Below are 129,082 nucleotides of genomic sequence, written 5' to 3' on the forward strand. Positions count from 1 at the left end.
AAGAGACTGCTATAGTGCAGTTGGAAGAAAAATCCAAAGAAAGTGAATCTTCTGAAGCTGAATCGGTGCACGAAGAACAAGAACCAGATGAGGTCAATGATGGTGTTCGTCGATCAACGCGTCAGACGCAGAAACCAGTTTGGCAATCAGACTATGTTATGACGAGCCACGATGCATATTGTCTTCTAACTGAAGAAGGTGAACCTTCAACTTTTCAAGAGGCGTTGAAGGGTTCAGATGCTTCTCAATGGATGACAGCAATGCATGAAGAAATGGAGGCCTTACATAGGAACAAGACATGGGAACTTGTTGAACTTCCAAAGGATCGGAAAGCCATTGGAAACAAATGGGTATACAAGATCAAACGTGATGGCAATGATCAAGTGGAACGGTATCGTGCAAGACTGGTGGTAAAAGGATATGCTCAGAAAGAAGGTATTGACTTCAATGAGATATTTTCTCCGGTTGTTAGACTTGCTACTATCAGAGTAGTGTTGGCAATGTGTGCTGCATTGGATTTACATCTTGAACAGCTAGATGTAAAGACTGCTTTTCTTCATGGAGAACTTGAAGAAGAAATTTATATGCTCCAACCGGAAGGATTTAAGGAACAAGGAAAAGAAAACTTGGTTTGCAGGTTGACCAAATCTCTGTACGGTCTAAAGCAGGCGCCCAGATGTTGGTACAAGAGATTTGATTCTTTCATAATTAGCCTCAATTACAATAGGCTGAGTTCAGACCATTGTACATACTACAAAAGGTTTGATGATAATGATTATATCATTTTGCTGTTGTATGTGGATGACATGTTGGTGGTAGGCCCCAACAAAGATCGAGTCCAAGAATTGAAGGCACAGTTGGCTAGGGAGTTCGATATGAAAGACTTGGGACCAGCAAACAAGATTTTAGGGATGCAAATTCACCGAGACAGAAAAGACAGGAAGATTTGGCTTTCTCAAAAGAATTATCTAAGGAAAGTCTTGCGCCGCTTCAACATGCAAGACTGTAAGCCAATCTCTACCCCGCTTCCTGTGAATTTTAAATTATCCTCAGGTATGAGCCCTAGCAATGAAGCGGAGAGGATGGAAATGTCTCGAGTACCGTATGCATCGGCGGTGGGAAGCCTTATGTATGCCATGATATGTACAAGACCAGACATTGCACAAGCAGTGGGAGTGGTTAGTCGGTTTATGGCGGATCCGGGTAAAGAGCATTGGAATGCTGTTAAGAGAATCATGAGGTACATTAAAGGAACCTCAGGTGTTGCAATATGTTTCGGAGGATCAGAGTTAACTGTCAGGGGTTATGTTGATTCAGATTTTGCAGGTGATCTTGATAAAAGAAAATCTACTACTGGTTATGTGTTCACGCTTGCTGGAGGAGCAGTAAGTTGGTTATCCAAGTTACAAACTGTTGTAGCTCTGTCAACGACAGAAGCTGAGTACATGGCAGCTACCCAAGCGTGTAAGGAAGCTATTTGGATGCAAAGGTTAATGGAGGAACTCGGGCACAAGCAGGAACAAATTACTGTGTATTGTGACAGTCAGAGTGCCTTGCACATTGCAAGGAATCCAGCTTTTCATTCAAGGACGAAGCACATTGGCGTTCAATATCATTTTGTTCGAGAAGTAGTGGAGGAGGGGAGTGTGGATATGCAAAAGATTCACACCAATGATAACCCAGCAGATGTAATGACAAAGCCGATCCACGCTGACAAGTTTGTATGGTGTCGATCCTCATATGGCCTATTGGAAACGTAGCAACTGAAGTCGGCAAGGTAGAGAGATTTTGAGAGCTTACAAAAGTGACTTTAAGTGGGAGATTGTGAACATGGTAAAGCCAACATTGTTGACTATTGAATGTCATGGCAATTTGTCAAGTGGTAAAGCTAAAGCCACTTTTGTTGCCTTTAGGCATGCAAGCAAAGTGCAAATTTGGTTTGTCTTTGAAAATTCAAAAATGGTGCCTATCATGCAAAAAATCTTGAAACAAATTGTCAAGAAAGACAATTGCAAATTGGCTTTGCAAACTTTCAAGTGCTCCAATTTTCTACACAAGTTGGTAGTTGTTGAAAATTCACATGGTGCAAGTTGTTGAAGCAATGAATTTTGCTTCTATAAATAGCCATGCCATTAAACCATTCTATGTATCCCAAAATTATAACAACACAATAACAATACTTGTTTAGAGTAGTGAGAGAAAAAATATAGAGAGAAAAAAAAAATAGTTTCTTCTGTGAGGTTTCTCCTAGGTTGTGTTAGTTTGTATTCTCCTATTTATAAGAGAGAATGGTAATTGTACTCTCCTTGTATTTAGAGAGAGGTCTTGTAATTTCTTCCACTTAGTGAAAGTTCTCTACTCTTGCCCCGTGGTTTTTTTTCCCCTTATTTGTTGAGGGGTTTCCACGTAAAATATTGTGTGTTCAGTTCCTCTTTTCTCGTCTCTTATTTTAGTTGCGTGATTATATTTTTCTTACTCTGGTACCTAACAATTTATACAAAATTTCATGGTTGTGATGACTACTTATGCGTTTGATTTTGCGGTGACAAAATTTAAATTCGAATGAATTATTTGTATAAAATTAATTTTGATTAAAAATGAGTTGAATATAAAATAATTTATGGTTTGATGTATTCATGTAAAATGATTTGAAGAATAAGTTCAAGCTTCAATACTAATGGTAGAGGCAAAAAATTACACATTTAAACATTATACTAGAACTAGAATAATTTATAGCGACATTCAAGAATATTTAAATATCTTAAAAATCAATTTTATCTCCTTCAAAAGAACATTCAAACATACACTACCTCTAACATTTCTATACGCATCTCGATTTTTCTTAACTTTTGGCACAAATCCTACATGAAAGGAAATTAACTGCGTATGCATGGATTTGTATTTTTAAATTCTATCGACCCCTGCATGGTCACTGGTTAAAACTTTCGTTAAAATTTTGTGAGCAGCTTTCAACTTGCAATTTTTTTAATAAAATAAAAAGAAAAACAAAATAATCAATGAAAATCGAGAAACTATACAAATTCTATACTGGACTACTAAATGTGATGGGTGATCTGTGCTTGACCAACTTATAAAAACAATTAAAATTTCAATGACCCCATGCGTTGAAAGTAGATGCTTACGGTTTTTAAATAGACGAAATAACAATAGTTATTAAAAACTAAGACACGTAAGATTTGTTTACCAATTGAACTAAAATTTATGGATTCAATTTTTCTTATTTTGATGAATAAAACCAATTGAATTAAGATTTGTAGATACATTTTATTTTCTTATTTTGATGAGTGAAATGATAGCATGATTGATACTCATTCAAAATTATCAAAATGAATAGGAGTGTATGTCTCAAGACTCAACACACATTCAACTCTCTTTCGTTTTTATCAAACTGGTAACGGTAATTGTTAAGTGACTTACTTGTGAAGATAAGAATGACCGTAAAATTCTATTTCTATTCAGTGACATTGATCAAGTGGTTTTTAAGTGTTAAATTCTAATTTCTTCTTGAACTTTCACAACTTTCAAAAAAAAATATATAAGGAACCCAAAAAAAAAAAAAAAACAAAGTCAGGCGCTCCATTAATAGTGGTTTTTTTTTACAACTATATGGGAAACGTAAGGTGAGTTCTCCCCCTCTCAACTGGACTTTTCATACGCATGAATCAAAAATTAAATTGGTAACCACATGTTTAAGGAATTCAAATCTCTTAACTTGGATTAATCTATTGTTGATGGTTCAATTTAAGTGATAATCAATTTCAATGAGTTCGGATTATGGTTAAAAAATAATATTTAATCAAATTTATTTTTGTCCTGCGGAACTCCGAATTAAACATGACTCATTTCTTCAAAAAGTTGAGAGTTAGGATTAAAAACATCAAATAAAGTTCATTAAAAAAAAATTGAATGAGGGATTTGTGGACTTCAAACAAAATCAACTGAAAAAAAAAAAAGTATTTCGAAAGAATATATACATGTGATCATTGCACGATAATCTCCAACGTTTATAATTTCTTTTGTCGTTTCATTCTCACTATGCATCTAGATTAATATTATACTATTAACGGCTTTATAGCATATTAATCATTTTTGTTTTTAGCGGCTTTGAATTTTTATTGATGTACTCTAAATTTTAATGAATGAATGCATTTTATTTTTGTCAAAACAAAAAAGTGTTACTAATTCGTTTTTTTGGGTGCGGTGATGTTGATGAGGAGCTTGTGGTGTATTTGTTTTTTAGCGGTGTATTTGTTTTTTCCCAATGTCTGCTCGTGGTGACCTCCAATCTCGGTCTATCTCAGTTGCTGTTAGCTCTTGCCAATTTTGGGTTGTTTTTCCATGGGCTCGTGAATTGATTTTGAGTCACTTCAATTTTGGTGGTTTGATTTCAAGTTATTTTTCGACCCGGGCCCTTTTCAACATGATTTTGTTTTGCGCTACCACTCCACATGTTTACTATCTTAGAGATTTATCGTATGAATTCTAGTGGATCGATCGCTTTTGCTTCGAGATCGGGAGTTAGTGTCTAGCTTCAAGCTTTTAGGTTGGTTATGGTGTCCTCTTCGGTGGACCGGGGGTTGAGAGTTGCTTTAATGATTTGTTTATGGAGTATGATGGACCGATCACTTTTGTTTTGAGATCGGGAGTCAGTTTCTAGAAGAAAGTTATTTGGGCTTGTTATGGTGTCTTCTCTAGTGAATCGGGGGTAGGTTGGTGGTGGAATCTGAATGTGTTGGAACAAGTATTTTTCGGACGTTTATTTGTGCTCAGTTGTGGAAAAGAATGTCAGGTGTTGTTATATGGTTTTGCTTGGTTTTTTTTAGGTCTATGGTACGAGTAGTAGACAATAGGTGTTTGAAACTTGTTTTTATAGTCATTCATGAAGGAGTTTGAGGTTTTTGCTCAACTTTGGTTTCTCTGGCTATGTGGGGTTTGACGTTGATTTTTAGAGTTGACTTTGGGTATTGGTGGTTGGTTATTATTGGTTTGAGATATGATATTTGTACAACCATTTTGTGACAATTTTTTGACAATTTTCTCTCTCATACTCACATAATGTTCTTATCATCACTCTTCCTTTTTCTCTCTCCATTGTTTTTGACCAATAAGAAGAGAGAAAAAGAAGGTTGTCACCAAAGTTGTCATTAAATAGATGTACAAATATCATTGCTCTATTGGTTTTGGTTATAGCCATCGGTTTGATGGTGTATTATTGGTGTTTTGATGTATGAGGTGTAAGGGTTTTCTATTGTGCGTTTCGATTATATATGACGTCTTTTGATATGTTCCTTCTGATTTACCAGTCTATGTTCTTCTTGGGCAGAGAGATTGTTCAAACAAATATATTTTTAATCGAATTTGTTTCTTTTTGGTTTAATTGTATACTTGGTCCTCTAGATTTTATAGTTGTGCAATTTTAACCTCGAAAGTTTAAAATGAACAATTTTAACCCCTTAATTTTATCCCATTTTCCATTTATTAATTCTATTTGCATATTTTAATTAATTTTGACTGATTTTAATAACGTAACATTTACATGTGTTCATCAAAGTGAAAATTAACAATAAAAAAAATGAGAGAGGAAATCATTTGACCACTCATTAAATCCTCTTTTTTTTTCTCCCTTCTTTCGCCTCTACACATAAAACTCTTTTTCTCCCTGTCACACACCCTTTTTTTTGTTGCGTGATTATTTTATTCAAATGCTTTCGCAAACCAATACATATGTGAGAAATGTATTTGTTTGGGCACTAGTGTTTGGTCACTTAATTTAAACACACATACATAATTGAGAAAAGATAGAGAGAAAATAATTAAATAATATTTAATTTTTAAAGAATCAAATAAATATATTCTTACGTGTGAGTGCCTAAATGGTGTGTCCAAAAACTTGTGTCCAAGTAAGACTTTTTCTACTTATGTTATGTTACACATGTGGTTCAACTTCTCAGCTAACCTCCTATCAGCGGCGAAGCTAGCAAAATTTTTATGCAGAGGCCAAATATAAAGTAACGATAAAATATTTTTAAAACAAATATATTAAATTTAAGGATAAGAATGTTTTTGGTCCCGTAGTTTATAATTTTTTAGGTTTAGTCTTTATAAAACAGTTATTCAATTTTTGTCTCGATTTTTTAAAATTTTACAAAAAAAAATGTTTTTAGTTGGATAAATGCATTTCAAGAAGTCAATTTTATGCATAATTGACCGTTTACTAAATTGATTAATAATGTCTTTTTCAATGTAAACAAATAGGTTATTTGCAAGAAACTCAATGTCCATTTAATTTAATTTTTACAATTGAAAAGGTTTTTTTTTCTATAATTGTTATTAAGTACTAAGTATCAAACCAATATAAATAAATCTATCAATCATGTAATAATGTATTGACTTTCTTATTTATGTTAATTTTCAGCAACTGAATTTGTTTGGGGTAACTCAATGTTTATTATTTGGGATAGCCGGATATAAATTTATACCAACTAATTGAAGATTAATATATTTTTTGGGGTAGCCAAGGCTACCCCTTGTCAATGAAGGGCTACGCCCCTGCCTCCTATGCTCATGACTTAGACGCTCCAACTCTTCAACCAAAATCTGAGCAACCTGAATTATATGTGCTAAGTTCATAAGTTAATTTTTCAATATGTTATGTTGTTATTTATTCAAGGAAAAGAGTTTTTTTTTTTTTTTTAGATTGTGTGTTTTGTTTTAGTAGTGTATACTAGCCGCAGAAATGTTTATATCCACACACGTTTGGTTCCATGTAGAAGAAATTGACACAGGACAAATTAAAATGGTTGAGGCAAAAATTAAATTATTGATCAGTGCTTTGGATTACTTTTGAGACCAAAATCATCCGAACATGAAGTATATATATGTAGCAAGTAGATGTATAAATTAAGAGAGAAATGAGAAAGGGAGTAGGGAAATGTCTGCTAGGAAATGAGGAGGAAAAAATGGAGGTTTGATGTGGAGGTTGAAAGAGGAAGAAGAATGATAAATGGGTGAGTGGTCAAATCATTTTTTTTAAACATATTAATTTTCGCTTTAGTGAACACATGCACGTCATTAAAAATTAGTCATATACTCTAACTATTTTTTAGTCAAAATTGATTAGATGTACATGAGAGATTAGTAAATATAAAAGTTGATAGGTTAAATTTCTCATTTTAAACTTGAGGGTCCAAATCACACAATTATAAAACTTTGAGAGCTAAAATTGCAATTAAACATTTTTTTTATATAAAAACCTATTTTTGAACAACCATTGAAAAAATGAATGATTAATGACGTGCAAATACTTAACTAATTCAATTAATTACATGATAAATAGTAAATTAAAACATTTTATTATATTCGTTAATCATCAATTGAATATAATAAATGACCTCATATTTAAATTATGATAATCATATAATGAAAAAATGATCAGTGTGGTGTTAAAAAAGTATCACTACATATTTAAACTAAGTTAACCATATAATAAAAGATGATGGTATTTATAATATTTTGTAGGTTAAATTACATTTTTTTATTATAAATAATATGCATGATAATATAATTTCCCATTATATTTTCTTTTTTTGGACAAAATTATCTTCTCGTTTTTATAAGTCTTGTACTATTATTTTCTATTTTGTATGACATCAATCGCAATCCGTACAAGTTAAGTATTCCTACAGTACCTACCTTATTTCTGTTTTGACAAAATAATAGAAGCTGTTCCCCTTTTGAAAAGATATGTCAGCTAATTTCGAGAGTGTAACTTGGTCTAATTTAATTTGCACATGGGTGGCCAAAATATAAGGCTGATAGTAGTAGTTATGAAATTGAATGAGGGGTCAAGTTTATTTTGAGTTGTTTGGTCAAATCTCACAGTTCGTGCGCATTGAATAATGGCCAACCCTTCCTTTCGAGACGACGACGAGACCATAACATAATCCCCGTCTCTATATAGAAAGGTTTTTGGGTCAAAAGGTCTAAGGTTGAATTTGTTAGTACTGCACATGGGGTATATAGAGTCAAACACTGTTAATTTTCTTGAAAAATAATGAAGTTTGACAAAAAAAAAATAAAGACCAGCATTAATTGATTTTTTCTTGGATTTCCTTGGCTACATATAATAATCTTATGGATTATGCAAACATGTACGTTAAAGGTTTTATTGTAAATAAAAATATTTATTGAAAAAAATAATATTTTTAATTTTTTGAAAAAATTAACACAATTTTCAACACAAAATTCGCACAATAAATTCTTTGACATGTACCTTTACGACCTATGTTAGCATTTTTCTAGTCTTATTATATATTTTCTTTGGTCTTATCTATAAAAAACTAAAAATATCAGTTTTTTATATTAAAAACAACAATTATTTATTAAAACATTATATATTCAATATAAGATGCACAAGTTCAAATACAAACTTACCATCTTTTTTAACATGTGCAAGTTTGCACGTTATAGAAAAATCCTTATAAAATATATTTGAGTAAACAATAATTGGTGTATTTCAACTTTTGTTGACTCGAAGGTGCTAAATCTAGGCGTTCCCTCATGCATTTGTTTTGGTTCGCTTGCGTCTGGGTGATTTGGAAAGAAAGAAACAACATGATTTTTAGCGGTAAAGAAAACTATCCATAACAGCTTCTTAAAAAAGTCAAATTATTATCTCTTTGGTGGTTTAAATCTCATGCTGTAGTTTTTCATTATAGCTTTCACAATTGGAGCCAAAATCCATTCATATGTGCGGGTTGTGGCTAATAATTGATTTTTGTTGTTGAGATACTCTTGTAAATCTTGGCTTTCTTCTCTGGTACACCTTGTGTCGAAAGAATAGTCGTTTGGTTTTATATATCATTTTGATTTCTTCAAAACAAAAAAAAACTTTTGTTGACTCGAACATCTATTGTAAATAAGACTTAAGTGAGTAGTTCACCCGTCCTAAAATATGTATCACTTTAACAAAAGAAATTTAATACAAAATTACTGTCTTTTTACTTATGTAGGCAATATTATTATTATTATTATTATTATTATTATTGTTATTTACTTCAAAAGAATGAACTATAATAAAATTACTGTCCTCTATTAATGTTGTGCTATTAAAATCCAAAACTGTAGTGGTGAAGGGTATCTATATGTATTGGTGGCACGACGATGTTGGACACCGAACATGGCAACGACAACATATCTTCAATCTAAAGTGTCGTTGTTACATACATTTTTATGGATACAATTAACTATCCTTTTATGTGTATGTGTGTGTTTTAATGAGCCTGGAGAGTTAGAGGTGAATGTATTTTTCTTAGGTCGGTTAATTGTGTCCTTCTGTTGATGGAATGTAATTGATTTAGAGATTTTTACATCAAACTGCAAGATATTTTTAATTTAGAGCCAATCTCAATAGTTTTTTTTAGAGGCTAATCTCAATAGTTATTAATGATATTTTTGTTTTTATATTGTTTTTCTTTCATTTTGTATTTATGATAACGGTGGATGCAACAATATTTGAGAACTAATTTAATAAATCTCATGTTCTCTCGTTTAATTTTTTTATATATATGTAATATGATCAATTGATAATTTCATACAAGACTAAAATCATTAATATAAGGGTTTTTCAAAGTGTTTAACAAAATTCTCTTGATTTGGAACCACGCAACCAACGTGTTTTTTTTAAGAGGGGCACACAATCAATGTGCATGTTGAGCATCAAAAAGATTTTATGTTATGTCGAACTAACTTTGTTGTAAAGCTGGAATGATTTCACGAGTAAGAAGTATTTGTACAAGAGAGCATTACTACCACACAAGAAACAAGCTCATAGTCTGTTATTTGGACCATTTGGGCGTCCTGGAATGATCGAATTTTTGCTGGTGGTTTACTCCGCGAGGAACCAGTGGTGGATAGAGTTAAACTCTTAGCTTGGAAGTGGTTCCAGGCTAAGTGCCCTGCCAGTCCCTGCTCTCTCTATGAGTGGGAGGTGCATCCCGTCCTGTGTTTGTGTCGGTAGGCCGGTTTTGTGGTGGTTGGTTGCTTGGGGCTGCCTGTTGGGTTGGGTGGGGTTGTATCTCCCCTTCCTTTCTGGTGTGGCCTTTGGGGTTTTCTTGTTGTTCTTTGTGCTTGCAGGTGTTTGCTGGGCCTGCTCCTTTGGGTGACTATCGGTTTTTGGTGCTTTTTTCTTTCTTTTGGTGCCTTTGTTCTTTTTGGGGGCTTCCGCTCTTTGGGTTCGCCATGGCCCCGCCTGTGGGGTTCTGTGTTGTTCCTTTTGTGGAGGTTTGGTGGAGAGTCGTTTGTTGGCTCCTATCGTGTATATTGTTATAACTCTTGGGGTTTTTCTATCTTTATATATATATATATATATATATATATATATATATATATATATATATATATATATATAGGGGGCTGTTAACTTGCACCCACCTAAAAACACTAAGGTGCAAGTTAACAAGCTGCACCTACTTGTACTTTACTAAAACACCCTTTTGTCTCTATTAAACTTTATTTTAATTAAAAGGACATTTTTGTAAATAGCATAAATAATATTTGCTTATAATAGAAAAACATGGGTGTTTTGGTAAATAACTAGTAGGTGCAGCTTGTTAACTTGCACCTTAGTGTTGTTAGGTTGGTGCAAGTTAACAGCCCCTATATATATATATATATATATATATATATATATATATATATATATATATATATATATATATATTTATTTTTCCATTCAAAAAAAAAAAAACTCTGTTGGATATTTGTATGTTGGCTTCACTTTTGCCTAAAACAAATATTCACTTCAGATGTGGAACACAATGTTCCAACATTCAGACATGGTCTGTACGTTCTGTTCCTATGCCTTGATTTTCGCACGCGCCTGCTTGATTGAAGGAATCCACACCAGCATGTGTTGGTATGAACCGTGTGCAATTATGAAGAGATCATAACTTATGTGATTTCTTAAGGAATTGTTGAAATAACTTAGGAAAGTATTTTAATGTGACTTTTAATAAGCCTATTTTATAGGAGTTTCTCTATCCGTCCATATTGCTTAATGAAGAAGTCACTGATCCGATCTGAATCATGATTGAAGGAATGGCATGCCTTGCTTCCGTATATAAAGAAGGCTGCAAGACCTGAAGATATTCAATTCAAGACATTGGTTTACAAATAGAGTTTTTGTTTAGGTTTTGAGTCTTATATCTTGTGAGCCTTTCGTGTATCATCTTGATACATGTTTAGGACAGTGCTTTGAGTTGTAATACTGTGCACTACTCTGAAGCTTTTAAGCAAGGAGCTAGGTAGATTGTGAACTGCACCTAAGCTTTTAAGCAAGGTTGCAAGTTGTTATTTTCGAGGGTAACCTCATTTGATTTGAGTCTGTAATTTGGGAATCACAGGGGATTGTGATCTGTTGTAAGGGAGTGAGATGGGATCTCAGATCTAGGAGTTCCTAGGTTGAAGTCAATACGGGTAGGTCCTAGGTCTTTAGTGTAAACGAGGAGTTTGCTGAGAGCTAGAGAATAAGGACTACACTAGTGGATTTCCTCCTGGCTTGGTAGCCCCCAGAGTAGGTGATGTTGCACCGAACTGGGTTAACAATTTCTCTGTGCCTTTTCTTTCCTGTCTGTTATTTTGCTTTATTATGTTTATGTCTGTTAGCTTAATGTTCTAAACATCATATACAACATCTGTTTTTCTGTGTCATGTGTTGGAACATCGTAAGTCTAACGTGCCAGAATAACAATTGGCATCAGAGCAGGCACCCTACCTGTTATTGGGTGAGATCCAGAGGAGATCTATTCTGGCAATATGGAGAAAGAATGAGGCTTTGTTAACAGACCACCATTGTTGGATGACACTAATTATGATTGTTGGAAACCACGTATGAGTGTCTTTCTCAAATCCATTGATAGCAAAACTTGGAGGTCTGTTCTGAAAGGCTGGGAGCATCCTGTGGCTTTTGATAAAGATGGCAACAAGACAGCTGTTCTGAAATCAGAAGAAGAATGGACTACAGCTGAAGATGAATCATCGCTTGCAAACTCTAGAGCCTTGAATGCCATTTTCAATGGAGTGGACAAGAACATGTTCAAAATGATCAAGCAATGCACTGTTGCTAAGAATGCTTGGGAGATTCTCAAAACAGCACATGAAGGCACGACTAAGGTAAAAAGTGCAAAACTTCAACTTCTTACTACTAAATTTGAGAATTTGAAAATGTTGGAGGATGAATGCATACAAGACTATCACCTGAATATTCTTGATATTGTCAATGATTTTGACTCACTTGGAGAGAAAATCTCTGATGAAAAGCTTGTGAGAAAAATCCTCAGATTTGTACCTAAGAGGTTTGACATGAAGGTGACTGCAATTGAAGAAGCACAAGACATCTCCAGTATGAAGGTTGATGAGCTAGTGGGATCACTTCAATCCTTTGAATTAGCTAATGGATATAAGAAGAAAAGCATAGCTTTTGCTTCCAACACTGATGAGGAAGATGTTCAATGTGATATGGAGACTGATGAAAGTATTTTAGATGCATTTGTGCGTCTTGGTAGAGAACTCAACAAAGTGTTGGAGATGATTGACAAAAAGTCGAGGCCAAATGTTCAGAACATCTCGTTCGACATCAGCAGAAACAGTGAATCTACTAAGCAGGTGACTGCCATGACTGGTAGAGTTTTTTCTGACACTGAATCATGTGATGAAGAATTGGTTTACGATGACTTAGCCACTTCTTATGAGGATTTACATGCTAGAAGTGTAGAAATATGCAAAATGTTAGGGGAACAAAAGAAGATCAATAGTGAACTGCTTACAGAAAGGAGCAGTCATCTAACAAGGATTTCAGAACTAAAGGATGAGGTAACTGCTCTAAACTCACAACTTGAACAGGTCAAGAAGCAAGTTGAATTGATGACAAGTGGTTCCATAATTCTGGAAGAAGTGACTGAAAGTCAAGATAAAAGGAAGGCAAATGGTGTATGTTTTGACTATAAACCCCTAAATCAAAAGCAGCGCAACAGAAAGTCTCGTTATGCATTAGAAGATCATGGGATGATCAGAAAGGAAGAACAGGTCAAAGGTGTCAAGGTTATTGATCCTTCAAGAACAGATGTTGCTGGCAAGACAATGTTGAAACATTCTCAAGGACATCAAAATGACAAAAAGACAACTCGTCCTTGGATCTGTCACCACTGCAAAAGAAAAGGACACATAAGGCCGTACTATTATAAATTGTATGGATATCCTCAGCCTCATGTTCAAACAAAGGTCAGTGGTATGATTACTCAAGATAGGAAAGAATGGAGACCCAAAACTCCAAATGTAAGTTCTTCTATGACTTCCTCTGTGTCGATTAATGTTCCACCTATTTTTACGAAGTCTAGAAACCTTGTTGAGTCAGTGTCTGTCGTCTATAAGCCCCATTCCATGTCAAAGTTGCATGTTGAACCCCTCAAAAACCATAATGTCAAACCAAATGTCAAAATATCTGGTATGGTTTCTGTTGTTGCTGATAATATTAATGAGGAAAGTGTTTTTGTGACCCCATCTAAAATTGTTGTTGTTGGCCCTCTTGAGGAAACCCTGACCCAACCTGATGTTGCATCGGATGTTACAACATCCTTAGCTCAACCTGATCACATAAAGTTTGAGTCTGAGTCTGAGTCAACCTTTGATAATGGAAAATCCCAATGTAAGATGGTGTCTGTTGGTGATGAGAAGGATGGATCAGAAAGTGATGACCAAAGTGTGTGGAGTTTTCTCCTGTTTTAATCTTGGTTTTATGGATGTGTACTTATGTGTCGTGATCTTATGTACTGCTGTTGTTCTTTCTATTTCTGCGTCTTATGCATGGTAGTTTGTCAGAATTTATGGATAAAAAGGGGGAGTAAGTGTATACTTGTGTTCTTCTGATGTACTTCTGATCTTTTCTATTTTCTGGAATGATGTCTGTGAAGTTGTTCCTGGAAGTAGGTATTTGTATGTGTTGGTATGATATCAGAATTTTTTGATGCATGCCTGATGATGGGATGTGTCAGATAATGTTGAAACATCTAGATGACATTTTCCTGCATGAAGAAGTGTAACGATATGTTTTGTGAGACGGGTTATCTGTTTTCTCTTATGCGCACGTCTTTGAACTGTGAGGTATACATGGCAATGATCTACTCTTGAAGTCTGCTACCTTCTGTTTGGCATATTTTGTGGCTAAAAAGGGGGAAAAAAAATGTATTTCTGCTGTACATGTTCTCTGCTGCTGCTATAAGGAAATTGGAACATGTCTATGTGTGACCTTGATAGGTCTGCTGGTTGGGGGAGTGATGGAAGTATTCCCTGTGTATGTTGTGAAGAACTCCTGAGTTGTGTGGTCATATGATAGTAGGAAGATTAGTGCTCAGATAATGTGCATGTTGATGTTGAGACATCTATGGATGTGTTGAAGTCTTCTCTGTTAAGATGGTTATGTTTATGTATGCATGTTCTCGTGTTGCACTAGGAGTTTGAACGTATTTCAGTTTGAGGATTTCTGCCTAGCATGCATATATTCAGGGGGAGTGTTAAAAATGTTATGTGTGCTCCTTAAGGGGGAGTAAACTTCTGTGTCCCTGAATGTTCCTAGAGATGTTGGAACATCCGGTTTGAGCTACTGAGTATTGTTATTCCTATATTTCTCTAAGTAGCGTGTTGTGACAGTTGACTGTCTGTTTAGGATGTACAAGAATTTATTTATGTATGCATGTTCTCGTGTTGCACTAGGAGTTTGAACATATTTCAGTTTGAGGATTTATGCCTAGCATGCATATATTCAGGGGGAGTGTTAAAAATGTTATGTGTGCTCCTTGAGGAGGAGTAAACTTCTGTGTCCCTGAATGTTCCTAGAGATGTTGGAACATCCGGTTTGAGCTACTGAGTATTGTTATTCCTATATTTCTCTAAGTAGCGTGTTGTGACAGTTGACTGTCTGTTTAGGATGTACATGAATTTATTTTTCCTTATACGTCCTCTGCTGCAAGACTCTGATTCTCTTGTTGATACCTACTAGTTCTCCTATCTGCTTTTTCCATGTGTTAATTGTTGTGTGAAAATAATGGAAGCAGAATCTGAGACCTGTAATATACTTCTTCTATGTCCTGAAGATTATGTGTGATGACTGAAGAATTGTATTTTGGTATCTTTTGGAAATCTGAGTATGTGAACCTTTCTTCAAGGAAGTATTTGTTTTTGAAGATTGAAGGAAAGGTTGCGTGTGTTATCTCTCTGTTTTAACAGGTGTGGGCCTAATTTGTTTTAGCCAAAAATTTGCCAAAGGGGGAGATTGTTGGATATTTGTATGTTGGCTTCACTTTTGCCTAAAACAAATATTCACTTCAGATGTGGAACACAATGTTCCAACATTCAGACCTGGTCTGTACGTTCTGTTCCTATGCCTTGATTTTCGCACGCGCCTGCTTGATTAAAGGAATCCACACCAGCATGTGTTGGTATGAACCGTGTGCAATTATGAAGAGATCAGAACTTATGTGATTTCTTAAGGAATTGTTGAAATGACTTAGGAAAGTATTTTAATGTGACTTTTAATAAGCCTATTTTATAGGAGTTTCTCTATCCGTCCATATTGCTTAATGAAGAAGTCACTGATCCGATCTGAAGCATGATTAAAGGAATGACACGCCTTGCTTCAGTATATAAAGAAGGCTGCAAGACCTGAAGATATTCAATTTAAGACATTGGTTTACAAATAGAGTTTTTGTTTAGGTTTTGAGTCTTATATCTTGTGAGCCTTTCGTGTATCATCTTGATACATGTTTAGGACTGTGCTTTGAGTTGTAATATTGTGCACTACTCCGAAGCTTTTAAGCAAGGAGCTAGGTAGATTGTGAACTGCACCTAAGCTTTTAAGCAAGGTTGCAAGTTGTTATTTTCGAGGGTAACCTCATTTGATTTGAGTCTGTAATTTGGGAATCACAGGGGATTGTGATCTGTTGCAAGGGAGTGAGATGTGATCTCAGATCTAGGAGTTCCTTGGTTGAAGTCAATACGGGTAGGTCCTAGGTCTTTAGTGTAAACGAGGAGTTTGCTGAGAGCTAGAGAATATGGACTACACTAGTGGATTTCCTCCTGGCTTGGTAGCCCCCAGAGTAGGTGACGTTGCACCGAACTGGGTTAACAATTTCTCTGTGCCTTTTCTTTCCTGTCTGTTATTTTGCTTTATTATGTTTATGTCTGTTAGCTTAATGTTCTAAACATCATATACAACATCTGTTTTTCTGTGTCCTGTGTTGGAACATCGTTTGGAACATCGTAAGTCTAACGTGGCAGAATAACAAACTCCCACATCGTTAGCCCTTAGGATAACTCAAGGGTGTCCTCGTGAGCTTAACTCAGTTGGTATGGACGGAAATGAAAATAGAGATAATAGATAGATATATCAAAAATCTTTAATTTTATAGTCGTTTTTAGTTCTGACCCAAAACATTTCTTCTTGTACATAGTCAGAATGAAGATTTTTTTTTTACCAAGTCGAAACAACGACAAATATAGATGATAATGGATGTATCAAATAAAAAATTGTTATTGAAAAAAATTAATGTTTGACTTTAAAAAAATAAAGTGACACGATCTCCGATACAAAGTAATTTTTCTCAATAGTTAAGCATATATCCTCTTTTGCACACCTTTTGTCTTAAGTGTTTGAATTGGCGAAGTCAACGATGTCATGTCAAGGAATTACATTTCACGCACCTGCTACATGATATTCAACTTAAAAATGCACTTTCGGTAGTTATCTAGCGGAGTAACAAAATCGAAATTTTAAAAAAGCATTTTCGTAGTTATCTACCGGAAGAACAAAATTGTAATTTTTAAAGCTAACATCCTATAGTTATCTACCAAATGTACAAAATTTAAATTTTAAAAATGAACTCCCGGTAGTTAACTACTACCGGATGTGTTAGTAAGGACAATTTTATAATTTTGGGGGCCTAAAAAGATATGACGGGGGCCTAAAAAGAAACCCTTGTGGAGGTTAAGGTTTGACAAGTACCGGATAGCCCATTAAAATTTTAACACCGATCCGACCCAACTCAACCGCAACCAAGTCGCATCACTTTCAAAACATTTCCATTTCCATGGAGGAAAACCCTAACAGTAACATTAGAGACTAATAGAGCATCTGCACACGAAAAAGAAGAAGAAGAAAATCAGCGTCAATTCTGTCGGCGGAACCATGGCGGCGCCTGAAACCCCTCTCAATTACGTCGGTGTCGCCAGGAAATCCGCCGCTTTCCGTCTCATGAAGCAAATGGTTCCGCTCTCTCCCTCTCTCTCTATCGTTACTTTTTCTTATTCTCTATTGTTATTTGTATATTGAATTCGATTCATTTGTTTTGTTTTAAGGGATGGGAAGAAGGAGAAGGTCTCGGCAAAGAAAAACAAGGGATCAAAGGACACGTTCGTGTCGCCAACAAACAAGACACTACTGGTTACATTTCTTCTTTTTTCATTAATCACTTTCATCAATTTACTGCTTATTCAGAGCTATTCATTATTAGATCAATCATGTGTTACAATGATTAAGCATTTTTTTGTATTCTATAATGCTATGTTATGCTTAGGGCGTGTTTCGTTTAGCTTAATTAAACTTATCTACTCACATATAATGCTATGTCAGTATTTGTGAGACTGTTTGGGAGAACTTATGAAAACTGTTTATGACATGTTGTTCATAAGCTGTTTTCAGCTTATCTATATAAGTTCTCCAACATAGCTTATGAAAATAGCTTATAGCTTATGCAAAAACTGTTTAACTTATATTTGTTTTAGAAAAAGCTTATACATAAGCAGTGTTTATGCTATAAGCTGCAAATTAAGCTGTTTATCCAAAGAGTCTGAGTTTGTTTGTTCAATTTTAAATAGGTATTGGATTAGAGAAGCCAAACCAATGGGCATTTGACACCACACAATTTGATAACATACTCAAGAGATTGAAAGTTGTATGTTTCTTCCTCTCTTTTCATTTCTTACCTTGTTATCTTAATTAATTCTCATTCATTTATAGTTTTTTTTTCTCCACTGAAATATTTCTTTTTGTATTTTTCTGTATTTGATAGCAAGCGCCAGTATCCAATGACACAGGTATAACATCTGTCCTCTGAGATCTCCAGTAAATTTTGTACTGTTCTGCTATGTTGATGAATATATTATGACGGTTTGTGTTTTTATCTACTGTGTTTTAAATAGAGAGTAACACGGCTAAGGTGGAAACTGAGGTGGTGGATGTTCCTGTTGATCCTGAGGTTGCTGCTGTATCCAGAGCTACTAGACCACAAGGAAGGTCTGTACGTTTTCATTCATTGTGTTGTTTATTGTTTATATAACTACATATATCCTCTCTAAAAAAAAAAAAAACTACATATGTATGATGATTTTTGACTTTACTTTTTAATTTTCAGATACAAGAAAAGAGAAAGAGGGAAGCTCGTCTCTCATTATTCCTCAAAGGATCTTGAAGGAATTCTTGTAAGTTCCAACTTCAGACACACCATTCACTGGACATCTTAAAGAATCTGAATAATATCTTTACTTCTTTTGTTTGATTTAAAAAAAAAAAAAAAAAACCGGTGCTGCGTGGCTGCTATGTTGCCATGTAAAGATGTTATGTATGAAATGAATTTTTATTTATCTTTGTAATCTGTTTCATGGCCCTGGACGATTTGCCAAATCCAAATAAGCCTCTAACCGAAATTGTGGAAGATGCATTGTGCTCTGATATTGGCTTTCCGATTCTGTAGTTCTATTCATTCATCAAATCCTGTTAATATGTGCATTCTAACTGTGGTTATTTTAGTCATATTCTATAAATTTGCTTCCACGTTTGATTACCGAATCTGGAATAACGCCCAGAACATATACATGGTCATTATTTCATTTCAGAAGCCATATTTACACTTGATGGGTTTTTGTTATCATCTGCAATGACTGCACACATGTGTGTTGCAATTCATAAGGATGAGCTGTGTATTCAAATACTAAAAATTTACACTTTTTGACCTTCGTTTCGTTAAACTTAACTGAAATGGAAAATAACCAGAGATCGCAATCTCAAAGTATTAAAGAATGCTTTAAAATCAGCTGCTCCATGGCGTTATCCTCGAAAAGGGAAACCTGGTGTCATAAAGTTCCCTCCATGACGTGTCCCTTGAAAAGGTTGGACCTATCGTGGGTCTATTGTAGTCAACCTTACCATACATTTACTAGATCCCGATTTAATGACTCAAACTTCTCAAACCCGTACTATATTCTATTGACACTTTACCAAGTCTAGTTGTTGCGCCAAGACTTCTTTCTTTGTGATTCTTTTATTTCAAAAGAAGTTGCTGTTACTTAAATGTTAGACTGTGAATATCATAATAAGAGTTTCAAGCTGATGTGTTGTCAGAATCAGCTTCTTGCTGCATTTTCAATAACCAAGCTTCTTAACTGCATGTTACAATTTCAATTATATTTGATACAACATTGTCGCTGATTGTTTACTTCTATAATGTTGGTCATAGGTAAAAAAGAGTGACATATCTGAGGAGGGTACTGACAATGCTGATGATGAATTGGATTTATCAAAGACACCTGACTTTCAAGATTTTGAAGATGAAGGTATGATCTAGAATTATAGTGAAGTTTTTATGTTATTTGTATTGGGCGTGTAACATTAAACACAACAACAACAACTACCAAGCCTTATCCCATTAAGTGGGTCTGGCTACATGGATCAAATTATTATGTTATAATGTTATATCATAAACCATATTTTGATTGAACCCATTAATCTCTAAACCTTTCTTAATAGTTTCTCTTATAGTTTTTTTTTTTAGGTCTTCCTCTGCCTCTAGTGACCTGACCACATCCACTCTCTTAACTACAAAATCCACAGATTTTACATGTCCCAACCACCTAAACCTAGTTTCCACCATCTTTTCTACTATAGGTGCTACCCCAACTAATCTTCAAGTGTTACAACACTTCCAACGCAACATCCTCATCTCCGCTATGTTTCTTTTATTCTCGTGTTGGTTTTTACAGCCCAACACTCCGTCCCATACAACATTGTCGGTCTTAAAGTTGTCCGATAAAGTGTTCCCTTCAACTAGTGTGGTACTTACGTATCACATAGAACACACGAGGTCCTCCTCCATTTCAACAACCTTGCTTGTATTCAATGATTTTCACTTGCTTTTATTTCTTCATCATTTTGTATTATGAACCCAAGATATTTAAACCAAGTAACTTGTGGTATGATATGATCTCAACCTTTCACCTCTAAGTTAGAAATGCTTCGCCTTTTGCTAAACTTACATTCCATATACTTTGTCTTGCCTCTAGTCATGCGGAAGCAATATGCTTATAAGGTCCGTCTCCAAGTCTTATACTCCCATTTAATTCTCTCTCAACTCTCTGAGTAGGACTATATCATCTACAAAAAACACACATCTCGGTGCTAGCTTTTGGATGTGTTTCGTAATTACATACAAAATAAAAGTAAAAAAAAGGGCTTAGGGTTAACCCTCGGTACAATCATATTGTTATGGGAAAATCATCATGGCCCACTCTGCGTGTTCAAACTAGATGATGCCCCCTCATACATATCCTTGACTACTCAAATATAGGCAATCCTAAATCCTTTCCACAACATCTAGGCACTCTATCACGTGCCTTCTCCAATTCAATAAAAACTTAAGTGCGAGTCTTTTTTATCCATCCAATGTTGCTTCCTAGGCATAAAACCAAATTGGTTAGCCGTAACTCTAGTGTCTTTTCTTAGTCTCCATTTAATCACTCTTTCGCAAAAGGCATGTAACATTAAATATCTACATATGATTGTTTGACTTCATCAACATGTTCATAGGGATTGTCAAGACCCAGGCCTACTACCCCTCACCCCCAAATTTTTTCTTATTTTGTAGACTTTAAAGACAGCATGTTCATAGGGACTGTCAAGGCATGCAACAGTTTCATTCCTATTGGTTAGAGTGGATAATTAAAAAAATATTATAAAAAAAGCATTTACAAAATAACAAAACATTTGACCAAGCCGGCGAATACGCATGCATAAGAATTCAGGAATTTGTAATCCTTAATTGGCTTAACCTCAATGTGTGCGCCATTATATTCCTTCAACTTGAACATCACTTTGCATTGCTCCAAGATTCATCTTGTCGGTCACAACATGAAACACGTGCTTCCATGAATCCTTTTTCATTCTTTGTCGTCGAGTTAACACAACAGATGCAACTACTTGTCTGACAACAACGCATTGATAGACAATGCAAGCTCTTCCATCAGTATATTTATCCGGATGAGCAATCCGCTCTTCCATCAGCAATCAGCTCAGAAGGAGAAGAATTCCCCTCATCTATATATTTATCCGGATGAGCAATCCGCTTTTCCATCAGTCTCATTGATAGACAATGCAAGCTCTTTGGAATGGACTTGGTGGCAATCAAACTCGAGAAAGCACCATACTTCTTTGCCTTCGTTAACAGTTCATCCAAAACTAAAATTGTATCCTTCAACTTCTGAATCTTGAGCTGCTTATTAAAGGACTCCTTTCCAATGTTGAACATGTTTCAATTTTTGCTTTTTTTGTAAAAAAACAAGTCAAGTGAGGGTATTAAAACGTCTTTTTCATAATATTTTTTAATTATTAATACTTTAAATTTTCAAAAATATTATGAGAAAGAAGTATTAATAATTAAATACCCCCACAAGACTTTTTTTTTTCTTTTTCCAAAACAACAAAAAAACCAAAAAATGAAACATGTTCAAAACATTAGAAAGAAGTTCTTTAATAACCATCTCAAGATTCAAAAAGTTGAAGGATACAATTTTTTAGCCGTGAAGAACTGTTAATGCAGGCAAAGAAGCAGGGTGCTTTCTCCAGTTCAATTGCCACCAAATCCATTCCAAAGAGATTTGCAATGTATATCAATGAGTCTGATAGAATAACAGATTGCTCATTCGGAGAAGTATATAGATGAGGGGAAGCCTACTCCTTCTGAAGTTGAAGATACTAATCTTTACCACTATGCGTTGTTGTCCGACTAGTAGCTGCATCTGTTGTGTTAACTCGGCAACAAAGAATGCAAAGGAACTGTGGGCACATGTTTCATGTTGTGACCGGCAAGATGAACCTTGGAGCAATGCAAAGTGATGTTCAAGTTGAAGGATTATAATGGTGCACACGTTGGGGTTAAAACAGTTAAGGACTACAAGTTCCTGAATTCTTTTGACGTATTCGCCTTCACATGGTAAAATGTTGTTTTGTAAATACTTCTTTATTTATATATCCACTGTAACCAATAGGAACGAACCACGTTGCATTAAATCTAAATGGGGGGCTAAAAAATCAAAAAGTGGGTAAATGTGGGGGGACAAAATTGCTCAACTGAAACTAGAGGGGCCAAAATCACTCAATTGAGAAACTATGAGGGCAAGAATCGCTCAATTGAAACTATGGGGCCAACAATGGAGAATTTAGGGGGGCGGGGGGTGAAAAGTGCAATTAAACCATCTTTTTGTACTTCTTGAATTTCCCTTGTTGTGGGCGGCTCTATCGTAAATTTTACATTGAAAAAGAAAAGGGTCATTTGAGGAATATTGTTCTTTATAACCAATAACATGGAAAAACTGATCATAATTAACTCTAAAATGCCACCATTTGTGGCGACATTCTTCCTGCAGGGTGTTGTAAGAAAAAAATTCCTCTACTTCCATGTTCTGCCATTGGCATTTCTGTGATTATTTTAATATATACATTACTATTTTCCTCAATCAGTCTATATTGCATTGTTACAGGAAGCAAATGTCCCGATATCCATCCAGAGTGGTGGGGCAATAAGTTTGGGTTTGTCTCTGGTGGATTGCTCGGTGCAGCATCAAAGAAGAAAAAGTCCTCTACATCTGAAATTGCTAAAAGTGGGATGGCCAGAACTCCTTTTTTTGAACAAGATCAAGAAAACCTCTACAATTTAGTCCAAGTATGTGCCTTTCAAACTTGGTATATGCTGTATATTATTTTATCAAACAATAACTGTACTATGTTCACATATGACCTTACAATTATATAAAGGATGGTTGCCGATGTTCTACCAGTATCTTGAAATTTAGTTCTATATTGTCATTTTAGTTTCATTTTCTAACCTGAATGGTGTAATAATTAATTGTACCGTTGATTGCTATTCCAGGATAAATCCACAACAGGAAAGCAAGGTCTAGGTATCAAGGACAGGACCAAGAAAGTAGCTGGATGCTATTTTCAGGGTAAAAAGACATCATTTGGTAATAGTGACGAAGAAGATTCTGCTGACATAGATTCTCTAGAAAACGAAACAGATGATGAGGTGGAAATGGTGGTGGAAAAGGTGGAAAAGATTGTTGAACCCAAAGTGAAGCTGAAGAAATTGTGCAAGCAGATTTTAAACCAAGTGAGGCCTATTTCTCGTGTTGCATATTTTTCTCCTTGATAGTGAAATCATGATTGATTAGTCACTTTATGTACAGGCGCCTGGAGAATCATTGAAACTGAAACAGCTCAAAGTTCTTATTGAACAACATTCATCTTCAATTTTGTCTGACTTGTCTTCGAAAAAAGAGGCTGTTGCTTACTTGAAGCAAAAGGTATGGTTGCTTTAAATACAATATCACAATTCATATTGAAATTTGAATAGCATGGAACCAAATTTCTTCCTGTTCTATTTTAAATTTGAATGCAAGTCAATCTTTTATGTTCATATTTCCTTTTTGAAGTAATGTAAAAGGAATCTCCTTTTTAACTTGCATTGCATGATAAATATATTGTGGACGGTCATTATGAAATTATTTGAAGCTTGTTGTGTTGTTACTTTACTCTTCACAATTATACTGAGTTGTTATATATTTCACGCTCCATCTTCTACACTGACATGTTTTGGTCCTTGACTTCAGCTGACAGGTAGTCGGAAGTTTTGTATCGAAGGGAAAACAGTGCGATTGGCATTTAAGAGAAGTTGAAATTTTGATACATTTTTGGCGGCTTTTCTTATTCATTTCATTCTGGAGGAAGAAAAAAGGGTTGAGGTGTTTGGGATTTGAGATGCCTGTTCGAAGTGTAGATTGCATTGATTGGAGTTAGTTATAGGGTATATTTCATTTCATTGCTTAGCTTTCTTGAAAAATGTTGTAATATGTTTAATGGCTACAAATTTGCAATAGCATTTTATTAAATATAGTTTATATTTTTTATTTAAGTTAAAAAAACTTCCAAGTGTATGTCCACTGGTTTTAAGATATTGAAATTATCTTTGTACTCTTATACAAATAATGGTTGTGCAATTGTGTATGATGCATTTGTGTTTAAAGCGTGTATTGTCAGTAGGTTCTTTATTTTAGTATTTAAAATGTGTTTGTATCTTACTATGAAGCTTTATTAAAGAGAAATGATATTTTGACAACCACTTTTTGACAACTTTCTCTCTCATACTCACATGATGTTGTTATCCTCTCTCTTCCTTTTTCTCTCCATTGTTTTTGACCAATAAGAAGTGCGAAAAACAAGGTTGTCAAGAAAGTTGTCATCAAATGGATGTCAAAATATCATTACTCTTATTAAAATGCTTCATCCTTCCTTTTGGGTATTCCGTAAGAGAAATGATATTTGTACAACCATTTTTTACAACTTTTTGACAACTTTCTCTCTCATACTCACATTATACTCTTATTCTCTCTCCATTGTTTTTGACCAATGAAAATAGAGAAAAAAAAAAGTTGTCACATAAGTTGTCTAAAATGAATTGTTCAAATATCACTACTCATTACGTAATGTCTCTGTTCAAACAGTGTTCTGAATTTACGTGTTCATTTACTAGACAACTATCCGATAACTGTGTTATGAATTATTATTTTTTACTCTAGAGTTAAATTTATACTTAAACTTTACTCAGAAAAAGATAATTAGACATGTATTTTTGAAAAATCCTAAACTATTTTTCCTTATGCTAATTAAACAATAAAAAAAAGTAAATGATTTTGTGAAAGAGATGTGTTATTTAAACAAACATTTGATTGTTAACGTTTTGGACAACCATAATTTTACAAAGAAAAAAAGGTATTGACACAAAAACAATAGAGAGAGTAAAAACATGATGTGAGTATAAGAGAGAAAATTGTCACAGAAGTGGTTATACAAATATCATTTCCTTTTGTGAAATGGAAATACTCTTTTGAATGAAAAATTGAAATGGATAATGACTCTATGATTCCTAGATTCCTAGGTAGGACTTGTCGTATGTCGGTGGGATACCGTACTATAGTGACTACAAGTTGCAACAAAGTTTGTGTGTAGACTTTCAACCAGGATCGAAGAATTCTGAGCTAGTTACAGATAATCCTTTGAAATCCTATGCAAGAAAAACGTATACGTAGGTGCAATGTAAAACCATAAGACTATATGCGTGGCCGCAAGGGATTTAATTTATTACATAGCCATTCAAAAAAAGAAGTTAATTTATTACTTATAGATTTTGACCAAGTCTTATAAATAAACTCATTCAAAACTTAATTGGGAAAATATCCAAATAAGTATTCTCTCTGACCTTATTTATAAGAGAAAATTAGGTAAACAAAAGTTGATGTATTTTATTCAAAATTTGGACCAGATATATTAACTTCAAATTTGGACCAGATATATTAACTTCTATTGACCAAACATTTTCTTATAAATAGAACCAAAGAGGGTACTTCTTATTCATGATTATTAATTTTTTTAATAACTTTCTGTAAAGGATAAAACAAGATTAAATAGGATATAATGCACTTGGTTGAGTCTAGTGATAAAGACAACTACCATCTCATAACTTAATAAACCAAAACTAATATTTAAATTTCAGTCCAGAGATATGTTCACATTTAATGTATAATATTATTTCATATGTGATAACTTTTGTTTTATTTTTTGGGTACGTATATAAAGTGATAAATACCACATAAATCTCTTACATATAATTACAAGATCTCGGATCCAAACCCAGATAAAACTGTAACATAATAATATCATCATTGACCACTGAACTAAGTTTTAATGACGATAACCTCTAATGGAGTGAATTTATGGGAACCAAAAAAAATATAGGATAACATCCGATTTATGAAATCTAATCTATTCAATTTCATTCTGTCATGTACCCATAAAATCGAAGTAGTCTTTTACGGTGGCATTTAGAATACACAAGTTAATCTTTTTGTGTATCATACACAAATGTATTTTTAACCATTGATATAATATTAAACAATTCAATGGCCAAGATTGAAGAATGGATACTTGCTTAGTGGGTTTGGTGTTCAATTGTTGCTATTTGCAAATATGGTGTGGAACAATAATAGAACTGCATCGATGCATTTATGAAAAAAAATTATTACATAAAAATAATATAATATAAATATAATATAATATAAATTATTTATTCAAAAAAAATATAAATTATTAGATTAGTGATTATAAATTTAATTATTTAATTAAATGAATACATTATTTATTCATTAAACTCTAAATTTTAAAAACAACTTTATTCATTAAACTCTAAATTAAAAAACAACAAAAAGTTAATATCTGAGAGAGAGAGAGAGAGTTAGGAGCAATCTCAACAAAAAAAAAAGGTAGGAGTTAAATCTGTTTTTAATTTGATGCATATCCAAAGTACATAATTTTCAGTTTTTACTGTTCTGCCTGTTTGTTAATAATAATTTAATAACCTTTGATTGCTTGTTTGGTGATAAAATAAACTTGCTAAGAACCATATCTGAGTTTTACTATGAACCAGATCTGGGTATCTTTTTCATATTCCATTTCTAAATTATTCCACGTCAGCAAGAAGAAGAAGAAGAAAAAAAAACAAAAATCATTAACTAAACAACCTAGCTTCTTTCCATCATTCACATCCCTAATTGTTCTTTCTGGGTGTGTCTTGAAATGTCTTCATTTTAACCAACAAAATTAAAAAAAATAAAAATAGATTCGTTGGGAAAAAGTTAATAGAAAAAAATTGAAAGATGATGAATCTAGAAATGGGATTTCGATGTAAAGAGAGAATAGCAGAAAGATCATGGACTCATGGTGAAGGGGGCAGAAATGAAAGGGAAAAACATTGAGTGGTAAAACTAAAGAGGTTGTGGGGTCACATGTTAATTGAATATGAAAATTGCTGTTCACACATTAGAGAAGGCTGGGACACACATGTAAAATACGTTTTTGCCCCCTCGGCAGTTAACTGCCGAGGAATTAAAAATCCGGCTGCAGTTAACTGCCGAAGATTTCCTCGGTAGTTAACTGCCGAAGTTTTCTGCTACAAGTCTGGCAGAAGCTTTCTCATCTCCATTATTCATCACATCTTCAAAAAAATTTTCTCAAATCTCTCTCACAAATCTCTCTAAAAAACCCAACCAAATCCAACCAAATTTATTCAACAAAATCACAAGTAAGTAATTATTTATAATGCTATTAACTTAAATTTTAGTTGTTATAAATGTTTTTATTTTTTAGTTTTTGAGTATATTTATTTTATTTTAGTTTTTGAGTAGATTTACATAGTATAATTCATTTTTAGAGTAAAATGTTTGTATGATGTTTATGTTATAGTTTAAAGTTTATTGGTTATATTTTAATTTGGTGTTTTAAATTAATTTTTTATTTTAGTTTTTAATTAGATTTACATGTTATAAATCATTTTTAGATTAGATGTTAGTTGATTAATTTTGTTAAAATGTTTGCATGATGATTATGTTATAATTTAAAAAATTTAGGATTATTTTTTAATTTGGTGTTTTATATTTTTAATTTTATTTTAGTAAGACTATATGATTTATTTTAAGAGTAAATATAATTTGAATAATTTTGCTATATTTTACGTTAATTTTTTTTTTAGACAATTACATTTTAGAGTTATTTTATGATTTTTAGAGTCTATGTATAATTTGCAATGTTTGAATGAGTTTTTCATTGATTCTTTTAAATTTCTATGTGTGTAGATTTGAAACAATGGCCGGATGGATCGACGTTCATGCAACATTCAACGGCGGAGAAACTCATAGGTTGAAGGTTCGGTGCCTTGATGTAGCGTTAAGAGGTCTCAAGGATCAACTGAATGAATTCTACCAAGGAGTCAACCCCAGAGACACAAGGAGGGTGCAAAATATTCTGTATAAACGTCCAAAGCTCGACGAGGGGAGCGTATCATTCACTTGGGTGGAGTTAAAGAACGACGAAAACGTGACGAGCATGTTTTGGGAGCACACCAAGTTCCAGTGGATCGATATGCGGGTGACGTTGCTGAGATCAACTGAAGATATCATCAACAACTTGATTCCGCCAGAAGATCGTCATTAGTTAGGGTAAGGTGCATTCCAACTACAACAATTGTCTTACCTCTGAAATGGGGTGATTCAAACTTGCCAAACGGCGAGGACTCAAGCATTTCGCTGGGCATTAATGTTTTTCCTTTGAAAAGATTAAATTTTTGTTAGGCTTGCTTAGATGATGGTATTAAGTGTCAAGGAATGGACCTCATTTCGTTGGCACTTGAATACCATCATCTAAATCAAGCCTGACAAAAATTTATTCTTTTCAAAGGAAATCATGAATGCCCAGCAAAATGCTTGAGTCCTGTTGTTTGGCAAGTTTGAATTTACCCCATTTCAGAGGTAAGACAATTGTTGTAGTTGGAATGCCCCATTTATGTAATGTAACGAAACCTGTATCGCAATATTTATTCGAACGAATTCATGCTATTGTAATATTTATTCGAATTCACGCTATCGCAATATTTATTCGAATTCACTCTATCGCAATATTTTAAATAACATAAAATAATTTTTAAAGAATTCCTAATAATTTTCTAACACAATTCTATTCTAAACAAAATAAAACAAAAAAAAAATTAAAAAACTCGGCAGTTAAGTGCCGAGGAATACCTCGGTAGTTTAGAACCGAGGAAAACCTCGGCAGTTTACTACCGCCGGTTTCATCATTTCCTCGGCAGTTAACTGCCGAGTCGTCCTGAAGCCAGAATTTGCAGAACCTGTTGAAGGCAGAACCTGTTACATGTGTTTTTACACATTGTAAACACATTGTTTCGATGCCAAACCAAAAGCTAGTCAAATAAAATTACAAACATAATTGAAATTGAAAATATAATACGGAAACGAGCAATTGTCATAAAAAAATGTCATCCAAACAAAGTAACAACAAAATGTACTGGAAGTACTAACAAAACGGCCAAATGTCATGAAAATACACCAAGTCCTAAAAATAAATCCTAAAAATACTAGCAGTCCTAATCCTACTGCTGGTCCTGGTCATGCTGGTGCTGCTGGTGCCTCCTCCTCGGTCTCTGGGCTCTCCTCCTGGTAATGATCGGCGCGATCTGCTGCCTAACATCCTGCAAGGCCGCATACAACTGCTGAGGGGTCATGCTCATCACCTCCTGACCCAAAAACTCATCAGCATGGGCAACAGCGCCGCTAACCATGTCATAGGTGTCAGGGGAGCTTCTCGCCTCGTACCGCTCCCACTGCTCTGCAACGATCTGCTCCTCGTTTGGAGGCCTCGGAACATCTCCCGGAAGAAGTGGCAAAATCTGAGGGTGAGACATAAGCGTGTACCATCGTACATAGCCCTCTGCCATACGCCATGGCTGCTCTCCTGCCTGCTCACCCCAATCAGCCTCCTTAAGTGTGTGAGTGCGGAAGTCCGAGAAGGCCTGCACAATCTCAGTCGGTGTCAGCGCTGGAACATCCGTCGGAGGTCTAGGTACCGACTGGACGTATCCGTACTGCCTCAATACCCTCTCCGGCAGGTGACGGTACACCCTACGGTCGCCGCACATGATCCAGCCAGAATACCAAAATACCTCCTCGAAAGGCTGGAACTCCCTATGCCCTTCGTACGGCCTCCAGCATACGTCATCAAACGTAATGCGATCAAGCAATGACCGATACGTGGCCCCCTCTCCATGACCCTTCTGAAGAGTCCACCTCGCCGCAACCGGTAAATTTTCAATGTAGTCCGGGTTTGGATCAACAGTGTAAAACTTAGGGAAGTGCGACAAAAACCATGCCTGCATAAACCATACAAATCACATATAAATAAATTAAAGTTAACTAAAAAAATAAAATTTACAATTAACAAAAAAAATATAACAAAATATAACAAAATAATAATAGTTAACAAAAAAAATTAAAGTTAACGAAAAAATATAACAAAATATAACAAAATAATAATAGTTAACAAAAAAAATTAAATTTAAATTTAATTTTTACTTACAGTGAGCAGTGTCACGCTTCCCCCAAGCTGTCTGTCTCCGGGCAAACAAGCCTGAGCTAACTCATCGTACAGGTATGCAAGTGCCATCCCTCCCCATGAATAAGCACGCATCCCCGCGTAGCCGTCCGCCATAGTCGTCAAATAAATCAACTGGATGCGCTTGTTGCTTCTATCCCCAAACAACAGGCATCCAACCAAGTATAGAAGGTAGGACTTCACACAATAAGTCCTAACCCTCTCCAACTCCTCCAGCTCCTCTGGATCCTGTGTATCCGCCAAAAGGTTGGCTCTACCAAGGTGCGTCGTATAAAACTCCCTCAGCTTAGGATAACTAATGTATCCACCATACTCAGTATTGCAGATTTTCTCTGCCTGCGACCTCGACGCACCCAAGTGAGTCATCAGTAGTGCCTCTCCCTCATGTCTCAGCATCTTCTTCCGGTGGCCCAACATCCGCCCTTCAATCGGGACATGCATAAGACATGCGACATCATCCAAAGTCACAGTCATCTCCCCCATAGGCATGTGAAAAGTGATGGTCTCGGAATGCCACCTCTCGCATAAAGTCATCAGCAAAGCGTGAGGCACAGTGGCGTAGCCCAAGTATACCAAATCATGTAAGCCACTCTGCATAAGCGGATCCCAAAACCATCTCTGATTGGGGTTTGGACGTCCGAGACTCAAAATCTTGGGGCCATGATTAATTGGTTTTACAAAACGCTTCTTGCGGCACTGCAAAAATAGAAAAATAAACATAGTTTAAACAATGTAAACATTTAACTAATAAATATTAAACTTAACAAATGCTAAAATAAAAATAAAGAAAACATATAAAGAAAATCACATATAAAGAAAACATATAAATAAAACATATAAAGAAAACATATAAATAAAACAATTTAAAGAAAATCACATATAAATAAAACATATAAATAAAACATATTTAAAGAAAGTCACATATAAATAAAACATATAAAGAAAACATATAAATAAAACATATTTAAAGAAAGTCACATATAAATAAAACATATAAAGAAAACATATAAATAAAACAATTTAAAGAAAATCACACATAAATAAAACATATAAATAAAACATATCAATAAAACATATAAATAAAACATATAATCTAAACATATAAATAAAACAATTTAAATCAAGAAAGGAAAAATAAAGAAAATAATTAAACATAAAGAAAGGAATTAAAAAAAACATATATAAAAGTTAACATTTAAAAAAGAACATTTAAAAAAAAAAATACTTACGTCATCCTTATTATACCAAAGCGGCAATGCCACATGACTGGCATAAGAGTGAAGCAAAGATATGTCCTGCGGTCCTCCAGGAAAGGGAGCGTCCGTAGGCAACACCTCCGGGGCAGCCGCTGCTGCAATGTCATCCTCGTCTGGCTCCTCTGGCATATGCGGCTGCTCTGGCATATACTGCTCGTCGTACCCACCGTCGGTCACATCATGGTGATCCTGATAATTCAGGTACTCCACCGCCTGGGTCGGGTCAACCACCTGCGACTCTTCAGGCGGTGCCTGAGAAGCCTCAGAAGGCTGAGAACTCCCTGAACCATCCCCCCCCCTCCGACCTCTTCCCCTCTTTGGGATATGTGCGTTTCTCCTCTCCTTCTCCTTCCGGTAGCTTTGTGTCTGAGCACGCCTACCACCTATCATCTTAGATGGATCAATGGGCTCCTGATCGGCCATATCTACACAAATTTTTAATAAATTAACATCAAGTTCCATAACATAATCAAACACATTAAACACTTACAATAAAATAAAATCATTCATACAATCATCATTATGTCCATCATTTCCATCATAACTTAATCATTTCTATACACTTAATCATTCACATCATAACCTAAATACACTAAAAAATCAATATACACTTAATCAAACTATAATTAACATCACTTCTATCATTTCCATAACCTAAACTAACTAAATAATCAAAATAATTTTCATTGAGGCATTTGATCAAACACTTTGTGTGCAAAGTATAAAACATATTCAAATTGTGTTCATTTGCCACCATTCAAAGCCACATTACCATTTAAACAGTATAGGCAACATCTACATTCATTTATCAATTCAAAAACTACACATGCAATCATCAAATTGTCTATTTTAATCATCAACTCATCATTAACCTAACCACATGCAAACTACTCTAATTTTTTTAAAAAATAAACCTAACAAACTAACATTAACATTGCAATGATTAAGGGTACTTACTTGTGATAATGTGGTGATGATTTGCTTGCAATTCGTGAAAATGTGATTTTGGAGAGAATTTGTTAGTGTTTGAAGCAAAATATTGAAACTGGAACTGCTTCTGTTTCGATCTGTTTATGTTCAGAAAACTTCGGCAGTTAACTACCGAGGAAATCCTCGGCAGTTAACTGCAGCCGGATTTTTAATTCCTCGGCAGTTAACTGCCGAGGGGGCAAAAACGTATTTTACATGTGTGTCCCAGCCTTCTCTAATGTGTGAACATCAATTTTCATTGAATATTACAGGTTTCAACTGGTTATTGTAGGTAAATTTGCTTTTTGTATCATACACAAAAAGTTTCATTTGTGTATGTTAAACGTCACCGTCTTTTACATTCTAAATATTCATTAATCTATTCGATTTCATTCCGTCATGTACCCTTAAAATCCAAGTAGTCTATTGCATTCTAAAGTGTTCATTAATAAGTCTTTTTTGACTTAATCCTTTAATTTTTAAGAAAATTAAGATATGATAGCAAATTTTAATTAGACTTTAATTTTTAAGAAAATTAAGATATGATAGCAAATTTTAATTAGAAGGAGAATAAAATCCAATAACTAATGGTTATACAATCGAACTCAGATGCTCTTAGTTTAAGCAAACATATTCTCTATCTTTTTTAAGGCGATTCTTTTTTAATTAGAAGGAGAATAAAATCCAATAACTAATGGTTATACAATCGAACTCAGGTGCTCTTAGTTTAAGCAAACATATTCTCTATCTTTTTTAAGGCGATTCTTTCTTCCCTATCGCAAAAGTAAGTAGAACTACATGATATCCCAAAAGAGTAAATATAACATGATAGAAATAAAGGCTTAAATATGTTTTTCGTCCCTGCAAATAGGGCTCGCTTAAAAATTCGTCCCTGCAATCGCTAATCCTTTTTTTTTGCCCCTGCAAAGTTTAATCAGTTAAAAATTCGTCCTTTGACCAAGTTAATGACTGCCACGTCATCAAATTACCAAAAATGGCATGGGAATTGACGAAAATACCCCTGGCTTATTTTTTTTTTGTTTTTTTCCTTCAAAAAAAAAATCAGTTTTTTCCCGAATTTTTTTTCCGATTTTTTCCCGAAAATTTTTCAGTTTTAATTTTAACATTTTTTTCCGAATTTTTTTTTGACTTTTAATTATTTTTTTAATTTAAAAAAGAATTATCAAAATTTTGGAAATTTTTTTTTTGAAGGAAAAAAAAAATAAGCCAGGGGTATTTTCGTCAATTCCCATGCCATTTTTGGTAATTTGATGACGTGGCAGTCATTAACTTGGTCAAAGGACGAATTTTTAACTGATTAAACTTTGCAGGGGCAAAAAAAAAGGATTAGCGATTGCAGGGACGAATTTTTAAGCGAGCCCTATTTGCAGGGACGAAAAACATATTTAAGCCAGAAATAAATAAGTGACAACTCGAATTAAAATGTAACAAGACTAGCTATATATGCTCCAATGTCGCGTTCCTAAGATAAAATAAAATAATACTCCAATGTCGCATAATATATGACATATTTGAACATTTTTTTACACATATTAAAAAAAATGTATAAATAATATAATAATACTTTTACTACATTTGTACCAAAAAAAAAAAAAAATACTTTTACTACATAACTCTTGTTAAATATTGATGTATTTATCATTACCATAATAACAAAATACTAAATAATATTAAATCAAGAGTAATGTATATAGTATTAATTAATTTGAGGATATAATTGAAAAATAATAATTATTTGTCGTTGAAGATTGAAAGAGTCCATTTTTTTGAGACACATTCTTCTTGCAAATAGAGGAAAAGAGTATAAATAAACTTTGGAGAACATTTAAAAAAACACTACGCTCACCCTACGTATGAGATCATCACGTATGAATCACATTGTATTTGGCTTATCCTTAAGACTGATTCAACTGTCTCATTATTCCTTGTATTATACTGTAGTGGCCTACAATCCCCACAAAGAGAAAGAATATATGTACATAATATAATAAGGTCAGCACCGAATTGCTGCAAAACTTTATCACTTTCCCCACTCCCACTTGCACATACTTTGACTTTATAACTACAGTCAACTCAATACTATTGCTTAGCTAGCTAGCTTGCCAGTTTGAACTTTGAACAACTTGATCTAAATATCTATATTATTAAATTCACCACGCAATCCTTACACCATTTATATTTTATGTTAATTATATATATATCTAAACATTAGTTGACATTTTTCATCAAAACCCTCTTCACAAAACATCTTGCTTATCTTGTAATAATGGATGAGCTTGCATTCTTAATGGATTGGGATTTGGAAGCTATCAATGAAGTACCAACAACAAATCCTTATTTTTCTCATCTATTTTCTGAACAAGATCATGATGAGTTATTATTTGGAAGTTTTCCAGAATTCTCCAAAACTACTAATGTCCTTATTCATGAATTTGAAGAGCTTTGCAAACCTAATTTCTATCCACTTTCATCTCAAACCATTTTTACAAGCTCTCTCGCTAACCCTAAAGAGCCTGAACAAGTCAAAGAAATTAAAGCAGCAGACAAAGTAGCTTCTCATCAAGATCTGCAAGTTCCAGCAGTATCTAAGTTTAAAAAAAGGTATAAATACGATCGTTATAATCATTTGCATATTGGTCTAGTTAGAATTTAGAAATAATTAGATTTAAGATTTTTATGTTGTGGTCCAATTTTTTTTATTTTTTATTTTAATTGTCTTTGTATTTTTGTTTGGAGTGCACCTATAGTAATATAATCTTTTCTTTATACTTTGTTTCAAATTTATTTTTTGAGGAAACCTAATGGACAAGTGTAAGTCAAGCTTTAATTAACCCTAAGCGGATATAGAATTTTCTATTTGGTGTAAATACTAAAAAGTGAATATATATGTTGTTTTTTCAGCAAGAAAAACAAGAACAAGAGTGTTGTGAAGAAAGTAACAGCAGTAGATGGTACTCTATGTGATGCATGGGCATGGCGTAAATATGGACAAAAACCAATAAAGGGTTCACCTTATCCACGAAGCTACTATAGATGTAGCAGTTCTAAAGGATGTTCGGCGAAGAAACAAGTGGAAAAGAATCATTTGGATCCAAAAGTTTATTTGGTTACATACACTGCAGAACACAATCATCCTCAACCAACTCGAAGAAATTCATTAGCTGGAAGCACTAGGAAGAACAATATCTTAGTTACACATTCTTCAAAGACACCTTTAGTGAAAATTGAAGATGAGGTAAATGTGACAAGTATGAAGCAACAAAATAAAGGATTTGAGAAAGATGACCAAGATCTTCTTGAGTGGTTGGATGGTGCTCAATTATGTGATGATGGTTGGATTCCAAGCAAAGAGCTAGAGGAACTTATTGGACTTGAGAATAAGTGTCAATAACATGCAGTGGCTGCAGTTTTGGATTAAGAGAAAATGATGAAATTCAATAGAATGAGATATCGTTAGATTTTGTTGTTTTATGTGTAAACCGAGTATACTCTGTGCGCAACTATAAAGACTAATATTGTGAGTCAGATATGGATACAATGAGTGACAAAACAACTCTCCATGAAGAAATTTAACATTGCTGAGATTTTCTTGTTTGTATATATTTAGAATAAAATTTGAATGATATGGAAATTTATTTACTTTTTCATTTCCATGTCATTTAGTTTTTGTTTTTAAATGATATCCTCCTTCCTCCACACATGCAACTTTTAAAACCATTTTTTTTTTGTTGATAATTTGAAGTACATTTAAGAGTTGTCTCTCTGAAATTATAATTTTCCATCTGGATGAACTTGGAATGTAATATGAATAATGATCACTACTTAAGTGGACTGGATTGCTTACTAGCGGAAAGATACCAAAAGGTCTTCAAATTTAAGGTCTTTAACTTAAATTGCACAGATTTATAATCCATTTTACAAACTTTGTAATAATGAGTATCACTTTGTTTAATGTGCATATAGTATATTGTTAGATTATATCTTTATAGATATCTAAACGATCTGTAATTTTTTTTTGGAGGGAATCTAAACGATCTGTAATATATATAGAGAAAGAGGGAGACACGGACGTGAAAATAATACTAACACTCTTCAAAAATTATATATAAATTTCTTCAAAAAAAAAAAAAGGTTTATATATAAATTTAATTTCCTTAATTAATTTTTGTACAGAAACTATTTACTATTTAATTGAGTATGGAAATTTATGTTTTTTTTAGGAGAAAAGTATGGAAATTTATGTTATGATTTATACTACATAAGAATACATTTTTTTATAATGATATTTTTTTGTAGGGTTTTGTTGAATTTCTAGGTTTGAAGAAGATCATGGGGAATGAGATGTAGTTTTTTTTGCAGGTTAAATTTTGTTGAATTTCTAGGTTTGAAGAAGATCAAGGGGCATGGGATGAAAGTTGAAGAACTCTCTAGCTAATTTTAATTGGATAAGACTCTAAATTAATTAGGATAGTTGAAACCTAATTTTTATTAGATGTGGTTTGTGCGTAATTCAAATCCATGAAAAGGAAGAAAATAATGTCGGTGTTAAACCACATTTAAAAGTCTTTTGAAAACAAGAAATCAAATGATTTTGAGAATAATAAATTTCTTTTGGTCTTTTAAGTGCTGGTTCGTCCTAGCATTTTGGATCCTAAAATTCATCTGAAACACAAAAACCAAATGCCCATTCATCCTTTTAAATTTAGGGCTCTCTCTGGATTTTTCTTTTATAGTAGGGTTCAATTTGGGATAAGAAAAAGAAGAATAATAAAGTTGACATGTTTGTCTAAGTCAACATACGCAATTTGGGATAAAAGATTCAATTCATTCGAAAAAAATGATATACTTACAGTTACAGCCAATGAAAATATCACGGTTAGGCTCAACTTCAATTTAATTGATCCACCACAATATTCCATTAATATATTATATTTATTCTATCATATACTAATGATCTTCTGCATCTCTCGATCATTTGATCTATTTTTTTTATACATATAAAAGTATATTTTTATAGAAAATATAAAAGTATATGTTTTATTTTATTCAGAAACTCTTTCTGTGCGACAAAGAGTGAAATTCTTAAATTCCTAAAATACTAGTACAAGAAATCTTACGCATCTTCACCAAAAAAAGAAAGAATGTATGAAATATGTTATTATGTATCTAATTATTTCACGAGTTTAATGATGGTGGATTGACAGTCTAAAAAAAACTTTGTAGACATAATCAATTAAAACATTTAAAATTGTCACATCAATTAATTAATTGATGTGGCGTTTTGGACTGTCAACCCATCACCATTAATCTCTTATTTTATATGCTATTTTTTATGTTTTATTAATTAATTCAAATTTTGAATGAATTTTATTTACTTGTTTTAGAAAAACTGCGTTGTACTCGTGAAATTAGTTCAGTTGATAGAACAATCCATAATATGCGCTGCATGATTTTATTTTTTTCTTTTTCATTCTTTCCTAGTTTTCTCTTATTCCCTATAACGTGTAAGAAACTTTGTACAAGCAAGTGGGACATCAATTCACCGACTGTCCAGCTCGGCTGCCAACCTTTCAACCGTAAAAGAAAACGACATTTCGTTTTTTTTCTTCTTTGATACAGACATCTATAAAATCTAAACAATTATTTCCTTAGCGCGTTTTTTAATCTTAAAATGTGAGAGACAAAAAAAATCAAAAAACATGAGAACATACACCATGTGTTCCATAAGTTCTTCAAGAGAGATTAGTCATTATTAGACGGTGATAGAAATTTCGTATCAATAGTAACAAAAAAATCAAGAGAAAAAATAAGACATTTGCACTCAAGAGAAAAGTACATCGTATTCCCACTATCTCTTACTCACCTTAATCCCTCACTGACTTGAGTATCTGAGTAATTGCAATTACATCACACTGGATCTGAGAGCTCTTGTCGTCGTCCTCTGTCATATTCTAGTGAAACATGACTGTTTATCTGTTTTTCTACGGCACTTAATTGTATATTATTATAATCAAATATTTTTGACAAATAAGATTAAAATAAACTTTCTATTTTAATGATATTTAACTAATTTTTTAGTAAATAATTTGTGGTGCTTATGAGAAGGTACATTTGCTACTTATGGAATGGAGGAATAGCTAGAGACTTCTATGGGCATTTTCTCTGTCTTTTCTTGTTGTATCGGGTTGTTGCTATGTACTACAAGCAGAATTATGGGCAATTCACTTGGGGTTCAAGTTCAACAATAGCTGCTAAAGATGGGCAATTCATTGGAGTAAAAATTCCCCGTTGGTTTGGTAATTTAATTAAGGGTGGCTGCATCTCACTCATGCTTCAAGTTGCTGCCTAACATATTAGATTATAGCTCAAGATTTAGAGTCATTTTAGATTACTCATGTTTTGAGAGATGCTAATCAAATTGCGAATTGTCTAGCAAAATTTGACATTTCTTTAGATTTTTGTATATTTTCCACGTCTACATATTTTTTTTTAACTCCTTTTAAAGCACACAATGTTTCTTTTCCTCATGGTTTTTTTGTGTAGTTTCTTGGTAGGAGATTTTCCCTTTATTTTCCAAAAAAGAGTTTATCCTTTGTTTTTGAATAACAGAGTGGATTCTCTCCAATGAGAATCCAATTAAATCTGGATTATGAGAAACATAGATTAAAAAATATATATAAGAAAAATAGGGATAGTGTAAAAACAGAGTGGATTCTCTCCAATGAGAATCCAATTAAATCTGGACTATGAGAAACATAGATTAAAAACTATATATAAGAAAAATAGGGATGGTGTATTTTATTTGTGAGGATCGACAAATGAGAAAAACCAAGTGAAAAGTACAACCGAGAAAATTCACTCACCTATATACCACAACAAGTTATAAGCCTAAATCATATACCACAACAAGTTATAAGCCTAAATCAATACATCAATTTTCTTTCACTCATTTTTACTTACATTTCGTTCAAATGAAGTATTTTCCAAAAACACACATGCGCACACACTTACACCTTCATTTCTCGCTTAATGGATTATCTAATTCTGCATATTCACGTGGTTCCACATAAAAACTCTAGCATTGTTTATAAATCTTAAATTGAATCTTTTGGGTGCACAGTAGTTTATCTTCCATGCTATTTCAGAATTATCGTAGTAATCCAACTTTCCCTACAAAAAAGCATCAAGGAATAAAGGCATATTATAATAGATTTCTGGTGGCATTTAGGGTGGGTGAGGGAAAGAGTTTCCTATCATGGGAAAGTTTTTTTAAACCATTAGATTAGAAAGGAGTACTGATTTTAGCAAGCTCTGCCTGCACTTTATTTTTTCCCTTTCTCTTTCACCCGTTTTCTTCGACCTCCACCAGACTACATCTAAACTTCAAACTCCATAAGTATCGATTTCTCTAGATATGAAATTTTACTATATTTTCTATCCTCCCCGTTGTCCTTTCAACGCCCTCACTACTTCTGACCTCCGCATCCGCCGTCGTCGTCTCTTCCTCTCTCCCCCTCCCTCCGACGAATCCACCCTCTCCGATAAAAAACGACGTTGTTGCCAACTACAACGGCAACACATCCGTACCAAACTCCACCGGAACCTTCGTCGGAAAAGTCGCCGTCTACGGACACGTCTCAATCTTGTCAAATCTCCATGAGTACCACCACCAGTTTCTTAAAATAAAAGCTCACAATGGACAAGCTTGTCATCTTCTACCTTCATTGATGTTGTTCAAAGCTGTTTAATTATACTCCAAAAAAATTTAAAAATTATAAAGCTTATTCATGATAGTTAATTATAAAGCTCATCCATAAAATTATGACATTGATTTTCTTCGCAGATCTGGAATGTTCACCCATTTTTTGGCTTTGTGGATTTCTTTCACATAGTATGTTAACATTGTTTTTTAGAGGATAATCGAAAAGTTGATTCCCAGCCAACAATAATTTTGCATTCGAAATCAACAATTATCGGATGGAATTGAAAGAATTTGGTGTGATGTTGAATGAGATGGTGGTGAAACTGAGAGGCGAGAGTGGTGTGTGAATTGTTTGAGTTTGGATTTCTATGGGAAAGACGTATCCAGCTTTCATTGCAATCTTTCTAGAACAGTGACCTAAACACATTGATACAATCTTCTAAAAAATAAATTCCTACATGTTTTTCCTCTTTCTCTCCCATAGATTCCAAATGACGGTGGTGAAAATGGTTGTGGATGATGTTGTTGGTGGCATGTGGCATGGAGGAGAGAGAAGGGTGGGTGGTTGAGTGAGGTTGAAGACAAAACGATAAAAGATATGATGTGGACATACTATAATATGATCAGTGTTCTTGTTTGATCTAATGGCCTAAAAAAACTTTCCCATAGTGGGAAACTCTTTAACTCACCCACCCTAAATGCCACCTAGATTTCTTGTTTAGTTGCATTGCTTTTGTTCAATCGAAGTCTCAATGTGTGCATCGGTAAACACACTATTCTCATTCTCAATAAAACTTCAAGAGATGCTAAAGGCCCTGTCTGTACAAATGTTGACGGGGAAATAGAACGAATGACTTCTGTAAAATAAAGAAGAGATCAACTCAATTTGCTCTAATAATATAAATTAGGAAAAAAACTGCACAAACCTCTCTGCTCACTATCAAAACTAACATTCCCCGTTATTCTCGAGAAAATATTTAACTATTTTATATGCAGTGACCAAATTGACAATCCCAGTGGTGACTCATTCTGAATGATTTTGTGATTATTTGGTCCATCACAATTAGTTTGCCAACACTTCAGAAATTGCAAGGTCCCGTTTCTTCTTTTGTCAGTATTTTCTCAAAATGATAGCCAAATCACTAAAACCATCCAATTGGCTTCCGGTTCCGCCCAAAACATTCCTTTTTTAAAGGACTTCCTGAGGAGCATCACTAAGTGGAACTGAATCCATATTTGCTTATCTCAATAAATCCTCAAATGTAGTGTTGAATTTTAAGTGCTTCAATGAATATCTCCTCCAAAAGCACTCTAGTATGAGCAGATTAAAAAAAAAATCTTCTGTTGCTTGTTTGAGCTGCTATACATGCTAAAGGTACATTTCACACAGAGCCTCAACTAAAACTGTGAAATCACCGAAATCTCCACCACCGCTACAACTGAAAAGTGCCCAGTTCATTACCATGCCTTGTAAGAAGTACTTTCCGTTCCGCAACCCATTCTAATCGATAAGAGAGGTCCAGATTATGAAGCAATTGCTTCAAACTGTCCACATGATTTGAATCCTTTGCATTATTCTACAAAAGGAAATATTGGTGGTATTACGGAAAATGATAAATAGATTTAAGGAAATAGTGGTAGATGACTTGATGACCACCAATGATGGTAAAAAGTAGTACATCATTCATCTCAAGCTATCTAGATCATGTGGCAGTGGATCTTTATTATTTATATTCATGCATTTCAACCAATTCAATGTATTTTAGCATGCTTTCAATCAACTTTCTATTAGGCTCTCATCATGTGCTGCTACCGAGTTTAAATGAAAAAAGGGTTTTCAACTTAGCAATGGACATTTCTTTCTAAATAATAATTTATAAAACTCGTTGCATTTTCCCTCAGGCACCAGTACCTGGCAAAAGACCAAGTTCTAATTTCACTCGTTACACATCAGTTTTATATCTGAAAGAAGACAGCAAAAGAAGAAAGCAAAAGTACCTGCAAATTAAGCTGCTTTTCAGTATCCAAAATGCTGGCCATAATGCTTGACCGGGATGAATTAGGTGAGAATCCCTCCCAAGGAGGAACAAATATTAGTTTTGTGCACTGGACAGGAACAAAGTTCCGGCTCAGTTTCTCATACCAGAAAGATCCCAGTGACCACCACCTAATCATAAGCCCATGTTCCGAAAAGGCAACCAGCCCCTATAGGGAAGAATGTTTAAAGGTGTGGGAGGGAATCAATTATCAGTTTAAGATACTTGTAGGAAACATCAATCCCAGGAAAATAATTTCACAGTAAACTAAAGAGAAACAAAACATTTGGCATATAATAATGGGGATATCATGGCAGAACTGTTATTGTAAGGAGCTCTGTTGATGCAATTACTATGAGTTAAAACTTCAAATGGAAATGGCAAAACAGTAGCATACTAAGGAAGATGATTAATTTCCGCAAACAACAGATTGAATTAATTTCTTTTCAAAATGATATTATTCGGAAGGGAGAGCACTCTAAGATTTTGGGGAAAAATTTGATATATGAAGTCAAGCTTTTCAACTGGTTTAAATAGCTACAATCAAGCATGATGAACCAATATGGAAAACTTAAGTCACAGCAAACAAAATAGTGAATAAGAATGGCTAGAAGCCAGAAGGCTATCACCTACTAGGATTCCGGAAGTATGTTGTACTTGTGAGGGTTCCTCTATTACTCTCCTAATTCTAGTAGTTGTTGAAGTAAATCTCAACCATTTTCTTTCCTATGTATTGTTCATAACAGTAAGGTAATCAATAACATATGGTCGTTGAAGTAAAAAAAATCAGTTTATTTGTCACATATATCAGAGTACAGAGTTGATGTAAAGATTCTGAGTAAGACCAAATTTTTATACATAAATACTTGGTAAGCTAATTCTAAACCCATCAACAAGAGGCCAGTTTTACAGGTGGTCCACGATTGAGCAGTACGTGAAAAACGTTTGAAACTTTAATGATGACTTACGCTGGCTCTTGAAAGTAGAAGCTCACGGTCCACCTTGTTATAATGTCTGAGTGAGCGACTTGATTAAATTCAGTTGACAAAATCAAGAAAAACAAATGCGTCTCAAAACTCAAACTCATATTTGTTTGCTCTAGTTTTTGACAAACTGGCACCGACTAGGTCACTGTTTTAGTCATGAAAACAAAGAAGACCATGAGCTTCTAATTCTAGAGGGTGACATCAGTCGTCGTTGGTGTTTTGGGCAACTTTCAACTACTGGTTCACCATGGGTCCCCTGTAGAACTTGCCCCAACTAGAACATATAAAAAAAACACCAACAATGTAAAATAAGCATCAACAATTCCTAAGTACCTCTCCATCTGGCGAAAAGCTTAGTGCTGAGATTGCAGTAGTTAACACTGCTCCTGAAGCGGTTGCGGTGAGCAAACTAGGAAGTCCTGGTGGCCCACTTGCATCCAAAACCTTTATCATTGTTACACTGCATAAAAACAAAGGCTTCCATTATAGAGAATTATTATCTCTTCAGTCATCAGCGCAAATAAACACAAGCAGATAACAATCTGAATCAGATTTCGTAAGTTTCAAAAAAGAAGCATTAAGGTGTATGTTTTTTGAGAGGGGGCAAGGAGTTTAACAAGTTATAAGTGCAATTATCATATGCCGTTCTTAATTATCCTCATCCAGCCCTACATTATCCATGGCCAACGCATTGTATTTAATATAGACTCAAGTCACAAAAGATTTGAAATTGGAATTTAAGAAGTTATGATTTACAAATGTCTATAATGGAGTTGATTATAAAAAATTAAATTACTCATGCTTATAAAATCAATAATCGAATTTTTCATTAATGGTTGAAATTTTTCCCTTTTACCTTTAAGTGAAATCCATTATAAACCAAGAAAATCCCCATTCAGCTATTCAAGATTAGCAGCAAGTACAAGGCCACAATAAACTTGTTTTTTTTTTTCTTCTCAAAAATAGCATGTAGTTAATATTTTTCTTCAAATTTTCATTCCAATTCCATCCAATCCCCACCCCCACCCACATATGACACAAAATGATGCAAAATCAAGTTAAGTGCACTTGTCTCAAGTACATGTGTGTGACAGAACTAACAATGACGGGGTATCTACATATTGTCAGCCTAAATCCTGAATTTAAAATTACACTCTTTTTTCCTAATCCTGATACCTTTGCATATCATAAACCCTAATGCTTGCATTGTTAACCTCTCCAATCACATCTCCAACTGCTAGTCTGGTCCAAGACTCATTGACAGCAACCATAGGATATACACGTACAACTTCTTTGAAAGTTGTCCAGGAACTCTGGAAGCATGCCTTCCGCAAAACTGAGTTGCTAGGATCTATAGTCTGTAAAATGAAGTTGACAACCTGCAGATCTGACCCACTGTCACAGAAATTCATGCTTTCATGTGTGGAAACAGTTAAGTTGAAACTCAAGGGATGAGAAAACTATTAACGAAAACAAGATGCCACTCAAAATAGAGAATCACTCAGCACCTGACCACCAAGAATAGAATCTAATAGCAAAAGGTGATAAAAGAGATAACCAAGAACGGGAGTTTCTAAATACGAGTACACAAACCTACCCACAAACATGATTTGATCTAAAATGAATAACTGATAAAGAGAGACAAAAACAAAACATTTACAAGATATAAATACTAAAGAGTTCTAGCAGTCAACATAAATATATTGCAAATAAACACTTGGGGATCAAAAGATAATAAATCTCCCGTATATTGATTTTTTCAGAAGGAATAAAAGAGGCCATATTTCAAACATCATCATTTCTATCTTTCCAATTGTTCTACATAAATAATTCTATCTAAATAAAACTAATTCGCCTAAAGGAACTAGTCTGAAATAAGAAATGCTAATAGTACTGTGTTCAATTTCAAAGATTCACATCAATCAAATGGTAATTGAAACGTATGTATTAATGAACATCTTGATGTAGATATTGAACAAAAAGGCGAAGTTCGGTGAAAAAATCATCCTAGAACTAGAAGCAGCAGGATGAATCTATCTAAAATATCAATGAAAAATCCAGTCAGTGCTGATGAAAGTGGCTTTACAAACCTTGTCAAGGTACTGGGCCAAATATCTTGGAGAACCACGCATAATCCTTATGAGAGTCAACAACGATACCATGTGGACAGGTGAATCAGATGCTGTTGACCAAATTTGGCTTTCAATCACTGTCAAAAAGCCTGGTATATCAGCCATAGCTAAACTTGGAAGGAGAACCTCCACCAAAGTCTGCTTAATAGAAAAAGATGCAGGTGGAATTTCTGTCAATGACTTGGAAGACGGGCCACTCAACTCTACTTGGAAAAAAATATCTCCAATTAGACGAGGAATCTCAGAGACCATGCATTCTTTCCACGTGCTCTCCATGCCTTCTGCAAGGAGCTCAGCAGCAGTGGAGCTGTACTTCTCGTTCATGGACATAGCCAACTTCATTAATGGATGAACAACTAACGTGGAAAGCCTAGGTTTTACAAGACTAGGATACCAGATAGCCAGTGCAGCAGCAACAATAATGTGAGATGTCATTGCATCTTGACTTGTTCCACCAACACAAGAAATCCAATCTTGCACTTCATATGATTCTAGCCAAGTCAGTATCTTGGATTCCTCGTCTTGGGACATTCCTTGTTTTTCTGCCTTAGGAGATATCCTTTCTACTATCACATCTCCCAGATGTTTGTCTCTAACCAAGTCCGTTTGGGAGTTTGTATTAATTGACTCGCTAGGTTTTGAATTGCATAGAGGTAGAGGAATGGCATGAGAGGCAGCACAGTGAAATATAGAGCGTGCAGCCATACGTACATGCTCACTTTCATCTTGCCAAAAAGCCACCAAGAGCTGTAAAAAGAGGATAGCTTTCAGCACTTGATTTCAATCAACTAGCAAATGGTTTAATAACACACAATTCACAAACACGATAAACTAACCATAATATAACAAACTACAATACAGTCCAGCATCTGCATTAATCACTCTGATGAAGATGGTGATAATAATAATAACATCCTAGGGAACAATAAAATATTTTTTATTTTATTTTTACAATATCTTATGCGGCAGCAAGTAGTATGGACTAGACTTCCAAATTTGAAGCTATTTCAGACACTCGGGAAACACGGACAAAGCTCCTAAAAAATTAGCTTGTTTCAAAGCATTAATTTAAGAGTTAATAGACATTGACCCTTAATTTTCTTCAGAGTGCATCATTCATGATCTTAACCCGCTAAAATTTAAAAGCAAATGTCTCTTTAAAGGAGCCTTTTCATGAAATGAGTGTTTCTCCTAGGTTTAAACTATCCTACAAAGCCCACCCCCATTTTTATTTGTTTTTTGGGGACTTTGTTAGCGAAGTGTTGCATTTTTTATGGGGAGGGGAGAAGAATTGTTAATCGTGCTACCTAGTTGTACACCAAAGTACTACCTGACTATACCAGTACTTTACACATACAACAAACCAAGTCTTTTTCCCATGAGGATACATATATGATATTACTTTTGAAATAATCATGCTTCATAATTGTTGGCATCAACTACCACACTCATCTTGGCCAAATAACATTTTTCCTTTGAAATATGTCTAAACTTTTTTTTTCAGTAGTTTCTCTTTTCCTCTTTGAGAAATGAAATAAAATGACACACTTGCAACACTACACAAGAAACCTTGTCTTGCAAGAAAGGGGAATTGAATAAAAAGGCAAGATTGGTGAACAGATATCAGAAAATAAATAATCTGATTTTAAAGGCATGGAAAATGACTATTATACACCAAGGTCTTAAATCAAGCAACAAGTCTCTAGTAAAGTGAAATGATGTGTGTAGACCTAACCACGGCATGGAAAACAATCAAGACTAAAAGGAAACATAAATATGATTAGTCATAAAGAACCAGTTTTCTTATTATTACTAAAACTATGAAAGTAGGGAAATAGCTAGAAACAAAAAATATCTTGAACTGCATCTGGTTGGTCGAAATCAACTCAGAACAATGGACGGCAGAGTCAGTATGATGGAACCCAGCCTATCATATATTCCCCTCAAGCTCACAGTGTGAAATAAATTTGGCCTGAAATTACAAAATGCTGGAAATTCCGGCATTTAATTGCGGTCCGCCCCTAGTCGCCTAAATTGCGACCTTTGGTTAGCCTTCATTGCAGCCTCCAACACCTTCATTGTGTTGGCTTTGAGGGGGTGGATTTAGTCCCACATCAGATAGATATGACTCTTGAGAAGAGTTTATAAAGAAGAGGCACTCCTCACCTTACAAGCCGGTTTTGTAAGGATGAGTTAGGCCCCAAATTTCAACACAAAATAACAGCTTTTTTTGAAGATTCTAACCTGTAACGAAGGTGGCTTCATATCTGGAAAATTTTCCATGAAATTCCGGGTATAGAATGCTGCTAAAGCGCTGCATATGATAAAGATACTATCAATCACCAGCACGTCTTTTCTAAGCAAAACTCAAAGGGGAATACACATTGATTTATAAATTAAAGATTTCAGAATGAAAGGAGAAGGGGAATACACATTGGAAGAACACATAGAAATGCCATTAGCCAAGCAGTAAAAGTCAAATTAGCAAGGCAGGCGTTAATAAACCAGGTGTGAGAAAACTACTTTGTTACCGGCCGGCACATACTAATTTTTTTTTTTTAATATCTACCAAAACATCAAACATTGTGTCATTATGGGCAAGTAAGTGAATGCAGGACCCATAATATAACGTCTTAGCCAAGCAAAGCTGGACATTTTTATTATTTCTATTTTTTATCTACATTTGTTTTCAACTTATGAAAGAGTATTTATATGGTGCAAGAAAAAGTTCAAGACTCAACTAGGTTTCAAAGAATACCAAGACCCATCTGAAAACATAAAAGAAACTGAGCACTAGATCCATGACACCAGGAACTATATAAGAAAAAAGAATGGTCATTTCAGTTTGTAAAAACCATGAAACTTCGTAGATTTAAAAAATATCTCATTTAAAAACATATTTCCCAGATAAGTTCCGTAAAAAGAAGGGTTTCCTCCACTGAAAAACTAAAAGCAAGATGTGATTTGAAATTTTTAATAAAAATAAATAAATTGTTTGTGTGTGGTCCCCTTCCCCCTTTCTATTAATGTAACAGGCACTATACCTGCTGGCTGCTGAACTTGAGTGAGACAAGCTAATCAAACGTTGGGCAAGGGATACCATCGTCAATGATCTCATTGCAGAAAACTCAGATGATGATTTCCATAGCTGAAATATTGTTTTTATTATCACAGGAACTATTGAAATGAGACCAGAGAAAATAGATCCCAACATACAATTTAAATTACCTCAAGAGTGGCACTCTGACCAGGAAATGACAATGTCAATGATCCTTTATCCCCCTGCAGACCCGAAGCTAATATAAAATTTTCTGGTCTCCTCAGTTTCATATCACTTATCAGCAAATTATCAAGCTCACTGTCTACGTTCCACAAATGTAAAAATGACAAACTGTATCGCAGTAAGTATTCTTCAAAAAGGCTAACCCAATTGTGGCCCTCTGAAGTTTCTGGATTATGGTGGCTTGGATTTTGCTCCTGAACACCCTGCTGCTTCAAATTGATATTCACTGGCTTGCCCTCACCACTCTCCATGGACTCATTCTTTTGAAAAGAGAACATCAATGATGCAAGATCAAAACTAAGAGACACAATACCAGGGAATGGGCAAGTGCATTTGATAGGAAGGTTGTTACTCAAAAGACCAAACAGAGAAGATGAATTTGGCTTTGCTGAATTTCCTTTACCTGCATTAGGTTTGGAAGAATTCAGCTCAGTCATACTTGAAATGCTTGGCGATGACTTTGATGAAGTAAGCAAGTTCTCTGTATGATTTAAGGGAGAGTTAGATAACCTTGCATCATCAACTATTGGAAGAAGTAATGAAGAGACTGACGTATTTCCATTCAGCACTGAGCCAGATATAGAATTCATACTAATACTTTTACAAAAATGATCGAACAAAGAATGCGCTGCTGTCCCACGTATGAGTCGCTCCCGGGAACCTGTCTTTACGTCCCAAATATATAATATATCACCATCAGAAGTTCCATAATGTGTTTGACAAAGACAGGCAATATAGCCTCTTGTTCCATCCCATAAAACTTTTGAAGGATAGTTCACGTGTCCAGGAAACATTCTTTCCACCTGCAGAGTCTCAAGAGAAACAAGGGCAACACATGCATCCTCTCCAACTGAAAGAAAGCAGTCGCTCCAAGGATGCCCTGTCAAAGATGGGGGAAGAATGATTTGACGCACTGCAGCCACATGATGATGCATTACCTTGATAAGACTGCCACTGTCAAGATCCCATATACGAATTGTGCAATCCATACTGCCAGACACCAGAACCCGTTTAAAAGTGCGGCTTTTTGCACTACACATCATTTGATGTACTGCCAAACAAAGTACAGAACCTGTATGTCCCGAGAAATTCTGTTTGTGTGCAGTTGACTTTTCATCAGGATTGGAACTTGCATCGTCCAGAAAAATCTCTTGAAACTGATCAAATCTGACAACCTCTATTTCTCCACTAAAAAATCCATATACGACAGCATAAGGTGTAAAGAGGTTCTCAGCAATAATCATGGAAGAAGATACTATCTTCCCCTTGTAAGGATAATAATTACTTATGCTATTCTCATTTATGCTGTCCATGTCCTCAGAATCTGGACTTGCACCACCAAAGGTTGATTTAATCTCTAGATCACCATGTCCGTTGAGCTGAGTAGACTCAAACCAGTTGGTGGAAAATACACCATCACTGATCATTCTGCATTGACGGCACAATTGTCCGAGTTTATCTTCAAATTGATGCAGCGACCAAATTGTGATATGTGGTCTCCACAGTAACGGTTCCTCGTGATGAAAGCAAACTGACTTGACGCACACAAGATTTTCATTTACTTGTAGGAAAAAAACAGACAACCTTATATCAGGTTGATAATGACCAGCAGGAATCTCGGAATGGGGTTCACATTGAAAAACATCATTCTGATACGATATTTCATAAATGATTGCATAACCTCTATTATTCCACACAACAAAGTGTGCTGGAATCAAGTTGCCGCTTTCATAGGTATCAGGTGTATTCCCCATATCATCACTTTCAAGAACAACGCCACCAACAGCACGAGCTTCAGTGGAATGCCCATCTGAAAAGAAGAGGCTGTCCACAAAAGAAGCCTCTCCAATCATGGTATCACTAGACAATGACCTAAAAATACATTTATCTTTCAATATAAAAGCAACAATATTTCCAAAGGTTAAAACTGAAATAACTTGATCCAGACCATTGAATCCCTCTGCCGAAAAAGAACTTTCCAATGGAAATTTATCACTGTGTGGACTCGACGAGCTTTCCACACAATCACGAGGCTCATCTGATATCGAAACTGTCTGCTGTTTCCCATAAGAATCAGCTACAAACACTGAGTTTCTCTTTTCGTCATCATCAGAAAAGACTACTGACATAAACTTAATGGGGCCAATGGATAAATTTCCATGAAAAACAGTTTGTGTAATGGAAAGCAAATATGTATCCACAATAAGGATAGTAGATTTAGAGGACTTTTTGTGGTGATTTTCTCTATCTCCTAACTCATCATTAACAGAATTATCCACAAAAGAACAAGCTATACATACATATCTCGGTGTCGAAGGAAGTGTTCGAATTACCATAGGAGTACCAACCCAAGGTGGCAATTTTCTTCTACAACGGCAATGTCCACTGCTTTTACTCCACACACACAAGAAACCATCACAACAAGCACTTATCAAAGCACTAAAATTAGTTTTACTTGAAACATGATCGTTTTCTTCAGCTGCGATGGGGCTGCAAAGAGCGAGATCAGTGATTGGTGATGCGTGACCACACAACACTCCCACCGCTTTAACTTGCTGCAAAATCAACATAGCTCTTGAGTTTCGGATACATATTTAACAAAGTGTTAGATGTTAGATATAGTTGGATTAATTAAAATTGATGGAATTGAAGAAGTTGATATAGTGAGGGGCCTATTTGAATTGGCTAATTAAAGCTTATTTACTAGCATAAGTACTTGACTGTTTGGAAGAACTTATGAAAACATTATGACATGTTCGTAGACTTTTTTGAGCTTCTTTTCACAAGGTCTATTTGGCAAGACACGTTTTTGGGCTTATAGGTTATAAGCTCGTATAACTAAAAAAGACCTGTGGTAACCGTCATTTTGTCACGAGTTTATAACTTAATTTTACTAGCTCATAGTGTTTTTTGATAAGCTAACTCAAGTAGCTTATAGCTTATACCCCTGTAATCATATTTTAAAAAAAAAAAAAAAAAAGAATATTAATTAAAATATATCTTTTTCATATCACTTCATATTTATAAGCTAGTTCAACCGTTAATTTTACCAAACACTACGATTTCAACCAGCTTGCTTATCCGCTATCAGCTAACTTATCAACTATTCGCTATTTTTTACCAAACAAAATCATAATCTCTTCAAGATAGCTTATGAAAACAGCTTACAACTTATACAAAATATTTTATCTTCTTATAGAAAAGTTTATGCATAAGCGCTTATCTCTAAACACTACAAATTAAATCGTTTATCCAAACAGGTCCTAAGTGTAAAATTTATCTTATATAATGATCCAAAGGTAAGTGATATAACAAACTTGTAACTAATCATAACTAACTAGTACACAACTTTAAACAATATTGAATTAATTCTAATTAATCCAACTATATCTATCTAACACAGCATATGAAAATGAGAAATAATATCAAGATTTTTTGAAAATGAAACTGCGAATACCGGTGAGGAATCGGAAGTGGAGAGGGACCACCAAATGATGGAGCCATCGGACCCGGCGGTGTAAAAGGCGGCAGGTGACGGTGGTTGGGTGAAAGCGGCAACGGCGGTTACTTTGTGAGCGGAAGGAAAAGGTGTGCCTGACCATATGCACGCAACGGATCTGCACTTCATTGATTATTCGATTCGATTTTGTTACCTCACTCCATCAATCTGCATTTCGTGTTGTTAATTGCGATTTATTTATGAGTTTCGGTTTGATTAAATTACGATGCTGGTTTCTGATTCAAACCTCACCGGTTACTAATTACTGTTGCTTATGATGAACGATCAAGATCTTACAAATGTTCCTTCAAAAAAAGATCTTACAAATGTTTTTACACTATCACCTAGTTAAATTTTAATTTTCAAATCATTAAAAATTGTTTGATTTTTATCATTGTCATTGTTAAAACCATTTTTAATATCACACATATGATTTCGGGGAGCACTTGGGTGACATTATGTCACCGTGACATTAAATCTGGGCCACACAACACACATTGTCACACAACATCTAGACCACACAACACATACAACACATCTGGGCCACACAACACAACATCTTTGTGTGGCCCAGATTTAATGTCACAGTGACTTAATGTCACCCAAGTATTTTCCTATGATTTCGATCTCATTCCTCTAAAAGTCTCATATTCAATTATAATAAAAAAAAAAAAAAAATAACCATACATATGAATAGTTGTAATACATTAACACATTAGTTTAGCAAACTAATAATCATTTAATAATCATTTGTTCTCATGAGTTTAGCTCAGTTAGCATGGACAATACAAAATTTTTTGGCAAATTACAGTCATCTCCCCCGAGGTCTATCAAAATTACATTAACACTCCCTCTATTTTTAAAATTTACAATAACCTCCCTTGAGTTTTCATAAAATAGACTAACACTTCCCTTCTCTGTTAACACTGTTAATACTCTGTTAATATTGTTTTATTTTTTTACATCAGTTTCATGGTCACACCATTAAACAGAAACCAAAAGGGATCATCGTTAGTTTCACGCGGGATTTGGAATCAGAGTGCAATTTTTTATTATAATCATTGTCCTCGAGAGGAACTTCTTCTTCAATTGATTTTCTTGAATTGATCCTTCAGAGGCATACCACTTCCTGGTTTTGCATGAGCATCAATATTGTATTGTTCCTCTAATTCAAACCTCTCGTTATTCTTCGTAAGTGATACAGACATGTAATGCAATATACACAATTAAAGTATTTGTAATCATGTCATGAGAAACTGAATTGAAATTAATAAAGAAAATTGCAATTTGGGGGAGTTATTATTACGGAGATAAAGATAAAGAAAATGGGAAGGGTTTTGTTGTAGATGGCAATGCATTCTCTCTTTTTTTGGTGAACGGCAAAATTGAAATTAACGAAGAAAAAAAAATTGCAATTTGGAGGAATAATTGTATGATGATATGGAGATGATAATAGAAAACTTGATGATGAGCTAATGGTTATGATTTGACATTGAGTCCATACGGAATTGATGGTGAAAACTAACAATCATCCCTTTTTGTTTTCCATCTGATTGTGTGACTATGAAAATGGAACCAACAAAAAAAAAAAAGATTAACGGAGCATTAACAGTGTTAAGAGAGAAGAGAAGTGTTAATCTATTTTATAAAAACTTAAGGGAGGTTAGTGTAAGTTTTAAAAAAAGAGGGGATGTCAATGTTATTTTGATAGACCTCAGGGTAGGTGGCTGTAACTTGCCTTCTTTTTTTTTGACAAATGGTAATTGTTGATTATTAACAATTGCCATAAGTGCATAAGTTAACTTTAATAACTTGAATTGAAAATGGTACACATAAAAGTAATGTAGGGTAAACTTGGAGAAAAAATTAATTCATTTTGCATCGAAAAGTAAAAGACACTTATAAAAAAAAGTGTATAAACTTTTGCAACGTTACATTAACATTACAAAAAAACTGAGGTGGCCTTTAAGTATATGACACGATGGTTAAACAAGTAACGTGGTAAATCCATACAAAAAATTTCTAGCTAATTGCATATCAACCTTGAAATGGAAACAAATATACTTGCATATCAATATGCACCCCCGCCAAAATCCCAAAGAGTTGAAACAAAAATGAAAACTCTTATGAAACAGTTGAAGAAGGTTATGACTCTGGGATAGAGAGAAGTGGGAAGTTCTTTCTCTTTACATTTATAGGAATATATGAATGAGTGAATACGCCACTTTGATTGTATTAAAAAGGGTCCAATTATATGATTTGAACAAGAGCAAAAATTAGTGTTTGTTGAGATATGTGAGATCAAATTCAGAAAAGGGAAATAGGAAATTGATAGAGGTGAAATGAAATTCAGAATTTAAATAAACAAAATCATAATCAACTTTGCAATTTAACTTCAATTTAAGATTAGTTCGAGCATAGTGAGGAGAAAACATGCATCAACTTATTATGAGGTTTGTAGGTGAAGATATAATAGTTATTGTTATTAAAATAAAATGGAAAAATTAGACAAAACGAGCATGAGCATGAGAAGTAGAAAGAGAGAGGCAGTGAGTGTCGAATTCGATGGTGAAGTAGGCGTAGATAGAAGTGTGAGGGATGATGAAAATTTTAAAAATTTGTAGGTGATGGTGAATTTCTAGGTTCCAAGATTATGATGAAAGGAACATGTTGATGTTGATGATGAATTTCTAGGTTCCAAGATGATGAAAATGAAAAACATTCAATTTTTTTTCTTTAATTTTTTAGTTTTGATAAAGATTAATTAAAAAATAAAATTTGATGATTTGGAGTTGCCACATTAGTAGTAAACGACCATGTAAGCAATTTCTAACCGAGTTTGACGAAAAAGATAACAATTTCTTACTTAAAGATTAATTTGATTTTAAAATAAGGTTAAATATGTTTTTAATCACTATAAATATACCAACTTTTTATTTTAGTCCATCTAAAAAATTTCTTTGACTTTTAATCCCCAAAAGTTTTCTATCTTTTGATCACTCATTTCAAGTAAACTAATATGTACAATTCATATTTTTGAATAAAATTTTGCAGAAAAGTTAATTTTTTTTGTGGTGGCGGGGGTTCGAACCCCAAACCTTGCATATTTTATGCATTGTCCATATCAACTGAGCTAAGCTCACGAGGACTGGAGAAAAGTTTATAATCTTATAAGAATCTCTCCCAAATAAAATTAGAATTTTATAACAAAACATGAATTAAATATGATTTTTTATATTTTTGGCGGTTACAAATGCATATTTAATTCATGTTTTCATAAAAAATTCTAATTTTTTTTGGCAAAATTTTTTACAATATTCTACACATTTTTACATAATTTTATTAAAAAAATACACGAGTTAATTTAAAGATAAAGACCAAAAGTGATAATTGAAAATTTTATAAAAACTAAAAATGAAAGAAATTTTTTAGATGAACTAAAACGAAAATTTGATAAATTTCTGGGGTAAAAACATATTTAAGACTTCAAAATATTATAAAGGAGATGGTGTAAATGTTACTACCGCACAGATACATATATAAGTTTGAAGTTAGCAGGCAATAAGCAGTTGAAGGTTTGGAATGGCTCAACGTTGGCAGTTTTGCCTTTCATTTTCAAGGAGGCTTCACGCCCTTGCAGCTGCAAAACCTTCCCACAACTTTGTAGCATCATCTTTCTCTCAGGCTTTCTATCAAACACTTTCACTACCCTCTCACTCTCATTCTCAGACTCAGCAACATGCGCCTTTTGATTTCAACTTCAACTTCGATTTAGATGACCCATCTCTATTGCAATTCATCCAATTGCTCAAAAAGGACGATGACGATCACGATTGCCTTTCGTCGCTGAAACCAAATATAGATTTGATACGTTCCGCAATTTGGGTTTTAAGGGATGATTTGAAACCTGCACTCCGTGCCTTCAATTTGGGTTATAATGACGAGAAAGTTTGCAACTTGATGATATGGGTTTTGGGCACTCATGACAAGTTTCACACTGCATGGTCCATTGTTCGAGATATGCGTTCCTCTTCTCTCTCCACCCATCAGGCTATGCTTATTATCATTGACAGGTACAAAATCATATACCCTCTGTATTGCAATTTGCATGTCCATCTTCGTGAATTGCTAGAATTCGGCCTGTTTAGATAGACTTATTTGAGCTTATTGACTGACATATGTACTTGTGTGTGAGATTTTTTGCAAGAACTTACGAAAACAACTTATGACATTGTACATAAGTTCTCTAAGATAGTTTTTGCAAATAACTTATAGCTTATACAAAAACAATTTAATTGTATTTTATCTTTTGCTATAAAACTAGCTTATACATAAGCGCTTATCATAATAAGTTGCAACTAAGTTGTTTATCCAAACCGAACCTTAGTAGTATGTAGATAGGAGAACTATGAAGTAACATTCATTTTATATATATGAAGCCCGGATACTCCAAACACGGAGACATACCTGCATCGGATATGTGTCGGATATCGATACCATATGGATATGTACCCACGATATATCGGAGTTAATTATTTTCATTTTTAAAAAATATTTTATCGAATACTTAGATACTCCACAAATATACAATGATACTTATAATAGATTTCACAAATATGTATCCTCTAAAGGATGAAGGGTAAAAAAGTGAGATGTATATGATTCATTTTAGATATGCATCAGTAGAATTGTTTCTTGATGAACCACTTAAAATTATACTTATTGTGGATGAAGGTAACGAGAGAGAAGACATTCAATTAATCAACATTTGACAAAATTTGTGTTGATGCTTCTGTTGATATCCTAACATATGAATGAAAATATAATATGAAAAATTGTGACTTTTATAATAATATAATAATGAAGAGTAATCAATGATTATCTTCTTCAAGTATTTAACATGCATATAAGTTTTAGTATAAAAATTTTGTCAACATATTTTTGCAGTATCATATCCTAAATTTTAAAAATTTCGTGTATCTGGGTTTATATGAAGTAACATTCACATTAGTAGCAAAGCTCTGACTTTAAATGGCCCCCCGCTAGTAGACGGGGGGATTGGTCCCCCAGATTAGCCGGCCCTTACGAGTTTCCAATTTTTTTTTTTTTTTACTTTTGATGTATCTGATTGTTTCTGCTTGAATTCTTTGTCATTATTGTAGTGTTGGATTTGAATTATTTAATTTACTAGTGCAATGTTTCCATTAAACTTTTATGGTTATGTGTACAGTGATATGATGATAGATTTCATCAATTCTTGTTTGTGCCATGACAACTCTATTGATAGCAGATATTTCAGTTTCCCATATTTTATTGTGGCATTTTATTTCAATCAGATATGCATATGCAAATAACTCTGCCAAGGCTATTGAAACGTGCAACTTTATGAACAACTTTAGATTGACTCCTGATCAGGAAGCATTCCGTGCACTTTTGACTGCTCTTTGTAAATATGGTAACGTCGAAGAGGCTGAAGAGTTTCTGCTAGTAAACAAGAAGCTCTTCCCGCTTGAGACCGAGAATTTCAACATTATTCTTAATGGATGGTGTAACATAACAACTGATGTATATGAAGCGAAAAGAGTTTGGAGAGACATGTTAAAATACTGTATAACACCAGATGCCACTTCATATAGTCACATGATTTCCTGCTTTTCAAAGGAAGGGAATCTTTTTGACTCTCTTAGACTCTATGATCAGATGAAGAAAAGGGAATGGATCCCTGGGATAGAGATCTACAATTCTTTAGTGTATGTTTTAACGCGTGAAAATTGTTTGAAGGAAGCTCTCAAGACTATAGATAAGTTAAAGGAACAAGGTTTGCAGCCAAATTCTGCCACATTTAACTCCATGATACTCCCCCTTTGTGAAGCTGGAAAACTAGCGATGGCAAGAATACTGTTGAACACAATGATAGAGGAGAATGTTAGTCCAACCGTTGAGACCTACCATGCATTTTTTGAAGGGACGGATTATCATGGAACCTTAGAATTTTTGAGTAAGATGAAAGGTTCTGGTTTGGGTCCAAATAAGGATTCCTTTCTTATAATTCTGGTAAAATTCTTAAAGTTGAAGCAACCTGTAAATGCACTGAAAGTTTGGGCAGAAATGAAGAAGTATGATGTGGTGCCCAGCTGTATACATTACAGAAAAATGGTTGAAGGGCTTGTAACATGCAATTGGTTCATAAAGGCCAGAGATTTTTATGAGGAGATGATCTCAAACGGATGTTCAGAAGATCCAAAGCTTAATAAGCTCCTTCATAAGAAAGTACTTGATAGTGGTGTTAAAAGAAAAAAGATTGTTAAAAAAGCTAATAGTGATAAAGTGTGAGAGTTCTGAAAGGGAAAATTCACCGAGGGCAGTGAAGATAGGAAAGTTCTGACTTTGAGCAGAGAAACATAGGCTCCTGATTTTTATCTTGCCATTCTGCATTTTACCATTGTGAATATGGTAGCCTTTGCAATGCCGATATTGTTAATTAAAGGCGAAATTTCTTGAGTTCATTTCATAGGCTGGCTGTAACCCCTTGACAGCCTGCCTAAGTTTTGAATTATACTACAGGAGAAGATGTACTGAAGAAGTGGTAAAATAGAGTGACCTCGAACATTCTCTGATCTATAAATGTACCCTTGTTGGTTTTGGTCGCTGCTGCATGATCTGGCCCTCATACTCCCTTGTTTTGATTGTCTCACGGTTCATCACAGCACACAAATTACATATTTTGGTTGTGTCTTCCTGAGAGTTTCCATTTGTTGATTAATTGACTATATCTTACATAATTGCAAGGATTTGCGTTGCAACTCAGCTTGGCCATGTATGCGTGAGCCCAATTTTTTAACAAGTTGAATGTCCAAAACACTCTTTGACATATAAACCTCATAGCCTAATGATCCTTAAACAATATGACGTTGGTCCCTTTAAACTTTTAGGAATACTTCCAGAAAATGCAACGAAGTTATCATATTTAGGTGTTTTTTTTTTTTTTTGACTTCCTGTGTGTTTACGTGTGTTATAGAATGCTCTATATCTGGATGTTGGCTAATACTTTGAAAAATATGAATATGTAGGATTGATTTCATTTACGGGTGACTTCAAGAGTGAGAGCTCAATTTAGGAATACAATATATTTGGATTTAATCGATGGTCCAAATTTATTAAAATTAAAAACAGAACATCTATACTTTTCCACACACAACCATGCCTCTATCTCATCTCCATTTGGGTACTCTCCAACTAAACAAAGATCTGCACGAGATGGTGTTGGAAATAAAAAAAAAACTGACAAAAAAGTGTTTGAAGCTTCATATTTCATTATTTCATTTTATACAATAAACATTCCTGGATTCAAAATAAAAAAATTCCAGCATATGGGCTTCAGAACTTGATTGCAAGAGACATTCCAGCATTGGCAATTAGGTTCTACAGTTGCTCAACAAGGTGAAGATGATCCTTCTTCAATTTGGCTTTGATGCTTGAGATTATGTATATAAATTCTCTTGCAGTAACAACAACTTCTATTTTAATTCCCAGTCATCAACAGCACAACAATAAAAATAACAATTAGAGTGTAAAGACGATATAGTTTGAAACTCCTCGTTCAAATACATAATTGGTCCTCTCAAGTTGATTGTTTGCAAAAAAAAAAAAAAACATAATGAATTGTTCTGTCAAGAAAGCTATTGTTTCTTTCATAGACCTTTGTTGGATGATCATCCATTCTGCCTCCTCCTCTTTCTTCTCATCAGATTACATAATAGAATCGAGTTTCTGCATGCAATAAGGGGAAGTGTTATCATATTAAGGTCAAATCATAAATGAACATGTAGGTAATTTTTATTAATCTGATGATGTATATTAAATGTTGTTTGGATGTGTGACCACTGATTAAGGTCAGTATTAGAGTAACTGCATTACTATCTGTATCACATAGCACAGAGCTTATCAGAATTTTATAGATTGCTTATCAGAATTTGCTTCTCTCATTGTGATATCCTTTTGTACAGTTAAAGACTGCTTTCTGTTCACGGTCAAGAGACTATTACTTTATTTCAACGATAACCAATCAAGAAACTCTTGTAACTGATTAGATTATGTTCAACTACATAACACTAAAATCTCCCTTTTTTCCCTAAAATCAGTATTAGAATACTCTCCATCCTTTTTCTAGAACAAACTTACAGCAGATGTCATCTACTTTTCTTGTCATTGGTGACATGTTTTCTTACTCTAGCAGCAGAAACACCTCATATTCACATGTTTTGCAGTAACCACAATATTCACAACTAGTACTATTTTGTGTTTGTTGCTTGGGATGATTTCATATTTATGTATAATATAGCTTATGTGATTTGTCGGCGGAAAAATTCACTAGCTGTTTCTTACCAAGAAGTTAGAGAAAAATAGAGACGTCTCTCAGGGAATTTCTACTTGCTATGCTTATTGTGGTGAAGTGTGGGAAACAACAATTAACGATTTAACAGTAGATTGACAATATTTATTACATATAAGAGAATCGAGTTGATTTAACCCCAAGAACTAGAGGTGGGAAAAGGCCAGGCCGCCCGTCAGGGGCCTATGGCTCGGCCTACTAAAAGCCCGGCTCGGCCTAGCTCGTTTAATAAATGAGTCAAGCTTGAGCTTTTTAAAAAGCCTATTAATTTAATTAGGCCAGGCTTAGGCTTATAAAAAAAGCCTATCAGGTCGGCCCGTATATGAGTATAATACATTTTTCCATTTTTATTATATATATATATATATATATCAAAAAGAATTACTTATATGGTTATTTGATTTGTGTGAAATGTTAAGACTTGATACTGATATGCCTAAGGTCAGGTATGATTATTAGATTAAGTTTGAAATCCTTGCTGTTATCAGACATGATTATTCTTTAGTTTCTATCCATCTATAAATTTTACAATTGTGTTTTATTAATTTAATTTGTATCTAATTAATGTTTATCTCTATATTAAGTACGTTGCACAAATTGCAAGGAAAAAAAATTGATGAACAAACTCTATTTGAAATTTGTAACACAAACTAGGCTTTTAGACAGACTAATAGGCCAGACCAGGCTTAAAATAAAGCCTTTGACAGGTAGAATGTCAAGGCTTAGGCCTTAGTTTTTTCAACTAGGCCTAGCCTATTTAAGCAAAGCCCGGCTCGGCCCGGCTCATTCCCACCCCTACCAAGAACATCAACCACGGAGGCTATATAGATACTGCAGTGTGATGGAGAGTTATTGAAGGCAACAATAGTAATAGTATGACCTTCATTGATATAGAAAAAGAAGGGTGATACAAGAAACCCCGTGAAAATGTGCTAATGTACAAAATTCTGTCATTATGTATGTCTGCTGATTTTTTTCATCCACATCCTTGCTTAGGATAGTTCTTTTCTTAATATTATTGTTTATTTGGTTTTGATAAATTAGTCAGTAACATTCTCTGTTCCTTTGCAAAAGGAAGCAGAGTTAGAAATTGAGGCTTATCCGTTGCTGAGTGGACTGACATCGAAGACCAGTACTCTAAATTTGGAACGTGTTCGTAGATTGAAAAGCAGACTTGTTCCCTGACTAGGAGGAGAGTTCAAAAGGTGATGTTCATTTTATAGTTATATTTCTTTCTTCACAGTTGGAAATGGCAATTGATAGGTGCCATATTAGCTGAGTTAATATTGTGGATGTGTTAGGTTAGAGACAAAATAGAATAGCCTATGGATGATGATGGCGATATGGCTGAAATGTACCTTACCGAGAAGAGCTATGGTTGGATATACATCAGTTGATGGTCCATCCATCTCTTCTCATGTCTCTCTCGTTTCATCACCACCTGATTCTAGGAGGCTTTAGAAGAGCTTGAGCATTGCTAGGAATCAACACGAGAGCATGAGGAGATCTGAAAGTAATACAGAAAATATAGAAGAATTTGAGATGTTAGAATCATACTTTGTTGTCATTGTCAGCACTCTAAACAAGCTAACATCGGTAAACACACATTGTTATCTATATGAACCCTTTTCTTTCAAACTTCACCGCAGTTTATCTATCACAGTTTCCCTTTTCTTGTTTCAGTTAAAAGAATAAATCGATAACACGGAAGATTCCATCGACATTCAGCTGGTGTCTTCTGTTTTCCTTCTTTCTCATATTAGTCACCAAAAGGTTCTCCTATTGCATGTTTGCTTATAAGTTATAACTGATCAAACGAGAATGCACAAGTCATCAGGTATGTTCACATAAGAGATTATGCATATTATTAAGATTGGGTATGATATGCTACTCCTTAATCTCCTAGACAACATTTTTCAAATTAGTAGAAGATATTATAGAAGGTCTAGTATAAAGTAAAGGGTAAATGGTCGAAAGGTTTAGTACATATCAAGCAAAAATTTAATACTTCCTCCGTTTCAAAATGAATGTCGCTTTAGCAAAAAAAAATTGTTTCAAAATGAATGTCACTTTCAGTTTTCAATGCAATAATAACTTTTTCTTTTCAATTGTACCCTCCAATTAATACTCTGCACACTACTTCCAAAGGATTACTTTTAAATTTAACCAATAGTTAGTAAGGATAATTTGGTAAAATAATCATTCTCTTTCTTTTAATCATTGCATTTCTTAATATGTATGTAAACACCTAAAACGAGGGAGTATTTGGTTTCTTGTGAGCTTGAGCATCACTAATGGAAGCAAGACATGCAATTAACGAAGTAATAGCATTTTCTTCGAAAGGACATAAACTTCTTACCAATTCAAAAGCAGGGATAATGTGTTTCTGAGGGCTTTAACTCAGGAAATGTGAGATTCTGGTCATGCTGGCGACTATGTCTTGAGAATGATGGATTTGGTCATTGGAGAAACCGTGGTTATTGAAGGACATTGCAGAGTCGGGATTGTCGGGTGTGTTGAACCAAGTCATTTGGATGCTTTAAGAGCGTCTTTTGGGGATAAACCACAAGTGTTAGTGAGGTAAGAATCTGAAAGATTTTTTGGCTAATAAATTGAATATATGTGGTATCTAAAGTGATGTTTTTGAGAAAAATAAATGTTCAGTTTATGGTTGACATCATGTGATGTTAGTTCTAGTTTATCTTTCTTTTCTATCACTAACAATTTTTTTTTTTTTTTGTTTATTTCTTTTGGCACTGTGCTAACAAGATTTATAGCTGTAAAATGTTTTTTTTTTTTTTGGACAGAATAGCTGTAAAATGTTATGGTTGTGTAAAACTGGCAATATATATAAGCAAATGTTCTAAGCATATGAATTCCACCACATAGGCAGAAAGCCGCAATTGCTCTATTGTTGTTATCTTTTTCTCATCATTTGCTCTCTCTCTCTCTCACACACACACAATCAATCAAAAGCATTATTATGAGCATTAATAATTTTTACGAAGCAATTTAACATAAAAGGCAAGAATATAACTATACACTGTTTTCAAAAAATAATAAAATTATAAAGCCCATCTTTGATAGAAATCACGGTCGTGTGCTGGTGAAAATCAAAGGAGCATATGAAGTCGTGCTCATTGTTGCCTCTTTCGTAAAATTGAGCATTACCCTTGTTATATATACAATCTTTCTCGTTAAGAGTGGCAACCAATTCAAAAACTCAATTGTGGGTAAAAGCATATAGCGAAGGACTATCACATAGTTCAAACAAAATTCACCAACTTTATAACTTTATTCTTAAATATATGTTGAAAATTTATATCAGGTTGAAACATGCATATATAGAATGCAATTTAAGAAGCTAGCTTATTTAACTTCGTCATTGATGTGATACATAACTTGATGGATACATGCTCTTTTATAGTCGCACAGAGAAATCAATGAAATTGGGTTTGGGTTAGAGAATATAAAACAAGAAGTCGTCAATGAAGTAAAGAACAAATCCATCTCAAAGATATATAGTAAAATTATATAAGGATATAAGGTAGAAGAATACACAATTTCATCATTCAATATGTAGTTAACTTTTCTTCCATCTTTTATGCATGAAAATCATATCAATTGTGGTAAGAATTTACTTGCACAAATTAATCCTTCAATCAACCATGAGGGTTCATATTGATAGATTTGATTTTCCTTTGACTTCAGCTCTTGTTGTGAGAGGCTTTAAACACAGTTATTGTTGCTAAATCTGCTACAAATTTACCTAATATTAAACTCCAAACCACAATCTTATTTCCTTTCCAAGTCTTAGGGTCAAAAGGGACAACATATTTGAATGAATAATTCCTTTCTTGGTTTTCAGATGAAAAAATAAGAAAAACAAACAAGAGTAAAATGATATTTAGAAATAGAATGCATAAATATCTACTATGCAATAGATTAGAATCATAACACATTTTTAAAAGCAAAAATAGAATGAAATATTTGTTATAGATGAAAATGTGGTACTCAGGAACCTTTTTGCATATCAACATTAAATCATATGAATAATAGTATGGCCTTCGTGAATATAGAAAAAGAAGGGTTATACAAGAAACCCTGTGAAAAAGTGCTAATGTACAAAATTCTGTCATTATGTATGTCAACTGAATTTTTTCATCCACTTTCTTGCTTAGGATATTTCTCTTCTTGATATTATTGTTTATTTGGTTTTGATAAATTAGTCAGTAAGGTTTCAAAAAACGGAACGTTACCGGGATTGCGGCCGTTACAAATCGGTATCGGCAGCCACCGTGACCGTTTTTGGACCTTTTCACGTCGAGAACAAAAATCACAGCAAAATCGGCGTTACGGCCGTTACAGAACGCCGTTACGGGCGCGAAACGCCGTTACGGCCGCGAAACACCGTTACGGACTCTGTTACAGACTTGAAAGTTCAGTAATTTGAACAGGAGAAAAGGAATCGAATCTCATCTTTTGTACAGAAAAGTCAGGCATCTCAAATCTCAATCTTATCTTTTTTACACAAATCAATTAAATTACTTACTTCTCTTCTTTGGTGGTGGACTGGTAAACTAATAGACAAATAAACATGCTTCTCTTGTGTTGTTACTCTTCTAGTGTTGTGTGATTCCTTGTTCCTTCCTGCTTGCGATTTGCGATTCTGGTGTTGCCGATTCTGGTGTTGCCGTTTTTTGCTTCTTGTTCGTTCTGCTTGCCGTTTCTCTGTTCATTCTCTTTGTTCAATTGTTCAAGTTTGCGATTCTGGTATTTTTTTATTTTTTTTGAGTGAATAAAAAGGTTTATTATCACTTGGTTACCAATACACACACGTATGCAGCTTCACTCTTCATTCAATAATAATAAATTAATAATAATAATAATTAATAATTACTTTTAGATGATTTATTTGTTTATTCATATATTTATTTATTAAAATCAAAAAAAAAAAAGTGTGCATTCATCTCTTATTTAAGTTCAAGGTAATTTTAAATTGACACTCTTAATTTGAATAGTTAGTAATTTCTTTTTTAATCTGTCAAACATTCTATCTTTACTAAATGTAGTCTATTTTTATTATTATATTTACTTTAAACATGCTATAATTATGGAAAAAAGTATTAATCTAAGTTATTATACATTATATGATAATATAAATAGTTTTAATACGTTTTGTGAAACGTTTTGATTAATTCACACCGCGAAGACCGTTATTTGTATCGCAGCGTCCGTTACAGCCGAAACCGCAACAACCTTAACGCGACCGCGATCGCGACCGCGACCGTTATTTAGAACCTTCAGTAACATTCTCTGTTCATTTGCAAAAGGAAGCAGAGTTTTCATTGAGGCCAGTACTCTAAATTTGGAACGTGTTTGTTGATTGAAAAGCAGACTTGTTCCCTGACCAGGAGAGTTCAGAAGGTGATGTTCATTTTATATTTATATTCTTTCTTCACAGTTGGAAATGAGAATTGATAGGTGCCATATTAGCCGAGTTAATATTGTGGATGAGTCAGGTTAGAGATGAAATAGAGCAGCTTATGGATGACGATGGTGATATGGCTGAAATGTACCATATCGAGAAGAAATTATGGACGAAATTGGCATTTTATGGAGATCAGTCTGTGGTTGGATATGGATCAGTTAATAGTGCATCCATCTCTTCTCCAGTCTCTCCAGTTTCATCACCACCAGATTTTTGGAGGATTTAGAAGAGCATGAGTGTTGCTAGGAATCAACACGAGAGCATGAGGAGTTTCTGAAAGTAATACAGAAAATATAGAAGAACCTGAGATGTTGTTAGAATCATACTTTGTTGTCATTGTCAGCAGCACTCTAAACAAGCTAACATCGGTAAACACACATTGTTATCTTCATGAACCCTTTTCTTTCCAACTTCGCCGCAGTTTATCTATCACAGTTTCCCTTTTCTTGTTTCAGTTAAAAGAATAAATCAATAACACGGAAGATTCCATCATTCAGCCGGCGTCTTCTGTTTTCCTTCTTTTTCATATTAGTCACCAAAAGGTTCTCCTATTGCACATTTGCTTATAAGTTATAACTGATCAAACGAGAATGCACAAGTCATCAGACATGGTCACATAAGAGATTATGCATATTATTAAGATTGGGTATGATATGCTACTCTCCCATTTCTAATATTTTTAGATTCTACTTTGGTTTAGTAGAATTTCCAACATATGAGATAAGAGCACATTTGATATGTTTACGATATATGTTAAAAATAGACTTCAAGGAAGAAGGAATTCAATACCCTAAGGGCCAGGATTTTCCATGAGTAGACAAGAGCAAATTTTGTCGATTCCACCACGGCCATGGCTACATGACCGAGTAGTGCAGTAGACGCAATCAAAGAGTTGCTACAGAAGGGCAAACCGAGAAGATCCGAGTCCGGGAGCAAATGGAAGTTATCGGGATATAGTCACAACAGAAGTTCCCCCTAAAGCACATGTCTGTGGCGGAAAATGTTCTGTGTGTTCAGGTCAAGCATTGTTCTAGTTAAACAATCCACATCTTAAAAAAACAATTATTCTCTTGTTTCAATTCCTTATAAAGTTTAAACAATTAGGGATATAAAAGCCAATACAAAAAGGTTCCAACTTACTGAGCAAATGAAACAAAACAACACAATTAAACTAGATCAAGATTCATAATCCATAATATGGCTGGTTTATACAGTTCCATCAAAATACGTTTTGAGAACTTATCCAAGCACCGTATGCTAGCATCCACCTCCTTGATATAGCTTTAATAGCCAGGATGGTTTATGTTCAAAACGTTTCGCATACTTCTGCAAGGACAACTCATCTGACAAATAAAACGGTGTAGCTAAGCTTGAATCCTTCTTGATCAAATATTCGGAAAGAAGATATTCGACAACAGAGGCCCTTGGAATTAACTTATTCTCAATACTAAATTCGAAAAGGTCAGGTGCTGCCAGAAGCACTAAAGGAACCCAACCAAGTAGCTCCATCCAAAAACGTGTCATCGCATTCAGTTTGTCCAGAGATCGTAGCATAAAGTTATACCGTCTTTAGGATAACCTAAAATCTTCAAGGCATCAACTTTGACATCCCATTGAGATTTGGTGACAGCCCTTTTGACCACTAATGCCACACAAAAAGTTAAACTGTCTTTGGAAGGATATCAAGCTCTAACTCCTTAATCTCCTCCACAACGTTTTTCAAATTAGTAGGACATATTATAGGAGGTCTAGTATAACTATAAAGTAAACGGTAAATGCTCAAAAGGTTTAGTACATATCAAGCAATCAATCAATCATTATTTTGTGAGCATCATAATAATACTATCAGGATAAGCTGAGATAGATAGTCATTTCTCTTGAATGATTGAACTATTTCTTTGAGAGCAACAGGGAACAAATTTTTATTTTTTATTTTTTAGGGAAGCAACCGGGAACAAGTTAATTTCTTCAAAATTTGCGTTTAGATAAATATATTCAATAAGTCCAAATTGAAACATATTAAATGTTAATATCTGTGAAGCTCCCGAAGTGATTATTGCTTTAGGGGTTCTATGTGTGAGCAATCAATTAATCAATCATTCTTATGTGGCCATTATTTTTTTTTTCTTTCTCGTTAATAGAGGCAACCAATTCAAAAACGGAAAATGCTAGATATCAAGAATGGATTTTCTTGATGAATTCAAGAATGACATGGCAAAATAATCACCCTTAGATTTTAATCTTATTTACTCCCTTCGTCTCACAATAATTGTCTCTTAAGCATTTTTTCTTTTTCTCAAAATAATTGTCACTTTAGAATACCAATGCAACATTTATTAGTTTTTTCCATTATTATACCCTCATTTATTGAATTTCATTCAACTTAACTACTCCACTAACTACAATTAATAAGGGTGTTTTAGTAAATGAAATTAATTTTCTATTGAAATCAACACAATTAATCATTTCCTTAATAATCGTGCATAAACCTTAAACGACTATAATTTAGAGACGGAGGGAGTATTAAAGTTTCAAAAAAAAAATACATAACACCCACCACCTCATGATTTCTGGCCAGGCTGAGATTTTATTGGCTAACATTAATTTCGGGACAATTTCTTGATAAAATCTTTCTTGATAAATAGCATTGCTCTTCAAAAACACAGTCGATTGTGGGTAAAAGCATACAACAGAGGGCAATCACATAGTTCAAACAAAATTCACCAACTTTATAATTATTCCTTGTAGTATTTTAAAAATAGGTAAAGCATAAATTATTATATTTTCTCTAAAAAAATTACAATTTTTTCAATCATTAAATCATATTGAAATAAGAAGCGTTTAATAATAATGAGATTCATCGTAACCCTTAGTATGGTATTTAGTGATGTAAGTTGTAAGGGATCAAAAAAATAAGAGATTACATTTAATTCTTAGTCAACGACTAAAAAAACAGTATCACAAGACAGTTTACAAAATAAAGTACAACAAGATTTTGAAAGGACTTCAATACTTCTTGAACTGCTTTGCTGGGATGAGCTTCAATGGAGGTTACAAGCTTCTCATAACTTGCACTCTCATACTCCGCAAATACACGCAAATACACGTCGCACAAATTGCATATGATGCCTCCATTGCAAATTCGACCTGATTACATTTGTTTTTTTTTCTTCTGCTTCATATGATGGCACTTGGTCTCCTTCATCAACGGTCTGGCATGCTGTCCATTTGGGTTTTTAATCAAAGAAATTACACTTGTAATTGACCAAATAAAACACATTGTAGATGATGAAGATGAAGCAATAAAAAGCATCTTCATCTTCAACGTGTTGCATATCAAAATGTTCACCGTAGGTGGAGAAATTGCACATCTATATTTAATAGAGATTAAAAGAAATAAAAATAATAAACTCAACAAACAAACAAATAAATGAAAAGCATAAGTGAAAATGTATATACCTGCGGCATCCATTTGTCTAACTTGAATCTTTGCAAAAAGTGATTAAGGAGCAGCTGCTGTGGCCGGCGGTGCTGGGGATTTAGAAAATGTTTGTGCACATACTTGCAGCATCTATGACAATGTGGATTTGTAAAATGGGTTAGAAGATGTTAGTATATATAGCAAATTGAGGCGGTTGCTGGGATTTAGAAAAATAGGGTTAGGTGGCCATTTTTTAAATTAATTTAATATTTTTTAAAGAAGGAATCAATTTAAATATGTCAATAATATGTTTAAATCTAAAAAAAATAAATGAAAATAACAATTGAATGTTTTAATGTGGGTCAACATTGGTGGTCAATGATCATTTAATAATATAATAAAATTGAAAACTTTGCTAATGGATTGGATTCAATTAATCCATCCATTTTAAAAAAATATGGATGTATTCAATCCATCTATTTATGAATCAACTAAAATCAAAATACAAATCCATTGAATATGATATAAATATTTTATTTGTAAATTAACCTTTTGACAATATTAATTTATTCTATAAATAAAAAATCTGAAAAAAAAATATGCATATTTAAATTAATTCAAATATGTTTTTTTAGAGGAATTAATTTAAATATGTTAATAATATGTTTAAAACTAAAAAATAAATCAAAATTACAAATTGAATGTTTTAATGTGGGTCAACATTGGTGGTCAATGATCATTTAATTATGTATTAAAAATTGAATTACTTTTTAAGAAAAAAACGGAATATTCTATTTTACAATTATTTATTTTAATTATGTATTAAAAATTGAATTACTTTTTAAGAAAAAAACAGAATATTCTATTTTACAATTACTTATTTTAAATTGGAAAAGAAAAATATAAAAGATGGTGGTCAACGGCGTGCTACCGACAGTCAACGTCAGTTCAATTAATTTTATTTTATTTTTGTCTTTTTTTAGGGTATCGCCAAACAAAAGATCACCCTCAATGGTATTAATATGTTTTTCTTGACTTTTTGTTATCATTCACCATTTTTATGTTACACTCATGACATTGTTCTATTGTCAAGTTTCTTAGTTATTTTACCATTCTCGAAGGTATTACTTTGTTTCTATTTTGTTCTCTCTTTTTGTGCATATTTGGTTTAGTATTGCAAACATAAGAGAAAAGAAGTTTGATATGTTAAAAATTCAAGGGTTAAATTGCATTTTTGGTCCCTTAATTATTTAGGCAGTATCACTTTGGTCCCTTGATTAAATTTCGATTTATTTTGGTCCTTAACTTTCTCTCCGTTACACATTTTGGTCCTTTCAGTTAGTTTTAATTCAAAAACGTTAGGTTTTTTTTCATCTTCGTCTTCTCTTTTTCATCTTCATATCATCTCCATCAACCTTCAACAACAAAGATCCCAGAAAAATTCCAGAAAAAAATGAAGAAACCCTAACGTTTTTGAATTAAAACTAACGGAAAGGACCAAAATGTGTAACGGAGAGAAAGTTAAGGAACCAAAATAAATCGAATTTTAATTAAGGGACCAAAGTGATACTACCTAATTAGTTAAGGGACCAAAAATGCAATTTAGCCAAAATTCAAGCATTGTTATAATCCCATAACTCTCATGAAGACATATAACATTAAACAATCATATTCTCTAACCACAAAACAAACTATTCTCTTGTGTCAATTCCATATAAAGTTCAAAAATTAGGGATATAAGTCAAAACTATATATGATCTACCAAAAGCAAAAAAGGTTCCAACTTCCTGAGCAAATAAAACAACACAATTAAACTAGAACCATATGCTAGCTAGCATCCTCCTCCCTAATATGGTTCCATCCAAAAACGCACCGGAATTCAGTTTTTCTGGAGATCGTAGCATATAAAGTTAGGTTATCTCTTAAATCCATGCAAAATTTCATCTTCAGAACAACCCCAACTCTTCAAGGCATCAACTTTGGTATCCCATTGAGTTTTGGTGATAGCCTTTTTGGCTAGTAATGCCACACAAAATTTGTACTGTATTTGGAATGATATCAAACTCTAACTTCTTAATCTCTTCCACAACCTTTTTCAAATCAGTGGAACATATATAGAAGGATTAGTACAAAGCAAACGGTAAATACTTGAAGGAGTGACACGAAAATCAAGCAAAAATTTATCATTTGGTTTCATGCGAGCATCAATAATGGAAGCAGGACATGCAATAGCTTTTTCATCAGGACAGAAACTTCTTGCCAATTCAAAAGCAGCGATAATGTGTTTCTGATGGGGTCGAATGATAAGAAGGTTCTGGTGTCTTTGAATGATGGATTGTATATTTTCTTGTTTATTTCTTCCAACACTTCACCTATCAAATTTTCTTCCTTCTAATTCTTCTATTAAAGTTTTGGTTAAACGGTGGATGAATAACATGAAAAAAGCATAATTCAAGAAAACATGATGCAATCAAGACATGTAGTATTCCCCTTAAGTGCATATCAGCACAGAAAAGCAATCTTAGCACGGAATACCAGCAATTACAAAGACCTACAACAAGATTTAAGCAGTTATAACAGGTCAACAGTCCCAACATGATAATAAACCCAAAAACATAAATCAAAAAATTTGATTCTATTACAAATCTGAGGCAAACATACAATGAAGAAATATGTAAAACACCAAACTATTACCAAGAACTTATATGATCTAATAATGACAGTGATCAAGGCAGAAAATTTAAGACCAACAAGTATTTTCTAATTATTGGTTAATTAACATACAACAACAATACTTTCAAAACTAGCATATCAGTTGGAGTCATGTATCTTACTTTATGCAAATACACATATATCAAAAAACAATTGAGTTTATAATTTACAATAAAACTATTAATAGCTAATCAATCAATCGTAATAGCAATAATCATGTTCTCTAACCACATATATAACAAAATATTCTCCTGTGTCAATTCCTTATAAAGTTCAAAAATTAGGGATATAAGTCAAAACTGTGATCTACCAAAAACATGAAAATCATTCAATATGTAGTTAACTTTTCTTCCATCTTTTATGCATGAAAATCATATCAATTAATTGTGGTAAGAATTTACCTGCACAAACTAATCCTTCAATCACCCATGAGGGTACATATTGATAGATTTGATTTTCCTTTGACTTCAACTCTTGTTGTGAGAGGCTTTAAACACAACTGTTCATTGAATTCAATGCAATGAATGAAAGAAATATTAGACTTGCCTAAGAACAAGAATATAAAAATTTACCTAATATTAAACTCCAAACCACAATCGTATTCCCTTTCCAAGTCTTAGGGTCAGCCTATTTGAATGAATAATTCCTTTCTTAGTTTTCAGATGAAAACATAAGAAAAACAAACAAGAGTAAAATGATATTTAGAAATAGAATGCATAAATATCTACTATGCAATAGATTAGAATCATAACACATTTTTAAAAGCAAAAATAGAATGAAATATTTGTTATAGATGAAAATGTGGTACTCAGGAACCTTTTTGCATATCAACATTAAATCATACGAATAAGAGCCTCCAAATGACCATCCTAACTCTTATGAAATTCCCATCAAATGCAAACATTACATAATAACCTGCCCTGAGGTTTTTGGTTAGTTCCAGCACTGTTTTTTTTGCAGCTCATTGATGTTGTTATGCTATTGTTTCAGCCCTGTTATGTTGCGACTGTTTTTGTCAGTTTTGATATTAGTTGGCTTAGGGGTTATTTTGTGTTGGTTGTTGTGTTTGTTTTTGGCAGTTTAGCCGAGGCCATTCACTCGCTGTGTGGGTTTCATGGTGTCCTGCCTATATACGACGTATGTTATTTTGTATTCATCAGATGGCTTAGGGATTGTATTCTTCAAAAAAGAAAGATGGCTTAGGGATTGTATACGTCTTGTACATGCTATCCGTTAATTATATTCTGCTGATTAAAAAAAAATTGAACTCAACACAAGAGAATATCCTTAGTAGTTATTTCAATCAAGAGTATATAACTATGCACTGTTTTAATAAAATAAAAAGTTATAAAGTCCACCATCTTTGGCAGAAATCACGGCCGGGTGCCGGTGTAAATCAAAGGAGCATATGAAGTCGTGCCTTTCGTTGTCTTTGGTAAAATTGAGCATTACCCTTAATTATTATATACATATACAATCTTTCTCGTTAAGAGAGGCAACCAATTCAAAAACATTGTCAATTGTGGGTAAAAGCATACACCAGAGGGCAATCACATAGTTCAAACAAAATTCACCAACTTTATAAATTATTCTTTGTAGTATTTTAAGAAATAGGTAAAGCGTAATTTATTATTTTTTCTCTAAAAAAATAACAATTTTTTTCAATCATGAAATCAAATTGAAATAAGAAGAGTTTAAAAATCATGAGATTCATGAGAAGGGATAAATGCATAATATATGCAAGGTCCGAAGTTCAAACCCAAGAGAAGTAAGGGATTAAAAAAAATTACATTTAATTCTTAGTTAATGACTACCCATGCTCGTACCAAATAAACATCGATAATAGTCAAATTCTAGGTATTTAATCTAGAAAATCTTTCAAATTTAATCAGAAACTTCCATTTGATCTCCATCTCCAACTTCATCTCCAACTCCATATTCATCATACAAATCAGCAATCACATCATGTAGCTTCAGATATGGAGTAGCTTCAATGTTCTATTTCGCCAAACAAACCTTCTAGCTTTCTCTTCAGCCAAGTTTGAATTAGCCATGACAAAGACAACATCATTATAAATTCGACCTCCATTGCAAATTCGACCTGATTATATTTGGTCTCCTTCATCAACGGCCTAGCATGTTGTCCATTTGGGTTTTTAATCAAAGAAATCACACTCGTTGAAACATAATAAAAAAGATATAACTTGTAATTGACCAAATAAAACACAAGGTAGACGATGATGACGAAGAAATAAAAAACATCTTCAACGTGTTGCGCATCAAAGTGTTCCCTATAGGTGGAGAGATAATAGAGATTAAAAGAAATAAAAATAATAAACTCAACAAACAAATAAATAAAAAGTATGGAATCATAAGTGAAAATGTATGTATATACCTGCGGCATCCATTTGTCTAACTTGAATCTTTGCAAAAAGTGATTAAGGAGCGGCTGTTGTAACCAGCAGTGCTGAGGATTTAGAAAGGGTTTGTGCGCATACTTGCAGCAGCTATGACAAGCTTATTGTGGATTATAAAATAGGGTTACAAAATGTTTGTATATATAGCAAATTGAGGTGGTGCTAGGAGGGTTAGGTGGCCATTTTTAAATGGTGTTTTATTTTATTTCAAAATAACAAATTGAATGTTTTAATGTGGGTCAACATTGGTGGTCAATGATCATTTAATAATGTATTAAAATTGATAACTTTGCTAATGGAGTGGATTCAATTAATCCATCCATTTAAAAATATGGATGTATTTAATCCATCCATTTATATTTTTTAATCCTATATATGAATCAATTAAAATCAAAATACAAATACATTGAATGTGATATAAATATTTTATTTGTAAATTAACTTTTTGATAATATTGATTAATTCTATAAATAAAAAAATGTAAAAAAAACAGCATACTTAAATTAATTTAAATATTTTTTTTAGAGGAATTAATTTAAATATGTTAATAATATGGTCAAAACTAAAAAAAATTAAAACAAAAAATTGAATGCTTTAATGTGGGTCAATATTGGTGGTCAATGATCATTTAATAATGTATTAAAAATTGAATGGAAACATAAATATATAATGGAAACGACTCCTTAGGGGTTCATATAGCTTAGTTCAACCGACAATGACAAAATTATTATGTTGAACACATTTGTGTAAGGTTGAACCAAAGACTTTATAATTGTATGGATGAGTTTCAATGATGCTTACTACTTCTTCTACGAAAATAAAATAATTGAGTCGTTAAAATTTAGACCGATGAAATATGTATATCTAGATTATTAATTGAATTGACAGAATATATTACCTTCTTTGTCGCGGATATTAACCTTTATTGACTTCTTATTGACTTTATTTAAAAATAATGGTATAACCCAAAGAAAACTACATGACTTAATGGGGGAAGAAACTTCCGCTGCCGGCAAAATCTTTATTCTTATTATTATTACTAGATTTTTGACCCCGTGAGACGCACGGGTCTTCTCGACTATAATAGAGACCAATAAATAATCTTTAACCCGTAAGATCATGGGTCGACCAATAAACGCAAATTAGATTATTACAGATACAATATTACAATCAAATGATAATAAAAATAATTATAAAGATAAAAGATAAAAAAGAATACAAAATTATATTGTTGCACGGGTCAATTTTATTTATTACTTTTATAGTTAAACATCAAAAATTAATGCAATTCATGGTTCCTAACAAATTATTTAGGGTAGCCGAGTTTGCATGGAAATTAGGGTATTCTGTTTGTAAACGTATTAAATAAGCGTACAACAACTTGTCAAAAAAAAATATAAATAATCTACAGAAACAATAGGTTAAGTTGCTGCAGACCTAATAAAATTAATAAATAATAAGGATAAGGATTAAGATATCTATTAAATTTTTGCTTTGAAAAATATTCACGGTTATTAGAGAGAGAAATGAAAAACATATATGATGCAAATTTAAGCCAAAATTTTAGGATAGAGTTGTTGCAAACTTAATAAGGGATTAGTGGAGGGAAAAAATTAGGTTACGTTGTTGCAGACTTAACAAAACTAGCTCGTCTACCCGTGCAGCCGCACGGGCCATAAATAGCTAAAGACGTTACTTGCTATTCATATTTGGATGTCAAATATCATTAGCGAAACGTGTGATACACTCGATACGTTGTAATGTACTTCAAATTGGTTAACTTAATGTTGTTATTATGACATAATTTAAAATGGATGAAAAAATAAAATATGATCGCAGCCATCAGTGTACATCATATCATACTTTTGTTCCAATTCAGTTCCATCAGCTCCAAAATATAACAAAAACAGGATCAGGCTTGTATAGCCATTATTTACTACAAAAAAGGACAATCTCCCTATTCACCAAAGTCTCAGTGAGTAAACTAATGCGGTTCTTATTTCGTAACATACCATAACCTGTTGTCACTCTACCATTCTGCAATTGATGTTTCACCAGCAATTAATAACATTCTTAGCTAATCAGCAGTAACATTCTTTATAAGCAACAATCACTTGCACCACAACTTTAATGATAGATGATTGATATGTAGGTCATAATCTGAAGTTATAAAATCCATTATTAGGTTAAATCTTGAATAATGTTCATCTCAGTCAACCTTGAACTGCATTTTACATGGGTTAGGATCATGTCCACCATTTAAGTCTCTCCATTTCCTCATTACTTTATGTTTAGAAATATAAATGCAAAAGTGGGACATTAAATGAGTTCAAATCTTTTTTATACATCCCAACTAAGGGTGCAAACAATAAAATTCATTTTGGGGTAGATGGAAAACTTACTCTTATCTTATCTAAAATATAAAATTCACAAAGGGGACAAAGAAAATTGAATATTATACATCTATGACAATTAATTTTTCAGAATCAATTAACACCTACACCAACGTTGTCAGTCCAATCTACATGTTCTGTAATGAATTACTCACAACGTGTGGTTAGCATTCATTGTGCTCTTGTGATACCTACTTTTGCTTCACAACCAATATGATCTCTACAATACATACCTTTACATCGTAAGTGTTTTATATCAAGCAGAAGAATGTCATTTGTAATCTTTATATCAGTTTATTGCCCAAGCATGGAGAATGTCGCCATCTGCCACAATTATCCAAGGTGAACACCACTGTAAAGTCTTCAACAGTCATATGCTTATTAACCAAATGTAAAAATAAAGTCATCATATTCCTAATGTCACTGACATTGATGTTTGATGAAGAAATAAAGAGAATTGATTGATAATTATTCTTTAATTACCTTTAGGTGAAGCTTGTAAGTGTGTTTGGTTGCAATCGATACGATTTGTATTGAAGTAGAAAGTTATATTCCTTGTTCTTTATAGCTGTCAAGTTGCTTCATCTCTTGCCAATTTATGTAGAGTTGAGGCGTTTTCTGTATGACAAAAATGTTGGATAAGTGTTGATGCTAAATAAAAGCAAAGAAAAACATATAAAATAATGGAATTTTTCTCATAATATAAAAGAAAACTAATTGACAAAAGAATGAACTGAATCTAAATCAAATAGTGGAACATAATTTTCATTCTACAATCTATTAGTTTTCATTCCTCAAGTTTTCTCCCACTAAATGATATCATAGGATCCTTGTTATGAAATGTTTGATCACTTGGTTGAAATGCATAGATAATAAATAATATAGCACTTCTGAATAAATATATACTATGATTTATTATAACTATGAAATAAAGGAGAAATGAATGAATGACTAATATATGAAATAATGTAACTACCCAAGCATTAAGGTTGAATCCTAGATTGATGGTTTATTAAACTAAGAACAACAACGCATTTAATTCATTGACTCGTAATAATGCATTTTGAAAAATATTAGCCGCAACAATGCTTGATTAATTGTGTGGCCTTTCATTGTGTATATAGCTTTTGATAACTTTTACTTAGTTCTGCATGTGCACTGATCAGGCTCTGCAAAATGGCTCTTGTTAACTTATAGCTGATATTTTCTCAGCAACATCAAAGAAAACAACTACTAAATGAGCTTATATGGTTTTGTAGATAAAACTAAAGATCCTTAATACTACTAATCAACAATATGCATTTTCCAATGTGGTGTATCTTGTGATCCTACACCATTAATAGTATGAATGAAAATTGTGGCCAAATATAGCTTTCCATGTAAAAATACATAGTATAAAAGATAGATTCCTAGAGCTTGAAACCGATCTCACAGGTAAGTTCTGTTTGGTTGTAGTTAATTTCACATGAACTAACAAAGTAAACATTGAAAGAAAGAAAAAAAGCAAACCATAGGCTTTAATAATAGATGAGCAATCAACATCTTCATACAGTGACAGTCTAAATGATAAGCAAAGAGGATTGGACCTAAATGAATCCATATCTCCACACAATACTTACACACGTATCCATATAGATAGATTTTCTAATTTAAGGTCTAAGTTATCATAAGTAGATTAGATAACACTTAAGAGTACAAAAACCAAAAGAAGCATGTTAACTTTGGCACCCATTGATTTTCATTTTAAGAACATTTGAAGATAAGCAATCAACAATCTATGTCTGATTATACTTGTCTCCAAGTACCTGTTTTGTGTCATAAAAGTAAGTGATTCATAATATAATAAATTATACAACAAATTACTGATGAAGAATGCAAGTTTGGTGATATTATTTGTTAAAATATAAATGAAGGATCATGCACTAAAATCATAAAATTCTCACAATAAGGCAATATCACTTACATTGGAGATGTCAAATTCAATATTTTATGTTCATAGTTTCAACAGGTTCGTTCGTATAGCAAACACGTTATAAAATATGCAAACTAAAATGCATCAAATTCTTAAAGAACGGTTCAAGACAATTTCAAGTATGGGGTTGCATAGTCTTATGTCAGGATGAGGAAACTATTACTAAAACACATATTTTGGCATTGAAGAATGTAACAGGAACAGAGATAATTTCAATTCCTATATCTAAATTCTAAAACACACAGTTGTAACACAAAAAGGACAGGAGTGTTGAAAGTGAAATTCAAAGAGGCATTCAATCAAACATGTAAAAGTAGAAGTAATTAAAGCTAAAAACATAAACAGATGATTAAATATAAATAAGTTCATGGAAGAAAATGGAAACAACTCACTCCATATCAGGACTCGAGCATCTGCAAGCAATCACCACCGCAAAAACCGTCACCGCAGGCTGGTATAGAGTCAAAATTCCCAATTTGAAATCAATAATGATAGTCTTTGGCTAGCAAATTTACATTACAATCAAACATATATTAAGAAAATATGCTATACAACACCGTAAATTGCAAAAACAAACAGCAGAAGCCGCAACTGAACACAATTGAGGCTGAAATATACAACTACCAGCACAGAAAAACAGAAACAACAGACACCGCACACCCCATCTAAAAACTAAAAATAGAAAATCAACATCCCTGCAGAAACTAAGCAGTTACAGAACATCTTAATTGCATAGTTGCTATTCCTGATAAAACTAATTAAATTTGCTTACGCATAAGCACCATCTCTATAGTGCTGAAATAAAAGATATAATCTAATTTATGGACTAAGACACAATGATATTCAGCAAAAGAGAAAAACCTTTTAAATTAAGCAAAGTAGATGCAACATCTTTTCACGGTTGAACGCCATAACAATTGATAAAAGCTTCATAATTTCGTATATTTTGTTCTGTTGGTATTGTGTTTCATGAATCACATTTTTCGCAGCAGCCTGTTATGCAGTCATGTCTTGGACTCAATCAACACAAATGAGACAAAGCATTGTTGAGTTTGTCGCTTAGGTTATAATGTTTTAAAACATAAACATACACCAAAAAAGTTTTTAGGCACATTTAACAATGAGTAGGGAAAGAATACTTGAAAGAAAATGTCAGTTGGCTTACATTGAGAACATCTACTGATATCATTGATCTGTACAATCTCAAATGCATAGTTGTTATTCCTTTATTCAAGTGCTCTCGGCAATCCAAAGTCAAATAAAATATTAAATGCAATTAATATCAGGTTGCATTATGTGTGCATTCTAAACAATTGCCAAAGGACCTTATCGGTAACAACAAATATTAAAAAGCTATCGATTGGCCTAGTGGAAAGACATTTTCCTCCAAACAAAAGTTATCTAGTATCTATAAAAAAGCAAAACAGGTATCTAGTTTTGAGCAGTTAAGATATAGATGATTACAAACAATAGGTGAAAATTTATGTTCGCTATTTATGAAACTTCAAAGGTTTAGATCAATTGGTTGAGAAAACATGTGGCAGTAATATCTTTTATCCTAAATAATCTGGCACAGGACTCCTACAACTCAGTCTCAATGCTTTCAAGCTAAAAACTTAGACATGTCTCATCTTGAACCAAGATTCATGATCAGGTATCAACACAATCATCACCAAACAAAACTTGACCGAGATAAGTTACATAAACAAAGGATTCAATCGATCCCTTTTCTCTTTAACTTAATTTTAGACCAAGTCAAATGTGTATATAGAATAGAAGTTCTGAACCAATAATAATATAGTTGTACATCAAGGATATAAATTGTAACAATAGAGTCTCATGTTAAGAACTAAACTCATGTAGATACCACTGCATTTCACATAATTTTCAAATTGAACAAAACATTCTAAAAGCATTCGGTATAATTGGACATTTCTTAAGAGAAATAAGATAAACATGCCTACCCTAAATATTCAATAGAAATCATAAGCGTTTGTCATAAGAAATGAAAAAGAAAATGAGGAGATAGGAGAGGAACATTAGACCTCCCTCTGCCACATTCTTCTCCGATTAACTCCTCTCCAACCTCCGCCACTACCATCCTCACCTCAAATCACACCACCGCCACTACCACCACCACCACTACCTAGCTCTCAGATCTGAACATCGTTAACGTCATCTATCACCATCTCATCTCACTGTCACCACCACCATCCTCACCCTCTCTTGCCTCTGTATTTGTTCTCTCTGCCTCACACTCTTCTCCAAAACAACATCGACAACCTTTTTAAACAAAAACCCTAAACAACAATATTTTCACAGATGTCGAATGACGCGACGAAAACAGAGAGGCGGCGAGGGAGAGAAGGCGGAGAGAAGAAACAACATATCAATGAGATAAGTAAAATAAAAAAAAGAATATAAGGGTACTTACTGCCAGCTGAAGAAGTTTCTGGAGATTGACTGGAGAAGGTTTGGAAACGATGGCGGTTTGGGGGATGAAGGGTGCATTTGGGTTCAGAGAGAGTAGATGGGAAGGAAAGGTGAATTGGGAAATTGAGAAGGGAAAAAAATGACAGCAGAGAAGGATGAAGAATTTTTTGAAGAAGAAGAAGGGAAGCTGCAGTTCACGATTTTTTTAGTGGGAAATTGTATGTATGTTGCCAATGAAAGAGGAAGAGGAAGAGACGGTAAATTGAGAGAGAGAGAGAGAGAGAGAGAGGGAGAGAGAGAGAGAGAGAGGGGACGGTGAACATAAGTCTGCCTTGGAAAATACATGCTTGAAGGGAAGAGAAAGGCCTGATATGCACGTGAATCAATTTTCAAGGAGTGAGATTTGATCAACGGCTGATATGCTAACCGTCCCTAATTACAATGATCTAACGGTCTGGATAGATTGGAGCCAAAAAAGTAGGTTTAGGGTAAGCATGTTTGCTAGGATTAGATATAAAGGATTAATAAATAAAGGATTATTATTACTACCTCCGTCCCTAATTATAGGACCCTTTTGAGAAATTTTTTTGTCTCTTTTTATAAGACCATTTTGGTATTTCCAAGTACATTAATTAATTCTTTACCAACATACCCCTATTTATTTATATCTTTTTCTTCAATCAACATTAAATATTACATTGAAAACATAAGCTAACTGTCTCTTTTAAAGGATAAAATTGTAAAAACAATACTAATTACTAACAAATTTATTACACTTATCAATTTTCTTAATATGCGTTATTTTTTCAAAAGGGTCTTATAATTAGGGACGGAGGTAGTATTATAATATTGCATATTTGTAGCAATGAAATGCTATTAATCCACCCAAAATGATTGATTACAAATATTTATGATTCATATTCTCTATAAAGGAATGGACACGTCTTGTTTACGTATTATTGGAAAGTGCTTTAACATGAATACAGCAGTAAGAGGAGGTAATACAAAAATATGTAAACTATAAAAACGAGTCAAGGTAGATTGTCCCACACTGACGCTTCCGCACAATAACTCCACCACCGACGACCCTATTACAGGAATAACGTCGGGTACACCTGTTACAATTTTTACTACCCAGTAATCAATTTGATCCCAAGGTAAGGAATAACCAATTACACCAAAAGATACAGTCAGTACACTCAAAACTACACCCGTACCCAAGTCATTTTTTTTACAAGAACAAGCAGGGGAGAAACATTATCTACTAAGCTCCAAGTGAAAGATGCACCATGACCCATATTAGCCATATGATCTTAAGTAGCTTTATGACTCTCCATAAAAGCATTATCTTATTGACTTTAATTTTCTATGGACCAAATTGAGGGAGCAATGAGACATGACTTATTAATTTGCCCACTTACTTTATACAAACAAAGTAGTGTGAATTTACTTCTAAATAAAAAAAATGTATATTTTGTAATTAAAATACATTTTAAAAGGTAAATATTATTAGGATTTTGGAGCTGGCAACAATAATGTTCAACAGTATTTTCTCAATCGAAAATTTTCCGGTAAATGGAGGCACTAAAATGATTAAAGTAGCTATAATATTTAACGATGTTAGTGTAGTTTCAAGAATAAATATCAAACAAAGCAAAATAACGAAAATTCACCCAACCATTGAAGAATTGACAAATACATTAAATCGTGTAAGAAATTCAAGAACGTGCAGCTCTCTCGTGAAACGATCACGAGTAAGTTATGCTAATATTTAGACTTAAATTATAAGTCAATACAAACCCATGGAAATCGAGTGGTTTGTTGGTCTAGAATGGTTTAAGACCGATTTGATTAAAAATAGGCTAATGCTTAACACAGCGAAAACCCATTTCACGAGTGGCATCGCGAGCAAAAGTTCCACTACGTTTGTTGAATGTTTTGAAAAATTAACCCCACCGCCTGCATGAATTCCGGACAGTAACAAGACTTGATTGGTCTAAAAAAAATTGTGAAGCTTTCGGGAACAATTCTTTCCCTTTAAATAGCACTGCTCTTAAAAACAGCCTAGTTCAATCTCCAACTGAAATATGATTCATTTGAGTCAAGAGAAAACTCTGAATTACATGACTTTTTCTCTATAACGATTAGAAGACTAAATAAACTCATTCAAGTTAGTGTTTAACCGTCATATTTTTCCTACTCGCCATAGGCTGTCACACTCGGTGTAAAGTCGAAGCAATCTTATATTAAAATTTTCGCAACACCATAACAAGATTACCCCTTATGGAGTTTGAATTTCCATTGTACATCAATAATAAGAAGAAAAGAAACTAAAAAAAAAAATAAGAAAGAAAGAAAGAAACAAGGATAGGGGGTCAATCGAAGTCGCACAATAATAAGTGCCATGTCCCTGCCATACTGTCTTCAGTTATCGTTGCAAAGGAAGGCAGGGAAAATGTAAACATCTTGTGAATCATCAACCATGCCAGGTGGCAGAAATATAAACCTTTAACCTATGTGGAGAATGAAAGCCATCATCCAGCTCACTGACCTTATAGTTACATAGCTCGAGTATGTTAATTAATTCTTCCCACCCTGGAATAACAGGTATATGGCCAGAACTCATTAAATATCACAAAAGATATGCAGCATGTGATTCAATCAAAAGAAAGTAGCAAGTCAATTTTCTCATGCTTTTATAAACAAACAGTTAAAGTAATTTTACAAAGTAAATAAATGAAGTCCTAAAAATTTTAGTCGACCCGTATACATAAGGGCCGGGGTCACTTCTCCCACAGGAAGCTTTTTTTTTTTTGGGTGGGGAGGGGGAGATAGAATTGCCCCAAAGAGCATAGCCATTTCTCACTTATATACCCCTAGAAACCACAAGAAAATGGTGAATTGTGTCTATGGCTAATGCCCGCGAACGTTGAATCTCTTTTTGGACACTTTAATTTTGATGGGAAAACCATTAATAGTTTTTAAACTTGTCTTAACTTGGTAACAGCATAGGATTTCACCCAAGATGTTTCTCTAAAGCAATGCACTTCGAACGAATTATCTGTATCATGTATTAGTACTTAAAATGATACATAAATCTACACAAAATCAGGTATATCATTATATGTTCAATACGACAATACCAGTAGAAGTTATGAAACTTCTGACTTCTTTGATGTCTTGATGCTTAATATGATATATAAATCTACACAAAATCGGCATATCATCATGTGTTCAATAACCAACTTAAGTGACATGAAACTTCATATTTGCTAATACTAGTTGAAGTTATGAAACTTCTGAATTCTTTGGTTATAACTCAAGTTTATATTATGCATTTAAACATGCAATACATAGACCCCCATGCACATATACATAGAATCAAATAATGTCTTAGTGCTTAAAATGATATATAAATCTATACACAAAATCAGGCATATCATCATATGTTCAATAACCAACTTAAGTGACATGAAACTTCATATTTTCTAGTTGAAGTTATGAAACTTCTGACTTCTTTAATTATAATTCAAGTTTATGACATGCATTTAAACATGCAATACATAGACACCCATACACATATACATAGAATCACGTGTGTTTTAACGAACAAGTACATGCATAACAATCATTATATTTTTACCTTATGAGGTGGAGTTCCAGGTCTTGATGAGTTATTGCCAAATCCAACTTTGCCCTTCTTATCGGAAGACTTCAGTATCTGGAAAGAGCATGTCAATGAGTCATCCACACTCATCATAGCACCGGCATTATCAAACTCACCACAGTAATTTGGTGCAGAGAATACAGTCACCAGCTTACGTTTGGCAAAAAACTCATATCCATCTTCTACAACCTGAGACGCAGCCCCCAAAATATTAAAAGGAAACATCAGATCAGATTTACTGGTTTATTAAAAAGAATTAAGACCCCTAAGCGAAGCAAAATCCCAATACACCAGCACACAGACAAATATATAATACAGTATACAAAGACATCCGCAATTAAAAAAAAAAAAAAGAGGTAGTTAAACAAAGGATCGTCAATTGAACATAAATAAGAATGATCCCATATTTATGAGGTGTTGAAGTTAGTGTTAAGCACAAAGGAAAGGGGAAGCCGCCAGAAAACCATATTCAGTCGTGTTGTGCATTAAAAATCATAAATTAACAAGACTTTACAATAGTAACTAATTTGTCTGTCTTAAAACCCAACTTTGTCATATCCTTTACTCATGTAGTCTTTCTCTTATTCCTTCAAGTCTCACCGCTCAATTATCATTATAAATACCTCTGCTCAAAGCATGTGCTTATTTTTTTAAAACAATTTGAGCAATAATCAGTAAATTTCAAACTTATTGTATATACAGACGGTACTATTTATAAATTATAGCCAAGGATGGCATTGGTCAATCAAGAATAAAATCATTGAAATCAACCAAGCTACAGGGTTCATTACCTGGTGAGCTCTACATATCAGATCAAGATCATGATGCTCAAGAAACTCAACAACCTTGTCAGCCCCAAATGTAAATGAAACACCTCGATCATTTTCTCCCCATCCCTCAAGATCTTTATCAGGATCAGCCCACAGAAGGTCGCAGAGAAGGCCATGATCTGGCACATCAATAGGGCGAGCAATATTCCGTATCTGATCCAAGTTTTTAAGTTCAGGAGAAAGTCCCCCATGCATGCAAAGGATCTTCTCATCTACTAGAGCAGCAACCGGTAAACAATTAAAGCAATCAGTAAACGTCTTCCAGAGACGAACATTATACCTCCTCTTGCACTCATCGTAGAAACCATAAATACGATTGATGGAGGCGCATTCATGGTTGCCCCTGAGAAGAAAGAAGTTCTCCTTGTATTTGATTTTATATGCAAGGAGCAAGCATATTGTCTCTATGCTCTGCTTACCACGATCAACATAATCTCCAAGAAATAAGTAATTTGCTTCAGGTGGGTATCCCCCGTATTCGAACAGCCTTAAAAGGTCTGAAAACTGGCCATGGACATCTCCTGCAAACAAATTGTTTAAACCAGTTTAACACTTACAGATGACAGTGGTCAAAAGCAAAATAGGACCTGAAGGAAGATACACACACAACATAATGAGACAAGGCAATCAAACTAGGGGGGAAGGGAATATTTAATTCCGTAAACCAGATACTCAAGGTGTCAAGGGTAACATTCATATTTTTAACAAAATGGAAAAGATTTAGGTAAGAAAACCTGATGATAAGTTGATAACATGCTCTAAAGTAAGAGTGTGTTTGGTTTTGGCATTCGGAACTCCAAAACCACAGTATGTGCAAAAGCTAAAAGAGACAAGCTTTTGCCCAAACCATGATCTGGGACTTTCCAAACGTCAAATCAAACATGCACTAAATACCACTGCATCCCTAAAATTAAAATTTATGAGTTGCCACGTTAGATAAGTGGGCTTTTAAAATGTTAACAGGCCAAAAATTTGAGATAAACCCAAAAACACACCACAAGGCAGTATGTTCCTGACGTAAGGGGCCCAGATACCACCTAAACCGGGAATTCACAGAAGAAAGAAGCTCGACCAGGGGTTTCAAACTAAACTGATTGACAACCAAGGGGTTTCCCATCTCAACAGGAAGAGATACTGGCTCCTTCTATCTCATACAGCCTCAGTGCATTATAACCCCCCATCCGCAATGTGGAAACACAAATAATTAAACAAGAAACTTATTTGAAATGATCTCGTGCAGAAAACCACTTAATTGTCTGAAGAAAACCAAACAATCCTATCAAAAACCACAAAAACAAATTCAACTCAAGCTACCAAAGAAGTGTCGAAAGAAGCATAACAAAAACCTAGCCATTCATTAAAAAAGTGTATGATCTATTAATAGAAATTATGCGTTCAGAAGTAAGAGCTCACGAGTTCAACTACCCTTAGTGCCGCTTTAATTAAAAAAAAATAAATAAATCACCCGACCCCAATTAAAAATTAAAAATTAAAATTAACAGAACTGCGTGCCACTACCAATTCAATTACATAAATTCTAACAAAATGAAGATTACGAGTAAAAATGAATTATAATAATCAGCACAAAGAAACAAGATTATAATAATTGCTAATTGAAAAGAAAAAAGAAAGATACCACAAATTTTGATAGGAGCTTCAAGTTCAAGAAGATTAGGTTGACTGAGAAAGATCTCCTTAGCAGAAGTACAAAGCTGACGAATATCAGCCTCGGTAAGATGAACTTGCTTCGTTGTTCTTCCGTTCTTCGCTGATACAAGCTTCTTTATGATATCATCAAGCACCGTATCATCCATCTCCAAGAGAAAAAGAGAGAGAGAAAAAGAAAACGGTTACGTTTAGAGAAAGAGAGAGAAACGCGAAACGGAAAGGAAGAGAGAGAAAGTAAAACGACTAGCGAGTTTCGCTATAGCCGCCGTTTCCCTCCTTCTTGTAAACGACTGAGTTTTTATGAACCCTAGCCCAGTTGATGATACATCTTCAATTTGTGTTAGTGTGTCACAAAAAATGTTGGATATAGAATTTAATAATCATAAAAATCTACTAAATTAAAAATCATGCCTTACTTTATTTAATTCCTTTTACATACTCTGACTCAATCTTCACTCCTACTATCTGATAATTTCTGGTCAAATTTTTTATCCAAAAATAAATATAAAATCTGGTCAAAAAAGGATTAAATCCTACTCTGAAAATTTAAATTTTTAAGTGTTGATGGTGTGGGACCCTCAACCTCGCACGTGTAATGGGTTGATATGGTTTTCAATTTCAAAATCTTACACGCCTTCTTTCAAAGAGTGCTTCAATGGTTTTAATTTTTAGCCAAAAAAATCTTTATTTACTCTCGATCACTATTAATTTAAATGTCTTAAAATACTTGCATTATCTAGTATTAGTGTTTAAATAAAATGACACATGTTTTTCTTTAAAAAAAAAATGACACATGTTTTTTCTAGCTTAATCAATGTTTGAGTTTGAATTCAGTATTGGGTATTAAAACTCTTATCAAGAGTTTTCCACCTATTTAGATCTCACCAAGCTTAAGTTATTAACCTCAACAGTTGCACACACGGAAAATATTTGATTTTAAAAAAAAATACTTACATCAATTATTTAATAAATTTTAAAATTAATTAATATTATATTATATTTGTGGTAGTGCGAGTATGAAACATCATATCAAGTGTTTGTTCTTTCTCTAACAAAAAAATTCAAGTACTTGTTAAAAAAGAATCACAACAAAAAAATTCAAGTACTTGTTAAAAAAGAATCACACATCACACAAGTGTACACCCTCCGGTCACAACTATAAACAAAAATTCACTTTTTAGGTTCATTCAATAAATTATGTATGTGGTCTATTTAATAGTCCACATACATCATTTATTGAATGAATCTAAAAAGTAAATTTTTGCTTATATTTGTGATCGGAGAGTGTATAATCACAAGTCACAACACAATGATGTGATTGCGTTATTACTGCCGGCAAAAGTTTCAAAAAAAAAAAAGGTTTCCGTTGACCGTTTTCAAATTTAAACGGCTTAATTATTCATTAATAATTATTCTTTTTATAAGAAAATTAATTATTATTCTTTTAAAAGTGTTTTTGTTTTATTTGCTTTATACTTTTCTTTTCAAGATGGATATCGGTCATTTCTGCAAGCTTAGGGTAACTAACGTAAAAAAAGAGAGAGAAAAAAACTTTTTGATAGAATAACTTTTTGTAACAAATTTTTCTATTGTATCAGCATTTTCAAAATCAAATTTAAACTTGTGGATTTGCGTATTAAATTTGAAATTTGGATCATCTAACCGAGACATTATTAAATTCTCCGTAAAAATGGAAATAATATAACTTTCTTTTCACCCGAATCGGATATATACATAAATCTTTTTCGTTTCTTTTTTTTGCAAAATGGACGGATACATTATAGAGAAATTCTTAGATGAACTCTTACCCAACATATCATTCTTACACTCAAACAATTAAAATCAAACACCTCATTAAAATAATAAAAAGAATTAATATCAGAATTTTTTCTCATTATTTTTAACATTTCTCTCTCATTTTTTCACTTTCTTTAACCGACAAGAACCACCCACCATCATTTATGTTTCCATTTCCTTAATTAAAATCACACTTTTTTTAAAGTTAATAATATGTGTCATATGTTTAATGGTTGTGTGTAAGAATGATGTGTTGGGTGAGAGTTCATGCAAGAAACTCTACATTATATATCTAAACAAATCATTCTCTCTTATATTATGAGGGAGTCAAGGTTTCTTATCTTTGATGCGACGAAACTTATAAGTTTTTCTTCGTCTCCAATTAGTGAGAGAGGTGCAAGTTTTTTGTGTGTCCGTAATGACGAGTTTACAGGATCTCAATTTGAGTGAAGAAGATATATTGTCTTTCGATAATGTTCCCAACAACGATGTTCAGGCAGATCCCACAATGTGCTTGGTTGGTATGTTCCTTTCGAACAAACCAATCAAGAACCATGCGATGAAAGAAAGAATGGTTAGTATCTGGCAATCATGGAGGGATGTTGCGACTAAGGAAATCGATAAAGGTGTTAATGTATTCTAGTTCTTTCATTATATGGATATGTGAATGGTGTTTAACGGAGGTTCATGGTCTATGTTTACCAATCAAAATAATAATAAGAAAATAATCGGTATTGTAGGAAAATTCATTGGGGAATATGTTGAGTTGTTACAAAATAATATCCAATTTCTAGAGGATGCTCATGAGGATCCGAATTAAAGTTGATGTTTGAAAACCCTTGGAAAGAAGATGGGCATGGCGAATGGGAAGATAGTCACGGTGAAAAGAGGAAAGAAGACGGACATAGCGAATGGGAAGGTAGTCACGGTGAAAAGAGGAAAGAAGACGGACATAGCGAACGGGAAGGTAGTCACAAGTCATTTCAAATATGATAAGCTATCCTTGTTTTGTTGCCTCTGTGGCCTACTTGGGCCAGAAGAACACATGTAAAGATATTTTTAATTTTATAAATAAGACATATGAATGTGGTTGTAAATACCATAACCACCCTAATCGTTACGAATATTTAGGATATAAATGGTGACATTGTTACCAATGATTTCCTATAACCTGTGATAAAACATGATGGGGAGGCCATTAGGGCCGGGGGCAGTAAGACCATTCATTTTGGCTAATTGTTGTATGAACCTCTTCAGTTGTGAATATTTTCTCAATAATGCTTTTCATATCATGAGTGACTCTGTTCTTTATTGTGTGGATAATCTCATTCGTATTCACGGTATTTAAAGAAGAGAAAATGTCTTTGAAATAGTAGGTAAATACTGTATAAATATTGTCTTCATCATTGATTTGGATTCCATTTGATTCATGATAGAGGTCATCCTATTACGCTTCTTTCTATGAGAGACTTTTTGATGTAAAATGTTTGGTGTTCTAATTTCCTTCTCGAAGTCACCTTGATCCTTCATATGGTGTCTTGCTTTGTCGAATGACATAATTTAGCAACAAAGAGACTCAAAACACCTATGAAGTTGCATGATTAGGTATGAAAGTGAATTACAACGACTCGAATGAAAACAATACAGAATGTTCCTCAAACACTGTATAACTCCCCTAGATGACCTCTTATTTGTCTTCAAATGCAAAGAAAATAACTAAAAACATAGGCTAAAGTAACATATGATACTCTGTCATCACAACCCCACACTTAAATCGTTGGTTGTCCTCAAGCAACAAAATAACAAGAGGTTACAGTTGACATAAATTTCAGAAGTTTAACATACCTTTCCGAAGATGACACTCAAATTGTTCCTCTTTGCATTTAGAGACTTGGCTAACTTACCACTTTCATGCAAGTACAACAGACTTAGAGAATATACTCATGCTTCCAACCACATTTAATTCCAAAATACACATATGTATCTCCTAAAGTCAGTGGAGATAGATAAGACATTTGCACACATAAGTCGTAATGTAATTGTATTTTGCTATGAATTTAAACTAATTCTAAACGTTCATTTAAAGTCAACATTACCACACACACATATATGGGTATTTTGAAAGTTATAACATGGCTTAGATTAATATGTGATATGTTTAGAAAAGTAAGCTAACAAGCAATTTGGAGTTAGTTCGTAAGGATTTCCTAATTGAAATATTTATTTACTCTTCTGCAACCTTTAGCTTTGTGTCACAACTAAAAATGACGAGGTGCTAACATTGTTCCAAACAATAAACGGGTACTAGTAGAACTGTTTTTTTTTCCTTCAAGAGACCAAACTTTTTTATGTTTCATCTACATTTTCATTTTTTTCTCTATTCATAGAAAAGTCCACTAGTACCCCCCCACCCCAAATTTAAGACGTTGCTAATTTTAAAGAACAATTACAAACTTAATTTCAAATCATGACAAATATTTCACTAATCTATCTAACTCCAAATAAGTCAAACAAATATAACATTATAGGGTTCAAAAACTTTTGAAATGATTTAGTCACGAAAATAACAAAGAAAGAATTAATGCATGGATGATAAAAAGAGGTTTAGCATAGGATTCAACAATAATACACCAGGGTGGCTTGAAAAGGGCTCAAGGTACCAAACAAGTCTCTCGTGTGTATCATTATATAACCAATAGTCAGTAGAAAACGACACACTATCCAGCAAAATAACAATCGACATGAAATACACGTATATGAAAGAAATATAGTAGAAAGAGAATAAAATATTTGGCTCAAAATCTCACCGATTATGCTATACACAATTGAAATGATGAATTTTTCTGAATATCTTCCACAACAATCACCAGTAGTTATCGTGCTCTTGAACTTCATAAGTAAGCTAGCCATCTGTTACTAATGGTTGAAATAATATTTCGAGACTAAAACAAAAATTTTGGGAAAGAAAAAGGTACACAATTCATGTAAAAACAAGCATAGTTGATGTAAAACAAAATTCTCTAATTCATGTAAAACGTTTTTTTTCCCTTGTATTTTTAAAGTCTATGTTTAAATAGAACTATATTTTGATTTTGACACCGATGTTGTTCAATGGATTGAGTTTTTTTTTAACGGTGGCCGCGGTTTGAACCCGGATCTTGCATATATTATGCATTGTCCATACCAACTGAGTTAAACTCACGAGAATGAATTGAGTTTTTTATGATTACCTTTAGTAATTTTAACTTTAAACTTGAAAAAATGATTGAATTGTTAAAGGTAAATTGAAGAGAACAAAAAGTAGCTAATCTTGGATTTGTCTTCGTCTATCTCCTTTTTTTTTTTTTTATGATTTTAAATTATATAATTACGGTTTTGTGTTAGATATACCTATAAATATTTCTGAGGTGTGACTTTTAAACTGTATTTTAAACTGTATCTAACAAATTTTGATTATATTTTTTAATGATACCAATAATGTATAAAATTATAAGTCGATTTGCAATACTATTAAAATATTAATGTTTATTGCTCTATTATACAATTTACTATTTACTACCCTTTATTGTTCTAATTATTTTCATTTCTCTTCACCATACCATTAGATAAAGATAATCTTGTAAACTTACTTGTAATTTCGAAACAACTTTTAGGATGGAGAGAGAATCATTTTGTTTCTAATTTTTATATATTTTTGAATTAACTAACACTCTTATCATATAAATCAAATTTGTTTAGAGTATGTTTGGATTAAGGGTTTAACTTTTCTTTTTTAAATAAACTACGGAAAAGTAAACCCTTAAATTAAGGAAAAGTAAACTCACTCTCACTTTCCTTTGTAAACCCTCAATCTAAACGCAATCTAAAAATATTATCTATCTATATATAAAAGTTAACCCATAAGCAAATGTTAGCCCTAATTTTAACCTAACCCTAATGTTTAATATTACTGTTTTACCCCTACAAGCAACAATCACTCCTAAATAGCTCCTATTGTTCTTTCTGTTGCAAACATATTCGTTTCCATCGTTCCAATCACATATTGCAGTGAACCATGCTATCTCCTTCTCACTTTTCCAACACTGAAACTCCTCCCTCCCCTCAGGAAAAAAAAACACCGAACCCTTTTCTATCATCTTCTTCCTCCTCCTTCCTCTCATTTACCCCAAAATGTTACCGTCGTCTTTCTCATCTCATCACTCCCCTTCACCAATTCTCTCTGTTACGGCGTTACCCTCGCCGTCGTCCACTCTCATTTTCACCAATTTTCAAAAACTCATGTCTGAAACCTCTTATCTCTTTCAATGTTTACAACTACGTTATCAAACACCTTTTAGAACCTGAATCACTTCCTTGGATGGTCGCATTCACTGTCTCAATATCAAGAATGATTAGCGATTGAAGGTCTCACAAGATGGCAGATCTGGTAACTTTCAGTTTTACGATTTTTTTCAATTTAGTTTTTTATTTTATTTTGATTTGTTCTTGAGATTTTCAATTGATGCACTTCCTCTGGTAAGTTATTTTGAATAAAGTTTGAATTTTTATGTGATTTGTTATGTTGGTACTAATTAATTTTGGTTTTGGAATTTGAAATCACACCCTCGTAAAACCTCCAATCACATGTTTTTAATCCCTTTTTAATTATGTCATTTAAGAACTTTGTTTGAATTTGATTATGATATCTCTGATTAGGGATTGAAGATGCTACTATATATTTGATTTTAATTCCACATCTATATGATGATGTTGTTGCTGTAATTTTTTTTCTAACTTTGTTATTCAATTATATATTTGGTTTGTTTGGAAGTGAATTGATATTTACATAAATTTTACAATTGTATATTATTGATTGATACTTTATAATCATGTGTCTTTTTTCTTTTCAAACTCACCAATATGTCGATTGATGCAAACCTTTAATGATTGTGCTTTCCTCTTTACTCTGTGTTTACAAATTGAAAATATGATAGCCAAGTATATTTGGTTTTTCTCACAAGGCATTGAGATTTGCTGTTTTCTTTATCTTTAGCTATATGCCTTTATCTTTCACTCTGTTGCAAATCTAATCATTTAACATTTCTTATATTACAAATCAAGGAAAGAAAATCAAATTGTACACCAGTATCACCTAGATGGTGAAAGGTAGACCCTATGGTAAGTTTGTATTTTCTATTATAAAGTATAGAAAAAATAAATGAAAAGAATAAGATAGAGGGAAGCCAATCATTGCGTAATACGGATGTTGTTTTTGAAAATGAAATATTTGGTTTTTCTCACAAGGCATTGAGATTTGCTGTTTTCTTTATCTTTAGCTATATGCCTTTATCTTTCACTCTGTTGCAAATCTAATCATTTAACATTTCTTATATTACAAATCAAGGAAAGAAAATCAAATTGTACACCAGTATCACCTAGATGGTGAAAGGTAGACCCTATGGTAAGTTTGTATTTTCTATTATAAAGTATAGAAAAAATAAATGAAAAGAAGAAGATAGAGGGAAGCCAATCATTGCGCAATACGGATGTTGTTTTTGAAAATGAAATAAGGATGGCTTTGACAGTGGGATAAGATTTGGTCATTGTTATGCTATGAATTGCTAAATGGTTTTAGAGTGTGCAATCATATTTTGTAAATTGTAATCATGCTTTATGGTTTCTTTATGCAGCAATGTTGTTTGCCGATTAATTGAAACTGAGGGTGGTTTAGCTCCTTTAGTTAGTATTTTGAAAGGCTCACACATAGCTGGAGCTATTGCGGGAAATGTATTATTTCATTGTTTCTTATATGTTAACTAATTCTGGCAAATCTCAAATATAAAATGGAAAACTTAACAAGGTTTTGATTATGGTATGATGTGATTCTACAGTCGTTGAACGTACTTGCTCAGATATTAGATCCCAATAAAGAGATGCAGTTAAAGGTTTGTATCACATATTGTGCGCTTATTTAGACTTTCATTTTTTTCCTGATTGATTGTCAAGTACATTGATTCTTTTCAGTTTTATGATGGACCAGATAATGGATCTAAGAAGGCATTTGGTGGAGCCAAAGATGATGGGTCAAAGAAATTAAGTAGTATTAAACAAGCCGTATCGAAAACAAACCCAAGGTTAGCTAAAAGGATATGAACCACAGTTTCTGAAAGGGTGTAGGTTTTTTTGCTGTTAAAATTCATCTATTTAGAGTTACAAGATTGATCTGCATTATATTTGATTGAGTAGCATGTGATAACTGCTCTTAAAAGTTTAGTTAACATTGGCTTATTTTCTCTTCAATAAAACATTCAGGAGTGATATACTGAACTAGGTTTTCACTGCACGCTTTATGGAGTTTTAAAGTCCTCTTCGCCCAGTTTACAAGAAAAGGCGGCTTCTGTAATCGAATTTGTGGCATTGACTGACCCAACACTGAGTCCGATTATTTATGTGGATATTGAAAATGGTCTCAATTCTACTTTTCAGCAAAATCTCTTGAAAATTTCGGGTAAAAAATTTCTTCTCTATAATGCGTGGCTTATTTCAATTTTCACTTTAGAATGTTTAGTAAGATTATCATATATGTTTCAATTGAGTGTGGTTTTTTTATAGTGTGGAAAAAGGCTTCTATTTTTAGTTATTATTCTTTAGTACTATTTATATGGTTCTAACCTTCATCTTCTTCTGTAGATAAAAAATTGACTCATTATTTATTATGCCTATGCAGCAGAGACAGAATCTGATGTGGAAGATCAGTTTTCAGCAGCATATGCTATTGAACTTGAAGAGGCCGGTCTTGCAATATCTGCAACATCCCGGTTAGGATCAGTTATTATGCACTTTCACTCTTTTTTGTCACTGTATAATGTATAGGAAAAGCCATTTGAAGTGAGGAGTTAAACTTTATTTATATGAAGGTAGATATGTTGTGTTTATGGCAATATCCCACCTTTTGAGTTTGGATTAACCCAAATAATTATTGTGAGGATTGCAAATGTGTTTGATATGTGTGAATATTGATGTTGTTTGAACTGCCATGTTGCAACTTTGGAGTTTTGGAGGCCTATATTAAAAACTTCAAATGCATATCATGATGTTTTTGCTTTGAACGAAATGCCTATGGTATGTCTATGTTGCACTTTTCATTTTTTCACTCAATGGATGATCTTTACTTGAGAACAAATATGTTGTACTTTTCCTTTGCAATAGCTACGTGTCTATCTCGATGTTTCTTTTGGCTCTGACAGGGTACTGATTCAAAATTATACATATATGCTCTCTCTGTTTTTATGTTTTTGTTGAGGTGTCAAGTGATACATATTTGTCAAAAATATAAGGTTGACTTATAAATGGTAATTATTCTCAAAACTCATGAATTAAGCTCCTGAACCATATTGCATCAAAAAAAAAAAAGCTTATGAACCATATTTGTTTTAAAACTATTAATCAATTTGTGATTGCTTAGTTTATATTTCTCTCAATTTGAAATCATGCAGTTTTTTATAAGTGTGATTGTTGCTGCCTATTTATAATATTTGAAATTGCCTCTTTAGTTTTATTGTGTGAAATATTATTGATTTTATGATTGTATTTGCTTTTGGTGTATGTGAAAATATATACGTGGATTAAAACACCTAGGTTATGGTTGTTGCATGAGATTAAAGCCTCTAAGGTTAGGACATAATCATATATGCATGAGATCAAAGCCTCTGAGTTAGAAGTATCGAAAAACAAGTTATTTTAGGCCTTTTTGGATTGGCTTATTTTCGAACTTATGAAAATAGGTTATGCAAGTAAAAACTTTTTTTGTTAATTCGTAAGTACTCACTAACAAAAATTGAATCTTCATAAGCTGTATTTTTTCATAAACTGCCTCTACACAAAAAAACGTGCCATCACTTTGAATTGAAGACTCTATTTCTAGACTTTCAGCCCATGCAAAGCACATGTCTTATCGTTTGTAATTGAAACCAAGATAACTAATATTGCATATTTCTTTTTATTTTGGTCAAATAGTCTAATGACTTTCTAGCCACTAGGTTATTTGACTAATATATATCACTTATTGATGTCTTTTAAAGTCGATATTGAACGGTGCAGCCATTCCCCTCCCCCCCCTCCCCCCCCCCCCCCCCCCCCCAATTTTGTATCAGTATCTGTTATTGCTCAAAGCAGAGTGGTAAATTAGTGTCTCTTATTTTTCCCGCTGCTCGCGCGTATTAGCAGAAATCGATGATAATATTTATCTAAACTGGCCGATAAGATCTGGAAAGTGGTAAATCTATGGTAATTGATCTATTTTTTATTTTTCCTTTTTTTGTGCAATCAGCTTCATGAAATTTACTAAAAATAGTTGGTCATTTGTGTGTTAATGGTTTGAGAAATTGTGTTGTGTTCTTAGAGACACAAGGACACGCTAAATTAGTGTTTGTTTTTATTGATGTTTTTTTAATGTTAATCAGTGATGGCTGTTTTTGTAGGGGGTTAAGATCCTCTCCATTTGTAATTTGTTCCATTTGTTGCAATTTGGAGAGAGATAGACAAAAAAAAAATAAGTGGTGGGTCCTATCACTAAGTGGATCCAACCATCATTAATTTTTGTGTGTCTATCTCTCTCCAAATTGTAACAAATGGAACAAATTACAAATGGAGAGGATCTTTACCCGTTTTTGTAAGCAATTTAAACTATTAGTAATTTTTTGTTTGTTATTTGGTTTAGTTTCAGGGAGGGTGTGTAGACACTGAAACATTGAGGACAATGGTTCCTCATGCTAGACCAGTTACAAATTTTGATAATTCACCGTCCACAATCTCATACATTGATAAAGTTGGGAGAGCAATGAAATGTTATGTGTTGAAGGTAAGAATATGCAACTGCATCAAATTTAAGTATAAAATAATATAGTATGCAAGGTATATGTTTAGAGGAAGTAGAGTTGTTATGTGTCAAAGTTAAAATGTAGCTACTTTGACTAAGAGATAAAAGAAATTAATTAAGAAAGACCCATGTTCATTGAAAATTAAAGGCGTAAATCAAATGCAAGAGGTATGTTGTATGGCATGAAACAAGTATAAGGTTGGTAAGGCTGGTGCTGTTGGTGATTCTTTTGGTATTGTTACCCCGTGACATATCCAAGATCTTGGTTGCCTTTGACAGTAACAATTCCATGATATATTTGAAATATTTGACAAAGTATGGTTAAAGAAACACAATGTAAATAAAGATAGAAGTATCTTTGAGTTGAGGTACTTAACATTGTCGAGAATGAGGGAGAGAGAGAGGAATAAGAGTAATTCTATGATCAACATAATGTAAAAATTTCAAAGTTTTATTTTGTAAAAATTTATTTGTATTTTTACCCTAAATCAAATCTTAAGGTCTTATTTTCACTCATATTTATAGTTCATTTCAAAGTCCATCATCCAAAAATCAGTGCTTCTAATATAATTATTATTACAAGTTGATTCTTCTTAATTTTTTTGTATGTAGACGAGAATGCAAGTACCGCCGTGTTTGTTTTATGAGTGGAGTTGGTGACTCCCGCCCCGGGAGTGTCTTTTGAGGTAATGTTGCTGCTATCCTATGATGTTTCAGAGTGCTTCGGCTGTGCGGTGGTTCGAGTACCGTTTTTGGTGCTGCTATCATGATAGAACAGCAGCTGCTGGTGCTGTTTTCTGTCTGTTGCGCAGCATGTCTGCTGTTGTTTTGGTCTGGGCAGCTGCTGTCTATGTTGGGAGCTTTCCTGGGGCAGTTTTGGGTTGGAAGAGGCATAGCTATGAGATTGAATTTTGATGATTGTAATTAGATTTCAGAGTCATAGCTTACCCATGGTTGAAAATCATAGCATGCAAACTGTCTCTGGGATAAATTGTGCCGATCAATTGTTGTGAGGTGTAAAATGAATATATCAAACTATCACGTGCAATGCAAAGCTGAAGGAAACATGCTCCTGAGTTGCATATCAAACAGTTATAGGTGCGGTCACAGAAAAATATTATGCTTTACCAGATTTTGTTTCAGAATCTATTTTCCAAATCAAATTATTATTACAGTGACTTAGGCCTATCATGTAAAGTAATTGTGGCAAAACTTGACTTTAGTTGAAGTTATTTTATTAAGATGTATGTATTGTTAGTTTCTTATTAGTTAGTTATAATCGTAGTTTTATCGATCAAAGGCATTTGATGTACAAATTTCGAACTGAATGTTAATATACGTGGAAATCAATGGATAATGGAATAGCTTTCTTATGATAGGGTTTGTTTTTATTTGTTTTTTGCAAGTGGTAAATACACACCTCACGTCTACATATAGGTCATTATTGAATTAACGACTGAGTTTCTAATAATGATTAAAAAAACAAAATGAAAAATATTTGAGTTTCAATATTGGATCCTTTCAAGTTTCAAAAAAGGCAATTTCCTAAATATGGTGTTACGACCATTCTAACATCTAACTTCTCCATGAATTGAAGAAGAATATATGTTTAAGATCATTATACCGAAAAAGGGACTATGATCTTAAAATATTATTTATTCTAAAAAGACATAAATAATTGAATTGGATCCTTTCATGTTTCAAAAAAGGCAATTTCCTTTGGTGGTCTCATTTGCGATGATTATCAACAAAAGTCAAGGGCTGTAACTGAAACACGTTGGTGTATACCTCCCAACTCCTGTCTTCTCACACAGACAATTATATATGAAATACTATATGACAATCATGACATTCATCTAAACTATTTTGTTACTTATTACCGTCAAATATTACCTTCCATATGACCCGTGCGTTAGCACGGGTCGATGGTCTAGTTGATAGAAGAAAGAAAAAAGTCAATAGAAATGGATATAACCCTAAGAAAATGGATAAAGGCACGTGAAGGAAGTGGCAACAACCCTAAAACGAATACACCGAAAAAAGGGGAGAGTGTAAATGAAAAATGAAAAATGAAAAAGAAACGTAAGATTGGGCTCACGCACCGGAATATTCGAAACGGACGGACTATATGAGAAGACATAAGATGATTTCCCGAAAACTATATATACCTATCTTTTTTCTTTCTCCTAAATTTGCCCTAAAACATTTTCATCAGCCGCAACGCAACACCATGTTTTCTCATCTCATCTCTACCAAACACTCTTCTTCACTTTCTTTACTAAACACAAACGGCTTTAGGTTTTCTCTTCTGTTCAATTGACTTTCATCCTTCTCACGTGTCGGCGGCTCAATCACCTAAATTCATGGGATCTGAGGGTCTTGGTAGACCCTCACACTCCAATTCAATTCACTTCTCTAACTCCTCTTCTCTAATCCAAAATGGTTCGTTACTTCTTATCTTTACCCCAATTTCATTTTTCTATGTTAATATTGTTCTTTCATTTTATCTTTTTTTTATTTTTAAATTACTATTACTTTGAGTCTCGCTGTCATTAGCTTCTGTATGTGCTATTTTGCTGATTAATTGACAAAACTATCAAACTTTATGAAAATTGAATAATTTATAATTTTCTTTGTTTTTATAAGAATGTAAATTTTTCGATGTGATCAATTAGGCCTCGTAATTGTCATTTCCCTTTTTTATAATTTTTTGTGTTATTCTGCTGTCTATGACCGGGATATTCATGATTTCAGCACGTTCATAACTGAAAACGAACCTATTCACGACTGATCCAAATGTAGTCAAGATAGTGTTTTTAACCCCCTTTGTCACTATCTGTATGTTAGATTTAACTAAAGGTTGAATTAGACACTGACACTTCAAATTGAAGGCGTGTCCGACGCTGACGCTGACGCGAAACCGAAAACCGAAACATGCGGTTATATTTGTTTATTATATTTTCTCAAATTATTATCGGCGTCGAAGTGACACCAAATTATTATTATCTGTCTGTTAGATTTAACTAAAGGTTGAACTGTATGTTTCATACGGACAAATCTAGTTGTTATTATTATGCCAGTTGTATCTATTTAGCACCGACCCTTCAGATCGTAGGCGTGTCTGGCAGTCCACCATATTAGTGTCATTTTTGTGTCCGTGTTAGTTAAGTGTTACGATTCTGTGAGAACTCTGCCAAGTGTTATTGGGTAGTGGTGGAGATGCTTACTTTCTCAAACAGTCGTGACTTTGACTGTTTTGACTATTCCTCGAGTACCACCCACGGTTATTAGTTTCATGTATATCGCAGCGGTTGAATTATCCATTTTACGAGGTTTAGCAAACTAATGACAGTCTTCTTAACTTCGGAGATATTCGTCATCTTTTTGTTTTATTATCATTATTTCATAATCTTATTCAATCAATGTTGTTGTGCCAGATGTTGCAAATATGAAAGCGTCTGCCGAGTTTTCCTCCTGCAATGAATTTCTGAAGACTCAACCATGTAAGAGTTCCAATCAGTTTCCTCATCTCAAGGGTGAAGATTTGTCTAAAAATAAGCTCAGCGGTGATGGAAAAAGTTGTGCTCTAATTACTTCCACAATGGAAGGTGTATCATTACAACGAAAATCAGCAAAATCTAACAGGACTAACAGTTCATGTTCAAAAAGGCCGCGGATGCCCCAATTAGATGATTATACGAACCCTAATGGAACTGAAGAGTTAAAGGATAGTTTCGACAGGCTTGGATCACATAATCTGAAGTGTTCTTCTCCAGGTATTATTATTATACTCTAATAAACAATCTGTGGCTTTCTGTATACATGTTCCTAACTTGTTTTTCCTTGATTTTCTTTTGGAACAGAGAAAGGTCAATTACCAAAGCAGAAGGGAAATAATAGCAAACGTGGTGATAAAAAGAATTTTAAAGTCCCTTCTTCAAAGGCTAAACTCGAGTCATCCTCTATGAAAATGGCTACATCAAACTTCAATTCTGCCAGTGGAGGGAACACCTTTTTTGGTATGTAATGTAATTATCAGGGCTATTGTTCTCTTTTGTTGCAAATCTCCGGTAGCTTCTATTTCTTCATAAACTTTTCATTCACGTATTTATATAAACCGCTTCAATCATACTGTGATTGAAATGAATGATTTAGTATATAGCCGCAGACTTATAACCCTTTTTTATCTGATTTATGAGTTTGTACTTTACAGCAGTAATTATTCGAGCTATTTGACGATTCAGGTCATTCCATTTAATGTTTGGGCAAAACCTATCTAAAGTTGTCTAATTGACTATTGCTTGTCTAGGTCAATTTTTTTTTCTTTTTTGAAATATAAGGAAGTTTTTTTTTTTTGAACAATCAAAAATAGAGTATATAAGGAAGTTCAAAACACATCTGGGGATTTCTTTATAGGAGTGTTATCAATCCTGGATAGCGGCTGACCCGAAAAATGATATAGCGGGATAGCAAAGAATGGGATGGCAGCTATTTTTTAAAATTTTATACAACTTGTATAATATATATATATATATATATATATATATATATATATATATATATATATATATATATATATATATTCATGAAAACTCATCAACGGGCTGCAACTTACCAGTGAGAGGGTGAAAGATGACAGTTGGGGTGAAACAGAATGAGAGAGGAGATGGGAAAATGGTATTATGGAATTTTTTAACTGAAAAAATTCCCAACTTACCCAGTCAAAAAGCCATAACGTGCTTATCCAGCTTAAGAGCTACCAAACATGTTTATATTGATTTTAAGAGATGCATTTTAACCACTATATTGTTACAGTAATGCCTTGTTTTCTCCTGAAGTTATTCTTTCTTCTACTATTTTCCAGGAATCTTGAAATCAGTGTCATTTGAACTATGTTATTTATGTTTAGTTGTTTGCTCTTGTTAAACCTCAGAATGTCATTTATTTTGGTTTAATTATAATTTACAGTATTAATCTGAGCTTACATTTTATCCGAGCATTATCAAAATAATGGCATCGTAAATATGATATTATGCCAATAATGTGTTCTGATCTTTCATACCATCATCAAGCTACAACTCCAAGTAACAAACATGCTCTTTTGTTTTATTGATTCTTAAGAGTTTAAAGCTGACATCATTTACCTGAATGCTTGTTTTTTTTTTTTATTTGTTGCTGCAATTACTGAGTGGAGTAGCTTAAATTAATTTCAGTGGATTTTTTGGAACTGTTTGCTAGGTTCTTATGGTCTGAAACATGATTTTCATGATATCACAAAGCTCATGGATGAGCCCCCGTTAGATGAGCTCCTTAAGGGCTCGTTTGACTGCCCTGCTAGAAGCAAAGATAAAGGAAAGAAAGCATCGAATAACAATGAAAGTTTTTTGAGTTCAGTTAGAAAGGCTTGCTCTATCATTCAGTTCCCCAAACCTGTTCAGTCTCAAAATATGGAGATGGATTACTCCTCCAACAAGAAAATGTCCATTTGCCAATTTAGTCCAGTTTGTGCATTAGAAAACGTTGCTAATGAGGATAAAGAGCAGTCAAGCTCAACAGATACGTCTTCATGTCAGAAGGTTAGTATGGAATGGTTTCATGTATACATTCAGTTTCTGCTTTGGTAAAATAAAATTTGAATTTATTGGACTGCTCATGAAGGCTGCACCATCATGTTTGATTTCTTTGATCACTAAAAGGAACTTACTGCTTGTGCTTGGCCATTTATGCTTAATTTAATTTACTTCTACTGACAATTGATCTCTATGTAATGTTACTGTTAATGTGTTTTTGTACTTACTAGTGCTTGACATCCAGGATCCTTGTAGCGAAACAGAATGTACAGCTAGTCCGCTTGACTTTCCATTATGTCAACCTACGGATGTATTAGAACGGATAGCACTACATCCCTTCCGAGATTTTGAGTCTTTGCTGATTGATGTCTCCAAACTTTCGATTAGTACAAAGAATAGTACTGATCTACGTTCAGGCAAACAGGTATCTCGTCGACCAAGCTTGCCATCCTTCCCATGGTCACATGCTTTTGGTGGCAATTGTAGAACTAGCTCTGACACGCCTAAGTTATCAACAAGTAGAAGCACGTGCCAAGGTAAATGGGCAAGGATAGGTCTCATTGCCAGTTCTACAGATATTGACCGCAGTTCGTTCACAAACTTCGATTCATTTAGTTATGATCAGAGCCTTGTTCCCTCATCTGGAAATTCAGAAAACAAAGCTTTTCAATCTTTGTTAGCTAATCTTCCTTTCCGTCGATTGGATTCTTCGTCTCCTGTAACATGTTCTAAAGATTTTCAGGTTAATAAAGGTAATAAAAACTTAAACTTCCTAAATTTTGAACTCTATATCTACTTTTTCTTTGGGTGAACTTCCCAACTTTGGCGCACATGATCATAGTAGTTATCCCGTATACTAAAGAAACACAATTAAAAGGAATCAACCTATTTTCCATCAACAACATAGTCCATTTCGGATATCCGACAAAAGATATAAACTGAGAACTCCTATTCCCGTTTCTTTAGTGTAGAGGGACTAATATGATGACACATGTCAAGGTTGAGGATGTAACTTTCTATTTAGTCGTCTCCCTCCCCCTCTCGCTTCACTTTCTCCCTTCTGGAGTCATCTAACAGATATCTATCCTGAAATTGCAGAATTTGGAGGCCAAGCTGATACTAAAGAAAATGGTATGATGTTATTGGGTAAAACACATTTTTTGCAATTGGACACTTGTTTGAATATTTCTGTACATGGTGTTTTATTTTACCTAAATAGGTTACTGAAGTTGCTTTTATAGCAATACCTCCTGCTTAACATTTGTGTTTGCAACAGATGACCGTAGCCCAACGGTATTAGCTGCTGCACAAACTCTCTGTGAAATTAAAACTCATCCACTTCGGCAGAGCTCAGATGGAATTTTAAGATGGCAAAGGAAACCTTTACACAAGGCCATGAAAACTTGCTATTTTAAATCGAATGAGAAACTTGAAGACGCACCTTCAACGTCAGTTTCACTGGTTGGATCGAACATGATGGCTAGGAGTGTGGAGCAGATAACGACCTCAAAGAAGCCAAGGCTTTCCACAGTTGAGAATAAGAATAGCGGTCACTCCAATAATGTAAAGAAAGGAGCCTGTCCGTGGCCCACATCAAAATCAGGTAGATCATTACCCCGTACACTAGTTAGGGACTCTGTTGTAGAAAACAAACGTACAAATGGGAGCATCACCAAGCAGCAACATTGTACGATGATGCCCCCACCTTCAAGGGATTTGGATAAGGCTTATGATGGCCAACATCATGTCGGAAAATTAGTATTGATGGATTGGAAAAGGGGAAGGGACAAGTCAGATTGATCAACCATTATTGACTGTAGACTCAATAGCAGCTAGGAGCTGTTGTGTGATTAGCAAATGTTTAGATTATTGAAAAGGCTGCTCTTTGTATATATTTATTGTTATGTTGTGACCGCAATGAATTTGTTGCCAATGTCTTGTCCAAGGGCAAACATGATTCAAATGTTGTAACATTAAAAGATAAAGCACAGGTGTATAAAACAGCATAATTCATTGCTTATTCTGTGATTTTGTGGGTGCGTGTCTGTTATGAACTGTATCTGCTATTGCCAGCTTATAGGAATAAGGCACAACGATAGAATACATTTTTAGTGCAATCTATACCCCTTGTTGGTAATGCTTGTGGTTATTTGTGGGTTACTTATATGGAATTATAACAATCAATTTTCATTCTTAAACAGCAGTCCATTGCAACCACTTTGGTCTAGCGCAAGTAATTGAAAATTTTAGGATACCAAGTTCAATTCCTTCTCGTAAAAAAACAGGACTATTTCAATTGTGTTTCTTCTTCCTATCTGTGCTGATTAATTAAAATGCTCTTCAATGATATGCAAGATACATAAAAACCGAAATTGGAAATAAATATATTATTACTCCATGATGTGTGTTATGTAAACATCTGATCCAGTACTAAAACAAGTGCCATAGCAAAACCAGGATCAAACCCTGGATGAACAACTAACTGAAAAACTTCAATCCCAAAAGACACGTCTTTTGTATTGGTCTCCTTTCTCTTGAGTTCAGCTACTGCTCTCTTGCTCTCATCCAACACCTTACACGTTCTTCGTGCATAGGAACCTTCCACCGTAAACGCCGCGTGTCGTTTATCTGAGTCAGAAGCTACACGGTGCACATATGCCTGAACATTGGTATTACCGTTTAAAATATTTACACTCTTCCTTACACAACAAACAGGACTCTTTCTTGACCTTTCCAACTTGCCTGTTTTTCTCGTACTATGGTTCCCAGTTTCTCCTTCATACACAAACCAACTATCTCCTAATCCAAGCTTCTGCAATCAAATCACAACATGCCATTTATACTATCAAGGAGATAGTTTGAGTGTCACTCAAAAACCAACTCATACTCAAAGACCTGCTCGTACCATTTTATAAAATCATAAATGTCATTTTATGTATGAATAAATCACCCACAATTTTTTAAATTAGTACGAGCAGGTCTTTGAGTGAGTTTATAATTGACGGTGTAGTATCTAAATCTAATAACTAACTCATTATACTATCAAGTAAAGGCTGTAAGCAGTTAAAGCATAACAAAGATGAAGAGGAAATGATACCCTTTGGCGGCGCAAAGAGAGAAGAGAGTTTCCTGAAGCATCCATAAGAACAACTTCATGGGGGTGCAGGGAGTAATTATCAACACGATACACAAGGTTTCCACATGAATCTATGACTGTGAATCCTTTACAATTAATTACAAGGGATTTTTTCCAAACTGTTAGTGATGATGATGATGATGTACACAAATTTCCTTCATTTACAATAGGATACCTCTTTCTCTCCAAATTATGCTCACCTTCATTTTCCTCATGAACCACTGCTCTTGACAAAAACTTGAACCTAGGAAACACCCTCATAGATATGATATGTTTTTCTTCACTTCAACCTTTGTGTTGTGATCTTAGTATTTAAGAATGTGTTGATGGCTACTTAGCTGCACTATATGTTTCAGAGGATCATTCCCTAATGTTTATTGTATTATTATATAGCATAGCAGCAATGTATGCGTGTGTGTTCACACAATATCGCGTTTTTTCTAAGGTAAAAATGAGTACTAAGATGACGCACGTTGGTCCACAAACTATGCTCATAGGGTGGACAAAGCTAAGCACACGGGATTTTTTTGGAAGCAAGAAAGAAGAATAGACACGGAATGTTGAATAGGACCACATGCATTGTGCTTCTTTTACCTATTTTAACTTCTTTCTTTTTTTACAACTTGTAATTTAGAAACATAAAAGGAGCTTTAAGAAACAAGTTGAGGTATATAAAGATGGCTAAAAGACTAATGTGTAGCTATATAGAATAATTCTAGGTGTTCTGTCAAATAAAAATTCCAGGTGATCATTATTTGATGATTTGTTCATCTTTATTTGGATTTTTCGATGAGTAAGGAATCATTAAATTAATTAGTGAAGGAATCAATTATGAAAGTTACAATAAGCGTTAATAATAAGAACTCTCTAAAAACTAGTACTACTAACTCTACAATGATGATATTTTTATTATTGTATAGATACAATTTAAAGATGAACCTCGATCATTTCACTTTATACTTACCCATGTTACCAAGATCGTTGGATCTACCGAGAGATCCAAAATCGAGTTACGGAAACTAGACTTCAAGTTTTAAGGTATTGTTCACTTTGGCTTGATAATGAGTACTCGCAATTTTGTTCTTCCTAGATAATGTTGGTTGGTTTGAAGAGTGTAAGTGTTGTTTTTAAGTTTTTTTTTAGCATCGATTTCTAGTGTATGTTTGATGAATGGAGAAATCACGGTACAAAATCACATTGAAAGAGAAGCTACAAATGGTAGCTTTACAATTTTACGGTGAAAAGAGCAGCAAACGTGAGGCAGTGGTGGTCCACCAGGTAACCAAACGCAATGTAAGTATTAGAACATCAACCATTAATTTGAGGTTAAAGAGCTATATCGTTTGTAGGTCCTTGATCATGTATACATTCGACCCCTACCTTACGCGTCAATGTTCCGGTCTCAAGTCCACAACATTGTTTTTGAGGTATTATCCATTTTGTATCTTGTGTATGTCTCCAAGATTTTATAATTTGTAAAAGACATCGTAAAGTTTATAGGAGTATGAGTATTGTTTATAAACTACTCTTAATTTCAATTCCGAAACAATGTCAAGAAAAAGGACTAAGATTTAGCGTGTGTTTGGTTGTGAGGTGATATAATTGATTTTGATTTTGTAGAATTGATTTTGGTTAAAAATAATTTTGACTAAAAATGATTTGTGTTTGGATATATTCATGTAAAAGTGAGTTGAATTAAAAATTTGTGTGAAAATCAATTTTATAATCAAAAACTACAAATTCAGGTTCAAGAAGAATCGATTATAAAGACATAAACAATTCTACTCGACAACAACCAAACATTTCAGAATCAATTATACACTTTAAAATTAAATTTGGTCTTTCAAAAAGCGGAATCAAGCATATCAATTTGAATTATAAATCAGCAAGAGAGGATCTTATAGGAAGAAATTAATAAGTTGAAAAATGTTTCCAAAAATTAGAGAAAGGGAAATTACTATTTAACAAAGAAAAATCTATTAATAAGTTGGTCTTATATGTACGATTAAACCAAGAAAAGAACTGTGTAAGAGAGAGATATTTCATGAGATTCAACAAGAAAACTATCGAGAATCCATTGAACAGTGACACGTGGGTGGGGCGGCAAGGTATAATAAAAATTCGAAACACCTATATCTAATCTTGCTTTCAAAGGTTCTTTTGCTAATGATGTTTCTTTGCTACACCCACCGCTGTCTGTAATCTTTGGAAAGAGACGGAAATCAGAACATTAGAATGAGATCAAATTTGTAGTATTCCATTTTTTTTTTTGTTGATACAAGTAGTATTCTAACTTTTAAACCACAATTTTGTGATTAAATCAATTTAATTACATTGCCACACAAAAATAAAAAGAAGGGCATAATGTCAAGAAAAGTTGAAGTGGAGTGACCGACCACAAGGACTTCCAACCTTCAGTTGGGTCCAGATGCAAATTCCACGTGATATATCTGCAAATATTTCAAGCAGAGTGGACCTTATGCCGTAATTTTGACAGTGAAAGCAATGACTTATCGAGTAATTTCTTCAACCAAAACAATTTTTTGTACTCTTTCCTTTATTTCAATAGTTATTTGTAACAAAAAAAAAAATATTGTCTTAGTTTCTTAGTAATATTTGTATTTTAAATATAAACACTAATGCCCTACTCACAGTCACAACTACGTCCTTTTCTTCAAAACAAACAAAAATGACACAAGCAAGGTCTCAAGCAAGTAGCAGTTGCAACGTTACATTACAAAATTGTCTTTCATAAAAACAGTAAGATAAATAAAAGGAGTTGAAAAAAGAGAAGCTTATAAATAGTCATGGTATTGTAGGAAAACAAAATATCTTATTGGTATTGTAAAATAAAATATAAACGCTTACGAGTCTTCGTTCAAGCGAAAAGAAATGTCAAAATTACGAGGTCGGACGCTGTGACTGGAGTTTGAACCTCAATCCCTGTATTTATGTATATAAATTTTAATAGTTATTTGTCATTTCGTCTATCTACCAAAATAAAAATATATATAAATGAGACCATTTTTTTTGTTTAATATACTGACTTGTATTGCAGGACTAAAAAGTAGTTTGCTTAGACATAAAATTTTAAACTATTTTTTCCAGGTAAACTATAAGCGTGCACACATTCAGTTCATATATATTTTATTAATATGAGTTAAATATGTTTTTCATCCCTACGGAAAGAAAAAAAAAATCACTACGAAATGGAGATATTCTAATTTAATCTTTACTTAATTTTTATTATTGTTATAATCCACTACAAAATATTCCAGCATTCAATTTTAATACCTTCTAATTGTGATCTTCACATAGTGGCGGGAGGATGGAATATTCAATTGATAAAGGCTACTTTTCTCCCTTTTGAAGTCAAGAAATCCTTCAATTCCTCAATAGAGTGGGTGGATTCTCTGTTAAATCAGCGTACAAGTTCCTCAAAAAAAAGACATGAGATTATAAATTCTAATCCATCAATCATACCACAAGAAATAATGTTTGGTCTAAACTGATGTGGCGTATTTTGCATAAAAGATTACCGGTAAGGGATGCTTTGTTTAAGAGGAGTAAACTGTCTCCCTTTGTGCTGCTTATTTGACCAACACAACGAGACAATCGATCATTTATTCATGGATTGTGAATGGTTCAACCATGGGAGTTTACATTCTCTACCAATAATGAGGCAGGCTCCCTTGGTGCTAGCCACTAGTTATTCATGGATTTGGAAAGTAAGGAATAAGGGGGGTGTATTGGATTAGGATTCTATGGGATTTTAAAAGACTTTTTAATTATGAAAAAGTCTTGTGGTATTCAATCAAGACTCTTTGCAATTTTAAAAAAGTCTTGTGGTATTCAATCAAGATTCTTTGTCATTTTAAAAAAGTCTTAAGGTATTCAATCAAGACTTTTCATCACTTAAAAAAAGTCTCATGGTATTCAAAATCATTCAAATTTCAAAGGATTGTTTAATAAATTAGATTTTGATGGATTTTATGAGATTGTCTAGTGAAATTTTAACAAAAAAAAGTCTTTCATGAAGACATAAGATTTCTTGGGATTGTTTTTCTTTAAAAGTTTTTACTATCTCTTTCTTATCCCTTCTTCCTTCTCTCTTCTCCCTTCCCTCTCTCCTCTCTTTTCTCCCTCCTCTCTCTCTCCCTTCTCTCTTCGTCTCTCTCTTCTCCCTTCTCTCTCTCTCTCTCTCTCTCTCTCCTCTCTTTTCTCCCCCTCTCTCTCCCTTCTCTCTCTCTTCTCTCTCTCTCTCCCACTTCTCTCTCTCTCTCTCTCTCTCTCTCTCTCTCTCTCTCTCTCTCTCTCTCTCTCTTCTCCCTCTATCTCCTCTATTTTCTCCCTTCTCTCCTTCCTCTCTTCCCCCTCTCTATCTCTCATAAAAATAAAATAAAAAATAAGAGCATGTATTCAAAATATTATGATAGAGAGTGTGTTGTAATCATTTATTTTCAATGAGTACTTAAATTCATAAAATCTTTTGAAATCTTATAAATCCATACAATCCTTTAAAATCCTTTAAAATCTTATGATGTAAATCCATTGAAATCCAAATTGAAAATTCTGATTGTCTTTTAAAATCATGAAAGTCGTTAAAATCCTACAAAATCTTTTAAAATCTTTGAGACTTTTTTAAGCAAAAATTGTCCTTCAAAATCCTAATCCAATACACCCCCCTAAGAGATGTTTTGAGGGTGTGGACATACCAAATGCTATAACAGTTTGCAATAGAGCTGTGAAAGCAATCCATGAATTTAATTTGAGTGATGGGCTTCTGCAACAGGTAATTACTCAACCCAATTTTGGTACCAGTATACTACCTCCGTCCCAATTTAATTGACACAATTTTGTTTTTCACACATATTAAGAAAAATGTATAAATAAAGGGGAAAGTGGAATATCTTGTATTGGGAATGATAAAAGTAGTATTATTTAGTGTTATATTGTATTGGGAATGATGAAAGTTGTATTGAAAATTGAAATAGATCAGTTATTTTGGGACACTTTATTTTAGAAAATGGGTCGGTTATTCCGGGACGGAGGGAGTATAATTTTAGATGGACTCAACCCGCAATTGATTTTTTTGAATTGAATGTGGATGCAGCGGAACCTAATGAGGACGGTAAATGGGGTATGGCAAGCAGTGATAAAGGACGCAGAGGTTGTTTGTGTATGTGGATATTACCGGTATCAGATGTTGCAGAAGGTATGGCAGGCAATATTGAAAGGAATCGAGCTTGCGAACGACTTATTGTACCTCAAACTTACTTAGTGAAGAACCAGACTCATCTAATGACTCACAACATAGATATCTTACTTAGGAGAAATAACTGAATATTGTAAAAGGCTACATTCGTTTTAGTACTTTAGAATTTCCATATATACGAATCAAGCTGCTCATTTCTTAACTAAATTTATTTGTTGTTACATCTTGTTCTGAATTTGATTGGGTTGAAGAAATCCCTCCTTATATTTATGCTATTGTGCCTTTTGATTTATTTTCACCTTTTTTTAATCAAGGATTTATTGTCACCTTTGATTTAATAAAAGCAGTCACTTTAACAGAAAAAAAAAACATGTATTTTAAAAGTAGTTTTTTTTTTCTAAAATGTTTAGAACATTATAAAAAGTTCTTTCCCAACAAATAAGCTCAAAATTTAATATTTTTATTCAGATTTTCATTACTTTTGAAATTTAAAAAAATTATATTTAATTCATCAAAAGTTAAAAAATTCTAAATTTAAGTAAATGAACTTTTTATAATGTTATAAACAAGACTGAAAAAAATCATTCAAAAATTTTGCAATTTAAAAATAATTAAACAAATTTCGATTTTTCATAGACTAAAATTGCATGTAGAATTTTTTTTAGGGACAAAAAAATTAAGTAACAAATAATCTTAGAAGGTCTTCGTTTTATAGGGACCAACAATATATTTAACCATGTTAGTAAAAAGGAAAAAAAGAAACAAGAATGAAGGGACATAAACCAATACCTAACAAAAGAAATAAGGAGGCTTTCAAAGATAATTTTGAAATAACATTAGAACAAATGTTGTAACCACCGTCAATATTTTTTACTTGCCATATTTTCAATTTTTTCTTACGAGCCAAATTGAGTAAAGTTGGCGTCTCCAACATTAGTAGGTGGAACAATATCCTCCTCGGTAGTCAAATTGCAAAACTAGCTTTTTGCTAAAACCAGAAGAAATGCAGAAAATAACATAGCAATAGAAAATATTGTAGAAAACAAATCGTAAATCATGGTCATAATATTGGGTTAAGAGCAACCCATAAAGAGAATTTACACCACATTTTTATACAAAATCTTACGGTATATGTACCAACACATCTTTATCCAAAATCTTAATTAAGTACCGACTCTAATATCAGGGTTGGTCATTAAAAGAGCTCAGGATATCATCCTCAAATGACCAAGAACAACTACACAAATGAGTTAGACACCACACCTTAACCCAAAATTTTAAAGTCTTTAGTTTATAAATCTTTTCACTTATAAATTGATGAACATTCACTTATTCATACGATATGATGAGACTTTGTATACCAACATAGTATAGCAAAAACATAGATTAACAAGAACAAGATAGTAAGAATCGTGCGCACAAAAATTGATCATGGGGTTCAGACCAAAGTTGATGACTGACATCTCCAAAAGAGCAGCTCATTCAACATAAATCAAAGAATTCACTTTCAATTACTAGAAAAAACCCTTTGGTTATTGTCCCTTTTAATGCTCAAGATGAAAAAAGAAAAATCAACAAAGAACTCAAGTTTTCTCAAATCCTTGGTCCTTTACTCTATTATTTTTTTTTCTTGATTCTCTCTTTTCTCTTGGCAATAGTGTTTCCTTAACTTTTTTTCTCTTTCTCTTTTGTTATGTTTCTTTTCATTTATTATGCTTCTTTTGTTAACCTTTTTGGTTGTTTATTTTTCGCACTACTGATTTCTCATGCGCTTAATTTTGGATTATATAATCTCTTTTTTTTTTCTTTCTCAAGAAGGTAAATTAACCCACCCAAATTGGCAACATGGAGAATCGAACTCGAAACCTTGAGGAGGAGCTCACTCACAGGTCACAAGCCAATTCCACAAGGCCAACTCAAGCGGGACACACTTCTAAAGCCCAAACCATCCAAAACACACCATTTTTCATATTTTATAATCCAAATAAGGTGCGCGAGAATATTTAAGTGTGAGATTAGAAATTATGAACCTTTTTTTACATAGCAACCACACTTCCATATTTTCCCAACTTGGTATTTTTGGCCATTACTTTTCACACCTTATGAGTTTTTCATCCGCCCTATTTGAATTCTAAAATCTAAAATATTTTAACGTGTTCTTGAGGTTTTTATTGGGTGTTTAAGCCGTTCGGATTATATAATCTAAATAAAATAGGGTGCGCAAGAAATTAATAGGGTGGAAAAAGAAGAAGAAGGTATTTTTTTCTTCTAAGGAATAATAAATCCAACATTAAAAAATAAGCCCAAACTTAAGGAAGATCAGAAGGCCCAACAAAAAGAAATAAGTCTAAGATGTCTTTGATTTACGAGTCACACCCCACTTTTATAAATTACTAGTATAATGCTAAAAGATTTTTAAAATTTGTTTTATGAGAGACTATTTAATATGAACCCTGTCCAAGTTAGTCCGATTTTTGTTTTGTTATCGTCAAACTTTATGAGACACATGGAAGAACAAATCTTGTGCATGAATGCTACGAATTTCAATGAGGACTATTTGCTTGAAGACGTGTATATGGGATAATACTTTGGTGACATAATGTCACCGTGACATTAAATCTGGGCCACACAAAGGGTTGTGTTGTGTGGCCCAGATGTGTTGTATGAGTGACATTAAATCTGAGCCACACAAAGGTGTGTGTTGTGTGGCCCAGATTTAATGTCACGGTGACATTATGTCACCAAAGTGCCACCCGTGTATATGGATCCTTCATCCCCCCTTTACCCTATGAATTAAATCACGAAAGACATCCACTCTGAACGCGTGGACTAGCTAGGATAATAGAAGGACCTTTCCAAGTATGCATGCATTCCTATATTTCTTCACACATTAACAACCTCAGTCAAGGTCAACACCAATTCCATGACTACTTTATGCATAGTTCTCACCTCATTGTCTTGCTTAAGTCTTAACGTATTTGCTCATCCAACTTTCTTGTTATTTTCTTTTCCTACTCCTCTTTTCTTTGGAAAAGAAAAAGAGATCCAACATTTTAATTTTGGACGTACAAGACCAAGAGAAGCCTTATCTATGTTTTTTTTTCTTTCCCTTTTTAGACTTATTATTGAAGACTTTAGGTATCCCAAATTCCCAATAATGCTTTGAATGGTGGTAATAGTTCACTTTTGAACATAATAATGCATCTCTCCCTATTTTTTAAGGAACGAAGCAATCTTATTTAACGTCCATTTCCTTCCATCGGGTTATAGTAAAAGAATGCAGATATGCTCTTTGTTAACCGTTCTTTTATTTTGTTTTCTTAAAAGTTTTGTTAATCATTCAAATGATTATGAATGGGTTTCGAAACTAATGGTTCAAGCTTTTCCTTGTAGCATCATTACCTATCCAACTTTTATGCCCGACTTACTCTTTTTTTAAAGGGTCATGCTAATTTGCGCTCTTAAGGCACATGTTAAGCAAGAGTAGAAATATTTTCTAAAGTTTTGGGCATTCAATTTATTACACATTCAAAAATTAAATTCAATGCAAGTTATTATATTTGATTCATTAACTTGTGTCTTAAAGACACAAGTTAGCTTTTCCATTTTTTAAATAACTCATTAAAAAAACCAACGATTCAACTAAACAATTCGTAACGTGGATAATCTGAGTTTTTATTTATTTTTTATAACATATCTAGCTTATATGGATCATCTTTTTCTATTTGGTAAGCAAGTATTGTCTAAAACAATTATGATTTTAGTTAGATCATAAACTCGTAATAACCAAATACCCATTTCTATTTGTAAATAGAATAATAAAATTTGAATGGTGGAGCTCCTCCCTGGATATTTTTTAAAAATTCACCTAAATAAATTTCTTTGCTTCTTTTACAAGGAACAATAAGTAAATGACAGTGACGTGGGAAAAGAATTAAATTAGAGAAAAATATACTTCCTCCGTCTTCAAATATAAGCAAAATTGATTTTTTAGGTTCATTCATTTAATGATGTATGTTGTCCATATTATGAACCACATACATCATTAAATGAATGAATCTAAAAAGTCAATTTTAATTGGGTCATGGTAACCAGTGCCCCCGGGGGCACTGGTTAAGGAAGTTAAAAGGGTAAGTTTTAAATTAAAAATGTCACTTTTTATACTTTTATGATCTTGAATGCACAAATTCCAATGTAACATTACTACATTTGGCTTCCTTAACCAGTGTCCGGGACACTGGTTAACATTTTCCATTTTAATTACTACCTCCGTCCCTAATTATAGGGCCCTTTTGAAAAAATAACGGGAATTAAGATAGTGGATATTTGTATTAAATATGTTTGTAATTACTATTGGTTTTACAATTTTATCCTTTAAGAGAGAGGGTTGGTTTATGTTTTCAACATGTTATTTATTGTTGATTGAAGAAAAAGATGTATAATAAATAGGGGCATGTATGTAAAGAAAAAATTAATGTAGTTGGAAATAACAAAAGGGTCTTATAAAAAGGGACAAAAAAAATTCTCAAAAGGATCTTATAATTAGGGACGGAGGTAATATATTTAGAAACTAAAGGGAGAATAGATTTACACTTTGTTTGGTAGAAGAGAAATGCTGAAGAGAGAGATATCAAAGAGAGAAATAGGGGAGAAACTAGCATTTTCTCTTGTTTGGCACACACATGAAAGAGAGAAGAGAGATAAATCTGAGATGGGGCCCACATGGTTTTTCTTCTCTCCAAAACAGCAGAGAAAGTCTAGAGAAGTTGCTCATTTTAGTATTTTTACCTTTTCACCCTTTAATTTGTGATGTAGTGCAACACGCCTATGTTGTTGTTATTATATCATCATGTGACTTTTTTTTTCCTTGGGTTCAACCATTAATTATTTTATTGATTAAATTATAATTAAGTAAAAATAAAATAAACTCAGTTTAATAATTGAGGCATTTCAATTAATTAATTAAATTAAAATAAAAATAAAAATAAAATAATTTGATGAGAGGATTTTTTAAGGACATTCTTGTACTTTCAAAAATAATCAACACTTCTCTCTTCTCTATTTCTCTTCTCTCTCACTTGTACCAAACAATACATCAAATCTACTCTATTTCTTACCTCTTTCTCTCTTCCCTTACTCTCTCTCACCTCTTTCTCTCTTCTTATTTTCTTCTCGCAACCAAACGCACCCTTAGTGAACAGGTGAGGTGGAGATTCAAGAATTTGTCAAAAAAAAAAGAGGGCATTCTAGAAGAGTATCACGCAAAAGGCTCAGAGAAGCCAGGGACCCACCAAATGCCTTCAAGTCAGATGCTCACCAACTCCTATGAGTCCTATCCTCCCAAAAGTTAAAGCCATATAGGTAGAGATTCTTTCTTTCCAAAAAAAAAGTAGAGATAATAAAAAAAGGACAATTTTTTAATACATTTGTTAACGTTTCTCATAAAATTAGTCCTACTTTGGCTCTGTTTGGTAAAAATAGCGGATAGTTGATAAACTAGCTGATAGCTTTTAGCTGATAACTGATGACTGATAAGCTAATTGAAGTGTTTGGTAAAATTAGCGGTTTAACTAGCTGATAAATGTAAAATGACATAAAATGGTATTATTAATTCAAAATATAAAGTTTATATAACTTGATATTTAAATATTCAGGAATTCTTAATTCAATTTTGTTTTTTAAAAAGTAATTGAAATTTATAAATTTAATATATCTTTTATTCACTAAAAAATTTATTTAAGTATAACGAGGTATATATACTTTTTTTGTCAACGGAGGTATATATTTTTTTTGTCAACAACATAAGGCAAGAGAGATAAGTGGAAGTATTTTGTCAAAAAAAAAAAGATAAATGGAGGTATATATTGTCAGCAACATAAGACAAAAGATAAATTGAGGTATATATATTGTCAGCAACATAAGACAAGTGAGATAAATAATAACGAGGGATGTATTTGTCAAAAAAAATAACGAGGGATGTATATTTATTAGGGAAAAAAAACGAGGGATGTATATTAGGGAATTGTAGGTTTGAATTAAATTATAATAAAGGGTAAAAATGGATTTTAGATAAAATAATAGGGGTAAAAGTGGAAGAAAATATGAGAAGCTATAAGCTATAAGTTCAAACGCTACTTGGAATAGCTTCTGAAAAATAGCTTATAAGCTCGTGAAATAAGCTATAAGTTCATGGTCAAAAAGTGTTACCAAACAGATTTATTTTTGTCAAATAAGCTTATAAGCTAGAAGCTAAGAGCTAAAAGCTCTTTTTTGGTGTTTACCAAATAGACTCTTTCTCTAATGTTGTTGATCTTATATCGTTATTGAAGCATCCAATTTTATCGTCATTTCACTTTCTCTCAAACTTAATATAACATCCTCGTATAATCAATTAGATCAATAAATCAAATTCAAAGATTAATGTGCTGTAAAGCTTATGTATAGTTTGCATTGGCACCCACTTAAACCCGACATTTTTATTGGCTCTCTTCATTTTCCTTTTGCTCCTCTCCCTTGTCCATATCCGGCTTCATTCTTTTGGTAGCACGTGCAACTAAAATATTTGCTAAAGAATATAGTTGGTTTTCTTGAATAAAATCTTAGGCTTTGTTTGAGAGTTCGGAGGGGAAGGAAGGGGATGACTTTGGGGGGTTGGAAATATATAGAAAAATGGACAAAAAATTCATATTTTTTGAAAGAACAGTTTTTTTATAGAATGATAAACTAATACTTATGATTAATATACTTTTAATTTTAAGAATATTATAACAACATAGATTGAATTTGAAAAATTCATATAAACCCTTCGTAACCCCCAAAACCCTCCCCCAATACAATATTTGAGTTCCCCCAAATGAGGGAGATTTTTTTATTATGAGTAAAAAATTAACCTCCAAAGCCCTCTCCTTCCAATGTCTTCTATTTCTTCCACTTGCTCATTCCTTTTTTCCAAAACCCTCCCCTCCCCTCCCCTCCAAACTCTCAAACAAAGTCTTATTTAACTTATATATCAAATTTAGGGCATTCGAAGGATATAACTAGATCAAATTTTTTCTTTTATATTTTACATTTTTTATAGTATATTATAATCTTAAACATGCACCTATTTTTAATATAAAAAGTTGTCCTATAAACTTATTTTCTTGAAAGAAAAGTGCAAAGTACAAACTATTGTTTTATGAGTTTAAAAAAAAAAAATTCAAAAAATGATTCTAAATAGACTCTTGAGTTATAGTATATCCTCCCTCCGTTCCAAATTGTATGTCGCTTTAGGAAAAAAAATTGTCCCAAATTATATGTCGCATTACAATACCAATGCAATATTAATGTTACTTTTCCTATTATAACCTTAACTATTTATTACTCTCTTCTTTCAATTCTTTCATTTTTCTTTCCCATATTAGTATTTATTAAGGACAATTTTGTAAAACAACTCATAATATCTTTTTTCCACAGAATATTAATTGCATTTCTTAATATGTGTGAAATGCCCAAAACGTCATACAATTTGAGACGGAGGAAGTAAAAAATAATCTTACTATTGTCTTAAAAATGAGCAGATATTAAATAGAGTTAAATGGTTGTTCAGTGTCACTTTAAAATATTTTTACGCTGACAATCACACCATTTAATTCCTAGTATATCTCATTATAAGTGTTTTAAATGATAAAATAATTTTATCTACTATAACACTCTTATTAATTGTAGTTTATGGAACAGGTAAATAAATTGAGATACAATAAATAAAAATATATTAATAAAAATAAGGGGACTTCTACGGTACACTCACAAAGTGAGGTGTACCGGTACTCTCGCTTTATAATTTTATAAATTAAAGATCATTTTTCAAGTAAGAAATAGCTATTTTTCAATATTTATATTTTATAGAACATCATTTCGTAAGAAAAAACATCATTTCATTGTTTATAAGAATCGTAGTAATTTTTTTACATATTATCGTAAAAAATAATCAATGTTCTCAATCATGAGTGATAAAAATTCAAAAAAAATTAATTTTATTTCGTTGACACTTTTGATGAATAAGATTTAGTTATTATAAGTGATAAAAAAACAATATTTTTCTTCAAAAAACAACTCATTTAACTATTAATTTAAAGAGTAAGTGCATCGGTACACTCAAATATATTAGGTGTACCATAGAATTTGCCTAAAAATAAACCTACAATTGATTTTTTAGATTTTGTGTGAAACATATTTTCAATCACTATTTATACAGCAAGATTTGAGACATTTTTTTTTCTTCTTATAATAATGGCTGAAACAAGTAAATATTTTAAAATCACATTTCGATTGGTTATTTTTAACCGTGTAAAACTGTTTAAGTGAATAGTAGTTATACTAGCATTTTCGTATTGAGCTTTCCCCCACCTTATTTTTTTCAAGTCATGTCGTCGTTTCCACTTATAATTGACCATACACATATGCTGTTTGACCAGATAGGTCCGAATCCACAATTCCTATGATGTGATCATTTCTTCAAATAGTTTGATTGATCAGGTAATTCTGATAAATTTTACACATCCCAAATCTTTCAAGACATGGTTGTTCAAATTTTTAAGATCACTTTGCTTGGTATGTTTATTACGTGATTTTAAGTTTTGATGACTTTGATCATTTTAATGTATTGAATTGATAGATGATCCGTTAAAATAAATTATTTCGGTGAGAGCGAATGATTGTTTAGAAGAGAAATTTAGACAAAATCACTAAACTCGAAGACACCCACTTAAACCCGTTACGGTTCTTGTTTTTCATTTTCAATTCAACTAATAAACATATATGAAAATAAAGATATAATATTTCAATCATCATTTTCATTTATAATTTTCTAAAATAGACGTAACAATTTCATTAATATTGAAAATGCTACACTATGTGTATTGTTTATGAAAATTAATATTTCTTACTAACTTGTATTTCATATTCTCCATCACAATGGTTACTACACAAGATTTTTATATCCTTTTTTTTTTGACAAAGATTTTCATATCCTTGTTACGTACTCATATAAAATGAACACATGGAAATTTTGGAATATAAAAATTGATAAATGATTTAAGAATGAAAGCAGATCTTTAATGATTTTTTCTTTAATGATTATATCGTCACAGACAAGCATTTGTAAACAAAATAAACTTTTTTTTAAGAGTAAACAAAATAAACTATGATGGCTAGTTAAAAAACTACAATTTATATTCTTATTCAGTTTTGTCCACAAAAAAAAAAAAAAATCTCCAGTGTTGTGTTGATATTATATTATTTTCTTTGAATATGGAAACTCACTTTGACGAGTAGAATAGTAATAATATCATCTATGTTTAAATATGTAAATTAATATTTATATATATTTTTACATATATAACAAATTAACATAGCCTGTATTAAAATTCAATCATTTCGTTTTCTCACTTTACTCTATTCTCACCTTAGAGAGTCTTATTCAATATGAACCACAATCTCAACGGAAAATTAAAACTTAATTCATGACTATATTTAAATGTTATATTAATTAATTAGTCTCGTCCCTTAACTCATTTGAGTTCATCTGAGATGTTGTCTTGAAATTTTAAAATGTGTCAATCTCAAAGTTTATTGTTAATTTCGATCGGGGGGAGGATCTTCTTGGGAGCCCATGGTAGCCATGACTCCTCCCAGATTAAGTATTAATACTATACTAGGCACATACTATCAAGCATTTCACATGTGGATACTGAAGATGTTCGTCATCAATAGGTCGTGAGTTCGATTTTTGGTGCTTGCTTTTTCTGCATGTTTGTAATGCATTTTAATTTTTATTCACAAAAAGCGCCTTGGCAGAATTCGAACCACGACTCATACGCACCCCCTAGCTACATTTTTAGTCAAGATCCGCCACTGATTTCGATAAACTAGTTTAACTTCTTAAAATAAGAAATTAGTAGCCACCGTAAGTTGAGTTTTAGGGAAAGACCAAATCCATGTGTTCCGGATTCACAACCACCAAACCCATGTATTTCACACTGTATAGGTCTTATAGGATTTGGGGAAGACTTTATAAATAAAAGTGATGCATGGTCAAAAGATATTTCACCGAGAAATCGAAGAGAATGGAAAGAAAATAAAGGAAGAGATTATTAATTACAACAATGCTATTAACAGCGAAGGTTTTTATCTAGAATGCTTCACGAAGCTTTGCAACCGTTGGATTTAGTTATTTATAGGAATACATGGGGTGATGGAAAACATAAGAGCTGGCCCACATGATTACAATACACTGTCGTGATAATATCGTGAGACTTTTTGTCTGGATATTTAGCATTTTTCTATTAATATTATTACTATCATGTGAATGTGAAGAAAGATTGCATCATCTACGTAAACTTGGAAACACATATCTTAATTAATTAAATATTGGGTAGACTTAAGAGGCTAGTTTAGTTGTATCATTTGCCTTTTTGGTCTCTAAAGAAATAAATGTGGAATCGAAATTCAACAGGTTGGTAAACTTCCAGAACTGGTAGTGCGCGCCTTTTTGTTTACAAAAATTTAAAATTAAGCAAATTCATTCATAATTAAATTTGTAAAATATGTGTAAACATCATTATAATTTTGGAGAATAACAATATATGTAGACGTAGTCTTTTTGTTTCAATATATTTGTATAAAAGAAACCCGTGTTCTCCATGAGTGGACTTTTATTTTGTTTTTTATTTATTGTTGTTAAGTGGTTTGGGTGATATATTTGTCAAATGAACTTTTTATTGTCTTCTTTCATCTCCCCTTAGTCTTTTTGTTTTATTTTTTTCTATGTCTATATGAATGACAGTTTTCTGTTCTCCTGTTTGGTTTTATGCAAGACAGCAAGGGATACCTTAAGGTACAAGTTAGACATTGCAACCACTACTAGAGAAATAGTTTAGAGACTGAAATTTTAACCAGTAAATGATAGAAAGAAAAAAAAACCACTAAAGCAATTAGCTATCGATTCAGAGACCACTTAATTGTAGATGGTAAGCCACTACTAATTGCCAATGTGTAATTATTGATTTAACGATCAAATTTTGAGTGATCGATTGTAGACACTCGTTTAGTGAGTGATTTTAGAGACATGTTTATATTTTGTTTGAGAGTTTGGAAGGGAATGAAGAACTTTAGAGAGAGAGAAATATATAGGAAAATTGAAAAATCTTTTACATTTTTTTAAATAGTATTTTTTTAGAGAGTAATAAATTAATGTTCATGATTAATATATTTTAAATTTTTAAAAAGTTATAATAATATATATTAAATTTGAATAATTCATATAAACTCTCCAACCCTCCAATACAATTTTTTAGTTCTTCAAATAAAAAGGGTTTTCTATTTTGAAAAAAAAATATATACTCCAAAAACCCTTCATCTCTTCCTCAAACTCGCTAACAAAGCCTTCGAGTCTGGATTCATAAAGTTATTAAAAAGTTGGTCACTAAACTAATCTCTAAAATTTGTATCTACATCGATAACTACTTTCTTCTATTAACCAAAGTTGGTTTAATGAATAATGATCTATAATTTGTTTTGATGATGACAATTGACAACTTCCATAAACCATAAAAGAATAATTTATCCTCTAATGCATGTTTTATGTGTGCATGCCGTGTGCTTTCTAGTAAATTCCTAAATATCCACTGGTTGCATACTTTGGCGAAGACCTTGCTTGCGATTTAAACCGATAACGAGATGTCTATTGAGATATTCTTGCATGAACTCTCACCAAACACATTATTCTTACACTCAACCAATAAAAATATGACACATGTTATTAATTTTAAAAAAAGTGCGATTTTAATTAAGGAAATGGAAACATAAATGGTGGTGGGTGGTTCTTGTCGGTTAAAAAAAGTGGAAAAAGGAAAGAGAAATATTAAAAATAATGAGAAAAAATTCTGATATGAATTCTTTTTATTATTTTAATGAGATGTTTGATTTTAATTGGTTGGGTGTAAGAATGATGTGTTGGGTAAGAGTTCACGTAAAAATTTCTCATGTCTATTTTCATTTAACGCAATTTTTGCTTACGTGTGGTGTGTTACAGTCATATATATTGTGGATGTGAATCCTAGGCCTCAGAAAGTCTACCATGGTCACAAACATAAATGAATAGTGTTTGAGCACACATCCATCAAAAGATTTTTTCTAATAATAAAAATGAAATTGATAATAAAATAATTTAGTCTTTTAACAAAAAGGTTTTTGACGTATGTGTGACTAAATACTATTAATTTATATTTGTGTTTGTGGAAGAATGCCTCCCTAGACATAAGGTTAGATTTACAATCACATACACTATCACATCTTAATGTTATTTAACCGATTAATTGAACGAGATATCAGAAGTTAATAGGTATTCCCTCCGTCTTTATATGTAAGCACTTTTTGCTTTTTTTTCTTTCACATTTCTTAAGAAAAATAGTTAGTGTAATGTGTCTATTTTGTGTGTTAATATTACCAAATTGTCCTTTGTTTATACTATGTATGAAATTTGACTTTTCATATAGACAAAGTTAGTAGTATTAATTAAATGTAGGTTAAGAAGAAAAAATGGATATAGTAATTTGAAAATGAATTTATATTTAAGGACAATTTTTATGTCAAATAAATGCTTAAATATAGAGGTGGAGAAAGTATAATGAATCCCACGTCATATGCCAGACGCGGAAACCTACAATGAGGGACATGTGAAAGCATAGTTAATATTTAGAAAGTATATATTTGACCAAGGAAATACATTAAATGATTAGTTAACTATGTCTAATTCCGACACAATTTTTTTTTCTTAACAATTTGAAACACTTTTGTAAATCGCTACTTTTTACTTGCTTGTTTGTAGATAGTAGTAGCTACTTTAAACAACTTTTCAAAAACCTTCTATTTATAATATTATAAATCCTAAACAGTTAAAATTGTTAACAAATCCATGTGAATATGATACAATTTTTTTAAAAAAATCAGCATACCGATGTAAAACAATTCTTATTAATTTCTCACCACATTTTACCATAAAACTCTTATAATCTTGTTGTTGCTTTCAATAAAGTTTTTTCTTGTTTTTGTTTACTTAATTGTTTTCTTAATTTTTATTAGGTAGCTCATCACTATGATGACTAAGTAGTCTTTCTTTGTTCTCGGATCACGGAACGTAGTCTATGACAAACTTTCCATAATCTCATTTTTTTTTTCTTTTGTTAAGGGATTTAAAACTTAATCTAACCTTAGTGAGTATAAGAAAATCAGCATTGCTATATATCCCGAAGCTGCCTATCCCGAATACAACCCGAAACAGTGATCAACCAATTAAAAAGCATGTTTTACGGAAATCATGGGGGGGAGTCAATATAGGAATGGGAAGTCAATAAAAACGGCTTAGTGGAAAGCAGTCGGGATGACTCGTGAAATAGGTTCTCGGGATGAATATCATTATTCTAAGAAAATATTAGACGGCAATTGGTTGACAGAGAGGTGAAGGTTGTTGTTGGAAATACAAAGCTAGATAAAATGTTCGATGAATGAGAATAGTCTAGGAACTTTGAGATAAAATATGGGTCATCATGCTTAATGGGTCATCCTAGAAACCATGAGAATAGGATGCTATATTGGTGAGACATTTCTTTGTTGCTAGAAATAGAGCTTTGATACTTTAGAGATTACCTCGTCTTGAATTAGGTAGTGGATTCTTGAGACTTATATTATTTGGAATGTTCGTTGTAGTGATGAACTTCAATGATGTTAAGGTGTTTTTAATCAATTGTATATTTTCAACCAATTTTTAGTCATCAATCTTACAAAAACTCAAAAACACTTTTTAATTGTATACTTAAGAGCCTCTTCAAAAAAAATTGTATACTTAAGAGAAAAAGATGGTCTTGAGATTCACAAGTCTCTTTGAATTTGATATCTTTATATTATGATGACATGCCCGTATTGCGGGGCGTGTCAACTCTCAAGCGAGTTTCAAATAACATATGAAAAATATAATAATTTAAAACACGAGCATAAACATTTGGTTGAAAGGTACAAAAGGTTATTATTTGAATGTGAATTTAGAAAGGATAATCGATGTGTTAAAAATAATACTCCAAGTTTATCAAAGTCAAATGAATGCAACTCATCAAAATATGAGGAAGCATCCCAAAAATTTCTTGCAAACCATATAATTATAAACAGATGCAAGCATCAATGATCTATGAAGTTAACATAAATGGTGAAAATATGGTCTTGGTTTTGAAGAAAAAGAATCAAATATTGTCTATGTAGAAGATAGGATATCACATCATGCTCTTAATGTTTAAAAAGGTTCATGGTAAAAAAGTGTGTCCCATAGTGAATACTGAAAAAGCAAAGAAACTTTCCAAAATTAATACGTAAAAACTCAAAAAGATTTGGCTACCTAATACATGTTTTAGATATGCTTCACAATAATATTGAAACATCATTCGTGATGCTTGGACAATGGATGCTTATGACACGTTACGGAAGAAAGACATATGCTAGAAGACTTAACACTTAAAGATGGCAGATACATCGAGTTCGTGTGAAACCGAAAAGGACTAAGATATAACCGATCGAGCATAAGACAATTAAGTGGCAATGATTATAATATTGTCTTTAATCAAAGTTAATGTCAAGCTATTAGTTAGTCTGATGGCTCTATACTTTTCCCTGGTTAAAGGAATTTTTTTTTATTTTTTTTATAAAATCAAACTATCTGATATAGAAAAAGAAGGAAAATGTCTTGTGTCAATGAGCTAGGAGCAATGGATATTACAAATAATTGGAGCATGCAAACGTGAAAATGATATCAAAATTAAACAAGTTCAATCTAGTTAGAGGATTACTAAATATGAAATTTAAATCAAATGCTCTTTGCGAGGCATGTCAAAAAGAGAAACAAATATGGACTTCACATTGTAAATGACCATTGATAGATGAACATATATAGGTTAAGCTTCTTATCTACAAGGATGATTCATGCACCATGCGTTATTCTCCGTATTCTGCCAAAAAGAAACTGTAAAATTAATGGAAAACATTTTTGTGTATCATGGTGAAGAATTTAAAAATAGAATATTATTTTACATAATTTCCTATCTCCTGCAATACCTCAACAAATTGTGTTGCATAAAGGAAAAATAGATCTTTTTAAGAGATGACAAGAATCACATGATTCACGAAACAAGTGTTGCAGTTTACTTTTGAACATATTAAAAATAGAATCTATATAATACATATTTTGAATAAGACACTCAAAGGAAGAAAATCATATATCTCGTACATTCATCAATTTGGATGTATATGTGTATGTTAAACACCAAAGACAACCTTAACAAGTTTGATTCAAAATCTCAAAAGCGTATCTGTCTGGAATACTATGAATGCTCTATAACTTACATAGTGTACAATAAAAAAAATATTGAGTGTTGAAGAATTAAAACATGTAAGGTTTGATGACAAATATCGTGACAACAAAAAGTCAAAGTAAGTTGAAACTTGTGCAGATAAGTGACAAACTAAGATATATATCATATACTGAAGCTAACGATGAAGAAGAATGAGATGATTCCAAAATACTAATTCAAGTACGTACAATAAGTTTTCTAAGTTAACTCAAAGGGAAAAAAACAATATTGCTATACTTTTTGCAAATCAAAAGATCATTTCAAAATAAAATAAAATTTATGTCAGTGTAGTTTTTGGAAAATAAAAGATAATTTTAAAACAACAATAAATAAAAAAGGTGATTCAAAGCGATAAAAAATTATAGTCAATGTTGAGCAATGGTCTGTCAAGGTTGAAGTTGGGGTGGATATTTGAGACTTGATAGTATTCTAACGTTCAAGTGACTACAAGAGTAAAAAATGTGAGCTGTGGTAAGGATAGAAATTGTGTACCTTTTGTTGGTAGTGAAGGATGCCTTTCTATAGGCATAGATGTGTAGCCGTGGAGAGTTGATGAGAGGTAGTTACAAACGGCGCTCCATCAATGTTGAGCTCCGACTTTTGTTACAAGTTCTCGAGGCGTTACACATTCATGGAATTCAAATCTAGTTGTTAAGGTGCTTTGTTGGACGGAGAGGACCCAAGTTTGCTCGAATCTCATCTTATTTTGATTTTTGAGTATTCGAACCTTATACATAAACTACGAGTCTTGGGTGTGTCCTGAAAAAAAGATAAATACATAATCCAATTTTATTTTTTATAGTTAATGAATCAAATTAAAAATAGGATAATCTGGTTAACGGTGGAATCTTTCATAAAAAATGTATAATAAATAAGAGTATGTATTTAAAGAAATAATTAATGTATTTAGAAATAGCACATTGATCTTATAAAAATGGATAAAAAAATTCTGAAAAGAGGTTTTTTTGGTGGTGGATGGTTTGAACCTCAGACCTTACATATATTATATATGTATTATGTATTGTCCTTATCAATTGATGTAAGGTCACGAGGATTTTCAAAAGAGTTTTATAATTAAGGAAGGAGATGGTAAAATTTTAAAATTAAATAAGTCAAAAAATTTCTTTTAGCTAAAATGTTAGTAAATCTAAAAAAGATGAAAGAGAATTATGTGTGAGTGGAGTTGACATTGCGATGCATCCCTGCCGTCGAGTCAGAGAGTCTGGAATTAGCGGTCCCACTAACGCAAAATACTAGAGATATTCCCTTTCATTTTCCGACCCGCCATTCCTTCCAAGTTCCCACACTTTATCTCTCTCTCACCTTCTTCATCCACTACTTCAAAAGCCAAGTCATTCCAACCGCGTCACGCCACAAAACATAA

General features: G+C 33.1%; 7 protein-coding genes and 5 long non-coding RNA genes across 27 annotated transcripts; 5 read left to right on the plus strand and 7 right to left on the minus strand.

Annotated features, from left to right (window-relative positions):
• Positions 1 to 17,174: 17,174 nt before the first annotated feature.
• On the plus strand, positions 17,175 to 24,419 carry LOC146934239 (D111/G-patch domain-containing protein). Its single transcript, XM_085706113.1, has 11 exons — positions 17,175 to 17,335; positions 17,428 to 17,512; positions 17,947 to 18,023; positions 18,141 to 18,165; positions 18,271 to 18,364; positions 18,483 to 18,549; positions 19,584 to 19,680; positions 22,879 to 23,060; positions 23,268 to 23,507; positions 23,584 to 23,700; positions 24,007 to 24,419. The coding sequence occupies exons 1-11, from the start codon at positions 17,258 to 17,260 to the stop codon at positions 24,070 to 24,072; spliced, it is 1,128 nt and encodes a 375-aa protein (XP_085562239.1). The 5' UTR covers positions 17,175 to 17,257; the 3' UTR covers positions 24,073 to 24,419.
• A 10,451-nt stretch (positions 24,420 to 34,870) lies between these two features.
• LOC146934240 (putative WRKY transcription factor 29) lies at positions 34,871 to 36,302 on the plus strand. Its single transcript, XM_085706114.1, has 2 exons — positions 34,871 to 35,256; positions 35,557 to 36,302. The coding sequence occupies exons 1-2, from the start codon at positions 34,922 to 34,924 to the stop codon at positions 36,044 to 36,046; spliced, it is 825 nt and encodes a 274-aa protein (XP_085562240.1). The 5' UTR covers positions 34,871 to 34,921; the 3' UTR covers positions 36,047 to 36,302.
• A 4,786-nt stretch (positions 36,303 to 41,088) lies between these two features.
• On the minus strand, positions 41,089 to 52,484 carry LOC146934241 (Transducin/WD40 repeat-like superfamily protein). 4 transcript variants are annotated; one of them, XR_015007704.1, is made up of 9 exons: positions 52,252 to 52,484; positions 48,740 to 51,349; positions 48,556 to 48,659; positions 47,756 to 47,825; positions 45,470 to 46,258; positions 44,556 to 44,774; positions 43,713 to 43,839; positions 42,356 to 42,562; positions 41,089 to 41,934 (listed from the first exon to the last, which is right to left on the minus strand). XR_015007704.1 is itself a non-coding variant. In XM_085706116.1 (9 exons), the coding sequence occupies exons 1-9, from the start codon at positions 52,420 to 52,422 to the stop codon at positions 41,791 to 41,793; spliced, it is 4,425 nt and encodes a 1,474-aa protein (XP_085562242.1). In that variant the 5' UTR covers positions 52,423 to 52,484; the 3' UTR covers positions 41,089 to 41,790. The 4 variants fall into 4 exon arrangements, 2 of the variants coding, with proteins under 2 accessions (XP_085562242.1, XP_085562243.1); XM_085706116.1 differs by having other exon boundaries at positions 44,556 to 44,758; XR_015007705.1 differs by lacking the exons at positions 41,089 to 41,934; positions 42,356 to 42,562 and adding an exon at positions 43,145 to 43,524.
• A 3,300-nt stretch (positions 52,485 to 55,784) lies between these two features.
• On the plus strand, positions 55,785 to 59,385 carry LOC146934242 (Tetratricopeptide repeat (TPR)-like superfamily protein). The gene is made up of 2 exons (XM_085706122.1): positions 55,785 to 56,366; positions 57,630 to 59,385. Exons 1-2 carry the CDS (start codon positions 55,876 to 55,878, stop codon positions 58,624 to 58,626), a joined length of 1,488 nt encoding a protein of 495 aa, XP_085562248.1. The 5' UTR covers positions 55,785 to 55,875; the 3' UTR covers positions 58,627 to 59,385.
• A 434-nt stretch (positions 59,386 to 59,819) lies between these two features.
• LOC146934243 (uncharacterized) lies at positions 59,820 to 65,653 on the minus strand. Of its 2 annotated transcripts, XR_015007709.1 has the most exons (4): positions 65,238 to 65,653; positions 63,045 to 63,234; positions 62,044 to 62,192; positions 59,820 to 60,063 (listed from the first exon to the last, which is right to left on the minus strand). It is a non-coding gene; the product is annotated as an uncharacterized LOC146934243 (long non-coding RNA). The 2 variants fall into 2 exon arrangements; XR_015007710.1 differs by lacking the exon at positions 63,045 to 63,234 and having other exon boundaries at positions 65,238 to 65,617.
• Positions 65,654 to 69,032: 3,379 nt separating this feature from the next.
• On the minus strand, positions 69,033 to 69,753 carry LOC146934244 (uncharacterized). Its single transcript, XR_015008455.1, has 2 exons — positions 69,636 to 69,753; positions 69,033 to 69,396 (listed from the first exon to the last, which is right to left on the minus strand). It is a non-coding gene; the product is annotated as an uncharacterized LOC146934244 (long non-coding RNA).
• Positions 69,754 to 71,209: 1,456 nt separating this feature from the next.
• Positions 71,210 to 74,839, minus strand: LOC146934245 (uncharacterized). 3 transcript variants are annotated; one of them, XR_015007707.1, is made up of 4 exons: positions 74,705 to 74,839; positions 73,225 to 74,600; positions 72,711 to 72,808; positions 71,210 to 72,148 (listed from the first exon to the last, which is right to left on the minus strand). It is a non-coding gene; the product is annotated as an uncharacterized LOC146934245 (long non-coding RNA). The 3 variants fall into 3 exon arrangements; XR_015007708.1 differs by having other exon boundaries at positions 71,210 to 71,687; positions 73,126 to 74,600; XR_015007706.1 differs by having other exon boundaries at positions 73,126 to 74,600.
• Positions 74,840 to 77,086: 2,247 nt separating this feature from the next.
• Positions 77,087 to 81,867, minus strand: LOC146934246 (uncharacterized). Of its 4 annotated transcripts, none has more exons than XR_015007714.1 (4): positions 81,526 to 81,856; positions 79,484 to 79,542; positions 77,603 to 77,737; positions 77,087 to 77,471 (listed from the first exon to the last, which is right to left on the minus strand). It is a non-coding gene; the product is annotated as an uncharacterized LOC146934246 (long non-coding RNA). The 4 variants fall into 4 exon arrangements; XR_015007712.1 differs by having other exon boundaries at positions 77,087 to 77,480; XR_015007713.1 differs by having other exon boundaries at positions 77,153 to 77,443; positions 79,953 to 81,867.
• Positions 81,868 to 83,749: 1,882 nt separating this feature from the next.
• Positions 83,750 to 88,031, minus strand: LOC146934247 (serine/threonine-protein phosphatase PP1). The gene is made up of 4 exons (XM_085706124.1): positions 87,658 to 88,031; positions 85,983 to 86,542; positions 85,168 to 85,380; positions 83,750 to 84,119 (listed from the first exon to the last, which is right to left on the minus strand). Exons 1-4 carry the CDS (start codon positions 87,833 to 87,835, stop codon positions 84,105 to 84,107), a joined length of 966 nt encoding a protein of 321 aa, XP_085562250.1. The 5' UTR covers positions 87,836 to 88,031; the 3' UTR covers positions 83,750 to 84,104.
• Positions 88,032 to 93,477: 5,446 nt separating this feature from the next.
• Positions 93,478 to 99,719, plus strand: LOC146934248 (uncharacterized). 6 transcript variants are annotated; one of them, XR_015007717.1, is made up of 8 exons: positions 93,478 to 93,912; positions 95,156 to 95,252; positions 95,357 to 95,410; positions 95,506 to 95,599; positions 95,778 to 95,973; positions 96,193 to 96,283; positions 98,185 to 98,325; positions 98,956 to 99,719. It is a non-coding gene; the product is annotated as an uncharacterized LOC146934248 (long non-coding RNA). The 6 variants fall into 6 exon arrangements; XR_015007716.1 differs by having other exon boundaries at positions 93,496 to 93,912; positions 95,490 to 95,599; XR_015007720.1 differs by having other exon boundaries at positions 93,496 to 93,912; positions 95,490 to 95,599; positions 96,196 to 96,283.
• An 818-nt stretch (positions 99,720 to 100,537) lies between these two features.
• LOC146934249 (uncharacterized) lies at positions 100,538 to 105,941 on the plus strand. 2 transcript variants are annotated; one of them, XM_085706125.1, is made up of 7 exons: positions 100,538 to 100,785; positions 101,781 to 102,119; positions 102,207 to 102,362; positions 103,582 to 103,919; positions 104,158 to 104,665; positions 105,012 to 105,059; positions 105,190 to 105,941. In XM_085706125.1, the coding sequence occupies exons 1-7, from the start codon at positions 100,707 to 100,709 to the stop codon at positions 105,711 to 105,713; spliced, it is 1,992 nt and encodes a 663-aa protein (XP_085562251.1). In that variant the 5' UTR covers positions 100,538 to 100,706; the 3' UTR covers positions 105,714 to 105,941. The 2 variants fall into 2 exon arrangements, with proteins under 2 accessions (XP_085562251.1, XP_085562252.1); XM_085706126.1 differs by having other exon boundaries at positions 105,012 to 105,044.
• Positions 105,942 to 106,273: 332 nt separating this feature from the next.
• LOC146934250 (protein LURP-one-related 8-like) lies at positions 106,274 to 107,410 on the minus strand. The gene is made up of 2 exons (XM_085706127.1): positions 107,011 to 107,410; positions 106,274 to 106,725 (listed from the first exon to the last, which is right to left on the minus strand). The coding sequence occupies exons 1-2, from the start codon at positions 107,308 to 107,310 to the stop codon at positions 106,321 to 106,323; spliced, it is 705 nt and encodes a 234-aa protein (XP_085562253.1). The 5' UTR covers positions 107,311 to 107,410; the 3' UTR covers positions 106,274 to 106,320.
• Between the last annotated feature and the right edge of the window lie 21,672 nt (positions 107,411 to 129,082).

Source organism: Medicago sativa, chromosome 4 (assembly GCF_051527215.1).
Source record: "Medicago sativa cultivar Bolivia chromosome 4, Bolivia_mono, whole genome shotgun sequence".
Classification (NCBI taxonomy): domain Eukaryota; kingdom Viridiplantae; phylum Streptophyta; class Magnoliopsida; order Fabales; family Fabaceae; genus Medicago; species Medicago sativa.

Bases quoted from the DNA above. Each gene is read 5' to 3' on its own strand.
- LOC146934239 (XM_085706113.1), top strand. From the start codon at position 17,258: ATGGCGGCGCCTGAAACCCCTCTCAATTACGTCGGTGTCGCCAGGAAA. The intron at 23,508-23,583 runs GTGAGGCCTATT...CTTTATGTACAG, and splicing joins GCAAGCAGATTTTAAACCAA to GCGCCTGGAGAATCATTGAA. The intron at 23,701-24,006 runs GTATGGTTGCTT...CCTTGACTTCAG, and splicing joins TTGCTTACTTGAAGCAAAAG to CTGACAGGTAGTCGGAAGTT.
- LOC146934240 (XM_085706114.1), top strand. From the start codon at position 34,922: ATGGATGAGCTTGCATTCTTAATGGATTGGGATTTGGAAGCTATCAAT. The intron at 35,257-35,556 runs GTATAAATACGA...TTGTTTTTTCAG, and splicing joins GTATCTAAGTTTAAAAAAAG to CAAGAAAAACAAGAACAAGA.
- LOC146934241 (XM_085706116.1), bottom strand. From the start codon at position 52,422: ATGAAGTGCAGATCCGTTGCGTGCATATGGTCAGGCACACCTTTTCCT. The intron at 46,259-47,755 runs GTTAGAATCTTC...CTCTTTTTACAG, and splicing joins TGAAGCCACCTTCGTTACAG to CTCTTGGTGGCTTTTTGGCA. The intron at 44,759-45,469 runs GTTTGTAAAGCC...TCAGATCTGCAG, and splicing joins TGGCCCAGTACCTTGACAAG to GTTGTCAACTTCATTTTACA.
- LOC146934242 (XM_085706122.1), top strand. From the start codon at position 55,876: ATGGCTCAACGTTGGCAGTTTTGCCTTTCATTTTCAAGGAGGCTTCAC. The intron at 56,367-57,629 runs GTACAAAATCAT...TATTTCAATCAG, and splicing joins ATGCTTATTATCATTGACAG to ATATGCATATGCAAATAACT.
- LOC146934247 (XM_085706124.1), bottom strand. From the start codon at position 87,835: ATGGATGATACGGTGCTTGATGATATCATAAAGAAGCTTGTATCAGCG. The intron at 86,543-87,657 runs GTATCTTTCTTT...ATTTGTTTGCAG, and splicing joins AGCTCCTATCAAAATTTGTG to GAGATGTCCATGGCCAGTTT. The intron at 85,381-85,982 runs GTAATGAACCCT...GCTGCGTCTCAG, and splicing joins TGATATGTAGAGCTCACCAG to GTTGTAGAAGATGGATATGA.
- LOC146934249 (XM_085706125.1), top strand. From the start codon at position 100,707: ATGGGATCTGAGGGTCTTGGTAGACCCTCACACTCCAATTCAATTCAC. The intron at 100,786-101,780 runs GTTCGTTACTTC...TTGTTGTGCCAG, and splicing joins CTCTTCTCTAATCCAAAATG to ATGTTGCAAATATGAAAGCG. The intron at 103,920-104,157 runs GTTAGTATGGAA...CTTGACATCCAG, and splicing joins ATACGTCTTCATGTCAGAAG to GATCCTTGTAGCGAAACAGA.
- LOC146934250 (XM_085706127.1), bottom strand. From the start codon at position 107,310: ATGAGGGTGTTTCCTAGGTTCAAGTTTTTGTCAAGAGCAGTGGTTCAT. The intron at 106,726-107,010 runs GTATCATTTCCT...ATTTGATTGCAG, and splicing joins TCTCTTTGCGCCGCCAAAGG to AAGCTTGGATTAGGAGATAG.